The sequence below is a fragment of the Oncorhynchus mykiss genome, chromosome 8, assembly GCF_013265735.2.
Source record: "Oncorhynchus mykiss isolate Arlee chromosome 8, USDA_OmykA_1.1, whole genome shotgun sequence".
Taxonomy (NCBI): domain Eukaryota; kingdom Metazoa; phylum Chordata; class Actinopteri; order Salmoniformes; family Salmonidae; genus Oncorhynchus; species Oncorhynchus mykiss.
The window spans coordinates 31,596,395-31,740,573 of NC_048572.1; the positions used below are offsets into that span (position 1 = coordinate 31,596,395).

Below are 144,179 nucleotides of genomic sequence, written 5' to 3' on the forward strand. Positions count from 1 at the left end.
TGCCTGAAGATGTTCCCCCCTCCCATGCCCCTGAGGGATGTGATCTTGACTGGACTGTAACTGAAGGAGTGGGATGGGTTTTTGATTAATCTATTGTAGTTTCTTGTATGTTGTCGTTTTATTTTTCTCCAGTTCACTACCCCGTACAGAAGTTGGGGGCAATACAATACAAGGTATAGGTTGTAGTCAGCCATTAAATCTCAAAGAAGAACAATTTGTAGCTCTGGCTCATAGAGATAGATGGAGGACTCATCTTTACATCTGTGCCATTATAGTGTCTGTGACAGCATGGGCAGCGCTATTGAGGCTACAACCCCAGGAATTCCCAACCAGTTAACTACTTTGACTACTTTAAAATGGCATAAGCATGGTGGAAGCCCTCAGTGGCGCTGCCCATACTAATACTGACTTTTGGCCACTAGAGGCCTCTATCATTCTCTATGCTCTGGCTTGCATCCCAAATCCTCCACTTCTCCTTCCCCTTCACCTTCACCTTGCTCCTCCATTTGCACATTCACTCATACTTTTGCCATAAGCAAAAGTATTCAAAAGCTGAGGCAGTGCAAATCATGGAGGGTGTAGGGGCTAATTAGACCTTCTGATAGCCACTCTGACCGAGTCAGCTACGCTGCCGGTTTCAAAAGACAGGCGTGCCTAATTATTTGTTCTGATATTGAGGCTTCACACATGCAACATGTGAAATACCTCCCAAATTAAATGTTTATACATTTCTGAGGTTTATATCTTGCAAAATTACAGGGAGAATTTTTGCTTTTGAATTTCATGCTTGTTTGATTATTTAAATGTGGTACTTGAATTGCAGCATTCAAGTCATGAGTGTGTCCCGAAGTTGATTGGTTTATATAATCCCCTCCACACTCTTGAAGTCATCCTGTGTTTCGTCAGCAACGTGACGACAGAGGGCCCTCTGAGCGAATTGGTAGGGGCGAAGGACTGACTTGGGATTTAGCTTCTGTTTGCCATCCGAGGACGACAGGAAGGACCAAACAATTCACTTCTTAAATTACGAGCAATAAAGGTAGCCTACGTTTCCAAGAATTTGTAAATATGGAAATAGCGATCTCAATCCCAAAACATGTGCACCTGTAGTGGTTACATTAGGCTAATACACAAATAAAAGTATGATAGTACAACATTAGCAAAACAAATTAATGAAAGATGGAGTCCAGCTACAAACTTCATGCCATTCAACTACAAACTTCTAAGTTGGGACTTTGAATACACAAAAAAAAAAAAAAAGCTGATATTATCTGAAACACTAACAAATGGTTTATGCACTAAACTAATGAATGTTGGCATCCAAAATGTATTTGGGTATGCTTTCACTCCCCTGGTTCCAGACCTGTTTGTGCTGTCTTGTCAACTCCTAGGTCATTGTCAGAACTGGGACCATAATTGTGTGACTTTACATGGCTTTTCATTTGTTTTTCAGTTAAAAGTACAACGAGAGATTAGTGACAAATCTGGAATGGAATAACAACTTAAATGGACATGATTTTAGCCAATCAGACAAGACTCTGTCAATATTGGAGGACTCTAGTGGATTATTACCCCACCAGGCATCCCAGCACTGTGCTTTTGGAGACTTTCTCAACCTGGCCTGTGCTATATATTTCATATAAATAATCTAATAAGTGAAGAGGACAAATCACTTGGATTAGGTTTAGGTAATGAGAATCCTTGATGCGCCATGTTGCGTTAGTCTAGATGACTGATGAATGTGAGTAAAGCTAGGTTGTTTTTTTGATTTAGTCAAACTCTGTTTGCCTGCGTACACCTTTTCCATTGCTGCTAGTGGAGGAATATGCTGTTTCTATTTCATGAATACCTTTCTTGCTCTGATTCAGTCATCCTCCACTTCCTGCATGTCATATGCATTCAACTGGCTAAGATATGCAGCAGGCTGCACTGAGCAGGTCAAATAGTCACATCTCTGGTGTCATGTCTAATTCAGGTTACACTTGTATTCAATTGTAGATTTGGAAGGTGCGCTGTCTGTTTTATTAGGTCAGTTATTGTCTACCTGGTCCAATGCTCATGTCCTTTGTCACAGTAGGATTAAGAAGCTTTGCTGGCAGTGGGCTTTGTGACAGTCTTCTCTTTGTCTGGGTTACGGTGAGACAGACCTGGGTTCAAATAGGCTTAGTTTTCTTCCAAATACGTTAGCTGTGCTCGATTGAGCTCGTCTGGCACAGTGGAACCCGATGGACTAGCAACCAGTGCAAACCTCAAACCTCGTCCACCTGGTTCTCCAAGCAGGCTCAACCAAATGCTGAAAGAAAACAAATGCTATTTAAAGCACAGGTCTGCGGCTGTGTGGGGAGCACATCCCACAGGCTTCTGTTGCTTCTGTCTGTCTCCAGCTGAGGCTCTTCTGCCAGGGATTAGGCGGAATGTATTACCCATCATGACTCACTCTCTTGGTTGTTGACAAAAACAGACTAGAAACAGTGGCTATTTCCATATTAATAACCATATCCAATTCAGACCCGTTTTTTCTCTGCACTGTAATAATGAAGGAGAGGGGACAGGAGCCCCAGCACCGAGGACTGGAGGAGCAGAGGAGTGGATTTAAACAGGGCTTTAAAGTATGAGTCAGGATTTCTCTTCAGATCTATACTTTCTGTTTGATGTCAGTAAAGAGACTCATGTCCCTTGTCAATAATCGAAAAAGAAAGTAAAGGCCACAACAGAGTATGGAGAAATACTCCCCTGAATTTCCAGCAAACTGACTGTACAGTACAAAACCACCATTGAAATAGGTTATAAATTGGATAGGTTGATTCATAGGTCCATAGAGATTAATGAATATCTGCAAGTAAAGATCTGAAAAGAGAGGGAGCATATATGAAAAGGATTAAAATGTATATTACTCTCAAGGCTGTAGAGACAGAGAGTTCATTCGCCAACGAGCAGTGACAACTTTCACAGCTCTGAAATCTGTTTAAGATGATACGCCAGACGTCTGTGTATTGTTACCAAGGCAACTGAAGCCTGGTCGTCTGGCATTCATAGTGTTTTTGTGGCGATGTCTGTGTCCAACAGCTTACTGCCTCCAGAGAATGGTGGTGGTTAGATACACGAGCTTCATAGCAAACCTGTTGAAATAATGTGAAGTTCAAGAGCTCTAGACCACTAGATGCATAATTTGCATTGGAAATACTTAGGAAAAAAATTAATGGTCTCTTATGAGTCCAGCCATGTCTATATGTCTAAAAGAAAAGTATATACTGATTGAACAAAACATTATGAACACCTTCCTAATATTGAGTTGCACCCCCTTTTTACCTCAGAACAACCTCAGTTGGTTGGGGCATGGACTCTACCAGGTGTTCTAAACGTTCCACAGGAATTCTGGCACATGTTGACTCCAATGCTTCCCACAGTTGTGTTAAATTGGCTAGATGCCCTCTGGGTGATGGACCCTTCTTGATACACATGGGAAACTGTTGAGCGTGAATAACCCAGCAGCGTTGCAGTTCTTGACACACTCAAACCAGTGCGCCCAGGACCTCCTACCATACCCCGATCAAAGGCACTTAAATCTTTTGTTTTGTCAATTTACCCTCTGAACGGCACACATACACAATCCATGTCTCAATTGTCTCAAGGCTTACAAATCCTTCATTTAACCTGTCTCCTCCCCATCGTCTACACATTGAAGTGGATTTAACAAGGGATCCCAACTTTCACCTGGATTCACCTGATCAGTCTGTGTCATGGAAAGAGCAGGTGTCCTTAATGTTTTGTATACTCAGTGTTTATGTGAGTAAGTAAATGTATGACTATCACACATACTGTAAGTGGTTTCATCTGACCACCTGCTCTGATTCTCCACACCTTAGCACACATCACAACTGCTGCTACCAGACTGGTATTATACCGCTCAATTTATACACTTGCTCCCCCTTCCCCAATACACGTGTATTATGTTTGTTTAAAAAAAATATATATATTCTGCTGCCATTTACTTTATGTTCATATTCTTATTTTTTTACTAGTTCTTATTGCTGTTGCACTGTTGATAAGGAACCTGCAAGACAGCATTTTGTTCGATGATGTATACCATGCGTATACCGTAACATAGGACTAATACAAACACTTTAAACTTGAAAGCTATTTCCTGATGTGGCCAATACTATGGTATCTCTGTAAGCACTAGGGGGCAGCATATGCTGTCTAAATGCCCATTTTTTTCCAGTGGGGCAACTGGTTATACAAATCGAATCAAATCAAATGTTTTTATGTAGCCCTTCTTACACCAGCTGATGTCTCAAAGTGCTGTACAGAAACACAGCCTAAAAACCCCAAACAGCAAGCAATGCAGGTGCAGAAGCACAGTGGATAGGAAAAACTCCCTAAAAAAGCCCAAACCTAGGAAGAAACCTAGAGAGGACCCAGGCTATGAGGGGTGGCCAGTCCTCTTCTGGATGTGCCGGGTGGAGATTATAACAGAACAAGGCCAAGATGTTCAAATGTTCATAGATGACCAGCATGGTCAAATAATAATAATCACAGTAGTTGTCGAGGGTGCAGCAAGTCAGCACCTCAGGAGTAAATGTCAGTTGGCTTTTCATAGCCGATCATTACACAGAAGTAAATGTCTTATGATGTGCTAAAGCCCGATTGGCTGAACTAGGTGGTATGTGACATCAGAGCTAAGAATACCAGGAAACACAGAGAGGCGTGGAAGTCTATATTTAAAGTCATAATTTAAATACCTGATCATGATCAAACCATTGATTATACCACCACAATGAGTATACCATTATGGGGTCCTGACTGAACAGCAAAGTCATGAAAAACAGTTGCAGTAGTTATGATTTCTTTTGTGATATGAGTTGTTATTTTTGGTACATTTCTGCAGCGAGTGTGTGTGTGTGTCTTGCTTTCAAATGCATATAAGGAATATAACCTTGTTTTCCTTTGTGCAATGTATGTAAGTAGTCTGAACATAGTCATTTACAGCATAGTTGTTATTCTTTCTAACATAATTTATGAGTGCGTTTCAATGAATTGCAATCTGTGGTAACATACTGACCTCTTGTGGCTGCCTTCTGAACGGTCGTCGGATCCAAGTCCATCTACACTCATCAATGTACTATGGGTTAACATCAAGGTCATGCTCAGTGGGGCACACTGTAGCATAACATTTAGCCACGAAAGACAAAGTTCTGTATTCTTATTGGACATGTTCAGGTAGTACCACCCCATTTCACTCCATTTCAAAACATTTAGTCCCGACTGAACAAAACCCAGTTTATAACCCAGTACAACTACCTGCCCCGAGGGAGCTCATTTTATTCATGTATTCTATCCATAACAGCCTAAATGATCAATCCAATAGCCGTGAAGCACAGTGAGCCCCAATGTTACGGTTGTTGTTATTTCCAGATGCGCATTATCTCTAATGGCAGTATCATGGCAGACTCTTCCAACATCATTATCTGTCCATTAAAATGTCATAATGGCCAGTGTGTCACCCCAAGGGGGCATAGAAGGAGGTTAGTCTATTCCTGGTTAGCATGTGAAGATCGTAAGAACCTGATCATAGGCAGATTGATGGGCTATTATTATAGCTCATATTTTCTCATGCAATACAATGAGCAATGGAGCAGTGCCATGCTATGTCTATGGGGTAGTGTGTTTCTTTAATGTAAATATACTTGTTTGAGTTAAACAGTATTTCACCCTGATTAGAGGTGAATTAAACACATGCATCGTAACCTATGCCAATCTCTATTAGACCTCTTGAAAGCTATTTGATGGCTGCCATTGGCAGAGCCAGTGTGCCCATTTTACAGTGGCCCTACTGAGCCTGTGCAGAACATTTCAATCTGCAGGACAACAGAGGAGAAAGACCTTTCTGGTAATTACTCTGTGACCTCCTTTAAACAGCTTACAGCCAACTACAGGTACATTGGGATGTTTCTTAATAAGGTTCATTTAAGTTCAGAGAATGCATCATGGATTGCATCTGAAATTGAGTCCCACAGGTTTTCAGTTTATGCTCAACATCCACTATGAAGGGGGACAAAATATAAAATACGTTGTCTAACACTTGATGAATGTATCATTAGAGGGATGTCATAGAGGGTGTACTTACTGTAAGTAGCCAGAAGAATTGTGAGAACAGTGTGGTCTGAGACAAGCTGATTGTTGGTACAAGCAAAGTGATCCAAACAGTATATCAGTGTTAGGAGTTGTCATAACACAAGTATTAGTCTGGGTCAAAAGAGCACAAATATTACTGGGTAATAGAGCTCTGTTGAGTACTCAAACCCCACATTGATTTATTTACGTCATCACGGTAGTGGACAACATTTTGATACATACAAAAGTTGTTTTTATGCAATAACAAAAAATTTTTTTCACAGGATTGATAAGAAATACAGACCTTTCAACCAGAACCTCATTTGATTTAGTGGCCAAAAAGAAAAAATGATATGAGCTTTTTAAAGGACAATATGACCTTTTACATTTAAATTAGTTCACAGTGCAATACGTCCCATTCGTAGTCCTGCTCTGGGAGAATCATTTCTCATAGTGGCACACTCCATCAAAATGAAAAGGGTCTCAATGACAATAAAAGACTTCATAGATCACATTTAGATTAATCTTCTACACTGGACAGTCGTAATTTAGTGCCTATATTACAGCATAAATCTTCAGTGTCGTGCACCCGAATGGAGTCTGTAGTCTGAATTTCTCCATAAATCCACAAAGGAACTAAAACAGGAGTTCGATTGCTTACGAGGTAGAATATTGTAGACAGATAAATGGACTATTTGTATTAATAAAGGTCTTAATGATTCGGAACAGATGTCCTCCGGTAATTACAAGTTTAACAAAGACAGAAATCATCTGGAGGTCCCTGATCACTTGTTCACCTCATTTGGTCTCACACAAACGACTGACGGATATCGATCCGATTAGAAGAAAGAACATATTTACAATTTAAAAGTAAAAACAGATGAAGATTAAATGTTCAGTCTGGATCAGTTCAGATGGACGGACGGATAGACTTCAAGACAGAGACTTGTCACGTCACAGTTTGTTTCACTAGTTGTTTACATTGTATCCTTTGAGTGTCCAGTTTTCCACTTGAGGTGAAATTGACCGTCAGGAATGATTTCTCTGTCAATCTGCGGTTTAACATTGTCCTGAACACTTCTTTTGCTCTCTTCCTGAAGTGTCTCCCCACAATGACATACAGGAAAGGGTTAATGGCGCTGTTGGCGTATGCCAGGTATGTGGACAGCTGTATGCTAATGTCCAGAATGTGACCCCAGAGGCAACCTGGAGTGACCTGGAAGTAATCCAGCGTGTCCAGGAAGCGCACCACCTGGTAGGGTGTCCAGCAGATGAGGAAGACTGTGAGGACAGTCAGGACCAGTTGTGTGGCCTTCCTCTCTGACCTCACACCAGGAGTTTTTCTGATCTGACCATTTTTCAGAGCGATCACAATGTGGCGACTGCAGTATGCCACCACTATCACAGGAAGCAGGAACCCAACCACGTTATTGGTGATATTGCGCTGAATTTCCCAGTCTGGATGGGGGTAAGCCAAGTAGCAGGCTGTCACCCCCGCCTTGGCCACGTATTTCACCTTGCGGAAGAACAGGATGGGCAAACTCAGCAGGAACCCCATGATCCATATTCCCAGGCAGATGCGCTTGGCCCAGGACGCCCTCCGCAGTCGGCTTTGGCACATGGGCCGGACAAGAGCCAGGTAGCGATCAACACTAACCAGCACCAGGAAGAAAACACTACAGTAGTAGTTCATGGAGATGGCCACGTTGACCAGCTTGCACATTGGCTCGCCGAACGCCCAGTGGTAGTTGTTAGCAATGGTAGCGGCCCAGAAGGGTAGACAGGACACTATGACCAGGTCGGCAGCGGCCAGGTTGCCCAGGTAGACATCGGCCACGGTGCATAGCTTTCTCTGCAGGCAAAAGACATAGAGAACCAGGCCGTTGGCCAACACGCCCACCACACTGAGCAGAACCAGGTAGGCTGGATGGTAGGTGGAGAGCCAGTCCCAGGCTGCAGTGTAGTTGTACAGTAGTGTACAGTTATAGGGGTCCAACTCGGTCCAATCCAGCTCTGAGTGAGGGTCCTCAGTGGGGAGGAGCCTCTCGGTTGTGTTCCTGAACATTGGGAAACTGGAAGAAAATAATGATTTATCTACTAGTCATATGTCCACGTTTGTTCACACAGTGTCAAACATTTTTGAAATCATTGAACTTCAACATCCTAAAGAAAAGGAGACACAATTTGAGAATCCACATAAGGGGTGACATAAGGATTCATGGGTTTTTCCTGCCCGTCCTGAGTCATACCTGTACTTTTCACAGTGGAAAATGTGAAATACTGTACATGACTAACAAGAAACAGATACCATCCCACTGATGGGAATAGACTACTGCTCAGCAATATGAGTAGTCTGCTAACATTACTAGACCTTGATTCATTCTGATAACAAAAAAGAGTAGTGCCCTGACTTGTGCTGGTACATTCCATTACTGAAGCAATAGCACATTTTCAAAACTATGTAAAAAAAAAAAAAAAAAAAAAAAAAAAAAAAACTCTGTCCTCTGTTTAGCTTCTGCGTGTGTTGTCTATCTGTGCACAATGTTTATACAGTATTCCTTTGCCTGACCATAAAAATGGTCCTTACATTATATGTTGAGATGTGTATCCAACCTTTTTTACTTTGATCCGTCCCAATTCAGCCACTTTGAATTATATCTCTTCACGTCCTTAGAATAACTTTATCCATCCTGCCCAAATGTAGCATGCACCTCAGACAATAAGCGTAAAGCACATAAAACCCTGCCGTTAATCACAACGAAACACCCCCCCCTCTTTATCTTTCTCATTCCACGAAGATCCAAGTTGCCCTTGAGGCTAACTCACCTTATCTCCAGTGCTTTGTGGTCTCAGTCAAGATGTGCTCTTTCTCCGTGTTCATTCCCATGTATTATCATCATCACCATCTGGCCTCCTCTGAAGAGCGTTCTGGGAGGATGGCCACTCTTATATGAGCCGAACACAGATCATCACAATGTCGTCACTTGGCCTCCAACACAAACCAGTTTTTCCCCTAAGTAGGCCTACTTTTTTCTGGCTCAACTATTTATCAAAACCATAACCCACTGTTGTTTCACTAGAGAGATATAAAAGGAAGCACATTTACAGTAGGAATGTTTTGCAAGTAAACGGCATTGCGCTAGATCCATATAAGTGTGGTAAAGTCCATTAGAGAAGTAAACATATTTTGAATACACGTATCCAGAGTTAAACCTTGTCCTATTTTTGTTTGTTTCCATCTGAGGATATTATAAATTGGCTGTGGAGCTTGTTTCAGTTCTCTTTCCAGCAAACTTGCCAGATTAATTTCACAGGGTACACTAAAAAGTCTATGTGACTGATGAAACACACGGTACATTTTGGAACTTTTTCTGTCGCGTTCAATGTAAATTTGGTTGGAAGTTTGGACAGTCTTTCCAGCATTAATAATGAAACAGTTTCATCAGAAAACAGCCATGGCTAGGCTGTAGGACTGTATTACACTAAAGCAACCAGCCTCCTAAATGTTTCTGGACCAGTGGGAACACTGGCCTTTGAATCCCCTGAGCCTCTGGGCTTCTACAGCCTAATCTTGTAAAGTACGGCCAGCATCCCCCGATATAATTTGTTTATCATGTTCGCACAGAAAAGCTATTAGATTTGCGGAACATAAGGTTTTCTCTCCTTATAAAGCCTGTCATTGTCTTTAGGGTATATATTTTATGACCTTGGTTTGGACTTGAATCTAGGTAAATGTCACTACAGGGATCAAATTTACTTGCCTTCCTTGCTCTTTTTTTGCTTCTAGGGCATTGTTCTATAATATTACAGAAAGTAGAGTAGAATACATAAGTATTCACCCCTTGGATTTCTTCAATTATTTTTGTGTTACAAAGTGGGATTAAACTGGATTTAATTGTTATTTTTTTGTCAACGATCTACACAAAATACTCTAATGTCCCCCAAAAATATTTTTAATGAAAAATAATGAATATATCTTGAGCCAGTAACCAAAGGGTCGCTGGCTCGAATCCCTCAGGTGACAAGGTGAAAACATCTGTTTCTGTGCCCTTGAGCAAGGGACTTAACTCCCGGGGTGCTAGACAATGGTGACTCCGGCTCTGACTCCATTCCCTGTGGGGGAGTTGGGATATGCAAGAAACACACTTCCCACTGGGCACACACTGGTTGAATCAACATTGTTTCCACGTCATTTAATTGAACCAACGTTGAATTGAGTTGTTTGTAACAGGACAAATATATGCACTTCCCAAATTATTATGATTTTGTCAGCGATTACAGCTGAAAGTATTTTTGGGTAAGTCTGTAATAGCATTGCACACTTGGATTGTGCAGTATTTTCCCATTATTCTATTCAAAATTCTTCGAGCTCTATCAAGTCAGTTGTTGATTATTGCTAGACAGCCATTTTCAAATCTTGCCATAGATTTTCAAGCAGATTTAGTGTAGAGTATTATCTTGCTGAAAGGTGAATTCATGTCCCAGTGTCTGGAGGAAAGCAAACTGAACCAGGTTTTCCTCCAGGATTTTAGCTGTGCTTAGCTCAATTCCGTTTATTTTCATCTGAAAAACTCCCAGTCCTTGCACACTGACGAACATGGAGTTATTATGTGAATTGTTAATAGGGCTATTTCCTGAACTTCTGTAGGCTTGCCATAACATAGGAGGTGAACACTTATGCGACCAAGACATTTTAGTTTTTTTTTTTTTTTTGAATTTGTATACATTTACAGCATTTGCTATTCAATTTGACATTATGGAGTGTGTTGTTCTTTCATAATGGTGGCATTTGTTCCTGGGATTTTGGAGAGAAAAAAATACCCCATTTTTTATTTTATTTTCTCTTTATTTAAATGTATTTGGGTACATCTTCACGTTCTAAATCATCCTTTAAAAAACATTTGCTAAAGTGATATGATTAATCATTTTGCTCAACCTGTCACAACTTCCGCCGAAGTCGGTCCTTGTTCGGGCGGCGTTTGGCGGTCGACATCACCGGCCTTCTTGCCACCGACGATCCACTTTTCATTTTCCATTTGTTCAGTCTGTGTCTTACACACCTGGAGTCACTTACCCAATTACTTGTTTATTATTTAACCCTCTGTTCCCCATGTTGTGTTTGTGAGGGATTGTTCTTTGTCCTTCGATCCATTTTTGTGGGCTAGCGATTATTCGCTTGTATTGTGGCATTTTTGAGTAAAGTACGTTGATTACTCATATCTGCTGTCCTGCGCCTGACTCTCTACACCAGCTACACATAGGACCATTACACAACCAGTGGATGTCGTTAAGTGTTTAAAATACCAAGGGACACAAATTGATAACAAGCTGAGTTTTTACAGAGAATGCAGACTGTATTTTTTTTTAAAGCAAGCCAGCGCAAGTTTTTAAATCAGGAAATTGATGGGGTATGGGCTCAGCCAGGATGTTCTGGAAAGCAGCTTGGTGGAAAGCATCCTCACGTTCAATATGGTATGGTATGGTAATCTGAGCGTGAGGAGAAAAAGTAATTGGTCAACCACAGGCACAGGAGCAGTTTGTTCTACAAGGCAACCAAAAAGAAGGCCCTGGCTGTCGTTGGTGAACCCTGCCAACCAACCTCTACACCCTCAGTTCGAGAGGCTTCCCTCTGGCCATCGCTTAAGAATGCCCAAGGCCAAAAAGAATGTGCTCAAACATTAATTTGTTCCTTGTGCTGTTGGGCTACTAAATGCAATTGGATCAGTATATGTACTTATCTATCCAGTGCAGTTGGGGTAACAGTTAGATGTGAGTGAATGCATCAATGCACTCCATAATTTTAGTGTATGCAGTATGATGGACTGACTGGTATAAATGTGTATAATGTGAGAATGTATGTGATCCTTTTAATGTAAGGTGATGCCAAAGTAACATTTCCATCCTGGATGGACAATAATGTTACAGTCTATTTTATTTCCCTTCATTTAAATTCAAATGACACTTTGGATTTATACACCAAATTATTGACGGAATCCTCAAATATATGGCATACTAAAAGAGTTTGACTAGCTAATTGTTTATTTTTTTCTTCAGATAGACCCCTGCCCCAATAACGGTTTGCCACTGGAGAGAATGCTCAAGGCCCTTGCATATCTTTGTAATCAGTGTTTTTCAAGGCGGTCACATCAATTACACACAACTGAGGGACACGCTAGTAAAACAAAATTGTATTTTAATAGACATCTTTGCTTTAATTGATCTATAAATATATGAAATGATTTTGCTCACGGTCTAGCATTCAAAATAATAGATGGCTCTCTCTAAATCCCCAAAGCATGTCACTACACCTCCAAACATCAACAATGGGACAAGCCAATTTGCTTGTCCCCTGTTGTTTCTACAATGCATACAAATACAGTGCCTTCGGAAAGTATTCAGACCCCTTTACTTTTTTCACATTGTTACGTTACAGCCTCATTCTAAAATGGATGAAATTGTTTCCCCCCTCATCAATCCAAATACAATACCCCATAATGACAAAGCAAAAACAGGTTTTGAGACATTTTTGCTGATTCATAAAAAACTGAAATATCACATTTACATAAGTATTGAGACCCTTTATTTACTTTGTTGGGCCACTCAGGGACATTCAGAGACTTGTCCTGAAGCCACTCCTGCAATGTCTTGGCTGTGTGCTTAGGGTCGTTGTCCTGTTGGAAGGTGAACCTTCGTCGCAGTCTGAGGTCCGTTCACCTTTGCCACAATCCTGACTAGTCACGCTGTCTCTGCCGCTGAAAAACATCCCTACAGCATGATGCTTCCAAAAGCAAAAACATCCCCATAGCATGATGCTCCCACCACCAAACAAATCCCCACAGCATGATCAAAATCAAATCAAAATCAAATTTTGCACCGAATACAACAGGTAGACCTTACAGTGAAATGCTTACTTACGAGCCCCTAACCAACAATGTAGTTAAAAAAAAAAAAAAATATGTATAAGAATAAGCAAAAAAAGTAACAAGTAATTAAGGAACAACAGTAAAATAACAATAGCGAGACTATATACAGGGGGGTACCGGTACAGAGTCAATGTCAAGGTGTTTAGGAATCTTATGGCTTGGGGGTAGAAGCTGTTAAGAAGCCTCTTGGACCTAGACTTAGCACTCTGGTACCATTTGCTGTGCGGTAGCAGAGAGAACAGTCTATGACTAGGGTGCCTGGAGCCTTTGACTATTTTTAGGGCCTTCCTCTGACACCACCTGGTAAGAGGTCCTGGATGGGAGGGAGCTTAGCCCCAGTGATGTACTGGGCCGTATGCACTACCCTCTGTCGGGGGTCGAGCAGTTGCCTAACCAGGCAGTGATGCAACCAGTCAGGATGTTCTCGATGGTTCAGCTGTAGAACCTTTTGAGGATCTGAGGACCCATGCCAAATCTTTTCAGTCTCCTGAGGGGGAATAGGTTTTGTCATGCTATCTTCACGACTGTCTTGGTGTGCTTAGACCATGTTAGTTTGTTGGTGGTGTGGACACCAAGGAACTTGAAACTCTCAACCTGCTCCACTGCTGCCCACTCTTTTTCCTGTAGTCCACAATCATCTCTTTTGTCTTGATCACATTGAGGGAGAGGTTGTTGCACCACAAAGCCAGGTCTCTGACCTCCTCCCTATAGGCTGTCTCATTGTTGTCTGTGATCAGGCCTACCCCTGTTGTGTCATCGGCACACTTAATGATGGTGTTGAAGTCGTGCCTGGCCGTGCAGTCATGCGTGAACAGGGAGTACAGGTGGGGACTGAGCACGCACCCCTGAGTGGCACCTGTGTTGAGGATCAGCGTGGCAGATTCAGATCCAGTTTCAGAGGGATGTGTTTAGTCCCAGGGTCCTTAGCTTATTGATGAGCTTTGAGGGCACTATGGTGTTGAACGCTGAGTTGTAGTCAATGAATAGCATTCTCACATAGGTGTTCCTTTTGTCCAGGTGGAAAATTGATAGTGTGGAGTGCAATAGAGAAAGCATCATCCATGGATATGTTGGGGCGGTATGCAAATTGGAGTGGGTCTAGGGTTCCTGGGATAATGGTGTTGATGTGAGCCATGACCAGCCTTTCAAAGCACTTCATGGCTACAGACGTGAGTGCTATGGGTCCATTTAGGCAGGTTACCTTAGTGTTCTTGGGTACAGGCACTATGGTGGTCTGCTTAAAATATGTTGGTATTACAGACTCTGACAGGGATTGGTTGAAAAGCCCTGCCACATCCGATGAGCGTCAGAGCCGGTGTAGTACGATTCGATCTTAGTACTGTAATGACGCTTTGCCTCTTTGATGGTTCATCAGAGGGCATAGCGGGATTTCTTATAAGCTTGCGGGTTAGAGTCCTGCTCCTTGAAAGCGGCATCTCTAGCCTTTAGCTCAGTGTGGTTGCCTGTAATCCATGGCTTCTGGTTGGGGTATGTACGTACAGTCACTGTGGGGATGACGTCATCAATGCACTTATTGAAGGAGCCAATGACTAATGTGGTGTTCTCCTCAATGCCATCAGAGGAATCCCAGAAGATATTCCAGTCTGTGCTAGCAAAACAGTCCTGTAGCGTAGCATCTGCTTCATCTGACCACTTTTTAATTGATCTAGTCACTGGTGCTTCCTGCTTTAATTTTTCCTTGTAAGCAGGAATCAGGAGGATAAAATTATGGTCAGATTTTACAAATGGAGGGCAAGGGAGAGCTTTGTATGCATTTCTGTGTGGAGTAAAGGTGGTCCAGTTTTTTTCCCTCTGGACCATTTAAACCTGTTATGGCAAGGCCTTCCCCTAGGGGGAACTCCCCCCCCCCCCCCCCCCCCCCCCCATTCAGCTGAAAAGGTGTTGCGGGGAATTCAAAAATATTATTTTGAAATATTTAACTTTCACACATTAACAAGTCCAATACAGCAAATGAAAGATAAACATCTTGTTAACCTTTTGTAACTAGGGGGCAGTATTTTCATTTTTGGATAAAAAACGTTCCCATTTTAAACAAGATATTTTGTCACGAAAAGATGCTTGACTATGCATATAATTGACAGCTTTAGATAGAAAACACTCCGATGTTTCCAAAACTGCAAAGATATTGTCTGTGAGTGCAACAGAATTGATGTTACAGGCGAAACCCAGATAAAAATCCAATCAGGAAGTGCCGTTTTTGAATGAGCTACGAATGAGATTACGTTTTCTATGTATTCCCCAAGGTGTCTACAGCATTGTGACGTCTTTTTACACATTTATGTTGAAGAATAACCGTAAGGGACCACATTTAGCAAGTGGTCACATGATGGCTCCCGCAGAAAGTCTTGCGTAAAGTACACAAGTAGACATTTTTCCAATCGCTTCTTATGAGAAACCAATTGTCCCGACGGATATATTATCGAATTGTTATGTGAAAAACACCTTGAGGGTTGATTCTAAACAACGTTCGCCATGTTTCTGTCGATATTATGGAGCTAATTTGGAAAAAAGGTAGGCGTTGTAGTGACCGCATTTTCCGGTCAATTTCTCAGCCAAACGTGACGAACAAACGGGAGCTATTTCGCCTACAAAAAGAATATTTTTGGAAAAAAGGAACATTTGCTCTCTAACTGGGAGTCTCCTGAGTGAAAACATCCAAAGTTCTTCAAAGGTAAATTATTTAATTTGATTGCTTTTCTTATTTTTGTGAAAATGTTGCCTGCTGCCAGGAGAGCCTAGCATAGCATTATGCCATGATAAACTTACACAAATGCTTGTCTAACGTTGGCTGTAACGCATATTTTGAAAATCTGAGATGACAGTGTTGTTAACAAAAGGCTAAGCTGTGTCTCAATATATTTCATTTGTGATTTTCATGAATAGGAAGATTTTGTAGGAAGATTTATGCTGCATTATGCTAATTAGTTTGAGGCTATGATTACGCTCCCGGATCCGGGTTTGATAGTCGCAAGAAGTTAATCTACCCATCATGTCCGATTTTTAAAATGTTTTACAGCGAAAACACAACATATATTTATGTTAGACCACCACCAAATAAAAAAAAAACTGCAATTTTCCTCAGCCAAAGATAGAGTCACAAAAGCAGAATTAGAGATAAAATGTATCACTAACCTTTGATAATCTTCATCAGATGACACTCAAATGACATGTTACACAATACATTTATGTTTTGTTCGATAATATGCATATTTATATCCACAAATCTCGGTTTACATTGACGCCATGTTCAGAAATGCCTCTAAAATATCCAGAGTAATTACAGAGAGCTACGCCAGATAACAGAAATACTCATCATAAACTTTGACGAAAGATACATGTTCTACATATAATTAAAGATACACTGGTTCTTAATGCAACCGCTGTGTCAGATTTTTTTTTAAACGCTACGAAAAAAGCCTACCATGCAATAATCTGAGACGGCGCTCAGAGGTAAATATATTTCTCCGCCATGTTGGAGTCAACAGAAATACGAAATTTCATCATACATATTCCCTTACCTTTGATGATCTTTCATCAGAATGCAGTGCAAGGAGTCCTAGTTCCACAATAAATTGTTGTTTTGTTCCATAATGTCCAATACTAGTGTCCGATTAGCTGCATTTGCTAGCACTTTCAGCTCACGTGTCCAAAAGCTGACGCTGGTCCAGGAGAACTCGGACGAACACTTCAAAAATATATATTCCAGGTCGAATAAACTGGTCAAACTAAGTAGAGAATCAATCTTCAGGATGTTATTTTCATATATATCTAATAACGTTACAACCGGAGCATACGTTTTCATCTGCAGCCAAATGGAACGATGGTGATATCAACAGACAAATGCTCAACAGGGAAATTAAATTCTGCCAGGACAGTGACTCATTCCCCTCCCATTCGGTCAAAGTTCACACCAGAGTCTCAATTCCACGTTCTACTGAATGAGGACATCTAGTGGAAGGCGTAGGAAATGCTAACAGATCCATATCTTATTTGGAAGTGAAGAAGCGATGACTTAAAATTAGACCCGCATTCAGAATTTCACTTCCTGTTTGGAAGATTGCCTGCCCTATGAGATCTGTTATACTCACAGACATAATTCAAACAGTTTTAAAAACTTCAGATTGTTTTCTATCCAATAGTGATAATAATATGCATATATTAGCAATCTAGGACAGAGTAGGATTCAGTTCACTATGGGCACGCAATTCATCCAAAGTGAAAATACTGCCCCCTATCCCCAACAAGTTTTAATATGCTGATAGAAATTTGGTCAAACGGATTTAAGTTTCCCTGCATTAAAGTCCCCGGCTACTAGTAGGGCCGCCTCTGGGTGAGCGTTTTCCTGTTTGCTTATGGTGGAATACAACTCATTCAATGCTGCTTAGTGCCAGCCTCTTACTGTGGTGGTATGTAAACAGCTACGAAAAATACAGATGAAAACTCTCTAGGTAGATAGTGTGGTCTACAGCTTATCATGAGATACTCTACCTTAGGCGAGCAATAGCTAGAGACTTCCTTAGATATCGTGCACCAGCTGTAATTTACAAAAATACATTGTCCGCCGCCTTGTCTTACCAGACGCCGCTGTTCTATCCTGCCGGTACAGCGTATAACCAGTCAGCTGTATGTCGTCGTTCAGCTACGACTTCGTGAAGCATAAGATATTACAGTTTTGAATGTCCCGTTGGTAGTTTAATCTTGCGCGTCATCTATTTTATTCTCCAAAGATTGCATGTTTGCTTGCAGAATGGAAGGAAGTGGCCCTTTTTCTCTGCCTCCTCTTCACGCAAATCATGGCGATCTGGGCCTGTTCGCGAGAAAGCAGGATATCGTTCGCGTCGGGCTCGTCAGACTTGTTAAAGGAAAAAAAGGATTCTGCCAGTCTGTGGTGAGTAATTGCAGTCTTGATGTCCAGAAGTTATTTTCGGTCATAAGAGACAGTTTTTACATTATTTACAAATTAAGTACAAAAATAAGTTACAATAAACACAAATAAACTAACATAAAACATAATCGCTTTGGGACAGGTAAAAATCTCAGCCTTCTTCTCCGGTGCCATTTCATGATGCTGCCACAACCATGCTTCATGGTACCAGGTTTCCTCCAGACATAACGCTTGGCATTCAGGCCAAAGGGTTCAATCTTGGTTTCATCAGACCAGAGAATCTTGTTTCTCATGGTCTGAGAGTCCTTTAGGTGTCTCTTGAACAGGTTTCCATCAAGGATCTCTCTGTTCTTTGCTCCATTCACCTTTGCCCCAATCCTGACTAGTCTCCCAGTCCCTGCCGCTGAAAAACATCCCCACAGCACAATGCTGTCACCACCGAAAACATCCCCACAGCATGATGCTGCCACCACCATGCTTCATGGTGTCAGGTTTCCTCCAGACATGACGCTTGGCATTCAGGCCAAAGAGTTCAATCTTGTTTCTCATGGTCTGAGTGTTCTTTATGTGCCTTTTGGCAAACTCCAAGCGGGCTGTCGTGCCTTTTACTGAGGAGTGGCTTCTCTCTGGCCACTCTACCATAAATGCCTGATTGGTGGAGTGCTGCAGACATGGTTGTTCTTCTGGAAGGTTCTCCCATCTCCACAGATAAACTCTAGAGCTCTGTCAGAGTGATCATCAAGTTTTTGGTCACCTCCCTAACCATGGCCCTTCTCCCCCGATTGCTCAGTTTGGCTGGGCGGCTAGCTTTAGGAAGACTCTTGGTGGTTCCAAACTTCTTCCATTTAAAAATTATGGAGGCCACTGTGTTCTTGGGGACCTTCAATGCAACAAAAAAATGAATTGTACACTTTCCCAGATCTGTGCCTCGACACAATCCTGTCTCGGCGCTCTACGGGCAAATCCTTCGACATCATGGCTTGGGTTTTGCTCTGACATGCACTGTGAACTGTGGGACCTTATATAGAAAGTTGTGTGTCTTTCCAAATCATGTCCAATCAATTGAATTTACCACAAGTGGACTCCAATCAAGTTGTAGAAACATCTGAAGGATGATCAATGCAAACTGGATACACCTGAGCTTAATTTCGAGTCTCATGGCAAAGAGGATGAATACTCATGTAAATAAGGTATTTCTGTCTTTCATTTTTGATACATTTACAAAAATGTCAAAAAAATTGTTTTTGCTTTGTCATTATGGATTATTATGTGTAGATTGCTGAGTATTTTCAAATGTTTTATCCATTTTAGAATTAGGCTGTAATGTAACAAAATGTGGAAAAAGTCAAGGTATCTGAACAGTTTCTGAAGGCGCTGTATATCAAATCAAATCAGATTTTATTGGTCACATATACGTGGTTAGCAGATGTTAATGTGAGTGTAGCGAGTGCAGCGAAATGCTTGTGATTCTAGTTCCTTGCTTCTAGTATCCTACTGTATTATTTGTCATGTTTTACATGGTGCCAAAGTCAAGGGACAGCATTTACCACCACAATTCAACAATTCCCCAAGTATTTTGTGTAGATCAATGACAAAAATCAATTGCGCATTCCCACTTATTGGTGTGAGAATTACTCTATTTTCTCTAGGCCTATATTACCAGTAGCCATTTCCAAAAGTCATATTCGTTTTAACCTCTCTAGGGTATGTGGGACGCTAGCGTCCCATCTGGCCAACATCCAGTGAGGTTGCAGAGCGCCAAATTCAATTACAGAAATGCTCATTATAAAAATTCAGAAAACAAAACATACTTTACATAGGTTTAAACATGAACTTCTTGTTAAACCAAACACAGTGTCATATTTATGAAATGCTTTTCGGCGAAAGCATACCTAGCCCAGAACATAGCCCAGTTGACAAATTATTACAAACAGTAACCAGCCAAGCAGAAGCGTTACAAAACTCAGAAATAGAGATAAAATGAATCCTTTACCTTTGATGATCTTCATATGGTGGCAATCAGAAGACATTCATTTACTCAATAAATCTTCTTTTTGTTCGATGAAGTCTCTTTATATCCAAAAACCTCCGTTTTGTTAGCGTGTTTTCTTCAGTAATCCACAGGCTCAAACTCAGTCAAAACAATCAGACAAAAAAATCCGAATTGTATCCGTAAAGTTCATAGAAACATGTCAAACGATGTTTATATTCAATCCTCAGGTTGTTTTTTAGCCTAAATGATCTATAATATTTCAACCGGACAATAACGTCGTCAATATAAAAGGTAAACAAGAAATGCACATGCGCCTGAAAAAAACTCTGCGTCACGTTAGGGTCCACTCGTTCAGACTGGTCTTACACCTTCATTTATAAGAATACAAGCCTGAAACGATTTCAAAAGACTGTTGACATCTAGTGGAAGGCATAGGAACTGCAAATGGAGTCCTAAATCAATGGATACTGTAATGGCATTGAATAGAAAACTACAAAACCAAAACATAAACAACTTCCTGAATGGATTTTTCTCAGGTTTTCGCCTGCTAAATCAGTACTGTTATACTCACAGACACAATTTTAACAGTTTCGGAAACTTTAGAGTGTTTTCTATCCAAATCTACCAGTTATAGACATATCATATCTTCTGGGCCCGAGTAGCAGGCCGTTTATTTTGGGCATGCTTTTCATCCAAAATTCCGAATGCTGCCCCCTACCTTAGAGAGGTTTTAATATTGTCTCATTCTCATTCAGTGCATTCTCCACAATAGAGACCTCTTTCTCGCACAAAAACAGGCTTAACACTCTGTTGCTTATCTGCACTTTCTTTGCATACTTGTGAGCTATCTGTTGGCCACATGGTTGAAAGCTGAAATGGTTAGAATAGCTAAATCAATCAAGAAATTAATGAAAGGCCGGTGGGGGCGGCGAGTGTGCCCCATTCACATGTTAATCGGGTATTATTCTGTCCAGAGGCTACAGAGGAGAGCAGCAGATGCTGGCCGCAGTTGGTTCCCCAGGGGGTCATCTAAGCCAGGGACAAAGCATACTGGGTCGATTCCCGTTTCCCTGGAAAAGACAACACGCTGACACCAGGTTAGTCTTCGCCATCCATCATGTCGATCAGCATGTATTTATCGGAAGGAGATCCTCTCGATGCCTGGGGGCCACAGCTGTGCCAAGAACAACCAAGCACTGTTACTGTGACAGGCTGGCCGAGCTATCTCTGTCAACGCTGCCTCTCTCTTTCTCATTTTCTCTCTCTTTCTCTCTCTCTCTCTCTTGAATCAGGTCAGGCAGGAGCATGCAGGAAGGCAAACTGCACCACAATCTGCAGATCAGCCTGTCAACCGAGATGAACGACTTAATTAAAGTTTGTAGCAGTATAGCACTATTTTAGTGGTAGACTAAGGGGTGTGTTGGGGGCATGAGGAAGGAGGTCCTCTGGTTTGGTGCTATCCATGTCCAATCACTTGTGTACAATGTAAATCTACGTGCTAATATGTGTGGCACACAGCAGGGGTTGGAACCGGTTCTGGGAACAGAATAGGAAAACGGAAAATAATAACAGAAACGGGAACGAAAGTGATCTTTTGTGTCCCGGAACAGAACCACTATTTGTAAAGCATGGTAACCAGTTAATAACAATCCTTTACATTCCAAGTATATATTTTTTCAGTCCCACAAAGCACTCAATCTGTCACTCAGACACTTCCACTTCCAGTGTCTGCCTGCCAAATAGTTTTCTAGAATAGTTAAAAGAGAAGTGCACTATTTTACAACATGATTTTAGATGGTTCCTAGCCACCGCTAGCTAAAAATCAATGGATGTGTCACGCCTTGACCTTAGATATCTGTTTTTCTATATATTTTGGTTAGGTCAGGGTGTGACAAGGGTGGGTATGCTAGTTTTGTATGTCTAGGGATTTTGTATGTCTAGGGTTTTTGTATTTCTAGGGGTGTTGTATGTCTAGGGGTTTTGTATGTCTATGTTGGTCTGATATGGTTCCTAAACAGAGACAGCTGTTTATCGTGGTCTCTGATTGGGGATCATATTTAGGTAGCCATTTTCCTCATTTGTGTTGTAGGATCTTGTCTACATTGAGTTGCCTGAGTGCACACATGTAGCGTCACGTTTCTTTTGGTTGTTTGTTGTTTTTGTTAGGTGAGTTTCAGTTGATTAAAATTATGTGGAACTCTACTCACGCTGCACCTTTGTCTCCTCTTTATGACGATTGTGACAGAAGATCCCACCAAAAATGGACCAAGCAGCGTATACAGGAGGAGTGGACTTGGGAGGAAATTCTGGAGGGAAAAGGACCCTGGACGCAGGCCGGGGAGTATTGCCGACCTAAGGAGGAGATAGAGGCAGCGAAAGCGTAATGGCGATGATACGAGGATATAGCTCAACAGAGCAAGCACGAGAGGCAACCCCAAGAAAATTTGGAGGGGGCACATGAAGCAGTCGGCGGAGCCGATGGAGCGAACCAGAGCCAGTCAGGGAGTCGGATGAGGAGCTCGACGCAAGATTCCGGAGAGAGGTGCTAGCATTGAGAGCGGGCAGGCTGAGGTGCGTGTCATCAGCCCGGTGTCACCTGTACGGGTCCCACTCATCAGGTCTCCAGTGCGCATTCATAGCCCAGTGCATCCTGTGCTAGCTTCCCGCACTTGCCGGGCTGGAGTGAGCATCCAGTCAGGAAGGGTGGTGCCTCCTCTCCACACTCGCCCTGAGGTGCGTGTCATCAGCCCGATACCACCTGTACCGGTCCCATGCATCCGGTCTCCAGTGCGCCTCCACAGTCTAGTACGTCCTGTGCCTCCTCTCTGCCCTGAGGTGTGTGTCATCAGCCCGGTGGGATCTTGTCTACATTGAGATGCCTGAGTGCACACCTGTAGCTTCACGTTTCGTTTGGTTGTTTGTTGTTAGGTGAGTTTCAGTTGATTAAAATTATGTGGAACTCTACTCATGCTGCGCCTTGGTCTCCTCTTTACGATGATCGTGAAAGGATGTGATTGGGCATGTGAGCATGTTAACCAAGTCACCTGAAATCAACTCCATATTTGGTTTGATCTTACTTAAAAAAAACATGCTCACATGCCGCCATCGCTTCCACTGATTTGTAGCTAGCTAGCTAGCGGTGGCTAAAGTTTGATGAAGCTTGTAATGTCTGATTAAACCTCTCTGGGATATGTGGGACTGGCCACCTGGCCAAAAGCCAGTGACAATGCAGAGCTTCAAATTCAAATAAATTACTATAAAAATCAGACTTTCATGAAATCACACATGTAAGATACCAAATTAAAGCTATAATCCAGCCAGCATGTCAGGTTTCAAAAAGGCTTTTTGGCGAAAGCAAACGATGCTATTATCTGAGGATAACACAAAACGCGCCTGTTCCATTAATTCCGTCGATATATATCCAGAATGTCAATTTTTTGGCGCGTTTGATCCAGAAAAACACTGCTTCCAACTTGAGCAACGTGACTACAAAATATCTCAAAAGTTACCTGTAAACTTTGCCAAAACATTTCAAACTGCTTTTGTAATACAACTTTAGGCATTTTTTAACGTAAATAATCAATAAATTTTAAGATTGGATGATCTGTGTTCAATACAGGAGGAAAACAAACTGTAGCTAGCTTTCTGGTCACGCGCCTCTATCTAACAGTACACTTGAAGTAACCCTCGTTCTGAACAGGGCTATGTCTTCATTACACAAAGGAAAAACCTCAACCAATTTCTAAAGACTGTTGACATCCAGTGGAAGCGGTAAGAAGGTCCCTTAGAAATCTGGATTCCCAATGAAAATCCATTGAAAAGAGTGACCTCTTGTTTAGCAGGTTTCTGTTATACTCATAGACATGATTCAAACAGTTTTAGAAACTTCAAAGAGTTTTCTATCCAAATCTACTATTAATATGCATATCTTATCTTCTGGGGATGAGTAGCAGGCAGTTGAATTTGGGCATGCATTTCATCCGGATGTGAAAATACTGCCCCCTGTCACCAAGAAGTTAAAGAAAACTGAACCATGGATTACAGCCCATAGACTACTTTCACGGCCAGGACACAAATTGTGAACTACTCCTTTTAAGCAGGGGTGCAACTTTGGTTTTCGAAGTGCAGAATGTGGGGGGGGGGACATGTCCTCGCATCCCCAGTGAAAGTTGCGCCCCTGCCTTTAAGGATACTATAGTTATCAGGTTTTACATTGGATTCATTAAAAAAGGTAAGACATATTTTGAATTCTGGTGCCACTGCACACATGAGCTGTTAGCTAGCTCTGGTCCAGGGTGTGATGCCAAAATTTTGGACGTTCAAATGTCCCTCCATATTATCCGCTGCTCCATAGGTATCTATCTAGCTTGTCAATAATTATGTAAATCAGTGAAGGAATGGCAGGCTTACTCCTAGGAGCTGATTCAATGTGCATAGCTTATGTTTTGATGGTGTCTGAGCTGCGTTAGAGCTGTCAAATTGACAAGAAGCTCACCCGCATTATACCTCAAGAGGACATTGCCATTGGAGAATCCCATGCAGCCTCGTTTACAAGTTCAAACACTGGAATGTGAGATGTAATCTACACCTCAATTATGCTGATAGAAGTCCTCATTATTTATTTTTAATGTTTTTCATTTTGAGCTCCATTATTTTTTAATTAGCCTACACTCTCCTTCTGAACGTCTAATGCGAGTAGGACAGGTGTGGCTTCTGACAATGATCACAAGAGCAGTTGCTTACCGTTTAGACAGCTCCAACACAGTTCAACCCCCCACACCACCAAAACATCAGCTATGTTGATGTCGGCTATCGCCGTTTAATGCTTGATCTGATTGAATCTAGGCCCTAATACCCTAAATACATCATAATGCACGTCATATCATGATGCCCAGTGCTTCACGCTAAGCCACCTCCATGCCCTCTCTCCCGCTCTCTCCCCACCCGCAAAATTCAGTAGCATTTCAAGCCCTACACTTGTCTGTCCATCAAGCGTGTAAACAACTAGCTTTCCCGGTCCATAGCAAGCTGCTCTACTGATTGGAGGAGTAATTTAATGAGCTAAATGTAAAAATTATATTGATTTCACAGGTTAAATAAGGAACAGAAATGAACAATATAAAACGGGTACTTTTTTGTAACTGTAATATTCTGGTCGGAACAGTGTAACGGAACAAAAACAAAATAGTGGTACTGTTCACAACGAAACCATTGGAAAATAATTTGGGTTCCATCCCCTGGAACACAGTAGTTGAAAACTCCATTGTCGAATAATAACTATTTAACAAATTATATTGTCTTGTGTACAGCAGGAAATTCCTTCCTGCGCCATTTCAAGCAGAATCGTCTTCATCGTCATCATCATGAGAACTTAAATCAGAATGTTTTTACATTTTTAAAAGTGAACTCCTGTGAATTCCCCTATAATTGAGAAATAGTTCAAATGTTATCGAAAAGCATCACTGATAACATGACACAGCAGTGGAAAGAAGGGTTCATCATTGCTCACCACCTGACCGTGACTGCATTAATTAAGTAGTCATTATTATTATTATTCCAAATAACCTGGCCATAGAAGGTTTCCATTAGGCTGTGCCTGTGACAATCTGTCAACAGTGCCAATAATTACTTGTATTATTAAACATTAGATCGAAGAATGTTCACAGTGGGATTTTAATACAAATAGTGTTCAGTTGGGGCATTTGTCTGTTCAACCTCTTGAGAAACTGAGAGAAGTTTGGCACATTCCTTTTGGCTGAATTGGTGAGGTCTCCATAGCAACTTGGACTCTGTAGCTGCTTCATTCTGGGTAATGTAACCCCTGTGAGCGTCTCATTTACATCTGAAAGTACACGTGTCTGTTGGTGTACCTCGCTAAATGACTGTGCAGTGAAGAGGTGATCAGCACGAGTTCATGTACCTTTCAACTGAATGTGCAGTAAGGGTCTTGTTGGATTTGAACGCTATAGTCATTTCATGCCTTGACAGTGGTGTTACACATCCTTCCTTGTCTCAGAGGATCCATACTTTACCTTTGGTGCCCTGATGTGCATTTCTCTCCTTTGGCTCTGCAGCCAGCACTGGCAGCTCAACGGTAAAAAAAGTACAGTACATTTTACAAAGACAGGCTTAACCCTCTGTTACTTACCTGCACACATTTTTGTCTGTGTGAGCTATCGATTGGCCACATGGTCGGAAGCTAAAAATAGCTGGAACAGCTAAATCAATCAGCCGAGAAGTTAATGAAGGCCAGTGTTGGTGGGTGTGGGAGTCATATAATCCAGTATCATCCTGTTCAGAGACTGCAGAGAGTAATAGTCTAGTTAGACTCTAACACCATAATCATTTCCTGAGGTGACAGTGGTGTGTTACACAACTCTTCCGGTCCCAGAGGATCCATAATGTAGCTACCATTGCTGCCATTCTGAGCAGAACAGTCCATGCGTTTGGGCATTCCTTTCCTTTGACTCTAACTCTCCAGCTTAAAGGTAAAATCATTGGCTGTAACGGTCTGAGTGAAGTGGGTGAGGAGTCAGGCGCAGGAAGCAGAGAGTTCAGGGGAGTGCTATTTTAATGCACTGAATAAACGCTGAACATAAGCCAACCCTCACAAAAACACAGGGCGTACTGAACAAACAAATGCCCCAAACAGGGGGACTTAAACTGTCCAGGGAAAAACCCACAAAATGGGAAACCACAAAACCCAATAGACGTGCACACAAGTACACCAAACAGACGATCACAATAATTAATCCCGCACAAGGAACCCTGCGGGCCGGCTGACTAATAAAGCCTACTACCTAACTCAAAACAGGTGCACACAATCAACACATAAGGAGGGGGAGGAAATAATCAGTAGCAGCTAGTAGGCCGGCGACGACGACCGCCGAGCGCCACCCGAACGGGAAGGGGAGTGTCCTTCGGTCGGAGTCGTGACATTGGCATTCAAAAAACTTGTTTCATAAGTTATTTAACATTGTGAAAGGAGCCCCTTCCGCCAGGCAGGTGAGTCATGGCCGTATGATTCTGCCTAGAGGCTCCCAGAGACTCTGATGAGCTGTGGCTTCCGGTACTAGTCAGCCCCCAAATCAAACTGAAGCAGAGAGACTGAGCCGAGGTTCTGTTGAAGGATGGGATCCAGAATTCCAGACCCATCTGGAGAATCTGTGACGCCAGGGGGACATCAACAACTGTCCGTGCTCAAGCAGGAAAACAAGACCAGGCCATTTTTCATCAAAACCTGATTAATAGAATTTGGCAACAATGGAAAGAAATTGTGCTGGCTCTATTGCTTTCCTTTTAACTGATGGTAAAGACTCAAGGTAGTGGGAGTAGTAGACGCGGACCAGACCTCCAGTGGTGCGTGTCTCTGCCTAATGGCTCTAATCATGGGAGGAATGTTTCTCTGAATCAATCAATTTCATTTATAAAGCCCTTTTTAAATCAGCTGATGTCACGAAGTGCTATACAGAAACCCAGCCTAAAACCCCAAACAGCAAGCAATGCAGATGTAAAAACACATTGGCTAGAAAAAACTCCATACAAAGACCTTGGAAGAAACCAAGAGAGGAACCATGCTCTGAGGGGTGGCCCCTCCTCTTCTGGCTGTGCCAGGTGGAGATTATAAGAATACATGGCCACGTAAGGCCAGATTGTTCTTCAAGGTAGGCCGTCATTGTAAATAAGAATTTGTTCTTAACTTACTTGCTTAGTTAAATAAAGGTTAAACAAAATCAATAAATACAAGATGTTCTGGTGAATCCCCCAGAATTCTAATCGCACCTGCCTCTTTGCGAATGAAAGGAATCATGAACAGTGGTTTGTTATGTTCACCTTCATCCCCTGGATTTGCCTTTTTAGCAGCGCATTCACCTCTCTCACAAACGGCTAACTGCACACTCTCATGGCACAGGCCGAAGGCCTGAGACGTGAAACGAAACTACCCCAGTTAGTTTCTAATAATTCATGTGAATAGGATCATCCAATCAGCTTGATTAGTAATGCATAGGAAAACAAATATTCAGTGGTCTATTATTGGGGGGGACATAATTATTCTATTTTTTTTTTATCCAGTCGGGTAACCCGACTGCTCGGAGGCGTCCTCATGGTCCTAAATCACACAGTTGCCTTGTTTTGTATCTCATTCCAATTAAAAAACTGGGGGCGACAAAAAATGCAATTGAAGGATGTGGGGGGGATGTCCCCCCGTCCCCAGGGAAAGTTGCACCCCTGCAAATATGAATGCTATGTCATTTGAGAAAAGCGATATCTACATAGAGTTGATGATTTTATGTAATTCATAATTACAACTGATGGAACAGTTGCTGATGCTACGTGTCAGTGTGACTCATTAACATTACAATTGTATAACTAATAGGCTATGTGTTTGTAGAGAATGAACCTAAAGCAGCCAAGGTAAAAATGGTTTAGAAATGAGCTTCATCTTTAAAAAAAACACACAGACCTCACTAAAACATAAACCCTGGTTACGGCTCTGATGCTGACCACACATGAATGCCAGTAAATTACCCAGAAGATAATTGGTCAGAAAGAACGATGCATACAAGTTCTCATTAGATCAGATGCATTGTGATAGTTTGGTCAAGTCTGGTCGACAATCTAAAGCTTGATATGTGGAACGGTTAGTCATTAATTATTGGAAGTTAATGATCCAGCCTACCTACAGAAAGGAGCCGACCATAGTAGACATCAAAGTGCCTGATGAAGAGCATCTGGCCTGACTGACATTTCTCCCTGGCTTTGCTATCTATGCTCCGCCTTCACAAGCTACTGCCTATCCAAACTGCCTCAATGCTCTTTCATCTGAAGCTGTGGAAGCCAATCGCCCAAGAAGCCAGATCCTTAAATTCGTTTTTGTGTTTTTGTAAAGCAACTTTCTTATCCAGTTTGTAATGAAAGGCACAATATAAAAAAAATCTATCACCATTATTACTATTCATATTTTCTTCCGTTGTTGAATACTGTTACTGACTTTTTGTTTGGCATTTTGAGGAGTAGCTGTTTCCAAAAGCCTGCCAGTGTACACTGTGCTATCATCAGTGTCTGGCAGAGAATGGCCTCTTCTCCATTTGGCCTTTCACGTATTATTTTCCTGCAACAGATTGTTTTGTTGACAGCCTGCGATTTCAACTATGAGCGAACAGTTAAAGTGAAAGCAGAGCAAGCAGTAGCAGAGTCTAAGGCAATTTCAACATTTCAGTTCCTACCTCCGATTTCTCCTTCTGTGTTTGGGGCCATTGCATCAAAACTCCCAGGCAGCTGTTTACACAGACACATTCTCCCTGACCATAAAAGTCCTTCCTCCTGTCAGGACTAAGGCTGGGATGTCTCAGAGGAGACGCTGCACCTCCTCCTTATCATTTTAGCCTGGCCCACGCAGAACACAGACAACCAGTAAAAGCATCAAAACAAAGCCGTTTTTACAGACATTCGTCGACACTCAATCTCACCAGTAACCAAAGGAATTTTATGACCCACTTGTTAGCTCTTCTGGCTTTATTCTTAGTGCTCTGTGGGCGTTGGTGTTAATTTCCAGTAACAGGAGGAAGTTTGTTCTATATACAGTATGTGTCGTAGCAACTACACAGTCACACGGTGACCTGGACCTGGAGCTTGAGGCGAATGAAAGCATACAGTGTCGTTCTTTAGGTTGGCTACACAGGAGGTGTTGGTGGAGAGGCAGACAATCTCATTCAATATCAAAGAGCATCTAGTTAAAGAGAATAAAGGCTTGCCCCGGATCTGTTTGTTCTGTGTAGTAAACTATACATACTAGTTGACTAGACAGCACAATCAAATCAAATAAAACTTTATTTGTCACATGCGCAGAATACAACAAGTGTAGACCTTACCGTGAAATGCTTACTTACAAGCCCTTAACCAACAGTGCAGTTCAAGAAGAGTTAAGAAAATACTTACCAAATAAACTAAAGTAAAAAATTATAAAAAGTAACACAATAACATAACAATAACGAGGCTATATACAGGGGGTACCGGTACCGAGTCAGTGTGCGGGGGTACAGGTTAGAGATAATTTGTACATGTAGGTAGGGGTGAAGTGACTATGCATAGATAATAAACAGTGAGTAGCAGCAGTGTACAAAACAAATGGAGGGGTGTGTGGTCAATGTAATAGTCCGGTGGCCGTTTGATTAATTGTTCAGCAGTCTTATGGCTTGAGGATAGAAGCTGTTATGGAGCCTTTTGGTCCTAGACTTGGCGCTCCGGTACTGCTTGCCATGCAGTAGCAGAGAAAACAGTCTATGACTTGGGTGACTGGAGTCTCTGACAATTTTATGGGCTTTCCTCAGACACTGCCTATTATGTAGGTCCTGAATTGCAGGAAGCTTGGCCCCAGGGATGTACTAGGCTGTATGCACTACCCTGGTGTTTAGTCCCAGGATCCTTAGCTTACTGATGAGCATCGTGGGCACTATGGTACGCTGAGTTGTAGGCAATGAACATCATTCTCACATAGGTGTTCCTTTTGTCCAGGTGGGAAAGAGCAGTGTGGAGTGCGATTGAGATTGCGTCGTCTGTGGATCTGTTGGGGCGGTATGCGAATATGAGTGGGTCTAGGGTTTCCGGGAGGATGCTGTTGATGTGAGCCATGACCAGCCTTTCAAAGCACTTCATGGCTACTGACGTGAGTGCTACGGGGCAGTAATCATTTAGGCAGGTTAACCTCGCTCCCTTTGGCACTATGGTGGTCTGCTTGAAACATTTAGGTATTACAGACTCAGTCAGGGAGAGGTTGAAAATGTCAGTGAAGAAACACAGTTGGGCAGAGCATTGTTTGAGTGCATGTCCTGGTAATCCATCTGGCCCTGTGGTTTTGTGAATGTTGACCTGTTTAAAGTTCTTGCTCACATCGGCTACCGAGAGGATTATCACAGTCATCCAGAACAGCTGGTGCTATCATGCATGCTTCAGTGTTGCTTGCCTCGAAGTGAGAATAAAAGGCATTTAGATCATTTGGTAGGCACGCATCACTGGGCAGCTCACATCTGGGTTTCCCTTTGTAGTCAGTCATAGTTTTCAAGCCCTGCCACATCCGATGAGCATCAGAGCCGGTATAGTAGGATTCAATCTTAATCCTGTATTGATGCTTTGCTTGTTTGATGGTTCATCTGAGGGCATAGCGGGATTTCTTATAGGCGTCCGGATTAGTGTCCCGCTTCTTGAAAGCGGCAGCTCTAGCCTTTAGCTCGATGTGGATGTTGCCTGTACTCCATGGCTTCTGGTTTGGATATGTACGTACAGTCACTGTGGGGACAACGTCGTCAATTCACTTATAGATGAAGCCGATGACTGAGGTGGTATACTCTTCAATGCCATTGGATGAATCACGGAACATATTCCAGTCTGTGCTAGCAAAACAGTCCTGTAGCGTAGCATCTGCATCATCTGACCACTTCCATATTGATCTAGTCACTGGTACTTCGTGCTTTAGTTTTTGATTGTAAGCAGGAATCAGCAGGATATAATTATGGTCAGATTTGCCAAATGGAGGGCGGTGGAGAGGTTTGTATACATCTCTGTGTGTGGAACAAAGGTGGTCTAGTTGTTTTTTCTCTGGTTGTACATGTGACATGCTCGTAAAAATGTGGTAAAACTGATTTAAATTTGCCTGCATTAAAGTCCCCTGCCAATAGGAGCGCTGCTTCTGGGTGAGCATTTTCTTGTTTGCTTATGGCTTTAGAGTTGGTTGAGTGCGGTCTTAGTGCCAGCATCGGTCTGTGGTGGTAAATAGATGGCTACGAATAATATAGATGAGAACTCTCTTGGTAGATAATGTGGTCTACAGCTTATCTACTTCAGGCGAGCAATACCTCGAGACTTCTTTAATATTAGACATCGCACACCAGCTGTTGTTGACAAAAAGACACACGCCCAACCCTCATCTTACCAGACGTAGCGTCTCTGTTCTGCCGGTGCAGAAAATTCCTCCAGCTCTATATTATCCATGTCGTCGTTCAGCCACGAATCAGTGAAACATATCTGGGACCAGATCTGGGACCAGTCCACAAGATGTGCATGAGGTGACAAGAGGTGGACCACACTGACCTGGTCAGGTCTGTGAAAAGTTCCACCACCTTGGGGGTCCTGAAGATCCAGTCAAGGAAAAGACTAGACAGTGATGGATTTCCTGTCCAAAGTCACCATGGGAACAAGTCTACAGGAACTAGAATCACATGGACGACTTCCCCCAGTTTCTATTTCTGATAAGTGAACAACTGTAGGATTTTAATTTGATCACTCTGTTGCAGGAAAACTGTCATACTTGATTTTCCCTTACGAGAAATGTATCAACCCGACAAAAATCTCCAACTATAATCCATATAATAATTCACACATCCTGTTGCTGCAGGATTCTTTTCCAGTTGTAGCAAACTGGCTCAGCTTAAGATCTGTAATCACTAATGTCAGGTTGGGTGAGCATCAAACTTAATCAAACGGTGACCAGAGTGCTTCAGTAAAGGGTAAACACGACAGGCTGGTTCCTGGTGCAAGTGCTGTGTCATTTGGCTTGTATTTTGCTAACAAAGGTGAAGTTGCAAGACACTTCATAAACACTGTATGAGCAGACTCTTTGGATACCTACACTATATACAAATCTTGATGTTATTGATAAATCCATTTGATAAAAACGTGTGGGAGTGATATTCTTTCACATGAGGCACTGCCTTACATGGAGTGAATAGAGAAAATAACACATTGGGCTAATTCACGAAAGCTGTCAGTTCTTTCTACAGCCTAGAGTTTAATAAAATATTATCGTTCTGCAACTTATTTTCCCAAAGAAGTGTAGAAAAATAAATGCTGATATCCTTCATGTGACTTTTATTTGTCATATTCTGAATAACAAAGCACTGCCACCTTCTGGAGGGATAGCTAGCATAGCCAGGAAACTGGATCAAAGACAGTGAAGTCCAGATGTGAGAAATAGTTTTGCCGGCATCTGATCTATATTAGCTGATTCATCTCAGACAAATCTGTTTACACCTGACAGAGACCCTTTAGTCTGATATGGTATCAAAATCTCATCCATATGAAGCTCACAGCAGCAACCAGATTACAGCAGGAAGAACCCAATCTGCTCCTAGACGTCAAAGGGTCATTCATATAAGTGGGAAATGATTTTACCTGATACTGATGTAAAACCGAGTGAGACCAGTAGAAAACATCTGTCATAGAGCCATCATGGAGGGCACATGTGATAATTGGAGTTAGCCGAGTCTCATCCACCATGTCAGAAACCAGTAATGAGCAGAGGACTGGGCCATCAATCTCCTTTGCAGGTTAAACAGGGGATTGGAGCCCAGATTAATCAGAGGAAGAGCCAAAGGCAAGCGGCTGCTACAGAGAACATCTCTCTCCCTCACCTGAGTTCTAATGTTCTAAATGAGAAGACGCGAATTTAGCTTCTATTTTAACGAGACAACAAATGTGCTCCTTTACTTTATGGGTATATTCGTACCTCTTCTTTCTGAATTGTTTCAGGCACTTGAGCAGCTTCATAGCATGCTGTTTTCATTGGAAGCTACATTCTGTAATTAAACCTCTTGAACCTGTCTTGGAATCTATTTATTATCGCCTACTATGGTCCGCCTGTACCAGTTCTTGGCACTGCCAATGGGACAGCTCAATACCAGTTACCATGGTGACAATGGCATGAGTATAGGGAAACTGTCCTGAATGATGGGGTTGCCACAGGTGCTTGGGTGGCTTACCCATAAGAAGGAAAACTCAACAATATAATTGAAATAATTTTTCAGTGTTAGGCTATGGAAAAATCCATCAAGGTCAATCGAATTATGTTATGTTTGGATGTGATATTGGTAACACTATGGAAACCATATTACTCTATCACATTACTCTGAGAAAGCGTTGATATTATGAAATATCTTGCTATTGCATGAATGAGAAAAAGTGACACATTGGGCATGACACACTTATGTAAATGATCAATGTGCATTGCTTTGGTGTTGTTGTTTTGGGTTCATTTGACAGATACCTTCTGTTGACTTTCAGTTCAATGGCCAATCCGCTCTCAAGCATCTCTTAGCAGGGGACACAACCACATCTATCACGCTTAAGTGGATCTGCCTTTCATCCATCTAGCAGTTTTACCTCCAAATCATATTTGCACTGTATGACAAGAAGTGGGCTGATTTATTAAAAACAAGGATGTAATTTTTGGTTTTACATTTGGATTTGTCACCCTAGCTGAATTCAATTGTGATATGCAGTGGGGCAAAAAAGTATTTGGTCAGCCACCAATTGTGCAAGTTCTCCCACTTAAAAAGATGAGAGAGGCCTGTAATTTTCATCATAGGTACACTTCAACTATGACAGACAAAATTAGGATAAAAAATCCTGAAAATCACATTGTAGGATTCTTTATGAATTTATTTGCAAATTATGGTGGAAAATAAGTATTTGGTCACCTACAAACAAGCAAGATTTCTGGCTCTCACAGACCTGTAACTCCTCTGTCCTCCACTCGTTACCTGTATAAATGGCACCTGTTTGAACTTGTTATCAGTATAAAAGACACCTGTCCACAACCTCAAACAGTCACACTCCAAACTCCACTATGGCCAAGACCAAAGAGCTGTCAAAGGACACTAGAAACAAAATTGTAGACCTGCACCAGGCTGGGAAGACTGAATCTGCAATAGGTAAGCAGCTTGGTTTGAAGAAATCAACTGTGGGAGCAATTATTAGGAAATGGAAGACATACAAGACCACTGATAATCTCCCTCAATCTAGGGCTCCACGCAAGATCTCACCCCGTGGGGTCAAAATGATCACAAGAACGGTGAGCAAAAATCCCAGAACCACACGGGGGGACCTAGTGAATAACCTGCAGAGAGCTGGGACCAAAGTAACAAAGCCTACCATCAGTAACACACTACGCCGCCAGGGACTCAAATCCTGCCATGCCAGACGTGTCCCCCTGCTTAAGCCAGTACATGTCCAGGCCCATCTGAAGTTTGCTAGAGAGCATTTGGATGATCCAGAAGAAGATTGGGAGAATGTCACAAGGTCAGATGAAACCAAAATATAACTTTTTGGTAAAAACTCAACTCGTCGTGTTTGGAGGACAAAGAATGCTGAGTTGCATCCAAAGAACACCATACCAACTGTGAATCATGGGGGTGAAAACATCATGCTTTGGGGCTGTTTTTCTGTTTTTCTGCAAAGATACGTGTAAATGAAAGAATAAATGGGGCCAAGTAGTGTGAGATTTTTAGTGAAAGCCTCCTTCCATCAGCAAGGGCATTGAAGATGAAACGTGGCTGGGTCTTTCAGCATGACAATGATCCCATATACACCGCCCGGGCAACGAAGGAGTGGCTTCGTAAGAAGCATTTCAAGGTCCTGGAGTGGCCTATCCAGTCTCCAGATCTCAACCCCATAGAAAATCTTTGGAGGGAGTTGAAAGTCCGTGTTGCCCAGCAACAGCCCCAAAACATCACTGCTCTAGAGGAGATCTACATGGAGGAATGGGCCAAAATACCAGCAACAGTGTGCGAAAACCTTGTGAAGACTTAGAGAAAACGTTTGACCTCTGTCATTGCCAACAAAGGGTATATAACAAAGTATTGAGATAAACTTTTGTTATTGACCAAATACTTATTTTCCACCATAATTTGCAAATAAATTCATTAAAAATCCTACAATGTGATTTTCTGTATTTTTTTTCCTAATTTTGTCTGTCATAGTTGAAGTGTACCTATGATGAAAATTACAGGCCTCTCTCATCTTTTCTTTTTAAGTGGGAAAACTTGCACAATTGGTGGCTGACCAAATACTTTTTTGCCCCACTGTAGAGTATACACTGAATGTTACAAACATTAAGAACACCTTCCTAGTATTGGCTTAAAAATCCTTCCTTAACCTGTTTCAGCCATTTCATTTATACTGATCGAAGTGGATTTAACAAGTACCATCATTAAGGGATCAAAGCTTCCACCTGTATTAATCTGGTCAGTCTATGTCATGGAAAGAGTAGGTGTTTATAATGTTTTGTACACTCAGTGTAAGACATTATTTAATGGGCTAGGGGTGTGTTGAGTTACATGATTGGACATGGGATTTCTACCATAGTACATAGTGGCACATCAGGTAATTAATCAAAATCACATTGAGAAAATGGGAACATTACGGACATTACGGAAATAGTGCAAAGTGCAAATATTGTGAGGTCTAGATTACTTCCTACTGTATATTCAGGAATATGTATTTTTGGTAAATTGTGTTGCCCAGTAGAGGGCTTAATGGCATTTCACAATTGAATGCACTTTCATTGATGCAACAAGGTGAGGAAAGCAGCATGTACTGTATCTAGCCATGGATTCTGGCATGTTGCCTTGTGTGGAAATATGACCACTGGGGTTTCTAGGATTGCTCTCACACACAAAAAGTGCTATGCCTATGAGGACAGTAAAAAAAGAATGGGAACCAACATGATATCAGAGGAAAACGTAATCTTGTCATGTTTTTTGCAAATGTCAATTGGCTATGCTCCCAGCAGGCTTTGCAGGGCCAATGGGACAATATCAACATCAAGCGCTTGACACTATGCTAATACATTGCATTCAATGGGAAAAGACGAGTGTCACAGGGTTGACACTTACGTCAATACATTTGCAGTCAATGGGAAAAATTCAGTGTCAAACAACTAACGCTAATGTCAATACATTGCATTCAATGGAGAAAAAAAAGTTGTCAATTAGGATTGTGACGGTCATGAAATTTTGTCACAAGCTGCTGATGCATGCATTTGGAACATCGACATTTTAACAAGTCGAATAAATCAATTTAATATACACCATAACAATAAATCCCTTATTTATTTTAGGTAGGTCTAAAGAAACATTATGTTATGAAGAAAATGTATTTTAGATTAACAGAATGCAGCATGCCATAGGCTGTACTGCAGGCTTGCTCATTTAGCAGACAAGATATGCTTATACGTCCTGTGTCATTATTTTATATTATATGATTTTATTTTTGTGGTAATTTCTTACCCTTTTTCTCCCCAATTTTCATGATTACGATCTTGTCTCATCGCTCCAAATCCCCAATGGGCTCGGGAGAGGCAAAGGTCGAGTAATGCGTCCTCTGAAACATGACCCGCCAAACCCCGCTTCTTAACACCCTCTCGCTTAAACCGGAAGCCAGCTGCACCAATGTGTTGGAGGAAACACTGTTTAACTGGTGACCTTTGTCAGCCTGCAGGCGCCCGGCCAACCACAAGGAGTCGCTAGAAACCAATGAGCCAAGTGAGCTCTCACCTCTGATCTAAGTGAGCTCTCACCTCTGATCATGCTGTGCTCTCTATGTGTCAACCAGTTCAGATGTGGGAGGGGTTCACCAACACAGCTGATATTGTTACGGTGCGTGAATGAGGACCCAAAAGCGAATTAACTTAAACAGAGCTTCTTTAATTACCAAACATAGGTAGGCTCAGACGGACCGGCAGATTCCGACAGGACAAGACAAGGTTACAGCAAACATGACGACAGTCTGGTTCAGGCATGAAACACAACAAACAAGAATCCGACAAGGACAGGAACAAAAACAGAGAGAGATATAGGGGACTAATCAGAGGGAAAAAGGGAACAGGTGGGAAAAGGGGTGACGAGGTGGTTAGGAGGAGACAAGGCACAGCTGGGGGAAAGAGGGGGAGAAAAGGTAACCTAACAACGACCAGCAGAGGGAGACAGGGTGAAGGGAAAGGACAGAGACAAGACACAACATGACAGTACATGACAGTACCCCCCCACTCACCGAGCGCCTCCTGGCGCACTCGAGGAGGAAACCTGGCGGCAACGGAGGAAATCCTCAATCAGCGCACGGTCCAGCACGTCCCGAGAGGGAACCCAACTCCTCTCCTCAGGACCGTACCCCTCCCAATCTACGAGGTACTGGTGACCACGGCCCCGAGGACGCATGTCCAAAATTCTACGGACCCTGTAGATGGGTGCGCCCTCGACAAGGATGGGGGGGGGGGGGGGAAGACGAGCGGGGGCGCGAAGGACGGGCTTGATGCAGGAGACATGGAAGACCGGGTGGACGCGACGAAGGTATCGCGGAAGAAGAAGTCGAACTGCGACAGGATTAATGACCCGAGAAATACGGAACGGACCAATGAACCGCGGGGTCAACTTGCGAGAAGCCGTCTTAAGGGGAAGGTTCTGAGTGGAGAGCCAAACTCTCTGACCGCGACAATATCTAGGACTCTTAGTTCTACGCTTATTAGCAGCCCTCACAGTCTGCGTCCTATAACGGCAAAGTGCAGACCTGACCCTCTTCCAGGTGCGCTCGCAACGTTGGACAAAAGCCTGAGCGGAGGGGACGCTGGACTCGGCGAACTGAGATGAGAACAGCGGAGGCTGGTACCCGAGGCTACTCTGAAAAGGAGATAGCCCGGTCGCAGACGAAGGAAGCGAGTTGTGGGCGTATTCTGCCCAGGGGAGCTGTTCTGACCAAGACGCAGGGTTACGAAAAGAAAGACTGCGTAAGATGCGACCAATAGTCTGATTGGCCCGTTCTGCTTGACCGTTAGACTGGGGGTGAAAGCCGGAAGAGAGACTGACGGAAGCCCCAATCAAACGGCAAAACTCCCTCCAAAATTGAGACGTGAATTGCGGACCTCTGTCCGAAACGACGTCTGACGGAAGGCCATGAATTCTGAAAACATTCTCGATGATGATTTGTGCCGTCTCTTTAGCAGAAGGAAGCTTAGCAAGGGGAATGAAATGAGCCGCCTTAGAGAACCTATCGACAACCGTAAGAATAACAGTCTTCCCCGCTGACGAAGGCAGTCCGGTGACAAAATCTAAGGCGATGTGAGACCACGGTCGAGAGGGAATAGGAAGCGGCCTGAGACGGCCGGCAGGAGGAGAGTTACCGGACTTAGTCTGCGCGCAGACCGAACAAGCAGCCACGAAACGACGCGTGTCATGCTCCCGGGTGGGCCACCAAAAACGCTGGCGAATGGAAGCAAGCGTACCCCGAACGCCAGGGTGGCCGGCTAACTTGGCAGAGTGAGCCCACTGAAGAACGGCCAGACGAGTAGGAACGGGAACGAAAAGAAGGTTCATAGGACAAGCGCGCGGCGACGGAGTGTGAGTGAGCGCTTGTTTTACCTGCCTCTCAATTCCCCAGACAGTCAACCCGACAACACGCCCCTCAGGGAGAATCCCCTCGGGGTCAGTGGAGGCTACTGAAGAACTGAAGAGACGAGACAAAGCATCAGGCTTGGTGTTCTTAGAGCCCGGACGATAAGAAATCACGAACTCGAAACGAGCGAAAAACAGCGCCCAACGCGCCTGACGCGCATTAAGTCGTTTGGCAGAACGGATGTACTCAAGGTTCCTATGGTCAGTCCAAACGACAAAAGGAACGGTCGCCCCCTCCAACCACTGTCGCCATTCGCCTAGGGCTAACCGGATGGCGAGCAGTTCGCGGTTACCCACATCATAGTTACGTTCCGACGGCGACAGGCGATGAGAAAAATACGCGCATGGGTGGACCTTGTCGTCAGAGAGGGAGCGCTGAGAAAGAATGGCTCCCACGCCCACCTCTGACGCGTCAACCTCGACAACGAACTGTCTAGAGACGTCAGGTGTAACAAGGATAGGAGTGGATGTAAAACGATTCTTGAGGAGATCAAAATCTCCCTGGGCGGAAACGGACCACTTAAGGCACGTCTTGACAGAAGTAAGGGCTGTGAGAGGAGCTGCCACCTGACCGAAATTACGGATGAAACGACGATCGCGAAGCCGAGAAAGCGCTGCAGCTCGACGCGTGACTTAGGGACGGGCCAATCAATGACAGCTTGGACCTTAGCGGGATCCATCTTAATGCCTTCAGCGGAAATAACAGAACCGAGAAATGTGACGGAGGAGGCATGAAAAGTGCACTTCTCAGCCTTCACAAAAAGACAATTCTCTAAAAGGCGCTGGAGGACACGTCGAACGTGCTGAACATGAATCTGGAGTGACGGTGAAAAAATCAGGATATCGTCAAGGTAAACGAAAACAAAGATGTTCAGCATGTCTCTCAGGACATCATTGACTAATGCCTGAAAGACAGCTGGAGCGTTAGCGAGGCCGAAAGGAAGAACCCGGTATTCAAAGTGCCCTAACGGAGTGTTAAACGCCGTCTTCCACTCGTCCCCCTCCCTGATGCGCACGAGATGGTAAGCGTTACGAAGGTCCAACTTAGTGAAAAACCTGGCTCCCTGCAGGATCTCGAAGGCTGAAGACATAAGAGGAAGCGGATAACGATTCTTCACTGTTATGTCATTCAGCCCTCGATAATCTATGCAGGGGCGCAGAGACCCGTCCTTCTTCTTGACAAAAAAAAACCCCGCTCCGGCGGGAGAGGAGGAGGGGACTATGGTACCGGCGTCAAGAGCTACAGACAAATAATCTTCGAGAGCCTTACGTTCGGGAGCCGACAGAGAGTATAGTCTACCCCGGGGGGGGGGTGGTTCCCGGAAGGAGATCAATACTACAATCATACGACCGGTGTGGAGGAAGAGAGGTGGCCCTGGACCGACTGAACACCGTGCGCAGATCGTGATATTCCTCCGGCACCCCTGTCAAATCACCAGGCTCCTCCTGTGAAGAAGAGACAGAGGAAACAGGAGGGATAGCAGACATTAAACATTTCACATGACAAGAGACGTTCCAGGAGAGGATAGAATTACTAGACCAATTAATGGAAGGATTATGACAAACTAGCCAGGGATGGCCCAAAACAACAGGTGTAAAAGGTGAACGAAAAATTAAAAAAGAAATGGTTTCACTATGATTACCAGAAACAGTGAGGGTTAAAGGTAGCGTCTCACGCTGAATCCTGGGGAGAGGACTACCATCCAGGGCGAACAAGGCCGTGGGCTCCTTTAACTGTCTGAGAGGAATGTCATGTTCCCGAGCCCAGGTCTCGTCCATAAAACAGCCCTCCGCCCCAGAGTCTATTAAGGCACTGCAGGAAGCTGACGAACCGGTCCAGCGTAGATGGACCGACAAGGTAGTGCAGGATCTTGAAGGAGAGACAGGAGTAGTAGCGCTCACCAGTAGCCCTCCGCTTACTGACGAGCTCTGGCCTTTTACTGGACATGAAGTGACAAAATGACCAGCGGAACCGCAATAGAGACAGAGGCGGTTGGTGATTCTCCGTTCCCTCTCCTTAGTCGAGATGCGGATACCTCCCAGCTGCATGGGCTCAGCACCCGAGCCGGCAGAGGAAGATGGTAGTGATGCGGAGAGGGGGGCGACGGAGAGCGCAAGCTCCTTTCCACGAGCTCGGTGACGAAGATCAACCCTTCGCTCAATGCGAATAGCGAGTTCAATCAAGGAATCCACGCTGGAAGGGACCTCCCGGGAGAGAATCTCATCCTTTACCTCTGCGCGGAGACCCTCCAGAAGACGAGCGAGCAAGGCCGGCTCGTTCCAGCCACTGGAGACAGCAAGAGTGCGAAACTCAATAGAGTAGTCTGTTATGGATCGATTGCCTTGACATAGGGAAGACAGGGCCCTGGAAGCCTCCTCCCCAAAAACAGATCGATCAAAAACCCGTATCATCTCCTCCTTAAAGTCCTGATACTGGTTAGTACACTCAGCCCTTGCCTCCCAGATTGCCGTGCCCCACTCACGAGCCCGTCCAATAAGGAGAGATATGACGTAGGCGACACGAGCAGTGCTCCTGGAGTAAGTGTTGGGCTGGAGAGAAAACACAATATCACACTGGGTGAGGAACGAGCGGCATTCAGTGGGCTCCCCAGAGTAACACGGCGGGTTATTGATTCTGGGCTCCGGAGATTCGAAAGCCCTGGAAGTGGCCGGTGGATCGAGGCGGAGATGGTGAACCTGTTCTGTGAGGTTGGAGACTTGGGCGGCCAGGGTCTCAACGGCATGTCGAGCAGCAGACACTTCCTGCTCGTGTCTGCCTAGCATCGCTCCCTGGATCCCGACGGCTGAGTGGAGAGGATCCGAAGTCGCTGGGTCCATTCTTGGTCGGATTCTTCTGTTACGGTGCGTGAATGAGGACCCAAAAGCGAATTAACTTAAACAGAGCTTCTTTAATTACCAAACATAGGTAGGCTCAGACGGACCGGCAGATTCCGACAGGACAAGACAAGGTTACAGCAAACATGACGACAGTCTGGTTCAGGCATGAAACACAACAAACAAGAATCCGACAAGGACAGGAACAAAAACAGAGAGAGATATAGGGGACTAATCAGAGGGAAAAAGGGAACAGGTGGGAAAAGGGGTGACGAGGTGGTTAGGAGGAGACAAGGCACAGCTGGGGGAAAGAGGGGGAGAAAAGGTAACCTAACAACGACCAGCAGAGGGAGACAGGGTGAAGGGAAAGGACAGAGACAAGACACAACATGACAGTACATGACAGATATACTGTAACCTAGAGGATTTTGGGAGAAGGGGGAGTGGGAGGAAGAGACTGTTATTTTTTTTATATATTTTTTTATTTAACCTTTTTTTAACCAGGTATGCTAGTTGAGAACAAGTTCTCATTTTCAACTCCGACCTGGCCAATATAAAGCATAGCAATTCGACACATACAACAACACAGAGTTACACATGGAATAAACAAAACATAAAAACAAAAAGTCTATATACAGTGAGTGCAAATGAGGTAAGATAAGGGAGTTAAGGCAATAAATAGGCTATGGTGGCAAAGTAATTACAATATAGCAATTAAACACTGGAATGGTAGGACTACCTGACATGATGACTCCTTGCTGTCCCCAGTCCACCTGACCGTGCTGCTGCTCCAGTTTCAACTGTTCTGCCTTATTATTATTCGACCATGCTGGTCATTTATGAACATTTGAACATCTTGGCCATGTTCTGTTATAATCTCCACCCGGCACAGCCAGAAGAGGACTGGCCACCCCACATAGCCTGGTTCCTCTCTAGGTTTCTTCCTTGGTTTTGGCCTTTCTAGGGACTTTTTCTTAGCCACCGTGCTTCTACACCTGCATTGCTTGCTGTTTGGGGTTTTAGGCTGGGTTTCTGTATAGCACTTTGAGATATCAGCTGATGTACGAAGGGGTATATAAATACATTTGATTTGATTTGATTTGAATGGTAGATGTGCAGAAGATGAATGTGCAAGTAGAGATACTGGGGTGGAAAGGAGCAAATAAATAAATAAATACAGTATGGGGATGAGGTAGGTAGATAGATGGTCTGTTTACAGATGGGCTATGTACAGGTGCAGTGATCTGTGAGCTGCTCTGACAGCTGGCGCTTAAAGCTAGTGAGGGAGATATGAGTCTCCAGCTTCAGAGATTTTTGCAGTTCGTTCCAGTCATTGGCAGCAGAGAACTGGAAGGAAAGAGCTTTACCTAGCAGAGGGCCTAGCAGAGGGGCTTTACCTAGCAGAGACTTGTAGATAACCTGTAGCCAGTGGGTTTGGCGACGAGTATGATGCGAGGGCCAACCAACGAGAGCGTACAGGTCGCAATATTATGTAGTGTATGGGGCTTTGGTGACAAAACGGACGGCACTGTGATAGACTGCATCCAATTTGTTGAGTAGAGTGTTGGAGGCTATTTTATAGATAACATCACCGAAGTCGAGGATCGGTAGGATGGTCAGTTTTACGAGGGTATGTTTGGCAGCATGAGTGAAGGATGCTTTGTTGCGATGTAGGAAGCTGATTCTAGATTAGGATAGATATAGGTCTGTAGCAGTTTGGGTCTAGAGTGTCACCCCCTTTGAAAAGAGGAAGATGACCGAGGAAGCTTTCCAATCTTTGGGAATCTCAGATGATACGAAAGAGAGGTTAAACAGGCAAGTAATATGGGTGGCAACAATTTTGGCAGATAATTTTAGAAAGAGAGGGTCCAGATTGTCTAGCCCGGCTGATTTGTAGGAGTAAAGATTTTGCAGCTCTTTCAGAACATCAGCTATCTGGATTTGGGTGAAGAAGAAATGGTGGGGGCTTTGGCGGATTGCTGTGGAGGGTGCCGGGCAGTTGACCTGGGTAGGGGTAGCCAGGTGGAAAGCATAACCAGTCGTAGAGAAATGCTTGTTGAAATTCTCAATTATAGTGGATTTATTGGTGGTGACAGTATTTTCTAGCCTGAGAGCCGTGGGCAGCTGGGAGGAGGTGCTCTCATTCTCCATTGACTTTACATTGTCCTAGAACTTTTTGGAGTTAGTACTACAGGATTCAAATTTCTGTTTGAAAATGCTAGCCTTAGCTTTCCTAACTGCCTGTGTATATTTGTTCCTAACTTCCCTGAACAGTTGCATATCACAGGGGCTATTCGATGCTAATGCAGAACGTCACAGGATGTTTTTGTGTTGGTCAAGGGCAGACAAGTCTTGAGTGAACCAAGGACTACATCTATTCCTAGTTCTAAATCTTTTGAATGGGGCATGCTTATTTAAGATGGTGAGGAAGGCACTTTTAAAGATAGCCAGGCATCATCTACTGACGGGATGAGGTCAATGTCATTCCATGATATCCCGGCCAGGTCGATTAGAAAAGGCTGCTCGCAGAAGTGTTTTAGGGAGCGTTTGACAGTGATGATGGGTGGTCGTTTGGTCGCAGACCCATTACGGATGCAGGCAATGAGGCAGTGATCGCTGAGATCTTGAGTGAAAACAGCAGAGGTGTATTTGGAGGGCGAGTTAGTTAGGATGACATCTATGAGGGTGCCCGTGTTTACGGATTTGGAGTTGTACCTGGTAGGTTCATTGATAATTTGTGTGAGATTGAGGGTATCAAGCTTGAATTGTAGGATGGCTGGGGTGTTAAGCATGTCCCAGTATAGGTCACCGAGTAGCACAAGCTCAAAAGATAGATGGGGGGCAATCAATTCACATATGCTATCGAGGCACAGCTGGGGGCAGAGGGAGGTCTATAGCAAGCGGCAACAGTGAGAGACTTGATTCTGGAAAGGTGAAGTTTTAGAAGTAGAAGCTCAAATTTCTTGGGTACAGACTTGTTCTGTTATAGTTAGCAATGGAGATTTCAGGGTTTTTGGTGGTTTTCCTAAGCCAGGATTCAGACATGGCTAAGACATCCGGGTTGACAGAGTGTGGTAAAGCAGTGAGTAAAACAAACTTAGGGAGTAGGCTTCTAATGTTAACATGCATGAAACCAAGGCTTTTACGGTTACAGAAGTCAACAAATGAGAGCACCTGGGGAGTGAGAGTGGAGCTAGGCACTGCAGGACCTGGATTAAACTCTACATTACCAGAGGAACAGAGGAGAAGTAGGATAAGGGTACTGCAAAATAATATACGAACTGGCCGTCTAGCACGTTCGGAACAGAGAGTAAAAGGAGCAGGTTTCTGGGCATAATAGCATAGATTCAAGGCATAGTGTACAGACAAAGGCAAGGTAGGATGTGAGTACATTGGAGGTAAACCTAGGCATTGAGTAATGATGAGAGAGATGTAGTCTCTAGAGACGTTTAAACCAGGTGATGTCATCACATATGTAGGAGGTGGAACAACATGGTTGGTTAAGGCATATTGAGCAGGGCTAGAGGCTCTACAGTGAAGCGCCGACAGAGATGGCCGCCTCGCTTCACGTTCCTAGGAAACTATGCAGTTTTTTGTTTTTTTTACGTGTTATTCCTTACATTAGTACCCCAGGTCATCTTAGGTTTCATTACATACAGGACTGGGATATGTTTCGTATTGCGTCAGATAACAACATTGACGAATACGCTGATTCGGTGTGCGAGTTCATTAGAACGTGCGTTGAAGATGCCGTTCCCATAGCAGCGATTAAAACATTCCCTAACCAGAAACCGTGGATTGATGGCAGCATTCGCGTGAAACTGAAAGCTCGAACCACTGCTTTTAATCAAGGCAAGGTGACTGGTAACATGACCGGATACAAACAGTGCAGCTATTCCCTCCACAAGGCTATCAAACAAGCTAAGCGTCAGTATAGAGACAAAGTAGAATCTCAATTCAACGGCTCAGACACAAGAGGTATGTGGCAGGGTCTACAGTCAATCACGGACTACAAGAAGATAACCAGCCCAGTCACGGACCAGGATGTCTTGCTCCCAGGCAGACTAAATAACTTTTTTGCCCGCTTTGAGGACAATACAGTGCCACTGACACGGCCTGCAACGAAAACATGCGGACTCTCCTTCACTGCAGCCGAGGTGAGTAAAACATTTAAACGTGTTAACCCTTGCAAGCCTGCAGGCCCAGACGGCATCCCCAGCCACGCCCTCAGAGCATGCGCAGACCAGCTGGCCGGTGTGTTTACGGACATATTCAATCAATCCCTATACCAGTCTGCTGTTCCCACATGCTTCAAGAGTGCCACCATTGTTCCTGTTCCCAAGAAAGCTGAGGTAACTGAGCTAAACGACTACCGCCCCGTAGCACTCACTTCCGTCATCATGAAGTGCTTTGAGAGACTAGTCAAGGACCATATCCCCTCCACCCTACCTGACACCCTAGACCCACTCCAATTTGCTTACCGCCCAAATAGGTCCACAGACGATGCAATCTCAACCACACTGCACACTGCCCTAACCCATCTGGACAAGAGGAATACCTATGTGAGAATGCTGTTCATCGACTACAGCTCGGCATTCAACACCATAGTACCCTCCAAGCTCGTCATCAAGCTCGAGACCCTGGGTCTCGACCCCGCCCTGTGCAACTGGGTACTGGACTTCCTGACGGGCCGCCCCCAGGTGGTGAGGGTAGGCAACAACATCTCCACCCCGCTGATCCTCAACACTGGGGCCCCACAAGGGTGCGTTCTGAGCCCTCTCCTGTACTCCCTGTTCACCCACGACTGCGTGGCCACGCACGCCTCCAACTCAATCATCAAGTTTGCGGACGACACAACAGTGGTAGGCTTGATTACCAACAACGACGAGACGGCCTACAGGGAGGAGGTGAGGGCCCTCGGAGTGTGGTGTCAGGAAAATAACCTCACACTCAACGTCAACAAAACTAAGGAGATGATTGTGGACTTCAGGAAACAGCAGAGGGAACACCCCCCTATCCACATCGATGGAACAGTGGTGGAGAGGGTAGTAAGTTTTAAGTTCCTCGGCATACACATCACAGACAAACTGAATTGGTCCACTCACACAGACAGCATCGTGAAGAAGGCGCAGCAGCGCCTCTTCAACCTCAGGAGGCTGAAGAAATTTGGCTTGTCACCAAAAGCACTCGCAAACTTCTACAGATGCACAATCGAGAGCATCCTGGCGGGCTGTATCACCGCCTGGTACGGCAACTGCTCCACCCACAACCGTAAGGCTCTCCAGAGGGTAGTGAGGTCTGCACAACGCATCACCGGGGGCAAACTACCTGCCCTCCAGGACACCTACACCACCCGATGCCACAGGAAGGCCATAAAGATCATCAAGGACAACAACCACCCGAACCACTGCCTGTTCACCCCGCTATCATCCAGAAGGCGAGGTCAGTACAGGTGCATCAAAGCTGGGACCGAGAGACTGAAAAACAGCTTCTATCTCAAGGCCATCAGACTGTTAAACAGCCACCACTAACATTGAGTGGCTGCTGCCAACACACTGACTCAACTCCAGCCACTTTAATAATGGGAATTGATGGGAAATGATGTAAAATATATCACTAGCCACTTTAAACAATGCTACCTAATATAATATGTTTACATACCCTACATTATTCATCTCATATGTATACGTATATACTGTACTCTATATCATCGACTGTATCCTTATGTAATACATGTATCACTAGCCACTTTAACTATGCCACTTTGTTTACATACTCATCTCATATGTATATACTGTACTCGATACCATCTACTGTATCTTGCCTATGCTGCTCTGTACCATCACTCATCCATATATCTTTATGTACATATTCTTTATCCCCTTACACTGTGTATAAAACAGTAGTTTTGGAATTGTTAGTTAGATTACTTGTTGGTTATTACTGCATTGTCGGAACTAGAAGCACAAGCATTTCGCTACACTCGCATTAACATCTGCTAACCATGTGTATGTGACAAATAAAATTTGATTTGATTTGATTTTGATTTGATTTGAAATAAGACAGTAATCACTAACCAGGACAGTAATGACGGGGCATATTGAAATATGGGTCCAGTGAGTGGTTGGGCTGACTGGGGACATGGCGAACAGTTAGTAGGCCGGGGCTAAACAAGCTAGCAGTTAGCAGACCGGGTTAGCAAGCAAGCAGTTAGTAGGGGCTATCAGTTAGCAGACCGGGGCAGGCAAGCTAGCAATTAGCAGACCGGGGCAGGCAAGCTAGCAGTTAGCAGACCTGGGCTAGCAAGTTAGCCTATGGGGGACGTCGCGATGGGGGTAAGTCTCTTTTTGCCTCTTTGTGCAGTGACGTCGATAGACTAGTCATGGAATTAGTAGGGTTCCAAGTAGCTCTAGGTAGCTAGCAGGCCTAGCAGGTTAGCAGAATGGGCCTTCAGCGCATGTCGCGCCTGAGGGGGCTGTTGGAATCCTCGGGCAGATTATTTCGGTATTCCAGTTGTAGAGGATTGGCTGGGTTCCGTGTCCCGTACCAGCAGTAGAGGGGGTCTGGATATTGTAGCCCAGGAGTGAGCCGGGAGAGTTGGTGCCAGTTGTGGAATGGAAACGTTAGCCATTATTATTATTAATAATTATTATTGTTTATTACCTAAATAAGGTAGTTAAAGAGAGTGTTCAACAGGAATCTGTGTGTGACCTCACCTGGTGTCCACTCTAAGTGGCTGCAGAGTACTTTATAATGTTAAACATGCACTGTAAGGACCGACGCTGGAGTCGAGAAGCAGGTTCGGGGAGTAGAACATTTAATGAGGAACAGACAAAGAACAATACTGGAACAGCGCCAGCACACGGATACACAATGACAAACGACAATCAATGCAGCAGCGGGGAACAGAGCTGAGGAACTAACAAATATGAACAGATGATTGAGTCCAGGTGAGTCCAATAGTTCGCTGATGCGCGTGATGAGGGAATGCAGGTGTGCGTTATCATGTTGGCAGGAGTGCGTAATGCTGGGGAGCCTGGCGCCTTCAAGCGCCAGTGGGGAAGAGCGGGAGCAGGCGTGACATGCACAGACAGACAAACGAGGACTAACAATATAGTGTAGTTAAATAAATAGAAAGAATTAAGTGTCTTACTATTCTTCATGGTTGGTCCTCTTGCCTATTATTTGAAGGTGGAAGGAGCCACAGTTACATACCTGAGCTTGCTTGCTGCACAACACAATCCATCAATCAGATTGAGTCACAAGTTCGTAGGTATGGGTTATGGGGTGTCTAATTGTTCAAAAAAAATTCTAAATGGGTGATTCTTAAAAGAGCCTGTTAGGTTTTTGTACAGACATCAATCACCCTTACCTGAACAGCACCAAAGTGAGAGAAACTGGGAATTTAATAACTGCAGTTGACATAGCTAAGTACAAGGAAAAATACTCTTATTGCAATGTGAATGGCTCTTAAAAGAGCCTTTGATTGTGCATAGTGTAGTCTATGGTGTTGCAAGGGAACAGCACCCTCTTCGAAGAAGTAGGAGGTGAAGATCTTCCGCACACGGATTGCCTCCCATGTTGGTTATTGACCCCCATCCTTGCAGCATCCTGCAGAGCAGCAGACCTCTCCTCTGGCACACGGCGGCGAGCTGCAGAGCCCCTACTGGTCCTCCTGTCCAGCCTCATGAAGTTATGCAGGACATTATGGGATGTTGGACGGCAGGTAAGCTAGCAGTTAAATGCGTTGGGCCAGTAACCAAATGTTGCTGGTTCAAATCCAAGAGCCGACAAGGTGAAACATTTGTCGATGTGCCCTTGAGCAAGGCATGTAACCCTAATTGCTCCTGTAAGTAACCCTGGAAAAGAGCATTTGCTAAATTACTAATATTTACATTTATTAAACTCGGGCAGACAGAAGTGTCAAGTCAATGAAAAACATTTTGACCAATATGCCCTTCAGAATTCATTCTAACAACGCTTCAAGAACTGTCCAATGAAGGTCAAAAATGCTTTTGGGTTGAATGACTTCAAATGTCATATGCTGGGTCATGACAGTCTGGCTGACATGAGCTCTCAAAGTTTTCCTGACTTGAGAGTCTGGAACGTCTGCCTTGATGTGACGGCACAAAGCATCAATAATGAAGGGGCTGTGCCCTCAGACTTCAAAGCGGCACATACGCTGGATGTATATCCCCGTTTCATATTGAATGAATCATGATCAGCGCTTTTTTTCTTCCAGCCAGCCCTTCTGGGATGAGCAAACACACACAGTAGCTAGCTAGCACAAACCTTCAGAGTTCGGACATTGTTTGCCGCTAACGTGCATACACTCTCCCAATCATCACACACATTTGTTATAATGTTATAATAACCCTTCTACACTAAAACAAGTGACATATTAGACAGCTGCAAACTGTTAAACGTTATGATCTTGTGGCTAGCAAGTAGAAACTAACGTTAGCTAGAATAAGCTATCATTTCTCAGCCCACAGAAAGCCAGCCAGCTATTAATTTTAATTAGCTTGCTATCAACTCGAAATCGGCAAGCTAATCAAATGTATGTTTTAGTTATACATTAGCTAGTTCGCTACTTATAGGCTGAGCATTTCCCTATCCCAGTTATTAATTTTCTTTCGTGGATGTCCTCTTGCTACTACTGCAATACCCAGTTTTACCAAGCCTAACTTTGGCTTTGCTTGGCTAGTGGGGCTTAGCAAATTGACGAGGAAAGGTGGGGGGTGTTGCTCATGCAAATAGTGTGCACATGAGAACCAATCAAAAAGTTGTTCAAAGTCGCTCAACATTTTTGCTAACCTCACCTTTTACAAGCTTGAGTTACCAGACCAGTGAGTGACAGCTCGCTGTGTGGTCAAGTGGGTTGTGCGTCAGCCAGGCTAATGACGGTCCCCCAGTCACATGTCAAATTTGGGAAGGTTCAACATTTTTAACCATTAGAAAAACTCCCCCTTTTACCCCCAATTAAGTCACTTCCTGTCATCGCAGGAAGCTGAAATGTACAGCCTCCTGAGGACACTTTAACAATGCCCTGAGTATAGGGTACAAGGTAAAGGTAAAGGTGAGTCAAGGCAGGCAAAGAGTCGTAATCCAAATCAGAGTCAGGCAGGTACAGGGTCAGGACAGGCAGAAATGTCAGAATTGGAAAAACTAGGAAAAACTCACACTAGAGCACAGGAAACACAGGAACATGCTGGTAGGACTTGACGGGAGAAGATGAACTGGCGACAGACAAACAGAAAGCGCAGATATAAATACACAGGGGATAATGGGGGTGAGATGGGAGACACCTGGTGGGGGGTGGAAACAAGCACAACGACAAGTGAAATAGATACAAAAGGCTGTCAGACAGAGGTTTAATCCTAGACACATGAAAAGTAGGAATGTATACGGAGGGTGCGGGGCAACAGAAGACGAACAGCAGACGGGCTAAAGATTTTAGAGATGGAGAAAGGTTCAAGGAAATGGGGGGGGGGAAATTTACGGGACTCCACCCGGAGGGGCATGTCCCGAGTGGAAAGCCATACCTTCTGCCTGAGCCGATAGCGGGGAGCAGGTGTCTGTTGGAGTTCCTCCTGTCACTGATAACTTGATGTGGTCTTCAGAAGAGCGGCCCAAGCTTTCTTCCAGGTTGTGGTGACAGCGCCGGACAAACATCTGAGCAAAGGGTATGAAGAATTCTTCCTTAGTGAAGGGCTGAAGGGCTGATATTCCAAAGAACACTCGAAGGGTGAGAGAACAGTGGTCGAGCAGGGAAGGGTGTTACGGGTTTATTCCACCCACACGAGTTGCTGGCTCCAGATGGTGGGGTTGGCGGAGACGAGGCAATGAAGAGCCGTCTCCAGGTCCTGCTTGGCTCGCTCTGATTGGCTGTTAGATTGGGGGTGAAAACCAGAGGATAGGCTGGCCGATGACCCAATGAGGGTGCTGAACACCTTCCAGAAATGGGATGAGAACTGAGAACCACGATCGGAGACCATGTCGACTGGAAGTCCATGGATCCGGAAGACGTGCTGCACCATGAGCTGAGCTGTCTCCTTAGCTGAGGGGAACTTGGGAAGGGGAATAAAATGGGCGGCTTTAAAAAACCTATCCACCACTGTTAGGATAATGGTGATGCCATCTGACGGAGAAATACTTGTAACACATTCCAGGGATATATGGGATCAGGGGAGGTGTGGAACAGGAAGTTGTTGAAGAAGGCCAGCCGGAGCTTGCCGCGGAGTCTTATTTTGTGCACACACAGTGCAGGCGATGACGAATGCAGAGACATCAGGAACACAAGCATTGTGGGATGAAAGCCAGGATCCAACAGGAGCCTGGATGGCAGGTCAGTCTCAAGGAATGTTCCCATTCCAGGACCGGGGAACGAGCAGAGTTCGGGACAAACATCTGCGCCTTACGGACCAGGCTCTCTATACCCCAGACGAGTGCAGCCGCTAGGCAGGGGGTAGGGAGGATGGTCTCGGGGTCAGACGGAGTAGCAGCGGGGCTATACAAATGTGAGATTGCGTCAGGCTTCACAATCTTGGACCCCGGGCGGTAGGAGGTGGTGAAATTGAAACGTGTATAATACAGGGCCCAATGAGCCTGCCTAGAGTTGAGACGCTTGGCAGTGCGGAGATATTCCAGGTTCCACACTAAGGATGCGTATTCTGCCCCCTCCAAACAGTGCCTCCACTACAATGCCATCTTGACGGTGAGGAGTTTCCCACATCATAGTTCCTCTCAGCAGGGGTAAGACGATGGGAGAGAAAAGCGCAGGGGTGCAGCGTTTGAAGTTAGAAAATCCCAGAAAGCGTTGCAGCTGCACTCGATGTGGGTTGAGGCCAATCCACCACCTCTCTCACCTTGTCTGGATCCATCCATATATGTTCAGCAGCGATGATGTTTCAAAGGAAGGAGATGGTGGAGCGATGGAATTCACACTTCTCTGCTTTAACAAAAAGCTGGTTATTGTGGAGACGCTGAAGGACCTGTCAGACGTGGAGGACATGCTCTTGAGCTTAACAGGAAAATACAAGGATGTCATCGAGGTAGACAAACCGGTTCAGCATGTTCCAGAGCACATCGTTGACCAGGGCTTGGAACACAGTTGGAGCATTGGTCAGTTCGAATGGCATAACCAAGTACTCATAGTGCATGCTAGCCATGTTAAAAGCTGTCTTCCACTCATCTCCTTCCCGTATCCAAACCAGAAGGTAGGCATTCTGAAGGTCCAACTTTGAGAAGATGGTCTCTCCCTGAAAAGGTTAGAATGCCGAATAGATGAGTGGTAGAGGGTAACAATTTTTAACCGTGATGCCATTTAGGCCCCGGCAGTCGATACACAGGCGCAGGGTTTGGTCCTTCTTCTACACAAAGAAGAACCCTGTGCCAACGGGAGAGGTAGCTGGATGAATACACCCTGCAGCGAGTGAGTCCTCAATGTACTCCTCCATAGCCATGGTCTCTGGACTTGACAGGGAGTAAAACCGCTCCCGAGGTGGTGTAGTGCCCAGGAGAAGGTCAATGGGGCAGTCGTAGGGTCGATGTGGAGGGAGAGGCCTTGTTGAAGACCTCCCGGAGGTCCAGGTACTATGCAGGAATGGAGGAGAGATCCTAGAATTCTCCCAAGCCTGCAGGAAGATGTGGCAGACATGGCAGAAATGGCTCCAACCCATGATAGAACCAGTACTCTTACATACTGATGAGCCAGGTCTTTTTAATGGACAGGTCGAAATAAAATGTCCTGAAGTCCCTGCATTAACGTTCACGTGGAGACTAACTAGCCCTTCCCAGTAGTTTGGGCTCTGGAGAAGGCGAGTCAACCGCCCTCAGGTGACCTCGGTTTCTCTTCATAAGGTGGATGTCGGGAACTTCCGGGATTCCCAGTAGGCGAGGTGGGAGCAGAGGATGAGCAAGTGTGACTGGGAAGAGACCTCCTTTTCTCCTACGTTCTAGGCACTATCAGTCTTGCCGTAGTTGGAGCAGCTTATGAGCAGCCTCTCTCCCGGACCTCGGAGAACTGAACACATTACGTACCTCTGCCACAAACTCTTCCAGACTGGACTGTTGCTCCCACACCGCCGTAGCCCAGGCGAGTGCCCTCCCGGACATCAGATTTATCAAATACGCTATCTTCGAGCGGTCCAAGGGGAACGAAGAAGGCTGCAGCTCGAAGATGAGGGATCACTGGGAGAGAAAAGTGCAGCAGGATCCCGGATCTCCTGTGTAGCGCTCCGGAGAAGGTAAGCCGGGTTCTCGGGAAGCCGGGAAAAGCTGGGGAGAAGTGGCGCTGTTAGCTGGGTTACTAAGAGTCTGAGGGGTTACCATAGAGGCTTTCTGCCTAGTAGAATATCCGCAGAATTGCTCCAGCAACGCATTGAAAGCGTGGTCGTGGTGTTCTCGCCAAGTTCTGGAGTTCTTCCATAAGGTTTTGAAGTAACTCCTTGCGTCTTCCAATGGTGGCTCCTTGGGAGGAGACAACATTGCAGAGCTTGTCTCTGTCTACTCAAGGCTCAGGCTAAGACCCAGATGCAGACACAGGAGGCAGATAGTACGAGTATCCAAGTTTATTATAGGCAAAGGTTAAGTCAACGCAGGGAAAAGGTTAGAATCCAAATCAGAGTCAGGCAGGTATAAGACGTTAGGCAGGATCAGGACAGGCATGTTGTGTTCTCTACCACAAGCCGCCTCCAAAGTTGTTTTAGAGAATTTGGCACTATGTCCAACAGGCCACACATTCGCAGACCACGTGTAACATACCAGCCCAGGATCTCCACATCTGTCTTTTCACCTGTGGGATTGTCTGAGACCATGGTGCCAGGTGTGCGTAATAATGGTTATTAGAGCCAGTGAATAGTAAACCGGCGATGATGAGCGCCGGAGAGAGGGAGCGGGGGTAGTGACATTCTGCTTCCTGACTCTCATTTCAAATCACTCTATGCCCATATTAAATGATCAAAAAGATGAAACGTGAGCTCAATCCGTGAGCTCAAGGAACAGTCGAAGGGCAAGATACCAGGTGCTGAGCAAGGAAGGGTGTTGCAGTCGTATTCCACCCACACGAGTTGCTGTCAACGAAGGGCCATCTCCAGATCCTGATTGGCTTGCTCTGACTGGTCATTAGACTAGGGATGAAAACCTGAAGACAGGCTGGCCGACGACCCAAAGAGGATGCAAAACACCTTCCAGAACAGGAACGAGAACTGAGGACTGTGATCGGAGACCATGTCGACTGGAAGTCCATGGATCCGGAAGATGTGTTGCATCGTGAGCTGGGCCGTCTCCTTGGCTGAGGGTAACTTGGGAAGGGGAATAAAATGGATGGCTTTGGAAAACCTATCTACCACCATTTGAATGATCAGTGACGAGGTCCAGGGAAATATGGGACCAGGGGTGGTGAGGAACAGGGAGTGGTTGAGGGAGTCCAGCCGGAGCTTGCCGTGGTCTTATTCTGCGCACACACAGTGTATGCAGCGACAAATGCGGAAATGTCAGGAACCTTGGTGGGTCACCAAAAATATTGTTGGACAAAAGCCACGTTCTGACTGACGCCAGGAAGTCAGTTGAGTCTAGAGGAATGTGCCCATTCTAGGACTGGGAAACAGAAAGATTTTGGGACAAATATTCAGTTAGCCGCTAGACAGGAGGTAGAGAGGATGGTCTCAGTGTTACATTCTTGGACCCAGGGCGGTAGAAGATAATAAAATTAAAACGAGTGCATAACAGAGCCCATCGAGCCTGCCATGAGTTGAGGCACTTGGCGGTGCTGAAATATTTTTGGTCAGTCAACCCTAAGAATGGATGTTCCACCCCCTCTAACCAGTGCCTCCACTCCTCCAACTCCATCTTAACCGTGACTAGTTCTCGATTTCCCATGTCATAGTTCCTCTCAGCAGGGGTAAAGAAGATGGGAAAGGAAAATGCAGGAATGCAGCTTTTGGTCCTGGGCAGAACGCTAAAACAGGAGAGCCCCAAATCCGATGTCCGAGGCGTCGACTTCCACAAACTGACGGGACGAGTCCGGATGGATTAAGATGGGAGCGGTAGTGAATTGATGCTGGAGACCATGTGAACAGTACCTTGGGAGAGGTGAGTGCTGAGAAGGGGGAAACCAGGGTGCTGTATCCCTGGATGAAGCGGCGGTAGAAATGACCAAACCCCAGGAAACGTTGCAGCCCTGGATGTGGGTTGAGGCTAATCCACTGCCGCTCTCACCTTGTCAGAATCCATCTGAATATGACCTGCAGCGATGATGTATCCTAGGAAGGAGATGGTAGAGTGATGGGATTCACATTTCTCTGCTTTCACAAAAAGCTGGTTCTCCAGGAGATGCTGGAGGACCTGTTGGAGGTGGAGGACATGCTCTTGAGCTGAATGGGAAAAGAGGAGGATGTCATCAAGCTACACAATCACGAACCTGTTCAACATGTCACAGAGCACATTGTTGACAAGGGCCTGGAACACTGTGAGAGTGTTCGTCTGTCCGGATGGCATCACAAGGTACTTGTAGTGCCCTCTAGCCATGCTAAACGCTGTCTTCGGCCTCCCGGGTGGTGCAGTGGTCTAAGGCACTGCATCGCAGTGCTAGCTGTGCCACTAGAGATTCTGGGTTTGAGCCCAGGCTCTGTCGCAGCCGGCCGCGACCAGGAGGCCCATGGGGAGGCGCACAATTGCCCCAGCGCCATCCGGGTTAGGGAGGGTTTGGCCGCAGGGATATCTTTGTCTCATCGTGTACTAGTGACTCCAGTGGCGGGCCAGGGGCAGTGCACCCTGACCAGGTCGCCAGGTGTATGGTGTTTCCTCCAACACATTGGTGCAGCTGGCTTCCGGGTTGGATGTGCATTGTGTCTAGAAGCAGTGTGGCTTGGGAACTACATAGACTCACTGTGATTACCTGACACTCACTGGTTGATAGGAATCGTAGTCTGGACCGGTCACCCCACAGCAAGATGGCATGGAGAGGGGCAGGAGTAATGGGAGACTGGAAACTCCCCATATGGCTCACCAGCGTACTCATACCTACTGATGAGCCTGGTCTTTTAATGGGCAGCTAGATATGTAATGTCCTGTTGTTCGACAACACAGACAGCTCTTGGTGCTCAGTCTGTGTAAGTGTTAAGCAGGAGACAATCTAGCCCTGCCCAGTTTATGGGCTCCGGAGGAGGTGAGTCGACAGCCCTCTGTGATTCCCGAGGGAACTTGGGTGACATCGGATTCTCTAAGTAATTTAGACGCTTGGTACTTCAGGGATTCCTCGGAGGCGAGGTGGGAACCGTGGACGACCGAGTGTGACTGGGTAACAGACCTCCTCTCACTCCTACGTTCCTTTAGCCTTCCATCGAACAGTATGGTCAAGGCTATGAGAGTCGAGGTCCATGGGAAGCTCCCGCGCTGCGAGCTTGTGTGGCGGAAGTATCAGAATTAGTTGGGTAACATAGATAATTAAGATGTCTTATCTGCATAATATGCTTATATGATATACTTGTTATTAGAATGTATCCCTTTGGACTGGTGTTGGCAGTTGCACTTCTTCCCTCAGCTGGGGCTCAGTCACCTGGGGCCCAGAGAGGGGATAGGCCAGACTTGTCTTTCACATGTCCCTGGTGCTATGCAAAATATCAGAAAGGGAAGAGGACAGGAGGGAACATTGTCTTCATATGTGAATGTGTTTTTACCTATTCTTAAACCATGTGAAGGGTTAGCGGAACACCCATCTTCTTTTGTTGGGGTGTTTGGTAAACAAATCCAAAAGCGCATTCGGGTCGCGCCGAACGTCGTACGAAAAGTTCAAAAAGTTCCGTTACAGCCCGTAGAAACATGCCAACCTAAGTATGGAATCAATCTTTAGTATGTTTTTAACATGAAACTTAATTAATGTGCCAACCGGACAATTCCATTCTGTACAAATGAAAAGCTACCTTTCACGTGAGCGCGCCAGACCGAGGCTGTGGCACAATGCCAGACCACTCACTCAAAGAGCCCTTTTGAGCCCCTCCTTTAGAGTAGAATCCTCAAAACAGGTTCTAAATGTTCTCTAGTGGAAGCCTTGGGAAGTGAAACATAACTAATATCATCCTGTATCTTCAATGGGGGCTGAGTTGAAAAACTACAAACCTCAGATTTCCCACTTCCTGGTTGGATTTTTCTCAGGTTTTCTCAGGAGTTCTGTTTTACTCACAGACATCATTCAAACAGTTTTAGAAACTTCAGAGTGTTTTCTATCCAATACTAATATTACTATGCATATATTAGCATCTGGGACAGAGTAGGCAGTTCACTCTGGGCACGCTATTCATCCAAATGTGAAACTGCTGCCCCCTATCCCAAAAAGGTTAATGGGGAACCAATTACTTGTCTCCACAATGTCTGTATGCAAATCACTCCCTCCTTTGGCGTTAGGGGAGATAAGGTTTGAGACAACAGATAAGTGTGGTTGTGTCTGGAACCATTGTATGTCATCTCTGATGTTGCACTTATCCTGGGATAGTGTATGACCTATAGGCTTACTCCCCTCAGTGAGCTTGTCCAGGTGTGTGACCAAGAAGGGGTTTTTACTTGAGATGGGAGTATCTGGAGTTGACAATTGATTTATGCCATTGGATGAGTTGGTGCTTCTGTGCTATGATGTACCAGGAACGAGATCGGAACCTCGTCTTAGGTGCCAAACTGAACGCTAATTTCTGGCGAATGCTATCTGGCTACAGCATCCTGCTTTCTCATTTAAAAAGTCTCACCTTGTGACCCGGTTTGTTATGTAGACTAAGGGGTGGATATATGCTATAAAAGATCTCATTAGCCTTTGTGTTGTGGCTCTCAATGAATCATTGGAGGGTGATTCGTCAACCAGCCATTGCTATTGCAAAGCTCTCACTAATAAAGATTCAGTTTAAGTATAACTCTGACTTGTGTGATAAGTGTGTCTCTCATTTGATAGTACAGAAAATAACCACCACACTTGTCTTTTACCCCCTCTGATAATCCATGAAGGAACATGTCGTGCGAAAATATACTACGTAGTTTGCCACACTACGGGAGTCATGACGCAGCTGAAGTAGCTTCCGAGCAGCCTCTCTCCCAGACAATGGCCTGCACGTATTAAGGCTACTTGAACTGACACGTTGTGGACATGAAGCCTAAGTTATTGTATAGCCTACAAACACCAATTCCCGCTGCCCTCTGGCAGCGATTCTAAATATTCAATATTCATTAAAATCCTCCTAAAATGAAAGGGGTCAAATTAAGATCCGGCATCTGTATGGAGAATAGGGTGCCATTTGGGACACAGAATGACTGTTCCGAAACAGTGACTCTATTAATGCAGTGTGTTTGACATCCTCGGGCCTGCTCTACGGTGTGGCAGGCAGGAACGCATCAGAGATGTATTGAAATTTTATTAGCCTCCCAGCCTCCATGTTACACCTAATGGGGTGCTCACTGTCTGGCTGCTTTAATTTAGAGAGTGACTTTGCGGTTTGGAGATTTGCATGCCCCCTGTCTGGTGAGTAATGGGCTACGAATCTCACCGCTAACATCAATGTGCACAAAGGGTAGACCGTCCTGCCCTGATCTGTTTCACCTGTTTTTTGATTGTCTCCACCCACCTTCAGGTGTCACCTGTTTTCCTCATTAGTCCCTAGGTACTTATTCCTGTGTTCCCTGTTCGTCTGTTGCCAGTTCATCTTGTTTTGTCAAGTCAACCAGCATGTTATTTCTGTGCTCCTGCGTTTTCATTTTCTCTGTTGTTGCTAGTCCTCCCGGTTTTGACCCTTGACTGCTTTGACTCTGAACCCGCCTGCCTGACCATACTGCCTGCCCTGACCTCAAGCCTGCCTGCCTGCCACCCTGTACCTCCTGGACTCTGTCCTTATGATATTTTGCCTATCCACGACCATTCTCTTGCCTGCCCCTTGGATTATAATAAATATCAGAGACTCAAACCATCTGCCTCCCGTGTCTGCATCTGGGTCTCACCCTGTGCCCTTTTACAGACAGCTAAAGCAGAAGATGACTATGCTTGCTCTCTGGAGTAAAGCAGGCTAATGCTAATAGATGAAGAGTATCATTCAACTTATAAAATCTCTTAATTATTTATGTAAGAGTATCGGCTAATGTGTGATGTCCACATGTACAGGGGTGGCCGGGTAGCCTAGTGGTTAGAGCGTTGGACTAGTAACCGGAAGGTTCCAAGTTCAAATCCCCGAGCTGACAAGGTACAAATCTGTCGTTCTGCCCCTGAACAGGCGATTAACCCACTGTTCCTAGGCCGTCATTGAAAATAAGAATTTGTTCTTAACTAACTTGCCTAGTTAAATAAAGGTCAAAAAATAAAAAGAGGCTACATAAAAGGCATAATCCATTTGGACATTGTGGATGCCTGTGCATGGAAATGTACCCAGCATTTTGTGAGAAAGCTGTGTGTGTGTGTTTTAGCCATTTTGCTGGGGAGTTTAGGGAGAGATAAAAAGGTGGCTGCACTGGGAACGAGAAACACTGCATCCTTGAGAGGGAAGTAGCGATTCATCGCTATGGCAACTGTCTCTTGTCTCATCCGGGGCTCATTAAAACGGTACTGCACAAAAACATAAATGCAACAATTTAAAAGATTTTACTGAGTTACAGTTCATATAAGGAAATCAGTCAATTGAAATCAAGTCATTAGGCCCTAATCTATGGATTTCACATGGTTGGGCACAGCTGGGGAGCCAGGCTAAGCCAATCTGAATTAGTTTTCCCCCACAAAAGGGCTTTATTACAGACAGAAATACTCCTCATTTTCATCAGCTGTCCGGGTGGCTGGTGTCAGATGATCCAACAAGTGAAGAAGCCAGATGAAGCCTGAGCCTGAGCTGGTGTGGTTACCCACGTCTGTTGTTGTGCGGCTGGTTGGACGTACTACCGAATTTTCTAAAACTATGTTGTAGGCGGCTTATGGTAGAGAAAGGAACATTCAATTATTTGGCAACAGCTCTGGTGGACATTCCTGCAGTCAGCATGACAATTGCACACTCCTTCAAAACTTGAGGCATTTGTTGCATTATGTTGTGTGACAAAACTGCACATTTTAGAGTGGCCTTTTATTGTCTCCAGCACAAGGTGCACATGTGTAATTATCATGCTGTTAAATTAGATTATTGATATGCAACACCTGTCAGGTGGATGGATTATCTTGGCAAAGGAGAAATGCTCACTAGCAGGGATGTAAAAAAAAAAAAATGCACAAAATTGGAGAGAAAGAAGCTTTTTGTGTATATGGAACATTTCTGGAATCTTTTATTTCAACAAATGAAACATGGGACCAACACTTTACATGTTGCCTTTATACTTTTGTTGAGTATTTGGCTTGGAATGCAGTTTGGGTTACGATGTGTTGAGCAACTGTAAAGAGGAAGAAAGATAATCTTATATCCAAATATACATTCAGACCGACATAAAAATGGTTATGGTTACAGCAGTCACATCAAGAGGCTTGGATCCAAGTGAGTTCTAAGCGTGATAAATCTGGTTTCCACATGTAAATATCTGTGAAAAGTGGATTGCTATACAGAATGGAAACAAACATAACAAGCGGTCACAGTGAACATCAAGTTCTGTAAATCGTACATCTCGTTCATATGGATTTGAGGTCTGATAGGGGTGTTTAAGGGAAATAGTTTTAGTGTACCCATACTTTATTTGATATGAATTTGCTCGGAAAGGATTGTCTATTCAGCACTCAAGGCTCACTTAGGATGAAAAGGGGGGTTTACTTGATCCAAAACCGATAGTGTCAGGTGAACTATATTTTCATGGGGTAAGTAAATCAATCTAAGATCATTAGGCATTCTGTTTCTAGAATGTTTGTCATAAACTCCTAACTTTGGGCAGATGTCTTTAGAATACAGTGACCTCTGTGGAGTAATGCTTTGAAGATAAAAACATATCAGTGTTACTTTCCATACAATGATCTCCAAACGCTTCAATTGGCACGTTACAAAGGTTCTGTAGGAATATTGTACGTCCTTTAGGTGATTTCAGAATTGACCAATTAGCTCAGAGGTTATTCAGAGTTGACTATACAACACTGTATTCTATTTTCTAGAATCCGTTCAATATTTAAAGCTTCATCAGAAATGTTAACATTTTTACGTAAAATCAACAGAACTTACGTACAAAATATTTCATATTTTTACCTTTGGCTGCAGTAAAATTACCAACATATTACACATACTCAATTCTGTATTTGTATTTGTCCCTTGTCTTTCAAAAGCATGGACAAGATGTCAATGCAATAATCATTCACTCCTCTGTATCAGTGTAGCCTTTCATGGTGGTTATTGGCTGCTGTGGAGTTCTGAGATTATGTCGCTCTCAAGTTTCTGAGCTTATGTTCAAATATCTTGTGCTGCAACTTCCTCCTGCTGGCAACACTTTATCATGGCTCCCACCACTCAGAAAGTGAAGGCGTACACCACTCCCACGACCACAATGTTCCCAATGGTGGCGGTGATGGCAATCCAAAGCCAGATGGCGTCGCGGGACATGGGCTCCCTCTCCGGCTGGTCATGGGCTGCCATGGAGGCCGCGTGGACGCTGGCTGAGGAGTTGAAGAGGGAGTGGTCCGTGCTGTAGTCATCGTTGGGTGACGAGTCCATGAAGGCTCCCGCCATGACAGACTGGAAGAGAAAAGGAAGTCCATTATACTCAAAGTGGGCAAAATATCTGAAATTTGCACAGCGTCATTCATTTTATGTATAACCCGAAACACTCCTTCCCTTTCAATATAGTCCAGTGGCTTAATCTTCTTCTCCCTTTGAATATTCATTGAATATTCAGTTCATTTGTCTCCTTTCCAATATTAAGTAAACAGTCTGAAAACATTTCTGCAATGGCTCTGATTCATTGTGAATGAGGAACCCTTATCTGGAAGGTGAAGCTCGTCCAATAGGTCATTGGAGCACATATTGAGATTATAGCAATCATTTAAAACTCTTTCACTGAAATGTATCTACAGTAAAGCTATTGGATTGCCAATGGAATGCTTTCCGGCGATGGTATGGAACCTACATATTCCTACACTTACGCATACACATTCAGAACATACACGCAGTATCTCAATACCTATCTACAGCAGGGAAGAGGATGGCAACTATGCTCAGAAAATAACACACAGAAAATATGAGCTGTGTTTAGGTAGCCAAACCCCACAAATATGACACTGGGACAAGAAAGGTGTGCTCCTTCACACAGTTGTATCCTATACAACACAGTCCGTAGAAGAGCGTCACCAATTGCAGCAAATGACCAATCTGTCACGAGGTCCGTTCTCATTAGAGTACAATGGTGAAATACGTGTTCTAATGTGATGAGGCTGCTACCTGTATCTTTGAAACCCTTCTGTGGAGATTAGTCTGTCACATATAAAGTAAATATTAAATGGAGGTTAAGAGATACAGTATACAAAATGGATTTTGTGAACATTGTCTCAAAGGGGGGATGGCCAGGGCAGGGTAGTCTAGTGGTTAGAGCATTGGACTATTAACCGAAAGGTTGCAAAATCGAATCCCCAAGGTAAAAATCTGTCGTCTGCCCCTGAACAAGGCAGTTAACCCACTGTACCTAGGCCGTCATTGAAAATAAGAATTTGTTCTTAAACTGACTTGCCTAGTTAAATAAAGGTATAAAGTCCTTTATGAGTACCTTATTTCCTTTGATTCCTATTGAGATGTTGTTTGTTCATAGCAAACTAATGAAAAAGAGAGGTTATTGTGTAGTAGGGGTACAATAAAGGGACAGACAATGTCATATAGAGAACTGATCAAGGAAAGGGCTGTGGTGAGTGTCCCGTAGATGTGTCTGTTTTTCAGGTTTCCATCTTTTCACACCTCACTGATAACGTAAGGAGAGGAATTAAGAGACAATTCACTTGCATGTCAAACGTATAGACTTGTAGGGTAAACAATTCCTTCTACACATTGAAATGTACAAAAGCTTCTCAAAGACACTTTCCCTCAAACAAAGGAGAACTCATCTCACTGAAGAAACTATGCCTTCAAGAAGCTTCCGTTTTATCTTTCACTTGTATATAGAATCAGCCCAGCACATTATGTGGTTCAGATGTGAACTGCTTGATTGCTATTCAATGCTGTCAATACTTTCCATTTAATAAATACCTTACAAGGTAACTAAGACTTAAGAGTGTTATTTTTAATCACTGTTCCTTATTGCCTCTGCTAAACATCACTGTCATACACGTGCACACATGCACGCTGACAAAACACTTAGGCGCACAACAACTCAGACGGCCCCAAACACCTTTCCTCAAAGGGACAAGTCAGTGTGCCTATGAAAACAAACCGCTCTGTCCAAATGAGCGATGGCGCTCCCACATTGCTCATTTGTTCATGCATCGGATTACACAAGTTTTTTTTTTCCAACTAGCCATTAAAGTGCTATGTTCAGGGTAATAGAGGTGCCTGTCACCGCCATAACGGCTTTTTGAAATCGCTTTCTAGCTAGAACAAATGGATCTTGCATATTGGTTTCCCAGTGTAGACTGTGCTAAATCACAGCTGAGACAATAATTAAGAGATCAACAAGATAGGAAGGTTTGGAGCCTCGGTACTGCCCTGGCTAGATTACCTGGATTTATTAACTAAATTCAGTTGATTTCTGCACTCATTTGCTCTTTGTCACTGTCACAATCCCTTTCTATGTAAATCTCCAAGAGTACAGTTGGCTTTTTTATTCAATATACCACGGATAAGGGTCGTTATTAATCACGACGCAAATTGGAGTGACTGGATACAGCCCTTACCCGTGGTATTTTGGTCATAAACCACAAACCCCTGAGGTGTCTTATTGCTATTATAAACTGGTTACCTACGTAATTAGAACAGTAAAAATGTATTTTTGTCATACCCGTGGTAAAGGTTCTGATATACCACGGCTGTCAGCCAATCAGCATTCAGGACAAAGCATTTCAAAAGGGCTTCCATAGGAGTGAACATCAACAGAGTACAAACCATATCCTCATATGAGTCTCAGGATAGTCCCTGTATATAGGTTGCTGTCTCCCACCCTACAGCCTGAACAGGAGCATATGTGTTAGTGAGCACTTTAGGATTCCCCTTTACAACGCAACTGTCAGAAGCAGTCAACGTCTTTATGTTTCTACAGTCAGTTCCTCAAATAAGCCTCCAGTCGGTTGTCAGTCATGGCACTCTCTGTTCACCAAATGATCTTCGGTCCTATAGCCAGAGGTTTCAGCATGAAGAAAAAGGATGTAACATTTTGTGTTCTATTGCAAGTACAGACTAAATATCCCAAAGCTTGCTTAGCAGAACCACTGAATGAGCACTCACATGCCCACTTTGGACTTAAGAGCATAGTAATGACACTGAGCACTTCCATCAACTGTAAATTATTCACCTGTGAAGTGCACTTTCTTTTATTTCCCCTGGTATCCCAAAATAATCCATCTCTCGTACAAATGGACTACTGAGACAATGGGTAGCAACAGTGACATTCTCCTCTCTTCTTCTAAACACACAGCAAATATCATCCAATAACTACAGGCTACTGTGCACTCCTATGGTAATGTTCCAGGCCATTATCATGCTTTTATTCATACAAGGGAAAGGCGAAGCATGTGTTTTACTGTCACGTTCTGACCTTAGTTCCTTTGTTTTGTCTTTTGTTTTAGTATGGTCAGGGCGTGAGTTGGGTGGGTTGTCTATGTTAGTTTGTCTATGATTTTCTATTTCTGTGCGCTTTGGTCCTCACCTTCTTCCCAAGACAGCCGTTACATTTACAGAAAATGCCCCATGTGTTTACAGAAAAAAAAAGTAAAATACTGTAAAATAATGCTATTTGAAACGTCCACGCAGCATCAGTCACGACTACCTCTCTCATTGCTGCCTCTTATTCTCTCACGAAACAAAAAGGACCCATCAATCAAAAGGTATACAAATGTCTAAAACTTGAGAAACCAATATGATATCCTCTCTAACAAAGCATAAAGTGAAACACTTCAATCTAGTAGAAAAAGAGGGTCATTGGATGGTTCATGGATGCACACGTATAGCAAGTTTGGCCCTCGTATACGTATTGACTTTTTTACGGACTTGAATATGGAGTCCAATACCTATAAACCCCTGCTTCACATCACAATAGAACTCTGAGCTTTACCACTATTTCCCCATGTAGACTTTGATATCCTGTATGCTATTACAGACTAGACATTTAAACATGCCATATACTGACCTATGTACATTTATGGCTACAAACTCATTCCATGTCTCTCAGTGAACTCTGTTACTATGGTAACACATTCTATGCAAATCAAGCAAAGGACACTTTGTCATCTTCAGGTACAGTAACAAGGACTACACTATTTCGCATAGTTCACAACCTACCCTTTCATTTGGAACATGTGTTGCAATTATTGGATTTCTGCCTCCACAATCCATAGACAAGGTATTTTCCTCAGGTCATATCCAGCCTACCTCAACGTAATGAGTGTGGCATGTCATTTATAGCATGGAAAGCAATGCTGGAACATGCAACCAATTTGACATTACAAAGTAATATCTGGCGAGTTACCATTTCTCAAGCCTGTCTGGTTGAGTGCCATCACACTACTGACGGTGGAGAATCTTTGGCAAAACAGAATCAGCAAGCTATTTCAGCTTTTTTTCTCTCGTTCCAAATCACTCATATCTGTAACAGTACTATGTGCCTGCCTGGGCCCAGCTCAGATCTGTAACAGTACTCTGTGCCTGCCTGGGCCCAGCTCAGATCTGTAACAGTACTATGTGCCTGCCTGGGCCCAAATCAGATCTGTAACTGTACTATGTGCCTGCCTGGGCCCAGCTCAGATCTGTAACAGTACTATGTGCCTGCCTGGGCCCAGCTCAGATCTGTAACAGTACTCTGTGCCTGCCAGGGCCCAGCTCAGATCTGTAACAGTACTCTGTGCCTGCCTGGGCCCAGCTCAGATCTGTAACAGTACTATGTGCCTGCCTGGGCCTAGCTCTTCTTTTATTATATATTGGCTCTGTAAGAATTACACAAGGCTGTACTTATCACTGGCCTATCATTGCTGCATGCCCCTTTTAATTTTTTATTATTTTTACCATGATTCTCTCTGGTATCTCTTTAGACGTCATCGCCGTCTTTCTATCTGTCCCTGGATGAGAATGTCTTATGGGCATGAAGGAAAATAAGTAGGAAGAATAAAAACATATCATTATATATGCCACAATATTATCACGATATGACATGCTATCACGATATATCACGATACATTGCCCAGTAAAGGTTAAATACAATTTAAAAAATGCCCGGTACCATTTTCATTTTGAATTATCAATATTATTTTGGTGCCCACCACTACTAATTTCCCCTAAAGGTGTGTGTCTGAGCTCAGAGTGGGGCTAACCACATCCCTGTAACAGCGGTGGCCAACCAGCAAACTGAACAAGACGCCCATCATTCAACCACGACAAGAAGGACATGGGACTTTCCGCATGCTGTGATTAGTCCACTCCTGCTGGCTCACCGCCTGGGTGAGTCTTCACTGTAGTGTGTAGCCAGGTGATGCGTTAATCATATAGAGGTGCATGGGATCTCAGAGATCTCAGTTAGCGCCACTCTGGGGCTGGGCTTCATGTGATGTAAAAGCTATCCACTGGGCTACATTACAGGAAACAGGCTGCTTAGTGTGAGGACATTCACAGGTCATTAATCCATTTCTCCACAGGCCACACAATGTCAGGAGGGAATAACAAAATGCCCTGACACACACCCACATGCATACACGCACACACGCAAACAGACACACACACAAACAGGTCATTTATCCATTCTTCCCTAGGTCACACAATCAAACAAGGGAGCAACAAAACCCCAACACACAACGGCACCTGCACGTTTTTCTATGAATAATAATCACATAAAGACTGTGCATCGACAGTCTCGACAAGCTAATGAAAATGTGTTTGCTTCATTATGTACCTTACTGAGAAAATGTCTTCCAAAGAAATCTCTTGCTAGAACCTACAACATATGAGTTGTGTTTGGGAAGAAATAAACAATGTCATACCGGCGGCTGTGGCGATCGTGACGTTTTGTCAGCCGGTGATTGTCAAGCAAATAACTGCTGGTCTCATGACTGTTAATTAACAGAAACACAATTAGCGTCTCCTGGCTTCCACCCATAGTCCACAAGACACTGATGCAGACCTTTGGAACGTCTACTTTTAAAAGTCGAATAAATCCATGTCATAAAGCCAACACCATCAAAATATATCCATTATTTATATTAGACAGGTCTAAAGAAACATGAAGAAGAATACAATTGAACATAGTTGAATAAAATAGAAAGGATATTTTCTCCAAAAGGTTTGAGGGATTGCGCACATGCTTCTATTCTGTGTTGAGAGGTTAACAAAGAAACAGGTCCTCCTACATGCTTCATTTAGAGTTATTTATGTAACTTTAGTTGTGATACAAATGTTGGGTTATGTGTTTTAATGTTCAATACATTCTAAGGCTGCATGATGTGACTCTAATGATATGATATGCATTGTTTCAGTCTCTCATTCACAACTGGACAAGCACTTGATAATGACTCAAATTTCCCGGCGGCATCACTTTTGTGTGGCCGTAATGCCCCCTAAAAAAATCTATGACTTTTGCGGCCAGTAGCTGTTGTGCACTTGGGCTGAACATAATAATTATATTTCCCTTCTACTGGCTGCATGCTCCAAAGCACCTCTCACTCTCAAGGCTCTCTCGGAGGTTCTCAATTCTTATTAGACAATGCATGTAAAGTGATCTGGTCCTTCTCACAGCATCTCGGGATTTACATTTTTATTTATTTTATTTATTTTACCTTTATTTAACCAGGTAGCCAAGTTGAGAACAAGTTCTCATTTACAATTGCGACCTGGCCAAGATAAAGCAAAGCAGTTCGACACATACAACCAAACAGAGTTACACATGGAGTAAAACAAACATACAGTCAATAATACAGTAGAAAAATAAGTCTATATACAATGTGAACAAATGAGATGAGATAAGGGAGGTAAAGGCAACAAAAAAATAAAGGCCATGGTGACGAAGTAAATACAATATAGCAAGTAAAACACTGGAATGGTAGATTTGCAGTGGAAGAATGTGCAATGTAGAGATAGAAATAATGGGGTGCAAAGGAGCAAAATAAATAAATAAATACAGTAGGGGGAGAGGTAGTTGTTTGGGCTAAATTATAGATGGGTTATGTACAGGTGCAGTAATCTGTGAGATGCTCTGACAGCTGGTGCTTAAAGCTAGTGAGCGAGATAAGTGTTTCCAGTTTCAGAGATTTTTGTAGTTCGTTCTAGTCACTGGCAGCAGAGAACAGGAAGGAGAGGCGGCCAAAGGAAGAATTGGTTTTGGGGGTGACCAGAGAGATATACCTGCTGGAGCGCGTGCTACAGGTGGGTGCTGCAATGCTTTCTCACAGGCTACAAGTGAAGACAGACACAACAGGGACGCAGCTGCCTGAGTCGCATATTGAAGATGTTGGAATAACTGTCCACATTTGAGTAGGCCTAACAAACAGCACAATCACTAGCCTATACCCCATAGTACAAAAGTTCACCCATTTTACCGGTCAACTTGTCCTTCTGCCTGAAAAAAAAATATTCCAAACATAGTCTGGAATAGTTGATGTTCAAAAATGCAATCAATTAGCGGAGAAAACACAATTCTCAAAAGTGACCGCAAATGCGATTATGCATGTAAAGGTATGTAAAAACAGTCAGAGGAATGGGGAGAGAGAGAGAGAGAAAGTCCAAAAGTATGAGTTAACATTAGATAACACATTTTTCCAACGAGCGATAGCTTCCAATTTCCCTGAGAAGGGAGTGTTTTCAGTGAAGTGGCACTGAAGGAATTTGATAGCAACCATAGCCCCTGTGGAAATAAGCATATTTGCCAGGACTTTCTGTAACAAACTGTTTATGTATTAATAGAGAGATACGTAGGGAGAAACTATTTAACTGATTGTTATTCCTCAGATGTGGCGCATACCCAACACAGTTCACGTTTGAGTAGTTTTCTGCTTTGCATTTGAAAAGTAATTGAATCATGACACCACAGACCTCAAGTTCAACTAGAACAACTATAGTCAACACATTACACACAGGAGTGAACTGGTACTGCTGCTACAATGGCAATTCCCAGCATTCCACAGTGCAGAGGGCTATAGGGGTGATCCAGAGGACTCTCCTTACTGTACTGCTTGGCCCCCTTTTATCATACTGTTCATGATGAGATAGTAAGTCTGAGTTGAACTCTATGGCCAGTGTATAGACCAGGAGCAGGACTACTGTATGGGGCAATGGGTTTGTTCTCTACACCCTGAACTATGTTTGTTTGAGACACTAGAAGTAACCCCTGCTGTGGTGATGATGAGTTACACAGGATGTGGAAGCACTGTCCCCAGACCAGTTGCGTCACTGCATGGATTCTACTGTGGTATACCAGGGTAGAATGGGGACCTCTGACTCCGGCAAGACACCAGGTCAGACACAGCCTTTACGATGCAATATATAACCTTAGAAGGGCCTAATTTAAAGGTTTAGTAGTTACAACACAATTTAAAAAATGAAGAATATCGTCTTTAAACAAAGATGAACTTTTTTTCCACTTCATTGGGCCCAAATGTAAAAAACGCAATGTCTCAGTATCTGTGAGTACATTAAATATGATAAATTATGATGTGAAACAGTTTAGTCAATCAATAATGATTTTTCCCATTCAATAATTAACTACAGACTACAAAAAATCACATTGACAAATCGTCACCTCTGGGGAACATTGGACTGGCAACATTTCATTTAGATTTACATACTAACTCATCAGGTCGAAAAAGATAACACAATACTGTATATGGATTATAAACTCAGTAAATCACTGCACTCAACAGATATCGCAGATCCTTTGAAGAAAATGTACATACCGACCCAACATCCATATCATTATGTTCCCTTTGTGCGGTCCCTGGAGAAATCTTAATTTTACAAACGAGTCGCGACTCGTGAAAATGTATCAGTGCCCATTAATAACTCAAAATATGGTTGTTAGGATGGTTTTGCAATGGTTGCTGAATTTTTTGTATTATCAGTTCTTTAACTTTATGTACATCTGGTAATGTTAATGGGGGGTAAAATAGAACTACTGCCTGATGCACTTCTGTGCAAGTAAGGTAGACGGGCATTTCCTTCTGCTTTGTAAGGATAAATATTGTAAGTCATGGACATGCTTGTTCATTCCCAGCGCATTGCTATTAACAGCGAGTGGAAGAATGATAGATGACTAAACAAGATTATCTAATGTATGACCACAGTCCTATTGATTAACTTGACCATGCCTGGAATAGGGGCCAAAATATATTTTAAGAAATGTTTAAGTCGATTACGTTTGGAAATAGGGCACCCTGCTTTGGATGCTTCCTTGAGAAGGCAGCTTGGAGAGAAAGGCCCCCTCTGGTTACAGGTAATGGCTCACTAACTCTATGGCATCCCACACTGCCATTTTCATTAGCACTCCAATTTCCTTTCTCTACAGGGTAAACAACCTATGAGCGTTATGGGTGTACATCCTCATGTATTTACACGCGGAGGCATCGTGATACCTGGATATCAGCATAATCACCTTCTCTACAGAACACACCGGAAAACCATGAAACATGTGACACGTTTATAACATAAACATCAGTGTTAAAAACTTAAACTTCAGGCATTTAGGTTTGCCAATAGACGGGTTAGCTAACAACGTCAAGAAAATGATGTGCACGCTTCCATGGGGCAAAACCTATTTCGACACAATTGGCTGGAAAGAGTTCAATGCTTTAGGAAGCTTCATTTCCCCATCACTACTAACAAACACAGTAATGGGTGGGTATCTCTTACATTCACTCAAAAGGCATTTATGGAAATTTTAAAATATGGCTTTACATCCTACAGTGTTGAAATAACACCCCAAGTGTTTAGTGTTTAAAACCTAAATGCCTTATCCTGAATAAACATGTTCATATGTTTAAAAAGTATAATAGCAAATAAGCATGTTCTTGTGTTTACAATCAAAACACTGTGACGAGTTTTCATTGATATTCTAAATGCCTTGACACATTTAAAAAGTGTTACAGAATTGTTTTTAGTCATGTGTCTTAAACACTTGGTTTAACCGTGTATGCTGATCTCCTTTTGCCATAGCTCCAGTCACTCTGATTCCGATCATTATGTCTTGATCAGATATCCTTTCATGCACTGTGTCAGCAGTCTACTGAGAAGAAACAGTCATAATCCAAGAAAGATCTCACAACTGCTTAATATTTTCTGTGCTTCCTGTCCACACACAGGGAGCTTGTGCCCCACCCTGGGAGCTGTTGCCGTCCCGCAATATTTCACCCCTTGTCTGTAAATTCACCCATTCAGAGAGAGCCAGCTAGCTCGAGCATGGCACATTACTACTGGAGAGCTGGGAGCCAGAAGCCATCATTCTTGCCCCGCTAATTACAGTACATGCACTCTGACACACCCCTGGGCTAAGCTGAGGAAAATTGTATTGCCGCCTGTAGCTTAGACCCAAAGACAAGCACTTGGTTGGTGTGATAAGGAGGATGGTGTCAAGGTCTGAAAGCAATTTTATCTGGTGACCAGTCGAGTGGGCCAAGAAGTGACAAACCACTCCCTGATCCTACTGTACACACACCCATATAGCTAGTGGTGTAAAGTACTTAAGTAAAAATACTTTCAAGTACTACTTAAGTAGTTTTTTGGAGAATCTGTACAGTACTTTACTATATATGTTTTCGACAACTTTTACTTTTACTTCACTACATTCCTACATTTTTTAAAACTTTTTACTCCATACATTTTCCCTGACAACAAAAAGTACTTGTGTCAAATTTAGCCTCTGGCCTGGCGGACTCACTAAACACAAGAGTGTGCCCCTGGCAATACATTATTTTTAAAAACAAGAAAATGGTGCCGTCTGCTTTGCTTAATATAAGGAATTTTAAATGATTTATACTTTTACTTTTCATACTTTAAGTATATTTTTGCAATTACATTTACTTGTTAAACTTAAGTATATTTAAAACCAAATACTTTTAGACTTTTACTCAAGTAGTATTTTACTTGGTGACTTTCACTTTTACTTGTGGAACTTTCTGTTAAGGTATCTTTACTTTTACTCTAGTATGAAAATTGGGCACCTTTCCCACCACTGCATATAGCATGTGTAGCTCCAGCAGACGCAGCACGTACAGTATGTCTACTATAACCGTCACTAGCTGGTTGTCTGGCTGACTGGCTGGCTGATCAGCTATGTATCCATGGGATCTGCAGCCACAGCCATCTTAACTATCAGTTCCTTTCAGATAGGGTTTTGTTTCAGTACCAGTTGTAGCCTACCCACACTCTACAAATCTATGGAAGCCACTAACAAGCATCCCACTTACTGACAGCTGATGTGGGCTGTAAATTAATTTAGTAGCAGACAACATTAATGATCAAAACCAAGGATGTATAGAATAGTATGAGAGCATGAAATAGAAAAAAGGAATGTAGTAGATTGATGCTAAAATCAGTGTATGTGACATATAACAGACACAGCATGAGTCTTGCACAAGCAGTATAACTATTCCTTTGTAGTTGAGGGTATAAAAATGAAATTGTCATAAGCAGTGGTCAAACAGAAAGGAGAAATTCAATAAGAGTTGAAAGAAGCATCGGTATCAGTGGCAAGAGATAAACGGAATGGCTTAATTAGGAATAATGGGAAATCTTGATTGCGATCATGGACATGGTATGAAAGAAAATGTGCAAACTTCAAGCATCCTTCATCATCTGTCAAAACTTAAAAGGAATATAGCCCACGGTTAATTTGCATCAAGGGCACAAAATGAAGGATGTGATTAAGAGTAAAGTCACTTGGTAAAACATTAGGACTCATTACATGGTGGCTCCTATTTCAGATTAAGGCTAGCAGAGAGAGAGAGAAAAATGTGTAAAGAAAGCACAGTAAATGTTAAGACTGTTTATACCACCAACAGCGTAATGAGTTTAGGTGCGACCCAGATGATTGCTCCCTCTCGCTCTGGTTTCCAATTGGCAGGTAGACTCTAAAAAAATGCTGGTTTAAAAACAACCCAATTTGGCTAAATATTGGACAGAACACATGTTGGGTTAATGTGACCCAGCCAGTTGGGTCACAAAAAAACTCATTTTTTTCTATAAATTGGGTTGTTGATGCTGGGTTATTGAGCTATGATCCACCCAGTCAGAGCAGAATACTGGAGGCGTGGCTTAGTAGGGGCGTGACTTTCAGATCGTTATTTTGGCTACCTTTGAGAGTAAATGTCATTCCAGTTAATCTGTTCTGTTGTATTGTCAGTACATGTTGAGCACAGACAGGTTTGCATCTTTAATAAGGCTTACACAAGATTGAGTTCCTATGCATATCCATGCTTAAACACCTGCATTGCTTGCTGTTTGGGGTTTTAGGCTGGGTTTCTGTACAGCACTTAGAGATATCAGCTGATGCACGAAGGGGTATATAAATACATTTGATTTAATTTGATATCCCAATGTTGGTATAGTTACGAATTTGTAAATGTCATAAATGTCACATTAAAATGTGTAATGTGATAAAATATTGAAGGAAAATAAACATTTGCAGTGTACAAACTTGATGATGAACATGAATTACATTTATTCTCACAGGGGGCCAAAAATAACTATCTGAAAGCCATGCCCCGAATAGGCCACGCCTTTGGATTACCGAAACATGGGTTAATTTAACCGTAAATTGGGTTATTATTCACTTTCATGTTGGGTTGACCCAGCAGATGGGTATTTTTTAACCCTCTTTAGTCAATTACAGCAGCCCCATGAAAATCGAACTAGCATAATATAAACATCCCCATAAAAATCTGTCTGTTTAAGCTAAAGATATATATGGAGGATATATATATATATATATATATATATATATATACTGTATATACACTGCTCAAAAAAATAAAGGGAACAATTAAACAACACAATGTAACTCCAAGTCAATCACACTTCTGTGAAATCAAATTGTCCACTTAGGAAGCAACACTGATTGACAATACATTTCACATGCTGTTGTGCAAATGGAATAGACAACAGGTGGAAATTATAGGCATTTAGCAAGACACCCCCAATAAAGGAGTGGTTCTGCAGGCGGGGACCACAGACCACTTCTCTGTTCCCATGTTTCCTGGCTGATGTTATGGTCACTTTTGAATGCTGGCGGTGCTTTCACTCTAGTGGTAGCATGAGAGTCTACAATCCACACAAGTGGCTCAGGTAGTGCAGCTCATCCAGGATGGCACATCAATGCGAGATGTGGCAAGAAGGTTTGCTGTGTCTGTCAGCGTAGTGTCCAGAGCATGGAGGCGCTACCAGGAGACAGGACAGTACATCAGGAGACGTGGAGGAGGCCGTAGGAGAGCAACAACCCAGCAGCAGGACCACTACCTCCGCCTTTGTGCAAGGAGGAGCAGGAGGAGCACTGCCAGAGCCCTGCAAAATGACCTCCAGCAGGCCACAAATGTGCATGTGTCTGCTAAAACAGTCAGAAACAGACTCCATGAGGGTGGTATGAGGGCCCGACTTCCACAGGTGGGGGTTGTGCTTACAGCCCAACACCGTGCAGGACGTTTGGCATTTGCCAGAGAACACCAAGATGGGCAAATTCGCCACTGGCGCCCTGTGCTCTTCACAGATGAAAGCAGGTTCACACTGAGCACATGTGACAGACGTGACAGTCTGGAGACGCCGTGGAGAACGTTCTGCTGCCTGCAACATCCTCCAGCATGACCGGTTGGGCGGTGTGTCAGTCATGGTGTGGGGTGGCATTTCTTTGGGGGGCCGCACAGCCCTCCATTTTCTCGCCAGAGGTAGCCTGACTGCCATTAGGTACCGAGATGAGATCCTCAGACCTCTTGTGAGACCATATGCTGGTGTGGTTGGCCCTGGGTTCCTCCTAATGCAAGACAATGCTAGACCTCATGTGGCTGGAGTGTGTCAGCAGTTCCTGCAAGAGGAAGGCATTGATGCTATGGACTGGCCCGCCCGTTCCCCAGACCTGAATCCAATTGAGCACATCTGGGACATCATGTCTCGCTCCACCCACCAACGCCACCTTGCACCACAGACTGTCCAGGAGTTGGCGGATGCTTTAGTCCAGGTCTGGGAGGAGATCCCTCAGGAGACCATCCGCCACCTCATCAGGAGCATGCCCAGGCATTGTAGGGAGGTCATACAGGCGTGCCTGTATGACCTCCCTACAATGCCTGGGCATGCTCCTGATGAGGTGGCGGAGGCCACACACACTACTGAGCCTCATTTTGACTTGTTTTAAGGACATTACATCAAAGTTGGATCAGCCTGTAGTGTGGTTTTCCACTTTAATTTTGAGTGTGACTCCAAATTCAGACCTCCATGGGTTGATAAATTTGATTTCCATTGATAATTTTTGTGTGATTTGGTTGTCAGCACATTCAACTATGTAAAGAAAAAAGTATTTAATAAGAATATTTAATTCATTCAGATCTAGGATGTGTTATTTTAGTGTTCCCTTTATTTTTTTGAGCAGTGTATTAAGATATATATTTTTTGCATTGGCTGCTTCTGAATCCACTGCATCCTTTCATGCCGTCCCTAGGAGGGGTGCGTCACTTGAGTGGGTTGAGTCACTGACGTGATCTTCCTGTCCGGGTTGCCAAACTATTATGACTCCTCTATTGTGATTACTGTTTTGTTCTAGGATGTCCCTAAGCCTCACAAGACTCGCCTGAAGGTAGCCCGGTACCAGTAAAATGAATGAATGGAAGTATATATGGAAGTTTCCTGATCTTTCTTATATCCCTCAGATATAGGACAGACACGTCAAAAACAAAATTCCTTTAGTTTTGTTTTTCCATGTATGATGCTGTTATTCAATGCGTTTATGGGCTAATAGCTAATAAGGCCAAATTCAATGTTTCATCAAATATTTGTTTTTATACCTAAAGGGATCCTAAAATTCCAAATCAAATATCTAAATGATCCTTCATATGACCATCTTAAAACAATTCCACATGTTAGCTTAGTAGAACCCCCCCACAGGCTTAAACTATAGAAGTTATTTGCAGGAAGAATGGCCTATTGGCGACGATAAGTATTTTTGGCAACCTGTGGGAGTAAATGTCATTCCTGTTCATTATTTTTGTACAATTTTGTACACATTTAAATTTCCCTTCAATATTTTTGCACATTACATAGTTTAAATATACAATTAATAACATTATTTAAATATCATAACAAATTGGTAACTATCCCAACACTGGAATATGCATAGGAACTTGAGGAACTCAACTTGTGTAAGCTTCAATAAACTACAAAAGTGTCGGTGCTCACCCTTAATGCGTTTGACAATACTACAAAACAGTTAAACCGTAATGACATTTACTCTCACCGGGGACCAAAAATAACGACCCGAATGCCATGCGACTACTGAGCCACGAACTTCCAGTGTTCTGATCTGACACGGTGGATCATGGCTCAATAACCCTACTAAATGACACAACTGGCTGGGTCAAAAATAACCCAACGTGTGTCCTGTCCACTATTTACCCAGCGATGGGTTGTTTTTAACCCAGCATTTTTTTTTTGTGTACGAAGGCATGAGGAGACAGAAGAGAGAAATGTAATCAGAATGTGACTCATGTAATACGAATGGGAGTAACGTAATAAGAGTGGGAAGTGAGAAACTGAGGCAGTTAGTGCTTATGCTTAAGCCTGCATAGTTACCAAGTTCTGTCATAGCAGACCCATGTTGGAACAATATGGCAATGGAGCATCTCAGTGTGCTCTCCAGCATTAATGTGAAAGTGACTAGCTCCTGCTTGTCAGCCAGGGCATCGAGGGCGAGATGACACTGAGCAGAGCGGAGAGCGTCGTAAGAGAAGTCAGGCGGAGAAACTTGGCGCCCAGCTCAGAGACTAATGGAGAGCTCTCTCAACGTGGCAGGCAGAGCTGTGTCACCATCTCTATCTTACCGATGCCGTCCTCCCAACAGCCATCGCTTCCTCGCACCGTCGCACAGCTGTCTAGAGCCGTGGAGGAAAACCACCTAAATATTTCCCGACACATGACCTCCCAGACCTAGACTCTGAACACCCACAGCAACAGAGAAAGCCTTGATTAATACTGTTTTGTAGTTGACAGATGATTGAGGATGTGTCCTTGATGAGTACTGTATGGATGGATGTTGAGGGGAATGAGTGGTGACATGAAGATATATGATGGCGTCGTAGCTCATGGTTATACTCGTATGATTCAGTAATATCAGTCTTTATTTTGTATTTCCCTACAGTAACCTGAAAGTTCTGCTTGTTGATTGCATAATGTGTTGACCAACACATTCAATCTGGGCTTTGTGAGATACTATAGTCAGCTTTACTGAGGATTTAAAAAATTTCATCCCTGTCAGAAAGTCTCTAAATACAAGAGAATTCAGCTGATACCGCTCTACATTCCAAGTTATCAGGTGCCTGGCTAACACCACACACTGTAATATGTTTGGTTTCAACAAATTATTATTAACTGGTTCCACTTCTTTCAGCCCAAGTGTTACCTGAACTAAAAACAAACAGTTGGCGCAAAATTAGCTCCATCTTTTAAAAAACATAGGCAGAAATTCAGTCAACTTAAAACGATGTGTTTGCTAAAATTGACTCAAAAATATGACTTACCTAAAAAAGCCTGTGGGGGAACTATTGTTTTAGCATACAATGTTTTCATATTTGACATGTAGACAGTAATTAATATTCCACATCCTCACCTGGGATTTGAACTCACAACCTCTTCCAATCTTCTTGCTACCACAATCATGTTCATGTCAATGACTTATTTCACCTGCATTGCTACACTTTGCTCTTCAAAGTAAATCTCAGCTCTGTTAAAGGTACACTCAAGCAAAACTATTGTATTTATCACAGTGATTACGGAGTAACATTAAAACAGATTAATATGCCCCACCAACAGCAGACAACTACACAGAAAAACCTACAATTGCTGAAATAAGTCAATAATATCAATGGTGAGAGAATAGTTAGATAAACTGACACTTAACTCAGATATGGTGGCAAAGCTGGAAGATTGGAATGCCAAGAACCAAGAGTCTGAGAGTTCAAATCCCAGGTGAGGACATGTTGAATAATAACTACTGTATAAATTAACATGCACAATGTAAACATGTATGTCTAATATACATTACCAGTCAAATATTTCAACATATATAACATATAATATTACAACATATTTCTACTCATTCAAGGATTTTTCATTATTTTCTACATTGTAGAATAATAGTGAAGACCTCAAAACTATGAAATAGCACATATGGGATCATGTAGTAGGCAACAAAAAAAAATTGTTAAACAAATCAAAATATATATTTATATTTGAGATTCTTCGAAGTAACCGCCCTCTGCCTTGATGACAGCTTTGCACACTCTTGGCAAAAATATATTTTGATTTGTTTAACACTTTTTTGGTTACTACATGGTTCCATATGTGTTATTTCAATGTGTTTATGTATTCACTATTAGTAAACATATAGAAAAAGCCTTGAATGAGTAGGTGTGTCCAAAATTTTCACTGGTACTGTATGTAAGTTAAAAAACATTCTATGTTAAAATATGATATGCAGCTGTTCAGGGAAGCTAGAAACCATTATACACAGGCAGTTAGAAAAGCCAAGGCTAGCTTTTTCAAGCAGAAATTTGCTTCCTGCAACACTAACTCAAAAAAGTTCTGGGACACTGTAAAGTCCATGGAGAATAAGAACACCTCCTCCCAGCTGCCCACTGCACTGAAGATAGGAAACACTGTCACCACTGATAAATCCACCATAATTGAGAATTTCAATAAGCATTTTTCTACGGCTGGCCATGCTTTCCACCTGGCTACTCCTACCCCTGTCAACAGCAATGCACCCCCAACAGCAACTCGCCCAAGCCTTCCCAATTTCTCCTTCTCCCAAATCCATTCAGCTGATGTTCTGAAAGAGCTGCAAAATCTGGACCCCTACAAATCAGCCGGGCTAGACAATCTGGACCCTTTCTTTCTAAAATTATCTGCCGAAATTGTTGCCACCCCTATTACTAGCCTGTTCAACCTCTCTTTCGTGTCGTCTGAGATTCCCAAAGATTGGAAAGCAGCTGCGGTCATCCCCCTCTTCAAAGGGGGGGACACTCTTGACCCAAACTGCTACAGACCTATATCTATCCTACCATGCCTTTCTAAGGTCTTCGAAAGTCAAGTCAACAAACAGATTACCGACCATTTCGAATCTCACCATACCTTCTCTGCTATGCAATCTGGTTTCAGAGCTGGTCATGGGTGCACCTCAGCCACGCTCAAGGTCCTAAACGATATCTTAACCGCCATCGATAAGAAACATTACTGTGCAGCGGTATTCATTGATCTGGCCAAGGCTTTCGACTTTGTCAATCACCACATCCTCATCGGCAGACTCGACAGCCTTGGTTTCTCAAATGATTCCCTCGCCTGGTTCACCAACTACTTCTCTGATAGAGTTCAGTGTGTCAAATCGGAGGGTCTGTTGTCCGGACCTCTGGCAGTCTCTATGGGGGTGCCACAGGGTTCAATTCTTGGACTGACTCTCTTCTCTGTATACATCAATGAGGTCGCTCTTGCTGCTGGTGAGTCTCTGATCCACCTCTACGCAGACGACACCATTCTGTATACTTCCGGCCCTTCTTTGGACACTGTGTTAACAACCCTCCAGGCAAGCTTTAATGCCATACAACTCTCCTTCCGTGGCCTCCAATTGCTCTTAAATACAAGTAAAACTAAATGCATGCTCTTCAACCGATCGCTACCTGCACCTACCCGCCTGTCCAACATCACTACTCTGGACGGCTCTGACTTAGAATACGTGGACAACTACAAATACTTAGGTGTCTGGTTAGACTGTAAACTCTCCTTCCAGACCCATATCAAACATCTCCAATCCAAAGTTAAATCTAGAATTGGCTTCCTATTTCACAACAAAGCATCCTTCACTCATGCTGCCAAACATACCCTTGTAAAACTGACCATCCTACCAATCCTCGACTTTGGCGATGTCATTTACAAAATAGCCTCCAATACCCTACTCAACAAATTGGATGCAGTCTATCACAGTGCAATCCGTTTTGTCACCAAAGCCCCATATACTACCCACCATAGCGACCTGTACGCTCTCGTTGGCTGGCCCTCGCTTCATACTCGTCGCCAAACCCACTGGCTCCATGTCATCTACAAGACCCTGCTAGGTAAAGTCCCCCCTTATCTCAGCTCGCTGGTCACCATAGCATCTCCCACCTGTAGCACACGCTCCAGCAGATATATCTCTCTAGTCACCCCCAAAACCAATTATTTCTTTGGCCGCCTCTCTTTCCAGTTCTCTGCTGCCAATGACTGGAACGAACTACAAAAATCTCTGAAACTGGAAACACTTATCTCCCTCACTAGCTTTAAGCACCAACTGTCAGAGCAGCTCACAGATTACTGCACCTGTACATAGCCCACCTATAATTTAGCCCAAACAACTACCTCTTTCCCAACTGTATTTAATGTATTTATTTTTTTTGCTCCTTTGCACCACATTATTTTTATTTCTACTTTGCACATTCATCCATTGCAAAACTACCATTCCAGTGTTTTACTTGCTATATTGTATTTACCTTGCCACCATGGCCTTTTTTTGCCTTTACCTCCCTTCTCACCTCATTTGCTCACATTGTATATAGACTTGTTTATACTGTATTATTGACTGTATGTTTGTTTTACTCCATGTGTAACTCTGTGTCGTTGTATCTGTCGAACTGCTTTGCTTTATCTTGGCCAGGTCGCAATTGTAAATGAGAACTTGTTCTCAACTTGCCTACCTGGTTAAATAAAGGTAAAATAAATAAAATAAATAAAAAGCACTCTGTGTGTCTGTAACCAGTTGCACAGCCTTTTTTAGTTAAGATGCCCAAATAATAATTTATAGTTGAATGATTATATGAGACAACTTGAGCAAGCACATCATTTTGAATTGACAAAATGTTTGCCTACGTTTTCTTAAATTTAAGCTAAGTTTGAGACAATTTTTTTGGGGGGGTTCCCCTTGCCCACCCTAATGACGCTCATGTTTTCTAAATATAAATTTGCATGCATGTGCAGCCCTTAGGGCATGACACTCATAATCAGAGAAATGTAAATAGGCTAGCAATGAAAATCATGGTGAATCGTAAACATTGTCCATGGTCCGGTGTGTTATTGTCATGTTTCATTTATTAGAGTCGTTATGCGGAGTTACAAGTTCAAGATAATTACATTTCGCATTGCAAATCACATATTTGCACTATGGCATGGTAGCCTGCCATATAATACCTAGAATAGCCTATCTTAATAGATATTGATCAACTCCAAGTCTATTATAATTGCATATATCTCATCTGAACTGATTACATTTGATTACTTTAATTATCCTGTTGATTACAAAGTTGTCTGACATCTCAGTCAAATATAAGAACTGCATTGGTGATCAGAGGAACATCAGCGTGGACAAAATAATAGAAAATGGATGAAAACATGTATGCATGTGTGTTAAGTTTTTTATATGATTACATGTACTAACTTTAGCCTAATCTAATTCGTGCTAAAATCGTATCGTTTCCTGAAGCCTAGCGACCAAATGTTATATTTTGAAAAAAAATCAACAAGTTGTATTACAGTCGGTTTAAAAACCGATATTGTTCACACGATTTAGGGTGGGATGCGTGTTTACACCTGTTTATCCGCGAAAGGTTATTTTAGCTTGTTGGTGACAAAATCAAGTTCATCGGCGAGAGAGAAACTTCGTGCGTATGTCGGTAGGAAATAAATAACCCATACAGACGCCATATAGAACTGGTTTACTCTTTACTGCCTTCAGCACATTAGCAAGCTTTTGACAACGCATTTGGCCTATTCGTTCTAATAATTATTAGCCGATAATTGCATGGAAACCACACAACTTCTTGATTACCAATACCAATAATGTCACAGACTTACCTGCGCAGCCATAAATGAGAGATCCATTGTGTTACGCGTGTGAGAACAGTACACCGTTGACTATCTTGAAATAGTGTCGAGTCGCCCTAGTATTCTCCAAAATGTAATTAGAACGTTTTTCCCATCTACATTCTCAGATCCAGCCAACGTTAATAGCGTATGCAAGTGGCGTAGCCGAGTAGGCGACTATTGTATTGGAACATACGGCAACCTTACAGAGAGGGAAAAAGCGCAACAGCCGTGTGTTTCTGTGTGAGTGTGTGAGAGGGAGAGATTTTTAATAGCCTACAGTGATATTAACACAAACGGCTAATCATGCAGTGTTTTCGAGAGTAGTTATGACAGTCTAATTGAGTTGTCTCGCCTACTCTTGGCACATTTATCTGTGCATTTTGAAATACAACAAGAGCTTGTGCTTCAGAAACCATGTCTGCTTGCAATATTTAAAGAGCACCGTATTTCATGAAGCAATTAATCATGCACTGTCTGAGTACCCATGTTAGATGCACAGGAGGTTGTATGATAAATTATTGTCTGATGGATTAGTAAATGTTTAATGTACTGTGTCTGTGGTCTATTTTCAGGATCCCCACTCTGGGTGACATCCTTCATCTTATTCTAAATGATACTTTTCCCCCTGACCTGGACTCAAACCCGGGTCCAGCGACTGTCAAGCCAACACCTTAACTGTTACGGCAACAGGTCTGAACCTCTTACTGAGGTTGCTAGGTGTTAGTTTAAGGCCACGACATTGTCTCCTTCCTCTGGGAGAGAGTGTCCCCACGCTTCTCTGTACCAAGACTCTCACCTCTTTTGATGGCCACACAGGCGCCACGCCACTTTTGACACCAATGTAGTGAATTCGGGGGGGGTAGCGCCGACCGGAACTCTGCGACTGTCAAGCCAACACCATAACCATTACGCCAAGAGGTCCGGACGTAGTGTTGGGTTAAAGTCGCTACCATACTTTCTCATATGAGAGCACGTGGCCTGTGAATAACTAAAAGCACATTGTGAGTATAGAACAAGGAAATGCAATGTCTTAAAGGGAAAGAAGTTGATGATAGCAAAGCGATGAGAGGCGCCAACATCAAGTTCGTAGAATGCTTTGCCTAAAACAGGTAATGAACTCCATAGTGTAGTGTAATAGCCGACACTTTATGTGTCTGCCAAATAACTCAGTCAGGGAAATCACCCAGATGAGAGCTGTAACAGTGTGTTCACAGTTTTATGTCTAGCCATTTGAACAAAGTACTGTACCTTCCATCTTGGCCATTACATCGTTAATGTCCACTTGCCTACTCCGCCTCTTCTGAAAATGTTATGGAATATAAATAACAGTACAGATCTTCCAGCTGATTTCCTATTCCAATGCAAACTATTAATAATGTGTAATGATATTCTACTGATAAATTATAACAATGCATCCACTCGCGGACCCATGGGAAATTGGCCATGGGATTTGTTAATTCCGGTACCAGAACAATTGCACTGACACACAATCTTTTAAACTCATCAATATTTCATCAGAGTTCCAAAGCATCTGGCACACCTGAGGTTAAGGCGATTTACTCTTGAGGATAAAAACTTGCTACAGAACCTTTTAAAGCATTCCAACTATGTCCTGCAGTCAGATACCTAATGTATTGTGCAGTTTGATTCTGGACAGGAGGCTTTATAGATACAGTAGATAAATTGCTGCCTCTGTCGAGTGCCACTACCTTTAGCTATTGTACAACTTTATACACTAGATACTGCCAAGATTGCAAGTACCACTCACACGTGGTCTGTCTGATCTGTTATTACAGTATACTATTTTCACCTTTTTTTGTGATATTTGTATCATACGCTCATACAATTTGTTTTGCTATCTAGAGCCTAAAAGGGTTCTTCTGCTCTCCCCATAGCAGAACCCTTTGAAGAATCCTTTTAGGTTCCAGGCAGAAAAACCTGTGTGTGTGTGTGTGTGTGTGTGTGTGTGTGTGCGTGTGTGTGTGAGAGAGAGAAAGAGAGAGAGGAGTCAGACATGTGAGTTCCATGTAGAACTCTTTACACAGAGGGTTCTATGGAATCTGAAAGAGTTCTACCTGGAACCAATAAGGGTTCTACCTAGAACCAAAAAGGGTTCTCCTATGGGGACAGCCGAAGAACCCATTTGAAACAGCAACTGTTCCCAGTAAACATAGTTAATCTTTGGTAGCATGAATTTGCTGGTCATTAGACTGTGGCAGCTGTGTGGGAGGGAGTCTATGAATACCATCATTAGCCAAGAGTAGAAGACGGGGCGCAATAGATTAGCATCTATTAGATTTTACATGTAGAATCTGGCTTGTCGTTGAAACTGGAACACGACAGAGGAATAAATATCTGATAGGGGGGAAATGTAAAGGAAGTGTTGCGATGTAAATGAATATATGCTTGCTGTAGTAAAGGTTTCTATTGGAATGGGTTGGTTGTTTTGGTTGATAGATTCTTAAAGTTTCCAGAAAGAGGACAGCAATGCCCAAGAAGGACTGCAATTATGATCATTTTTCATCCCGACTGTAGTCTTTGTCTGCTGTTCCTTTTTGTAGCTCAGATTGTTGACCCCCTACACCTTCTGTCCAGTAACACCCTTTCAGTAACTGAACGGGCACTGTATACAGAATGTTTAAGATATTAACTTACAGTACAATACAGAAAAGCTGCATTCCGCTTTGTATGACAGCAGTGCATGCAACCTTATTGCTTCTCACATGGCCACATGCAGTTATGACTTATTCTTCATTGTGCCCATGATTCTGGGTGAAACAATATACAGCCACTTCGAAGCGCCCCATACCAGCTCTAACTTTCACCTTAAACCCGGTATGGCATACCTACTGTATTACACTGTCTATTAAGTTCTCAACAACAAGAGACTGCCTCTGGCAATCGCCAAAGTTATAATTAAGATACTAGAGATAAGACCCATGCTCCCTAGCAACTTCCCTTTAACGTTTTTTTTTTTTAATAATAGAGATCCCAGTTGTCTATTTAAATCTCGTGATCACCGTGGTGTAGTTGGTGTAGTCATTGCAGTTTCAGAGTTTTTTAGCAGTGTTGGATGGCAGGAAAGTTGACTACCTTTTAATAGCGCATTGTTGTCAGATGCCAAGCAGTTGCCATACCAAGCGGTGATGCATCCAGTCAGGATTCTCTCGATGTTGCAGCTGTAGAACCTTTTGAGGATCTAAGGACCCATGCCAAATATTTTCAGTCTCCTAAGGGGGAATAGGCATTGTTGTGCCGTCTTCATGACTGTCTTGGTGTGTTAGGACCATGATAATTTGTTAGTGATGTGGACACCAAGGAACATGCAGCTATCGACCCACTCCACTACAGCCCTGTCGATGTGAATGGGGGCGTGCTCAGTCCTCCTTTTCCTGTAGTCCACGATCAGCTCCTTTGTCTTGCTCACATTGAGGGAGAGGTTGTTTTCCTGGCACCACACTGCCAGGTCTCTGCCCTCTTCCCTATAGGCACTCATCATTGTCGGTGATCAGGTGTTGGAGTTGGTGAACAGGGAGTAGAAGAGGGGACTAAGCACCCAGCCCTGAGGCGCCCACATGTTGAGGGTCAGCGTGGCAGATGTGTTGTTGCCTACCCTTAGGCCACCCCAGATGTTATCAGGAAGACCAGGATCCAGTTACAGAGGGAGATGTTTAGTCCCAGGGTCCTTAGCTTAGTGATGAGCTTTGAGGAAATTGTGGTGTTGAACGCTGAGCTGTAGTCAACGAACAGAATTCTCACATAGGTGTTCCTTTTGTCCAGGTGGGAAAGGGCAGTGTGTAGTGCAATAGAGATCTCATCATCTGTGCATCTGTTGGGGCAGAATGCGAATTGTAGTGGGTCTAGGGAACCTGGAATGATGGTGTTGATGTGAGCCATTACCAGCCTTTCAAAGCATTTCATGGCCACAGATGTGAGTACTACAGGGCGGTAGGCATTTAGGGAGGTTACCTTGGCATTCTTGGGCACAGGGACTATGGTGGTCTGCTTGAAACATGTATGTATTACAGACTCGGTCAGGGAGAGGTTGAAAATGTCAGTGAAGACACTTGCCAGTTGCTCAGCGCATGCTCTGAGTACACGTCCTGGTAAATCTGTCTGAATGTTGACCTTTAAAACATACAATATACTTGCAGGGAAGCCGCTCAACAACTACATCACATTAGTCATCTAACAGACTCCCATTCCGAGTGACACACAGAAGCAACCAGAGTCAACGCCCTGCTCAAGGGCACGCAGACAGATCTGCCACAAGGTCAACAGAGGGGACCCAAACCAGCGATCCATCAGCCACTGGCCCAAGCTCCTAACCGCCAGGCTACCAGCCCTCCTAGATCCCCCCACAGTTCCCCAACAGCTGCCCCTCAACCCTCCGAGACACCCCCCCCACCCCACAGTCTGAATGTTGACCTGTTTAAAGCTCTTACTCACATCAGCTACGGCGAATGTGATCACACAGTCGTCCGGAACAGCTGGTGTTCTCATTAATAGTTCTTCTTGCTTGCTTTGAAGTGAGCATAGGAGGCATTTAGCCCATCTGCTAGCCTCGCTTCACTGGGCAGCTCGCGGCTGTGTTTTTCTTTGTAATCCGTAATAGTTTGCAAGCCCGGCTATATCCGGCGAGCATTAGAGCCGGTGTAGTAAGATTCAATCTTAGTCCTGTATTGACGCTTTGCCTGTTTGATGGTTCATCGGAGGGCATAGTGGGATTTCTTATAAGCATCCGGATTAGTGTCCCTCTCCTTGAAAGTGGCAGGTCTAGCCTTTAGCTCAGTGTGGTTGTTGCCTGTAATCCATGGGTTCTGTTTTGGATGTGTACGTACGGTCATATATACCTTTGGGGATGATGTCATTGATGCACTTATTTATGAAAATGGTGACTCCTCAATGCAGTTGGATGAATCCCGGAACATATTCCAGTCTGTGCTAGAAAAACATTGCATTTTAACTTGCTTCTAAATATGTGTTGTAGATCAGCTTCCTTAAATATGTCAATGAGTTCCTTTGTCTGAGGGTAATTACCCTCAGTGTTTTATCAATTTCTTCCTCAACATTTAAAATAAAAAGGTGCCTCTTGCTTTTGTGCGTCTAGAGCTGTCTTTTCAATGCGATCATCGTATTCTGAAAGCAGAATTCTTATCTAAGTGTTATGTGTAGACATGTCTTATGTATGTGTTTCAAGGGACTCGGCAGGTTCAGATTTTCTGCTCCGGTTGGTCCACTGCCATGTGTGAGGATGACCTATACTTAGTGAACTGTACAACCACTAGCAATAATTTAATGAGCACTTGCGAAAAATTGGACCAAGGCTATTGTACTTACACATAATGGATGAATATGGTATGGTACATTAGGGTAAAATAGAATACAGATGCTCTTCCCCTCTGCTCCTCTCCACTCTCAAACTGCACGCTCTGTGTAGCAGTTGGAACGTCACATTGACACGACACTGATGGCAAAGCGACATGTATAGTGGAGCTGAAGTGTGAGAGTAACCTTCGGCATGTCCACCAAAGTTCTTTATGCATGGTGGGTCTAGTTTTCCCGAGCGTCAGGAAGTGTCTAGTTTCCCAGAACGTCACGAAGAGGCTAATCGGATAGGTTTACAGACGTAGCCTTGAGTGGAAGGGAGAAGAAAGCTCATTGTGCAACGCCACAGTCAATAACTCCAACCCAGATTCAATCACAACTCCTCCCGCGGCAGGGTAGCCCAGTGGTTAGAGCGTTGGACTAGTAACCCGGAAGGTTGCAAGTTCAAACCCCCCCGAGCTGACAAGGTACAAATCTGTCGTTCTGCCCCTGAACAGGCAGTTAACCCACTGTTCCTAGGCAGTCATTGAAAATAAGAATGTGTACTTAACTGACTTGCCTAGTTAAATAAAGGTACAAAATAAAAAGCCAACCATTGATGATGTACAGCTGCATGCTAGGTCTAATTATACCCTATTGCGCAAGAGACACACATGGAATGCCATGGTGGGACCAATACAGAGAGATGGAGCAATGATGTGTGTAAGCATGAGGAAATACGCCAAGGCCACCAGTCAATAGAATCCCTGATGGAGCCGGACTCTCCCGTGTATTAAGGAAAGTCAATAAGTCTGACACTTTCTTTGTGTCTTCACTTTTACTTTTTTTGATGCAGTAAGTAAAATACATCATATCATCTCTATTAAATAGCTAGTTGTTTGCCGTTTAGTGTGTTCACTTCTCCTTCCTTTGGTATGGCAAGTGAAATACTGCATATAAAACATCCTCACACAAATGTCCTTTTCAGATGTTTTTCTACTGTTTACCAAGGCTATGTGATTGTAAGAGTACGTTCTAACTTGCTCTTTAAGTCAGAATTGCGCTGAGTATATACAGTGCCTTGCGAAAGTATTCGGCCCCCTTGAACTTTGCGACCTTTTGCCACATTTCAGGCTTCAAACATAAAATATAAAACTGTATTTTTTTGTGAAGAATCAACAACAAGTGGGACACAATCATGAAGTGGAACGACATTTATTGGATATTTCAAACTTTTTTAACAAATCAAAAACTGAAAAATTGGGCGTGCAAAATTATTCAACCCCTTTAAGTTAATACTTTGTAGCGCCACCTTTTGCTGCGATTACAGCTGTAAGTCTCTTGGGGTATGTCTCTAGCAGTTTTGCACATCGAGAGACTGAAATTTTTTCCCATTCCTCCTTGCAAAACAGCTCGAGCTCAGTGAGGTTGGATGGAGAGCAGTTTTCAGTTATTTCCACAGATTCTCGATTGGATTCAGGTCTGGACTTTGACTTGGCCATTCTATTCCATTGGCCATTCTATTCCATTGTAGATTTTGCTTTATGTTTTGGATCATTGTCTTGTTGGAAGACAAATCTCCGTCCCAGTCTCAGGTCTTTTGCAGACTCCATCAGGTTCTCTTCCAGAATGGTCCTGTATTTGGCTCCATCCATCTTCCCATCAATTTTAACCATCTTCCCTGTCCCTGCTGAAGAAAAGCAGGCCCAAACCACGATGCTGCCACCACCATGTTTGACAGTGGGGATGGTGTGTTCAGCTGTGTTGCTTTTACGCCAAACATAACATTTTGCATTGTTGCCAAAAAGTTCAATTTTGGTTTCATCTGACCAGAGCACCTTCTTCCACATGTTTGGTGTGTCTCACAGGTGGCTTGTGGCAAACTTTAAACAACACTTTTTATGGATATCTTTAAGAAATTGCTTTTTTCTTGCCACTCTTCCATAAAGGCCAGATTTGTGCAATATACGACTGATTGTTGTCCTATGGACAGAGTCTCCCACCTCAGCTGTAGATCTCTGCAGTTCATCCAGAGTGATCATGGTTATCTTGGCTGCATCTCTGATCAGTCTTCTCCTTGTATGAGCTGAAAGTTTTGAGGGACGGCCAGGTCTTGGTAGATTTGCAGTGGTCTGATACTCCTTCCATTTCAATATTATCGCTTGCACAGTGCTCCTTGGGATGTTTAAAGCTTGGGAAATCTTTTTGTATCCAAATCCAGCTTTAAACTTCTTCACAACAGTATCTCGGACCTGCCTGGTGTGTTCCTTGTTCTTCATGATGCTCTCTGCGCTTTTAACGGACCTCTGAGACTATCACAGTGCAGGTGCATTTATACGGAGACTTGATTACACACAGGTGGATTGTATTTATCATTAGTCATTTAGGTCAACATTGGATCATTCAGAGATCCTCACTGAACTTCTGTAGAGAGTTTGCTGCACTGAAAGTAAAGGGGCTGAATAATTTTGCACGCCCAATTTTTCAGTTTTTGATTTGTTAAAAAAGTTTGAAATATCCAATAAATGTCGTTCCACTTCATGATTGTGTCCCACTTGTTGTTGATTCTTCACAAAAAAATACAGTTTTATATCTTTATGTTTGAAGCGTGAAATGTGGCAAAAGGTCGCAAAGTTCAAGGGGGCCGAATACTTTCGCAAGGCACTGTAAGTTGGCTTCAGAAATCCCTTTGCAATTTCACCCTTATCTTTTCTTTAGAGTCAACAAAGCAAAAAGCCTTTGCTCTACCAAATAACTTGAACTTAACATCTTGGACAGGAGCTGCCTCTCGTAATGAGTGTGTGTGTGTGTGTGTGTGTGTGTGTGTGTGTGTTGAATTTGAACTGAAGTAGTAGGATACAGGATACAGAATTTCATTTTGAATTGCATTTTGAAATTCAAATTCCTCTTCTATTCTATATTAGATGTAGTCTATACAAATATACATTCTGTACATAAAACGTCAAACATATGTTTATATACATGCATCTAAAATATTGTTGAAACAATTGATTTTCAGGATAAGCTTCATATGAATGATCAAGGAAAACCAAACCCGAATGAAAATATTCTAAGTTATTATATTTAATGAATCGCTTAAATTCTGTTCAGTATGGGGAAAATACTACATTTCAGATTCAATGAAACTGTCATGCTCTAAGACTGAGTGGCGTTTATTTGAATTCAATTCTACTTTCTGTAACTCAAACTCAAATGTATATTCTTCATCCTGTGGGGTGTGGCCAATTCAATTTGAATTTCAACTCATATGTTGAATGGGAGTCAATTCCCAAATTCTCAATTGAGCCCAAACCTGATGTGTGTCTGATCAGATACAGACACCAGGTAGAAGAGTTGCTCTCTTGGGCACAGATGGCTTCGAAGTGAAACACATATACTGTACTGTAACTCACAAGAGGCACCTGCACGGGGAGTCTTCATAGCTTGTTAAAGCCCTTCTCCAGGTCAAGAGAAAATGTGTTGACAGGGTTCTAAGTCCTTCTGGATATCTGGTCACCTTAAGTGTAGTGGTGACTCCCTTTGAGAAGCCACTGGCACAGGTTGAGAGCGGTTCATGACTCGTCCACAAGAATCAGCTTTCCAAAAGCTTTCCAGCTTTCGCATAGGTGAAAGAGCCATTTGTTTGGCTCCCTGATTTGCATACTGCTTTTGAGCTTAAAACAACAGTTTTTCTTCAGGTAAGTTACAAAATAATTATCTGAAGATGGTGAATCCACACTGCAGAAACAGTAAATAGTTGGGAGAGTACTCAATCTGGTCCACGCAAAGTTTTTGAGTGCATGAAAAAAGCATAATTTGCTTGTGGCCCATCTAATAATTTGACCAGGTTAACATTTATTTGAATGCACATTTCACGATCTGACATAATAGTAGCCTACCTCTTGCACATTACATTGGAGATTTGACATTTTTCCATGGTTCTAGCTCGAATTTTAAGCATTTTGAATGAAGAGCCGTTTTAGAGTCAACTGAGCTGGCTCTTCTATGTCAATGGGGCCAAATAGACTCGGAATTCCTATCAATACTGGTCACCAGTGCTACTTATGTGACCAGTGACCATTGACCCAACATATAGTGCCCTCTAGTGTACAAAAATAAGTTAAACCATCCCTAGATAGACACACTGTACACAACACATTAAATGATACATAAGCAGGCAAAAACGTCTCCTTGGCCTACATCAATTATTAGTGCACTTATTACCCTATTGACTATCATTAGGAAATTAACATAAAAAAGGAGTCTCAGAATCCCAAAAGAACTAAGGATTTAACAAATTCCTCTGTGAATGAAACCACTCAACCAAAGACAGGTTGGTTACTCCCAAGCGAACGTAATCGTGGAAGTGGTTTTCTGCAAAAATTGGATTTGCAAATACATCTGTGTACATTTTCACTTCTTATAAAAAAACATTGAAATAAGGACATCTCATGAATAACAATCTGAACTGGCTGGTGGTGGATAAGGCTCTGTGTTCATAGAGAGGCCTAAGGGTCTATGGCATCCCCTGCCAAGACCAATCATGCTCCCTACACCGATGGGAACCGATGGTGTGAACACACCTTTCACTTCTAATATCCTTCCTCTCCTCTCAGATCAGCAACAGTGTGCTGTTATCGAGTAATTACCTACTAGGTTTTCTTCGTCTCTGAAGTTTCTGACGTCTCTGACGTTCTTAGTTTTTTAAGCAAAGCAGATACGCTTTTCATTCGTTATCGTACACCGTACATATATCCAAAGATTAAAGGATGATCCACGCACCTCCTCTTGGCTCACTTCGAGTCCAATAGTGCGCTCAACATGAATGTAAAGATTATCATGAAGGGTTTTTACATGAACACAACCCTCAAAGGCACGAGGGTTATCTCAATTAAACCCCCTTTTCATTACTGCCTCCACACGAGTGTCAGACCCGATAATCAATGGCCTTATCCCACGCCGTCTCCCATAACACAGTAGGACTGCATCAAAGGTCTGCAGTACTTCATTATAACTATTTATATAAGGTGACCTGAGTGTGCATTGGCTTACAATCATGTCTCTAAGGCCTGCCAAGCTTATTAAACTGATGAACCGGAACATCAAAAGCGGCAGCCGCGCACACATTGTGTATTCTTGTCTAATCTACATTACATGCCCACACAGTATGCACGAATACCATATACAAACCTGGGTTCAAATAGCATTTGAAATCTTTCAAAGGTGTATGTATGTGGCACGTCACTCCTTCACAGGAGAGGCATTTGAAAGTATTTTTTATTTTATTTAGATCAAAATGCGTGTTTTTTTGTTGTTGCCAGAAATGCCTTCTGGAACATTGAACCTTCGTCTGCCTTAATAACAAACTTGTATTCCATCTGTGACTACGAATACAATTGTTCAATTACAAGCCTATTTGGTTTAGCCATGGAAAAAGTCAGGAACCTTCCCGCTAGCCATGATTTACCATTGTCCCTCAACTTCAATGTATGATATACAATTTCCTAGCTCTGAGTCTCTACTTTTATCCAATGTAAATAACACAGTTTCAAATGTTGTTACATAGGACTGAATCCAGGTAGTGGGGTCAAATGCAGTATGTGCTTGATTCAGGTTGCCTGGGCCATGGAACAATGGTGCAGAACTAGCCTTTCTGGCACTCCAGGCTGGCTTGAGCAAACACTCACAGTATTTTTTAGAAAATAAATACCCTTTGAACCCAGACCCGGTGTACAGTAACTAATGTAGCAATACAGTGGTGTCCCGGGCTGTAAATCTCAATGCAGCACTCTCACTCAGCATACTTGCACTCTCATGTGCCGCACTCTAACTTGTACAAAATCAGCTAAATGTGAAAATGAAATTGAAGGCTAATTAATGACGTGAAGAAAAGTTGCTCTGACTTAATGAATCACGCTGTCGTCTGAGATTTGAAGGGTGTGGAGGTTTTAGAGTTGTCGCGCGCTGATTTAATGTCAGACAGTGCATAGCAGACTGAAGCAGTCTGAAGCATTCTCTCAGGCAACACAATATGTCCCAGTAAATAAAATGCTGTCGTCAAACGGAGTTTATCAAAAACTGCAGGGGTGCCAACCAAGCAGCCACCCCCAACCCACTGAGACTGAGAGTGCCACGTAAGAACTTGGAACACACCCAATCGGAGCATCTCGCTTCACAACCTCGGTCACTATCTATCTCTGTCTGTCTCAATCTTTCTAACTATTGCTCTCTCTCTTTCTCTCTTTCTCTACGTGTCTCGATCTGTCTCAAGGTTCTCTCCCTATAACCCATATCTCTCTTTCTCTCTGTGTCTAGATCTGCCTCAATGTTCTCTCTCTCTCTCTCTCTCTCTCTATAACCCATTTCTCTCTGCCCTCTCTCTCTCTCTCTCTGCCCTCTCTCTCTCTCTCTCTCTCTGCCCTCTCTCTCTCTCTCTCTGCCCTCTCTCTCTCTCTCTGCCCCCTCTCTCTCTCTCTGCCCCCTCTCTATCTCTCTCTCTCTCTCTCTCTCTCTCTCTCTATAGCCCATTTCTCTCTGCTCTCTCTCTCTCTCTCTCTCTCTCTCTCTCTCTCTCTCTCTCTGCCCCCTCGCTCTCTCTCTCTCTCCCTCTCTCTGCCCTCTCTCTCTCTCTCTGCCCTCTCTCTCTCCCTCTCTCTGCCATCTCTCTCTCTCTCTCTCTGCCCTCTCTCTCTCTCTCTCTCTGCCCCCCCCCTCTCTCTCTCTCTCTCTCTCTCTGCACTCTCTCTCTCTGCCCTATCTCTCTCTCTCTCTCTCTCTCTCTCTCTCTCTCTCTCTATAGCCCATTTCTCTCTGCCCTCTCTCTCTCTCTCTGCCCTCTCTCTCTCTCTGCCCTCTCTTTCTCTCTCTGCCCTCTCTCTCTCCCTCTCTCTGCCCTCTCTCTCTCTCTGCCCTCTCTCTCTCTGCCCCCTCTCTCTCTCTCTCTGCCCTCTCTCTCTCTCCTCTCTCTATCTCTCTCTCTGCCCTCTCTCTCTCTCTGCCCTCTCTCTCTCTCTCTGCCCTCTCTCTCTCTCTCTCTCTCTCTCTCTCTATTCACTGTCTGTCTCTAAGTCTGGGCTGTGATTTATTACTCGTCCCAGTCTGGTGCCACACATCACTTTTAATGGAGAACTGCACACACCAATAAAGACCCCAGGGAGCCTGTCTGATGAACAACACAGATGAGAGGAAAAATAAATAACTGGAAACAAGCAATTGTTTAGTATTTTGTATCAGCTGATCTCATTTGAATACAAATGGATAGATCCTCTCTGGTTTCGGGCTTCCATTTATTGTTTATTCTGTTTTACGCAACGGATCCAATTAAACAGCTCTTCTCAATTGGATCGTCTGCACAAAAACAATGGGACATAATGGGAAAGATCCAACAGTCTCTTAAGGGAAAATAGGCATTTAGTGTGTTTCCTTTATTGATAGAGATGATAGAGCTCACTAAATGAGATTGTAGTAAGCATACAGAGGACAGTAAAAGTAAGATCATTCTTAAGATGCTTAATATAGGTCCTTATAAACCATTTGCTAAACGTTAATAAGTATTTTTCTGTGGTCTCATCTAAAGTGTTGGCTATTTACACTTCATACATTTTTTATAAAAGTGACAAGTGTAATTTCTCACAAAAAGATGGAATGGCCATTGGTAGACATTCCAGCAGGAGCTGATGCTCAAAACGGCCCCTAGACAGAGGCGATTTTAGCATGTAAATCTTGGAGGGTCAAACTCCCCATTTTCTTTTTTAGATACATGCCAGCAAAGCCACTTCACGACACTACACAACACAACACTAAACAATACATTAATTGCACTATAACGGTGACAAACGGTGCCCACAAACTGTTAGGGCCTACATAAAGCTGTCCCAACGGCAGAGCTTTCTTTTCAGCACCATGGAGTGAATCCTTACCACCGCTAGACCTCGCTATCAGCTGAGCTTTGTCTGGCAGAGAAACAGTTCATTCAGCCTCATTTACTACCTTTTAAAAAAACATAGCTGATATGGCTAACTTGCTTAAAACCTGTTAAGGATATGGCAGACATACGCCCCCTTTGGAGAGATTGGGTACCCCTAGTAAACTGGAAAAAAAATCTGTCAAAAATTGCTAATATATGCAAATAAAAATTATTATTGGATAGAAAACACTCTAAAGATTCTAAAACCGTTGGAATTATGTCTGTAAGTATAGCAGAACTCACAGGGCAGGCATTCTTCCAAACTAGTTTTTGTGGCCATGAAAGTTGGAGCAACTTTGACGTCATGGCCCCCACCCTTCCCAACCAGTTATGATTCTGGGGACACTTTCTATCTCTTCCGCTAGATGTCCTCTTTCATTAGAGCTTTGAATCGTTCAAATCCCGCGAGAATTGACCCTATGGGAGTGAAATTAGTGCGTGCCACGAGAGAATAGGCTGTGCGTATGGGCGCGAATTGGTCCCAGCCATTCCTTTGTTCCAGCACTCAAGAGAAGGGCAGACGATGGCCGATTGAATTGAAGTTTGTTTTGCGTGTCTAAAACATCATAAAGCTTGCTTCTGCACTTAGTTTGACCTGTTTAGTCGACATATAATGTGTAATTTTGAAGTTTTGATGCGCAACTTTTCCGGACCAGAGGACGTTTTGGGTGCATTTCAGCTGATGTTATTAGCAGTAGCTAATACAAAGACGCAAGACTTGAAACCAAACGATGTATTGGGTAAGTATGAAGCCTTCCAGAACATTCTGAACGAAGACCATCGAAGGTAAGGGAATATTTATGCTTAAATCTGTGTTTCTGTTGACTCCAACATTACGTGGAAATGTGGCTTGGAACTGAGCGCTGTCTCAGCATATGGAATAGTGTGCGATTTCTGTAACGTTAAAAATAAATCTAACACAGCGGTTGCATAAAGAAGCAGTGTATCTTTCTAACTATATGTAGAACATGTATATTTAGTCAAAGTTTATGATGTCTATTTACGTTATCTTGCCGCGCTACATAGATTTCCTGCGGGCATTTTTGAGTAATTTCTGAAGGTGAACTCACTGTAAATGGACATTTATGGATATAAATGGCATATTATTGAAAAAAAAAAATATATGTACTGTGTAATATGTCATATTACTGTCATCTGATGAAGATTTTCAAAAGGTTAGTGAGCGATTTATTTTTTAATCCTGCGTTTGTTGATTGCATGTTTTGGCTATTGAAATGAGCTGTGTCTGGTGGTGGTTTTACATATATATGTGCTATGTTTTCGCCGTAAAACATTTTAGAAATCTGACTTGCTGGCTAGATGAACAAGGTGTTTATCTTTCATTTGAGCTATTGGACTTGTTAATGTGTGGAGGTTAAATATTTTTAAGAATATTTTTACGTTCCATGCGCCACCGTTTCAGCTGAACGTGGGAGGGTTGATCCCAAATTGGGAACCAGTATCGTAGACAGGTTAAACAAATGTAGTTTCTACTGACAAATGAGATGTACAAACTATGGCATAAGGGGACGCCGAGAGGATAAGAGGCAATCCGTAATTTCGATTAATACATTAATGAGCTAAGACTGACGTAGTCAGTATAACTATTTGTATAGCGACAGAATTCAGAACATGGCCGTTCTTACAGTATTCTCCCTGTACATCAAGTCAAAACCATATGATAAATAAAGGGGGCATACAATGAAATGCTTTTACAATATTCAATGATGATATTTTCCCAGTCCGTTTATTCAGAGTTCCCAGTTGTGTTGAACTCACTGAAGTCTGAGATTTACCAGTTCTGAGTTTCCAGTTGTTCTGAACGCAGCGTAAATCATGCGGGATTGACAGCATGGCCGATGTTGAGTGTTTATCTTTTCAAGCTAAACAGGTGGGGCTCAAAACAGGTGGCTCTGCCCCAGGTGCCCTGAATGACGGGTCACCACTGCCCCTAGAACATATCAATGGTTAAACAATAAGCGCCCAATACAGAGGTTGTTTAAGAAAATATATTGAACATTTTATTCCAAAACAGTCACACCATTGTAATTGTGTGATGTGTAACTTCAGACACACTCTAGGCTGAGTAAAATTATGTTTTTAGTCCAGTGACTTTCCAAAACCAAATTGTGGATTGCAGTCACTCCTTAGATCAGCAGAGTTCCGGTTTGCGAACTATCCACCCTCGGAAAAGGAAACGCTCAGCCAATAGTCTGATGTTAAATGACTAAAGCGCTGGATGCATTTAAAGCTAATAACATTTCTGACTGCAAAGCCTATTAGCCTATTAGCCTACATAGCCTATTCATCAGTAGTAATGAAGGAGTTAAAATCCACTAGAGAAAAACTGTCCAGTCCAGCCAGCTGTTGCCTGTAGGCTACATATCCCTATTTTATGATTAGTTCACGAGATTGACAACATTAGCAAAACATTCACAATAGAACGCTTCCTCAAATCCTTCCTCACATGCACCAAATACTACAGTGAAATGCTTACTTACAACTCCCTAACCAACAATGCAGTTTAACAAATACAATTACGAAGAAAGTAACAAGTAATTATAAAGCAGCAGTAAAATAACAATAGCGAGACTATATGCAGGCGGTACCGGTTCAGAATCAATGTGCGGGGGGCACCGGTTAGTCGAGGTATTTGAAGTAATATGTATATGTAGGTAGAATTATTAAAGTGACTAGATAATAACAGAGAGTAACTGAGGTGTAAAGGGGGGGGTAGCCATTTGATTAGATGTTTCCGGAGTTCTATTGCTTGGGGTTAGAAGCTGTTTTGAAGCCCATTGGACCTAGATCTTGGCGCTCCGGTACCACTTGCAGTGCGGTAACAGAGAGAAAGCAGGAAGTTCATTACATTTCCTTTAATGTCCTGTGTTGTGTGATTACTATTTTAACATTCATATGTTCTAGGCTATTTTGTCCAATGGCATGTCCATCTTTTTGTGAGAAATGCACCGGTCACTCAAAACATTTATAAAGTATTTACAAAGTATAAATAGATCACAACTTTAGATGAGGCCACAAAAAAAAGACTTAACGATTAGTAAATGGTTTAGAAGGACCTATACTAATACGTGATGAATAAACTATAAAGTGATCCATTATAAATGCTTTATTATGTGGAGTTAATATAAAGTGCTACTTAAAAGTCCACTTACTACTCATTGCGCCCGGTCTGCCACAGGAGTCGCTAGAGCGTGATGGGACAAGAACATTACTGCCGGCCAAACCCTCCCCTAACCCGGACAACGCTGTACCAATTGTGCGGAGCCCCATGGGTCTCCCGGTAATGGCCAACTGCGACAGAGCCTGGACTCAAACCAGGATCTCTAGTGGCACAGCTAGCACTGCGATGCAGTGCCTTAGACCACTGCACCACTCAGGAGGCCCTTCCATACTTCTTAATATCATAAGCTATGTACAGTGTGTTTGCTGTGTCTTTCATCGTTTAGATGCAATTGTCTGATTGACTGTTAAATTAGAGAGAAAAATCTAAATATCTGTGTCTTCATATGGGTGGAAATATGTATTTGTAGACGGATATTTTGTGTTCTCTTAGTAATCACCATGTTTGTATATAGAGTGCATGTCACGTTCTGACCTTTATTTCCTTTGTTTTGTATTTATTTAGTATGGTCAGGGGGTGAGTTGGGGTGGGCAGTCTGGGCAGTGTTTGTTTTTCTATGATTTGGGGATTTGTATGTTTCGGCCTAGTATGGTTCTCAATCAGAGGCAGGTGTCATTAGTTGTCTCTGATTGAGAATCATACTTAGGTAGCCTGGGTTTCACTGTTTGTTTGTGGGTGGTTGTCTATGTTGATTGCTTGTGTCAGCACAGTTCTCATTAGCTTCACGGTCGTTATTTCGTTTTTTGTTTTTGTATAGTGTTTCAGTGTTCAGTGTTTTCTTTATTAAAATTCATGATGAACACATACCACGCCACATTTTGGTCATCCGATCCTTCTCGCCTCTCCTGTTCAGATGAACAGGAGGACGTCCGTGACAGTGCAACTATGTGAACCGTTTGGAATTACCTGGATTTCTGCATAAATAGGTCCAAAAAATGTGATCTGATCTTTCACAACAATAGACAAACCCAGTGTGCTTAAACTAATAACACACAAATTATTGTATTTTTCTTGTCTATATTGAATACATAATTTGAACATTCACAGTGTAGGTTGGGAAAAGTATGTGAACCCTTTGGCTAACCTGGCATCCAATCAATGACACTCACAAAATGTGAGTTTGCTATCACATGAAGCATTGCCTGATGTGAACCATGCCTCAAACAAAATAGATCTCAGAAGACCTAAGATTAAGAATTGCTGACTTGCATTAAGCTGGAAATGGTTACAAAAGTATCTCTAAAAGCCTTGATGTTCATCAGTAAGACAAATGGTCTATAAATGGAGAAAGTTTAGCACTGCTGCTACTCTCCCTAGGTGTGGCCGTCCTGTAAAGATGACTGCAAGAGCACAGTGCAGAATTCTCTGAGGTTAAGAAGAATCCTAGTGTCAGCTAAAGACTTACAGAAATCTCTGGAACATGCTAACATCTCTGTTGACGAGTCTATGATACGTAAAACACCTAACAAGAATGGTGTTCATGGGAGAACACCACGGAAGAAGCCACTGCTGTCCTAAAAAAAACATTTCTGCACGGCTGAAGTTCGCAAAAGAGCACCTGGATGTTCCACGGACAGTTGAAACTAAAGTTGAGTTGTTTGGAAGGAAGGAACACAAAGCAATATGTGTGGAGAAAAAAAGGCACAGCACACCAACATCAAAACCTCATCCCAACTTTAAAGTATGGTGGAGGGAGCATCATGGTTTGGTGCTGGACAGCTCTCTATCATTGACTGAAAAATGAATTCCCAAGTTCATCAAGGCATTTTGCAGGAGAATGTTAGGCTGTCTGTCCGCCAATTGATCCTCAACAGAGGTTGGGTGACGCAACAGGACAACGACCCGAAACACAGTAGTAAATCAACAACAGATTGGCTTCAACATAAGAAAATACGCCTTCTGGAGTGGCCCAGTCAGAGTCCTGACCTCAACCCAATTGAGATGCTGTGGCATGACCTCGAGAGCAGTTCACACCAGACATCCCAAGAATATTGCTGAACTGAGTTTTGTTAAGAGGAATGGTCCACAATTCCCCCTGACCGTTGTGTAGGTCTGATCCGCAACTACAGGAAACGTTTGGTTAAGGTTATAGCTGCCAAAGGAGGGTCAACCAGTTATCAAACCCAAGGGTTCACATACTTTTCCCACACTACACTGCGAATGTTTACACGGTGTGTTCAATAAGAACATGAAAATGTATAATTGTTTGTGTGTTATTAGATTAAGCAGATGGTTTATTGTTGTGACTTAGATGAAGATCACATTTTTATGACCAATGTATGCAGAAATCCAGCTAATTCCAAGTGGTTCACATACTTTTTCTTGCCACTGTATAAGAAATCAGGTTTTTGCCCACAGTCATTTTGACTGTAATGTTTAGTAGAGTACACTATACTGTATATCATATGTGATTCATAGGTAATTGCCCATGAAGAATCTGTATGTGTCATTACACGCAATATGGTAAAGTCACCCAAGCTGACAAAATAATGTCTTTATCCTGTACGTTACTTCATCACTGCATGTTTAGACTGATAACCAGGTAGAGTGTTGTGAACACTTTCTGTTATCTGACTACTCTTGACATTTTCAAAAGGTTGGTAATAATGACTTCTCAGGTTATTTAACAAAAATAATTGTTCATTCTTGATTATATTATGTCGGTCACCTCCTCTACCTCCTGTTCTCTCTTTATCTCTCACTTTCCCTCCCTACCTCCCGCCCCCCCCTGCCATCTGATCCCTCTCTCTCCCCCTTCATCTTCTCTCTCTCTTCGCCCTTCTCTGTCTCAACCCCCCCCCCTCGCTCTCTCTGTCTCTCCCCAGCAGAAAGTCTATTGACTGTCACTGCGGTCAGATGAATCCAGTTCAGTCTGTTACTGTAGGAGCGACGGCTGCAGGGCTCATCAGATTGCCATTCGATAAGGAGGTGGACAGGGTGCGTCCCACTCACTTCACTTCACGGTCTCATTAACTCTACCGCGCGTGGTGTCACACACTTAACCCTCCTACGGCATACAAGGATCAGAGAGACTTGTTGTCAGTCCATATAAACCTAGCCGATTGATTTACAGACACTAGCCCATCGTTTTGATGAAGGTTTGACTTGATATTGCGAAACAGGGAGCTGATCACTGAGATGAGAAGGGTAAAAACATCACAGGGTTGTGTCTGAGACAATTCTACATCCGGGACATGCAGGTGTCTTTAGCCCAATCTCATCCATTCCTATGAGCAAGAACATATCTTACAGAAATAATGACAATACACTCATAACCCGACATTAGAAACTCCAGTCTAGTCCAGCATGTTCTACAGTGACTCCGTCTAAAATACTTGCCGTGCCCGCCACAAGAGGGTGGTTATAGATAGAAAAAAGGCTGCAAACTACACTAGCGTATCTGATTAATATACATGTAAGTATAGGTGTATACATGGTTAGGTTCAACAAACCTGAACAAACGTACAAAAATGTTAGCTTAAGGGGTAGAAATGTGCTTCCAGGAGTAGGAGCAGTCCAGTATGGAGATGACTATGACAGTTGCTGTGTTGACCCTGATGCACAGCCAGAGTACACACTCTCCTCCTCATTAAAAAGCAGCATGCTGTGCACGTGTCTTCTGTGATTTAACTTCCTCCCATCACTGCAAGCCATCAATATTATCACCACACCGTGGACTGTATCTTCTGTACCTATGCCACCCATATTGGTAAACAAAACAGAAAACAATGACACATATTGTTTGCCAAGTGTCTACAGTATGTAAAGGGAGCATTATGACTTTAGTGACACACAGGCCCATACTCCCTTTATCTATATCATAAAGACTTCTTCTATACGTTTACTTATTAGTGGAAGGAATTCATACTAGTTCTGGTTGATATGTTGATTCCTCTTCCTCACCTGGCACAGTTGGCAGGATGGTCCCCTGATAGTCCATCAGTATGGAACCGTCTGACATCATCACCAGGGGACACAAGGCACACGGCAGGAAATGCATTCTCTTTTTATTACTGAATGGAAGCTCACCAAAATAACTACTGAGTAAAGGGGGCATCAATGTATCCACAACAAGGGAGAAGCTGTCTTGAAATATGATTGCTCTACCTAAGGCTTTGATGAATATTGACGCGGCGGTATTTAATGACAGGCTGTGTACTCACAGAGAGAGACGTCTAATCAATGTTTTACCAGTGTTTAATTTCTTTGTTCAGTATATTTGATAGAAAATATTCAACAATAGAGAAATGTTAATGAAAGGGTACGAGTATTTAAAACCATGTCAGTCTTCTGTCTGAATCTTTCTTCCACACAGAAAACAGAGCCTGAGGAAAAAAAAGGGTAATGGGAGAGATGGGAGAAATAAAACAGTGAAAGAGAGAGAGAGGGAGTGTGTGTGTGTATGTGTGTGTGTGTGTCTGTGTGAGTGTGAGTGAGAGAGAAAAGCAGAGAAGGAAAGAGACATCAACATTGAGTATAACAGTACTGTTTAGTACACCCTGGAGCTCCCATACAGTGAGAATCCCCTACATTGTTCTCTACCTGAAGCCAAACCGCTCTTATTTGACTCACATCACAGATGGAGTTCTGAATATCTTGGGGTCCACGTCACTCTGTGACCCCTCATCATTTTCATACTATCATGCCGACCCGAACCACATTGCACTGGTTTGGATATTTGATTTTCACCTTACCTTGGCTCAGCTTAGTTCGGCTCAGCTTAGTCGTGTGAAAAGCATATCACAGTGTTACAGCTGAGCTACTGATCAACTTTTCCGACAGCAAAGTGGGGTTTCGCTCTCTTCCTCTTATTAACAGAGACACCGAGATTGGGTAGAGTTTTACCCTTTAGCCTCAGAGGCACTGTGGAGCGTTGTGGTGTTCAGCCCCATGAATGCCATGTGAGAGGTGTTTTAATCGTCAGTGGCCGTGTGGCATATTGGAGCTCCAGACAGAGAGGGTATTAGCTCAATAGACTGCTCTGTTTGGTACCTAATCAACAGCAAGAACATCCATCCGGCCTGAAGCAGAGTACACAGACTAACTCAGAAACTCACTTCCATAAAGAGGAGCTCACTTATCATAATGCTTCCAACTAACAGAGGTATCTACTGTAAGTATGTAAGAGGGAGATACCTGAAGGAACTGACAAGGTTTTTTTCCTAATCTTTTATACAAGTAAGAGTCAAGAAGAATAAATATAACTTGATTGTGGTACATACTGTATAGCCCCAGTAAACCGGTAAAATAATTTTCTGTGGTAACAATTGTGCATCTGCAAGTTACAAGCAGTAGCTAGGTTTCCATCCAATTGGAGACAGATCTTCATGTGAGTATTTTAAAATCTGCATAAAACAAAATGCGCATTTTCCCACCAGACATACTTTTCCATCAAATTGACTGGTTGCGGATGAAAGGCTGTTCGTGATGACGTAATGCACATAAAAGGCATTTTGCGAAGGCCTCCTGAGTGGCGCAGCGGTCTAAGGCACTGCATCGCAGTGCTTGAGACGTCACTACAGACCTGAATTTAATCCCAGGCTGTGTCACAACCGGCCGTGACCGGGAGTCCCATAGGGCAGTGCACAATTGGCCCAGCATCATCAGGGTTAGGGGAGCGTTTGGCTGGGGGGGCTTTATTTGGCTCATTGTGCTCTAGCGACTCCTTGTGGCGGGCCAGGTGCCTGCCGCAGCTGAACTGTGTTTCCTCTGACACATTGGTGCAGCTGGCTTCTGGGTTAAGTTGGCTGGTGTTAAGGAGCATGGTTTGGCAGGTTATGTTTTGGAGGATGCATGACTTGACCTTTGCCTCTCCTGAGTCAGTTGGGGAGTTGCAGCAATGAGACAAGATCATCATTTAAATTGGGAGAAAGAAAGGGGTTAAATTCCCATGTACCGAATAGAAAATACAAGTTAAATGGGTTTCAATCAGGTTTCAACTCTACTGATGGTTTTCTCACAAAACAATGTGCGTTATATAGGGAGTGTGCCCACTCTGTTATTGGCACGTGCACTCTAGCCAACAGCTCACAGATACAGTGGGGGTACAGCCTACATGATGAGATTATTGTGGACAAAAGAGTGAGATTATTTTTATTTGTCAAATGGCAGCCAAGCATCAATGTTTTTGTCCTCCGGTGGCTAGCTAGCTAGCTAAAATTGGCCCTTTCCTAAATTAGCCATGGATGGAAATAGAGATTTGGACATTCTCCATACTGGCCAGTGATTATATTGATGATTCTGATCCAACCATTAATTCAAACATTGTGCCCCTGGCCTGAGAGGATAGCAGATCAATATGTAGCTAGATGTAGAAGGCTAATGTTAACTAGCTAACGTTGCCCATGAAAGGAAGTTAGGCTAGCGATCAAGCATGTTAGCCAGGTAGCCTTGGACAACAAAAAAGTGTATTATATATGACAGAGTGGGAGACCATTTCATCAACATGAAAGGGAGGAGGATTGGAATTGGCGTTGAAAACAAAAACAAAAACAATGCATTAAATCACTTTTCTGCTGAGAGAGACTTCCATGGGATCATTGTCCTCATGTTTCTCTGCCACTTCGCTCCAGAATAGATTGGCTGTATGCGCCTAAAAACCTTCAGCATACCAAACCTTTGTCCCCTCTGTACATTTGTAAACACAGCCATCATGAGTACTTAATACAAGGTCATGTCAAACACATAAGACCCCGGAGTGCATGCAGGGCATTTAACTTCCCTCTCTAACTTGCACTCTTTTTCTGAAAGCATCACTGCTCAAACTACTGAGTCACCAGAGACAACAATGTCCATCAGATATTTAAGGTACAATCTGCAATATTTCCTGCTGTTCAGGTTTGTGGATTCTGTGACTGTACTGCTAACACTAAACAGTGACAAGAGTCAGGACAGTACTTACCTCACGCAGCATCAGGAAGATGTGTCTAAGTCTGCCTCTGAGTGATGCCACAAAAGACCCAATGGTCCTCAGAGACAAAGGCCCCTCTCATCCTGTCGTGAGTAGATGAAACGAGGATAAGAGCAGAGGGGAGGAAAAGAGGAGGACAGGGGAGATAAAGGGAGGATGAGAGGGGAGGTGAAGAGAGCACAGTTGATGAGATTAAAATGACGGGTGAGAAGATTGGTGGAAAGGTGAGGAAAGGAGGGGTTACTAGAGCGGAGAGATGTAGATATGAGGAGAGATGACTGAAAAGAGGAGAAATTGGGAGATAGAAGAGGTAAAGAGGTGAAAAGTCAGACGTATACTTCCGATTGGGCTCTTCCTCTTTCTTGTCCGTCCTTAGCCTCATTTCCTTAGCCTAACAGCATGAGACTTTCAGACCACTGCAAATTATAATCCTGTTTATTCTTTATTTGGATCTCCGTAGCTGACAACTTAGTGACGGCTAGTCTTCGTTGGGGTCCGCAGGAGTCTACACGGGTCTTCCTGAGGTCTGCTGGTCTTCATGGGGTCTTCTCCTCCTTCAACACACACCATCAACACACTGAGATTAGTATGATATGTGTGAGGAATAGAGAAGGAATTTACCATGCAAACCAAACTCCCTTCCCTTCCTTTAGCCTAATGAGAAGTTAGGGACAGAAGAAGGAATCCTTCTAGGTAGTGCATGTAGGCCACCTATGCCCTACTCACTGTTATCTTGACTGTCCTGATTCTTCCAATGGTAAGGTTAAGACAAATTGAGAACCAAGGCATTCCCAACTCATCTTGGTGCGCTTGACAACAACAAAAAAAACACAACTTCTGTTGCTTAGTAACCAGCTCAGGGGATCTACAGATTGCTGAGAAAGTACGGTTGATTTCATCAGTTTTCATAAAATGTTATGCAACAACAGTGGTACACTGTACCTTTGCAAGGATGGAGAGAAAAAAGCTCAAAGCTGAGAAAAGATTGCTATAATGTGTCTGGGAAATGCAAGATAAACTGAAAGTATGTGACGAATATCATGACACCAAGAAGAGGGGAAGGGCGCACCATAATTTATAGACAGTGATATGTGTGATATTGATTTGCATCAGTACACAGGGCTAGAGATCAACACTACAGGCTAAAGTTAAAATTGAATTATTAGATCTGACATCTTCTGATTTAATAAAAAACAGAAATAGCTTATTTACATAACTATTCAGACCCTTTGCTATGAGACTCGAAACTGAACTCAAGTGCATTCTGTTTCCATTGATCATCCTTGAGGTGTTTCTACAACTTGATTGGAGTCCACCTGTGGTAAATGTAATTGATTGGACATTATTTGAAAGGTACACACCTGTCTATATAAGGTCCCACAGTTGACAGTGCATGTCAGAGCAAAAACCAAGCCATGAGGTTGGAGGAATTGTCTGTAGAGCTCAGAGAAAGGATTGTGTCATTGCACAGATCTGTGGAAGGGTACCAAAAGTGTGGAGACATGGAGTCAGGGAACCTGACTACTAATAGTACAGTAACATTTTGCATCAAGCACCACCCACAGCCAAACAAGGGTATTTCAGTTTATTCCATGAAAACAGGTTGCTAACACACCGAATTGTAACACAGCATTATATATCATGATCATACTATCAAAATCACATTTCATAAATTCATATTTCAAAATCTGTTTCTCACAGCAAACTACACCAAAAAAAGACTCTTCCTATGAATATATTCTATTGCCTTGAATAATAAATACTCTTCCTATGAATATATTGTATTGCCTCGAATACTAAATTGAAACCTAATGAAAACAATCAAGAATTGATAACACACAATATGAGATAAATATATTGCTCAACATAGCAAATCATTGTTGATGACAGTATTGCTTTTACACTTGTCTCTGATGGATAGTCAGTAATGTTGCAATGTTTTCATATTGCATTGGAACGTAGAAAAATAGTCAGCATCGCCATGAATCAAGTGATAACCCCTTACTTAAAATACATCAAATGCCTTTGATAAATGACACAGGAATGTAATAATGAAATACAGAACTGATAGTTAATAAGTATTTGCGATCGTTGAATAACAGTAGTGCTTTATGAAGGAGTAGTGCCCATACAATGTCTTGTAGCCCCATCTACTGTCTAGCAAACCAAACTACTGGTCATCGACTGTCAGTAAAGAAATTGATAAGATTGTTGTATTGAAAGAGACAAACTTGGAAAGGAACTGTGTTGTTCATTTTTGGTGAATAGGTCAAATCCAGTTGATCTATTTCTTTATCTTCCTAATACAAGGGAAGAATACTCTACTGAGCTGGGTGAAAAACGTATGTCAAATACATTCAAAATACTTGACAAGAAAATATAGCCCAGTCTGTGCTTAATTTTGCTTGGAGTTTGTACTTTTGGGACTATTTCATTAGTTCAATTGTACCAGGCAGACCAAACCAGTTTCAGTTCAAGTATTTTAAAGATTAGTATCTGGTCTGCTATAGTGATTAAGGTACAGTATAGTGCTGTACATTTAATGTGTCCACTTTGCTGTAAAGAATGGCCTTACAGAGTCAACAAGCTGTAGGGGGAAGAGTGGTCCCAATGGTCCATCCTCAAGTGTAATGTCACTACCATGGAGATGCTTGGAGAGGAGGTCCGTGGAAGAGCCTCAACACTGGGACAGTACTGTTCAACATGGTGATAGGTGGGACTGATGGCGAATTATTAATGGTAGTGAAGGGAGAAAAGCATCTCCTCCTGGGGCTCTTGTTTGACCGCGTGAGGGGGGCCTAGGGGATGGGCAATGGTGGAGTTGTCCATGGGGTGGATGGTCAGGGCGAAAGGGGGCAGTGGCTGGGCCTGAGGCTGGCTGTCACAGCCCTGTAGACACACAGGGGTGTGGGACACCAGCTTCTCTATCTCCTTCTGGAGCCTCTCGACCTGGGTCTGCAGGTTGGCCTGTTCTCTCTCCAGCTCAGTCTCCTTATAGGACAGGCAACATAATAGTCCATAACCATGCCAGCGACCTAACGTATATAGGCCTATACATAAAAAGTCTGACTGAAGGTCGGACCACTGGGTGTGGTCATTCTTCGAATACTTACTCCTTGTACTTGGTCAGTCAGTTTTCTCCTGCTGTTGAGACACTTGGCAGCAGCCAGCTTGTTCCTCTCTCTCTCTTCAACCTCATCCTCTCCCCCTCGGCTTGGTTCAGCTAATGATGGTATGATGACAAACAGTGAGAAACAGCATTTGGCTGGGTGTGCCATTCATTTTGATAAAAACGGTCAACTCTAACATGAGAGAGAGCCTTATACTTTTTAAAAAATGAAATAGAGTCAGGTCCATCATTATTGGCACTATTGATAAAGATTAGCAAAAAAGACTGTATAAATAGATAATACAACATATAATACAAACACTTATATTCCACACTCAGAAAAAAATGGATAAGAATATTATTTTAAACCAACATATTTTTTAAAACATTCTAGTCATTTAGTAGATGCTCTTATCGAGAGCAACTTACAGTTGAGTGCATTCAACTTAAGATAGCGAGGTGAGACAACCACATGCATGTATCACAGTCATAGCGCATGCATTTTTCCTCAATGAAGTAGCTACAGTATCAGCAAAGTCAAAACTATACGGGGGGGGATATTTGAGATACTCTATGAAGAGGTAGGGTTTCAGATGTTTTCGGAAGATGGGCAGGGACTCTGCTGTCCTAGCTTCAGGGGGAAGCCATTGGGGTGCCAGGACAGAGAAAAGCATGGACTGGGCCATAAGGGAGCTGCACTCCCATAGGGTTGGGAGGGCCAAGAGAGGTGGCAGAATGGAGTGTGCGGGGTGGAGTGTAGGGTTTGAGCATAGCCTGAAAGTAGGGAAGGGCAGTTCCTCTTGCTGCTCCGTAGTTAAGTTCCAAGGTCTTGCAGTGGATGCGAGCTTCGACTGGAAGCCAGTGGAGCTTGCGGAGGAGCAGGTGACATGGGAGAACTTGGGAAGGTTGAACACCAGTTAGTAATATAAGTGATATGAGTAATGTAAGACATGTAAACATTATTTAAGTTGAATTATTTAGAGTGCATTCTATAAAGTGACTAGTGATCCATTTATTAAAGTGGCCAGTGATTGAGTCTCATTGTAGGCAGCAGCCTCTCTGAGTTAGTGATTGCTGTTTAGCAGTCTGATGGCCTTGAGATAGAAGCTGTTTTTCAGTCTCTCGGTCCCAGCTTTGATGCACCTGTACTGACCTCGCATTCTGGATGGTAGCGGTGTGAACAGGCAGTGGCTCGGGTGGTTGACGTCCTTGATGATCTTTTTGGCCTTCCTGTGACATTGGGTGCTGTAGGTGTCATGGAGGGCAGGTAGTTTTCCCCCTGTGATGCGTTGTGCAGACCGCACCACCCTCTGGAGAGCCTTGCGGTTGAGGGCGGTGCAGTTGCTGTACCAGGCTGTGATACAGACCAACAGGATACTCTCGATTGTGCATCTGTAAAAGCTTGTGAATGTTTTAGGTGACAAGCCAAATTTCTTCAGCCTCCTGAGATTGAAGAGACCGCTGTTGCACCTTCCTCACCACACTGTCTGTGTGAGTGGACCATTTCAGTTTGTTTGTCTGTGATGTGTATGCCGAGGTGAGAAGGGCCTCGATAACCACTCTGACAGAGCTCCAAAGTTCCTCTGTGGAGATGGGAGAACCTTCCAGAAGGACAACCATCTCTGCAGCACTTGACCAATCAGGCCTTTATGGCAGAGTGGCCAGACGGGAGCCACTCCTCAGTAAAAGGCACATGACAGCCTGCTTGGAGTTTGCCAACAGACACCTAAAGGACTCTAAGACCATGAGTAAAAAGATTCTCTGGTCTAATGAAACTAAGATGAAACCAAAGAACTCTTTGGCCTGAATTCCAAGGGTCACGTCTGGAGGAATCCTGGCACCATCTCTACGGTGAAGCACGGTGGAGACAGCATCATGATGTGGGATGTTTTTCAGAGGCAGGGACTGGGAGACTAGTCAGGATTCTGTGAAAGATGAACGGAGCAAAGTACAGAGAGATCCTTGATGAAACCTGTTCCAGAGAGCTAAAGACCTCAGACTGGGACGAAAGTTCACCTTCCAACAGGACAACGACCCTACGCACACAGCCAAGAAAGCAGAAGTGACTTCGGGACAAATCTCTGATTGTCCTTGAGTGGCCCAGCTAAAACCCAGACTTGAACCTGATCAAACGTTTCTGGAGAGACCTGAAAATAGCTGTGCAGCGATGCTCCCCATCCAACCTGACAGAGATTGAGAGGATCTGCAGAAAAGAATGGGAGAAACTCCCCAGATACAGCTGTGCCAAGCTTGTAGCATCATACTTCAAGAGGACTCAAGTCTGTAACGCCATGAAAGGTGTTTCAACAAAGTATTGAGTAAAGGGTTTTTAAATAATATTTTTGTCATTATGGTGTACTGTGCGTAGATTTATGATGGAAAATAACAATTGAATTAATTTCAGAATAAGGCTGTAAAGTAACAAAATTGGGAAAAAGTCAAGGGGTCTGAATACTTTCCGAATACACTGTATGTTAATAATAATAATGATAATTCGGGGGTGCATATTTAGTCCTGTTTCCCTGTATGCACAAGTGGGTAACACTGTACAAGTGTTAGGTTTGAAATGGAAATGTGTTTTATGCATATCTCACTCCCTCTAAGACACCCTCGAAGAGTGGGATAACTGCCAGGGGATCAGCCATTAGTGAAGGCGACACTGGTTATGACAATGTAATGCTTGTAATAATTACAGTAATTTACCGTTCTCATCTCTGAGGGGAAAAGTTGTGTGCAGAGTTCACAACCTGTGCACTTGTGAGAAGCAAGTTTTTGTTTATTTTATCACCATCATTTACGAGTTTTGTCAATTTTTTTTCTTTCACTTTTTTTGGGAGGGCTCTATGCGAACAATTTAGCATGTGTCTGGTTTCTCTGTCCTGATAACGCGCACCTGAGCAATTCTAGAAGTACCTTTCCTGCTGCATGCAAAAGTAGGAAAGTGCCCATTTAGAAAGGACTGATTTCAGATTGTCTTAACCCACCACCTCCAACACTTACAAGATGAGTTTCTCAGTCATTTTTTTATTCACCTCACACCTCAAGTCAGCAAATTTCAGCTATTTTTTTTTTTTTTTTACATCCATTGCGAATGATAATAGTTCCTCACAGTATTTGAAAAATCTTTACAACACTCTCCCGGCTTCGATAATCACCAAGCTTCTGTGAGCTCACAGAAAAAGCCCACATGAAATGTTATTGAAATAATTGAACCAAAGGTAGGTGATCACACTTGTAGGCGATGTCATGGTGTTGTTGGCTGGGGTCTTTTTGGAAACTGCTAGTGAGTCAAGTGCAGCTACTAGTACAGAAAGTGAGAGTGAATGGGTCAGAGTGGTGAAGAAAAAGGGAAGAACAGAACAGAAGTAAAGCTGTTTGAAAATAGGAAAAACACGAGACTCGGTTTTGGATCAATGCTACTTGGGAAATCTACTTAACGTCTCCAGGAAAATCTAGAATGTGTTGGAGGAAAGTGTGGAGTCAATTAGAGTCATAAGAATTGGTCTTATTTTGATTTTTTTTTTGTGTGCATGCGGAGCAGAAGTGTGTTTTAAGACTCAAAAAAAGAAATCGGAGTGGAATGTTTCATGCATGGATTTTTGTAGCAGGGCGCCTATCAAGGGGGTCATTTCTGGGGCGGCGCAAGAAATATAGGCAGAGGACATAACTGAAGACATCAATGGAGTGGTTGGTGCATGTCGACTGACCTGTATGGTGGATGGAGAAAATAAATTAACTTCATCCATGCTTACTGTTCTTTGATGAAGAGTCTCTCCCTTCTCATATAACATTTAGGATGAATGAGATACCCTGTAAGAGCTTTTGTGCACAAGCCCCTTCATTATCATAAACATAAAATATTGTGTCAAGTGTGTGCAGAAGGGAAGAATATCGTATGCCAGATGAAGTGAAATGCTCCGACCTTGGAGGTGAACATGCGCCTGAATTCTTGGAGTGCCCTGTGAAGGAGTGAAGGGTGAAGGAGAATGAGGAGGCAAGGGTAAGGACTGTCCAACATGTCTCCTATCTGGAGGCGGTGCAAAAATTTCAAGGAACGAGTGGCGGCGAATAAGCAATGGTAGTAGTGCCACCATAACCAGCGAAGGTTCCTCATCAACCGATGGATAGCAAAATGCTACATGTTAAAAAGGTGGACTTTGATTATTTATTGCAATGGTCATAAACTGTACATCAAAAGCGGAGAAGAAGTCTAAGAAAATTGTAATCATTGTGAATGCCACTGAATGTTTTGGGTCTCCGAGACTTCACAGCCGAGGCCGTGCAAGAAATCCTGTCAGGGACTGTACCCCCCACCCCCACATCACAGGCCCCGGAGCCTGTGTAGGGATGTATTTTGGAGTGGACTGTGATTGAATAAGTGTGATGTGTTTTCTTAGTTTTATTTTCTATTATGTCGTTTTCCCCCTTTCCCAAAATGTTTTTTTTTTGTTTGTTTATTATTCAATACCCCGTCCAGCTGGTGGCGGTAATGCACCATTAACATTGGATGCCAACCGCTGTTAAACCCCATCGAAGAAGAAGACGTTGGCTAGCTATGCGTAGAAACACGTTATAGGGTCTAACGGCTGTCTCGCGCCGAACTGTGCATCCTGTCAACTCAAAGGTGCGGTATAAGGTCAATATAAAGTAATTATTTACAAAAATTAAAATGTGTCAGTCTGTCACTTTAATGAGGTTAGATAATAACTGGTGCAATGACCTAAGACATTGGCTTGAATCTAGGTTGTGTCTTTAGATTTCGAGAAAATTAACAACTAACAAGTTATTCTTCGCTTCTCTCATTGACTTCTCAAACCCCAAATCCCGGGCCTGGTTTGTTTGGTGTTTCCGGGAAGCCTCGTGATTTTGCACCTCTGTGTTGAGAAACTCTGTGGTGTAGGCCTACTTTTAAGTTATCTAAATAGATTAGGCATGCACATACCTGTTTTTGACGATGTCCAATCATTGATGACGCCACAGAAAGTGGTCTCGTGGTCCGCAGAGTGGCTCTGATGCATGGCCCGTCCGGTTGGTGCAGAAGGACTCCCTAAAGTAGGCCTAACTCCAATCGGCAATCCTCTGCTAGAAAACAATTAGCTTTGGATAGAAATAGCAGTCTGATGGAGTGAGTCAGGTCCTTCACTCTTCAAAAAAAGGGGAGAGCTGGGACGAAAGTAACATGGAGTGAAAGTAACACAGCCATTTTCTCAGATAACACAGAAGCTGGAATGATAGTGTAGGCCAGCATCCAAGAGTCGCCTCTTCACTGTTGACGTTGAAATTGGTGTTTTGCAGGTACTATTTAATGAAGCTGCCAGTTGAGGACTTGTGAAGCGTCTGTTTCTCAAACTAGACACTCTGATGTACTTGTCCTCTTGCTCAGTTTTGCACCGGGGCCTCCCACTCCTCTTTCTACTCTGGTTAGAGCCAGTTTGCGCTGTTCTGTGAAGGGAGTAGTACACAGCGAAATTTCTTGCATGGAACAGCCTTCATTTCTCAGGACAAGAATAGACTGACGAGTTTCAGAAGAAAGTTATTTGTTTCTGGCCATTTTGAGCCTGTAATAGAACCCACAAATGCTTATCCTCCAGATACTCAACTAGTCTAAAGTAGGCCAGTTTTATTGCTTCTTTCATCAGAACAACAGTTTTCAGCTGTGCTAACATAATTACAAAATTATTTTCTAATGATCATTTAGCCCTAAACTTTTATTAGCTAACACAACGTGCCATTTGAACACAGGAGTGATGGTTACTGATAATGGGCCTCTGTACGGCTATGTAGATATTCCATAAAAGTCCGCCATTTCCAGCTACAATAGTCATTTGCAACATTAACAATGTGTAAACTGTATTTCTGATACATGTTATGTTATTTTAATGAACGAATTATGTGCTTTTCTTTCAAAAACAAGGATATTTCTAAGTGACCGCAAACTTTTGAACGGTAGTGTATGTATATATATATATATATGAAAAAATGAGTTTTCGCATTTTTAGATAATATATATTAAAGGTTAAAAAATGTAATCGTTTTATATATATTTTCTTAAAGAATTTCATTATGAAACACAACATTTGATCTTTTCGAATGATGAAGACATGGATGCCTCATGTTATGGTGGGTTATGCAAAATGGGTCAACTTTGAGCACCTCTATCTCCTGAATGTTTTGGCATTCAGGTCCAAAATGAAACTTTCTGACCACTTCTTCCATGAGAAAACATGGAAGAAAAGTTCTGTTTAAATCAAAAGATGCTGTCAAAAAGTGATTGAATTAAAATAGATTAACCTAAGGGGGTCAAGGGACACTGCCATACCAGCCAGTAGTCCCGATTATGGAGATACCTTCCATTGTGTAGGCATAGCCACTCACATTTACATAAAAAAATAACCTAAATGTCTCCCTTGTCTGTCGCAAATGTTGAATAAAATGATATTTTAACTTATTCTGCCATTTGTCGATGTGCTTGGTCCTTCAGTGGCTGAACATTCTTGACAAAATATCCACAGGTGTGTGGCAATCAATTTGATTTCTTGTGACCTAAGGCACTTGCACAAGACGGAAGTACATGCACGCGATGCATGTATACTAACGGTCTTGCAGGTGTTTACAGGGCTTTGCAGTATGTGTAAGGTGATAGAAATTTAAACGGCAGTAGGCTACCAGCGCTCTAAAAATAAATAAATAATACTTTCCTGTGGATGCCCTGTGTGGGATGCCCTGTGTGGTCAGAGTCATGGAACCTTATGACAATCAGAGTAAATGAACTACATTTTTCAGAGAGAAAACTTGTAAATTGTTCCAATTCGACAGGACCACAGCAGGAGGGTATAAGCAAACCAGCAAGTAGCTGTGGTGTTGCAATATAACTTACAGTTTGACCAGCAGGTGGCAATGTACACACACAGCTTGTTGCTCAGCAGCCAGCTGGATCCTGTTCTCACACCAAGCCAATATGGAGACAACACAATGCACAAGGGGAGTTAAGGTAAAATCTATTTTTCCAAACCTCTACATCAGCTGCTGTATACCCCAGGGCTATTCAATTACCACCCTGTAGGGCGGTAATTGCTGCATGTGTTATTATTTATTTATAACCAGGAACTAACTGATTCAGACCTGGGACTCTCTGGCCAATCAATAACATTACAGTATCTGATCAATTAACTACCAGGTATAAAACAAACACAGTGGTCCTTTGGCCCTCAAGGGCCCACAATTACATAAAAGCCCTGCTGTACTGTATGTAGCTGTAAGTGTCTGAGCCCAGATAGGCAATGAGACCCTGCTGTCACACGGTCAAAGCTGAAGCCAACAGCTGGGAAGCTGGGGTAGCAGCCCTGTGTTGATGAAAACTGCACAGCTAAATAGCGGGCACTCAGGCGTGTGGCACCAGAGTCTGACACATAGCAGATGTGTTATCTGCGGGAGAGACATTCACATGCACACAGACTAAATGCACCTTGTAAAAAAACATCCTAGAACTCATCAGGTCTTGGTGGTCAAGCTCCATCTGCTACTACGCCCTCTTGTGGCCGGAGAGGCCATGACTAGGCAAGTTGGACATATCCAGGCATACTGATTCTTCATGGTTCAGAGTGGGAGAAAGGGGCATCTGCTCATTGTCTATCTCTCAGGCACACAGGCATATGCATAATGGCAGCTGCTGTTCTACTTCAGCCACCATAGCTTATGGCGATGCTTTGACACAGCAGATGTGTGGTCCATCTGGGGGCTCTCAAGTCTCAAGCCCTCTGGTCATACTAACCAGGATCCTTCTCAAGCTGCTGGGTTGATATGGCTAGCTGCAACTCCATTTGATGGATCGATTACAACTAACTTGCAGCAATATACCAGTACTAAAGCTAGGTGAGTGGATGGTCCAAATGTACCAAACAAACAAACAAGATGCCTCTTGCTTCATTTACACCACGCCACCTTGGACAAAAGATCATTAGACGGATTCAGATATTAAAGGGCGACTGACCCTAAAATCCAGCTAATCCCTTTGAAAACAGCCTGTGTGGCACCAATATGAGTCAAAATCGGCTAATGTTAAAATTGACTACAAAGTCTAAATAGGGTAATTTTGGTTATAAAGTCAGTCTAATACAAAATGGAGTTTGGAACCTAAGTGCGTCACAGCGGGTAAATAAAGGTTGGGTTTGGATTACAATTATGTCAACAATTCATGCCTCCTTTTGCCTATGAACGTGTGATGGCAACGTGCTTTCCGTTCAAAGACTGGGCAAGTTCACTTTGCATGGTTACATTATCAATGGTGGTTATGTCTTCCATTACTCTGAAACGAGGACCAATGGAATGGTCAAAAATGAGCAAACCCTGCCCACCCGAGGAAACCAGGTCACCCAAAAATGAACTTGCCCACTGGAATCTCTTCCCCAGACAAGACGAGTGTGGTACTTGCCTTGCTCGGGAAGTTTTTTATTTTATTTTACCTTTATTTAACTAGGCAAGTCAGTTAAAGAACAAATTCTTATTTTCAACAACAGCCTAGGAACAGTGGGTTGTTCAGGGGCAGAATTACAGATTTGTACCTTGTCAGCTCGGGGATATGAACTTGCAACCTTTCGGTTACTAGTCCAACGCTCTAACCACTAGGCTACCCTGCCGCCCCGTAGCTACTCTAGTGATGACCAGGATTTGGATTACATCTGACTATCATCTATTTGGGCTGTCAACTGTCCAACCTGAGACTTGTGTCTTGTTGGTAAGCAGCTAATATTTGTTAATTCCTAGCTCGCAACGTTAGCAAGCTAGCTACATGGCATTATTTGATAGGCTATGTCGCTAGGATACTGGGCTATTATACTGTGATGTAATTCGCTAAATACAGTACATTGCGTCTCCCTAACGTGTAATGTGAGAGGAAGATTTTCATAACTAATGTTGAACCCGAAGACAAGTTTGATCCACGATAGCTATCGTTAGCTAGCTAGCTAATGATCAATCACGTTTGATGCATGTTGCCAACTGGCTTTCAATAATGTTTCAACTCTGGCTAGCTACTGTAAGATCCCTGCTAAATAATCAAGCAACTAGCTAGCTAGCATTTGAGGGCTTCAGCTAACACTGCCAAAATGCCAACAAACAACAACATTATTGTGCATTTTCTAGGGAAAAAATAATGATGACAGATCACCAGATAAGTAGGCAGTGGCCAGACACTATTCCCGTTTCAGAGTAATGGAAGACATAACCACCATTGATAATGTAACCAGTGATATGTGTTTTTGTGTCTTGTGTGTTGGAAGGAGTTACCCCCCATCCATGGTGCCGCAGTGGACTACTCTTGACTAATGCAACGAGTCAGTGCCATGCTGGCATATGTCCCTTGTGAATCATACTCTCTGATTGGCTATGTTCAACAGTGTATTTACTGTTGGCTTCCATGACTGTGTGGTCTTTCTCTCTCTCGCTCCATCCCTCTCTTTGTCTGTGATAGGAGCTGGGTCGGATCTGTATGTCAGGCTCCTTCATGACCAGTATCTGTGACGAGAGGGGCCTGGAGCTGATCTACTGGCACTGGCAAACACCTCAGAAAGGACAAAAGGTGATTTACTAATAAGATAGGACATCACACGTGTTCAGTAATATCAGAATCAGAATCACCTTTATTTGTTTATTCATGGATGCCAAGGGAAGCCAGGCTTCCCCCCCAAAATTACCAAAAATAATGTATCTTTCTTCTCTATGTGTTTCATAATTTTCTATCAATTCGCAAGGTGCTGAACGTGTCTCACCGGAGAAAGCATCCATGTGAGCGGAACAGCGCTCCTCTGTCTCTGCATGTGTAGCCCATCTATCTGATGTAGTCTGGTCATAAAGTGTATGACATTGCCGTCCGTAGAATTAAAAGCAAGGGAAGCCAGCGAGCATTTGGCCTCCCTTTATAAAAAAAGTATAAAATAATAGCCAATAATAGCGTTGAGGTAAACTGAGTGAGCTCATCTGTGAATGGTCCTGGTACACCAAAAAAAAAAGTGTCAAGGGAAGCCAGTTTGGATTTGGCTTCACATCAATCACATCACATCGAGAGCAAAAAGTCGTTGTTAGAAACAACTTGAATAGTTGCATCTCGTGGTGTTGTTGTTCTCTGGTGGCTAGCTAGCTAGCTAAAATGGTCCCTTTCATAAATTAGTGATGGATGGAGATAGGGATTTGGACTTGTGGTTTTACTTAATTCTCCGTACTGGCCAATGATTATAACAGCGATTCTGATCCAACCATAAATTCATACATTGGTGTGCCCCTGGCCTGAGAGGATGGAAGTTGAATATGTAGCTAGATGTAGTAGGCTAATGTTAACTAGCTGGCTCTTTGTTGCCCATGAAAGGAAGTTAGGCTAGCGAGCAAGCATTTTAGCCCGGTAGCCTTAGACAACAAAAACTAAAAGTGGACTGTATGACAGAGTCATATACTGTTTCGTCAACATTTTTATTTATTTATTTATTTTATTTTATTTCACCTTTATTTAACCAGGTAGGCAAGTTGAGAACAAGTTCTCATTTACAATTGCGACCTGGCCAAGTTAAAGCAAAGCAGTTCGACACATACAACGACACAGAGTTACACATGGAGTAAAACAAACATACAGTCAATAATACAGTATAAACAAGTCTATATACGATGTGAGCAAATGAGGTGAGATAAGGGAGGTAAAGGCAAAAAGGCCATGGTGGCAAAGTAGATACAATATAGCAAGTAAAACATTGGAATGGTAGATTTGCAATGGATGAATGTGCAAAGTAGAAATACAAATAATGGGGGTGCAAAGGAGCAAAATAAATAAATAAATAAAATACAGTAGGGAAAGAGGTAGTTGTTTGGGCTAAATTATAGGTGGGCTATGTACAGGTGCAGTAATCTGTGAGCTGCTCTGACAGTTGGTGCTTAAAGCTAGTGAGGGAGATAAGTGTTTCCAGTTTCAGAGATTTTTGTAGTTCGTTCCAGTCATTGGCAGCAGAGAACTGGAAGGAGAGGCGGCCAAAGAAAGAATTGGTTTTGGGGGTGACTAGAGAGATATACCTGCTGGAGCGTGTGCTACAGGTGGGAGATGCAATGGTGACCAGCGAGCTGAGATAAGGGGGGACTTTACCTAGCAGGGTCTTGTAGATGACATGGAGCCAGTGGGTTTGGCGACGAGTATGAAGCGAGGGCCAGCCAACGAGAGCGTACAGGTCGCAATGGTGGGTAGTATATGGGGCTTTGGTGACAAAACGGATTGCACTGTGATAGACTGCATCCAATTTGTTGAGTAGGGTATTGGAGGCTATTTTGTAAATGACATCGCCAAAGTTGAGGATTGGTAGGATGGTCAGTTTTACAAGGGTATGTTTGGCAGCATGAGTGAAGGATGCTTTGTTGCGAAATAGGAAGCCAATTCTAGGTTTAACTTTGGATTGGAGATGTTTGATATGGGTCTGGAAGGAGAGTTTACAGTCTAACCAGACACCTAAGTATTTGTAGTTGTCCACGTATTCTAAGTCGGAGCCGTCCAGAGTAGTAATGTTGGACAGGCGGGTAGGTACAGGTAGCGATCGGTTGAAGAGCATGCATTTAGTTTTACTTGTATTTAAGAGCAATTGGAGGCCACGGAAGGAGAGTTGTATGGCATTGAAGCTTGCCTGGAGGGTTGTTAACACAGTATCCAAAGAAGGACCAGAAGTATACAGAATGGTGTCGTCTGCATAGAGGTGGATCAGAGACTCACCAGCAGCAAGAGCGACTTCATTGATGTATACAGAGAAGAGAGTTGGTCCAAGAATTGAACCCTGTGGCACCCCCATAGAGACTGCCAGAGGTTCGGACAGCAGACCCTCCGATTTGACACACTGAACTCTATCAGAGAAGTAGTTGGTGAACCAGGCGAGGCAATCATTTGAGAAACCAAGGCTGTCGAGTCTGCCGATGAGGATGTGGTGATTGACAGAGTCGAAAGCCTTGGCCAGATCAATGAATACCGCTGCACAGTAATGTTTCTTATCGATGGCGGTTAAGATATCATTTAGGACCTTGAGCGTGGCTGAGGTGCACCCATGACCAGCTCTGAAACCAGATTGCATAGCAGAGAAGGTATGGTGAGATTCGAAATGGTCGGTAATCTGTTTGTTGACTTGGCTTTCGAAGACCTTAGAAAGGCATGGTAGGATAGATATAGGTCTGTAGAAGTTTGGGTCAAGAGTGTCACCCCCTTTGAAGAGGGGGATGACCGCAGCTGCTTTCCAATCTTTGGGAATCTCAGACGACACGAAAGAGAGGTTGAACAGGCTAGTAATAGGCGTGGCAACAATTTTGGCAGATAATTTTAGAAAGAAAGGGTCCAGATTGTCTAGCCCGGCTGTTTTGTAGGGGTCCAGATTTTGCAGCTCATTCAGAACATCAGCTGAGCAGATTTGGGAGAAGGAGAAATGGGGAAGGCTTGGGCGAGTTGTTGTGGGGGGTGCAGTGCTGTTGACCGGGGTAGGAGTAGCCAGGTGGAAAGCATGGCCAGCCGTAGAAAAATGCTTATTGAAATTCTCAATTATGGTGGATTTATCAGTGGTGACAGTGTTTCCTATCTTCAGTGCAGTGGGCAGCTGGGAGGAGGGGTTCTTATTCTCCATGGACTTTACAGTGTCCCAGAACTTTTTGAGTTAGTGTTGCAGGAAGCAAATTTCTGCTTGAAAAAGCTATCCTTGGCTTTTCTAACTGTCTGTGTATAATGGTTTCTAGCTTCCCTGAACAGCTGCATATCACGGGGGCTGTTCGATGCTAATGCAGAACGCCATAGGATGTTTTTTTGTTGGTTAAGGGCAGTCAGGTCTGGGGAGAACCAAGGGCTATATCTATTCCTGGTTCTAAATTTCTTGAATGGGGCATGTTTATTTAAGATGGTTAGGAAGGCATTTTAAAAAAAATATCCAGGCATCCTCTACTGACGGGATGAGATCAATATCCTTCCAGGATACCCCGGCCAGGTCGATTAGAAAGGCCTGCTCGCTGAAGTGTTTCAGGGAGCGTTTTACAGTGATGAGTGGAGGTCGTTTGACCGCTGACCCATTACGGATGCAGGCAATGAGGCAGTGATCGCTGAGATCTTGGTTGAAAACAGCAGAGGTGTATTTAGAGGGCAAGTTGGTTAGGATGATATCTATGAGGGTGCCCGTGTTTAAGGCTTTGGGGAGGTGCCTGGTAGGTTCATTGATAATTTGTGTGAGGTTGAGGGCATCAAGTTTAGATTGTAGGATGGCTGGGGTGTTAAGCATGTTCCAATTTAGGTTGCCTAGCAGCACAAGCTCTGAAGATAGATGGGGGGCAATCAGTTAACATATGGTGTCCAGAGCACAGCTGGGGGCAGAGGGTGGTCTATAGCAGGCGGCAACGGTGAGAGACTTGTTTTTAGAGAGGTGGATTTTTAAAAGTAGAAGTTCAAATTGTTTGGGTACAGACCTGGATAGTAGGACAGAACTCTGCAGGCTATCTTTGCAGTAGATTGCAACACCGCCCCCTTTGGCAGTTCTATCTTGTCTGAAAATGTTGTAGTTTGGAATTAAAATGTCTGAATTTTTGGTGGTCTTCCTAAGCCAGGATTCAGACACAGCTAGAACATCCGGGTTGGCAGAGTGTGCTAAAGCAGTGAATAGAACAAACTTAGGGAGGAGGCTTCTAATGTTAACATGCATGAAACCAAGGCTATTACGGTTACAGAAGTCGTCAAAAGAGAGCGCCTGGGGAATAGGAGTGGAGCTAGGCACTGCAGGGCCTGGATTCACCTCTACATCGCCAGATGAACAGAGTAGTAGTAGAATAAGGGTGCGGCTAAAAGCAATAAGAATTGGTCATTTAGAACGTCTGGAACAGAGAGTAAAAGGAGGTTTCTGGGGGCGATGAAATAGCATCAAGGTATAATGTACAGACAAAGGTAAGGTAGGATGTGAATACAGTGGAGGTAAACCTAGGTATTGAGTGATGAAGAGAGAGATATTGTCTCTAGAAACATCATTGAAACCAGGAGATGTCATTGCATGTGTGGGTGGTGGAACTAATAGGTTGGATAAGGTATAACGAGCAGGACTAGAGGCTCTACAGTGAAATAAACCAATAAACACTAACCAGAACAGCAATGGACAAGGCATATTGACATGAAGGAGAGGCATGCTCAGTCGAGTGATCAAAAGGGTCCAGTGAGTGGAGAGGTTGGTTGGGGGTCACGGCGATTTAGACAGCTAAATCGGTAGCAAGCTAGCATAGGAGCAAGCTAGCATAAGATGGAGGTCTGTTATTAGCCAACTCTTGCGTCAGTAGATTAGTGGGTTTCCGTGTGGTAGAGGGGATGAATCCAAATCACATAACAACAACAAAAATAAAAACAACAGATATAGTTATAGAGGCCCAAGAAGAAAAATAAATCAATAAATAAAAATAAAATAAAAATTGTCAGATTGTCTATTCAGATAGCAGCCGATAAGATAGCCAACGGCTAGCAGGCCGCAGATGAGCGCCCAGGCAACGTTGCGCCGGAGGAGCCAGCCGGACAGTTCCCTCGGGTAGACAACGTCGGCAGTCTAGCCGTGAAGGCCCGGTGGGGCTCCGCGTAGGCAGCAAAACGGGTCCGGATAGGTGACTGCAGCCCAGGAGTGATTGATGGAACTCTTCAGCTGGCTAGCTCCGGAACAATTGATGTTAGCTCCGGAATCGACGAAAGCCGATAGTCACACAGATAGCAGCTAGCTAGCTGCGAGATCCAGGCATGGACGTCCAGAGCCAGCGGCCGAAATCCAGGGACATGGAGAGAAAAATTGGTTCGATATGTTCCGCTCCGAGCCGCACTGCGCCGCGCCGTACAAAACTGCCGATAGATTCTCGAGCCAAAGGACAGCCGATGACCACAAACCGTGGTCAGCTGAGTACCAACGATTAGCCAACGATTAGCCAGTAAATAAGCTAACTAGCTTCTGAACTAGCCCCTGAACCAGCTTCAGAGTAGCTTCTGGACCAGCTTCTGGCTAGCTCCCGGCTAGCTTCTGGCTAATTTCTGGCTAGCCTCTCGGAGGATCACAGATCTGAGGTAAATAATACTTTTTTATATAAATATAAATTGGTGAAACGGATTGCAGGAGAGTGTTCTGAAGATGAGTTTTTGGAAAATTAAAAATGTATGTGAAAAAAAAGTTGTAAATATATATATATACGGGACACGACAGGACGAGGACAAAAATACGTCTGAACTGCTATGCCATCTTGGGAGAGAAAAAGAGAGAGAAAAAGAGAAAAAGAGAAGGATGGAATTGGTGTTTCTCTTCAAGTAGGGTGAGTCAACATGTTTTTTAACTTGCAAGAACGCATGCACACACACATAAATCAGAACCATAACAGCCAAATTATATTTATCTTACGTTGACTGGACAAAATCATTTTTGGTATCTTTCAGTTGTCACTGTATTAGACTAAGCGTAGGTGATTTGATGATGTTTAAATTATAACTTTTTTTGTGGGTAGATCAGCGTTAATATTGCAGATATATTGTAGCTTCAATCAATGTAATTGTCTGCATCAATCCCCCATATATTGTTTTTGTAAATTATGTGTATGTGCATTCTGAAAGAATTCAGACCCCTTGACTTTTTCAATATTTTGTTACTATACAGCCTTATTCTAAAATGTATTATGTCGATCTTTTTCCCTCGTCAATCTTCTCTACACACAATAGCCTTCAATGACAAAGCAAAGTCTGTTTTTGTCAAAGACTCTCCCCATCCAACCTCACAGAGCTTGAGAGGATCTGCAGAAAACAATTGGAGAACTCCACAAATACAAGTGTGCCAAGCTTGTAGCGTCATACCCAAGAAGACTTGAGGCTGTAATCGCTGCCAAAGGATCTTCAACAAAGTCCTGAGTAAAGGGTCTGAATACTAATGTAGATGTGATATTTAAGTTTTTTTATTTGTAATACAAAAATGTCTAAATACCTGTTTTTGTCATTATGGGGTATTTTGTATAGATTGTTGAGGGAAAAAAGTATTTAATCAATTTTAGAATAAGCCTGTAATGTAACAAAATGTTGAAAAAGTAATACTTTCTTGGAATTAGTGGAATTTCTTTCCTTCTTTACGCGTTGGAGCCAATCAGTTGTGTGTGACAAGGTACAGTAGGGGTTGTATACAGAAGATAACCCTATTTTGTAAAATACCAAGTCCATATTATGACAAGAACAGCTCAAATACGCAAAGGGAACGACAGTCCATCATTACTTTAAGACATGAAGGTCAGTCAATCCGGAAAATGTCAAGAACTTTGAAAGTTCTCTGGGTCCTCCTTTTCTGTTCGGTCCACATACGAGCCAGTTTCATCATAGCACTTGATGTGCTTTGCAACTGTGCTTGAAGAAACTGTCAAAGTTGTTGACATTTTCCAGATTGACTGACCTTCATGTCTTAAAGTAATGATGGACCGTTGTATCTCTTTGCTTATTTGAGCTCTTCCTACCATAATTTGGACTTGGTATTTTACAAAATAGGGTTAATTTTGGAATCATGAACTTGCTTGTTCATGCTGTAGGTCATGTTACTGTTTGTTACATGCAATATGGAGACTTTGGAGACTTCTCCAGACAGAGGATGCTCTCCGGTTTTGTGATGAAACAAAGGTGTGGTTGAATTTATAATGCCACTGTGTCTTCTTATTGTCTCGCCCGTAGGCCTATATAACACGGTCGCAAGGCATATGAACTAACAGGTTATAGAACAAACAACCCAATTACCACAAAACATAGGTTGTAATATATCTTTTTTTTCAACTAACAAATAATTTTATCCATACACCGCTACTGCAAATACATTTGCAAGTACAAGTATTTGACAGTGAAATAGTGCTCACACAATAAATAGAATGTACAGAAGGACATTAAACTGAATATACGGACAAGATAGCACCACCATTTTTTGGCAGACATGCCTTCTGGAGCATGTGAACTTTCATGTGACTTTATAAAAAACGTGTCCGCCATCTGTAAATACAAATAAAATTGTTAAATTATGAGCCTAGTTGGTTTAGCCACGGAAAAAGTCAGGAACCTTTCCGTTAGACATCATTGGCTGAGATAATGGATTCGCTGGACATGCCGAGAGATCAGTTTGGATTTGTCTGCCACGTAGCAAGCTTCTGTTTATAACATGAGTTGCTCAGTATGTGTAGATGAAACTTGCTACTGCACCTTTTTTTGAAAAATGTGATGTTAGCCACGGAGAACTGCAAAAGTGTTGCAACTGCTCTCAACAATATTGCTGCCCTGAATTTAGCTGGTGCTATCGACAAAGATCCATGGGAAAAAGTTGTGATGAACTACTTTCTGCACACTGTCAGTAGCTACAAACAAATGGAAACAAAAAGGTTGTCTAGTGAAAGAGGTTCCAGTCTGCTGTGAAGCATTCATCCATGTATACGAGTAAGAGTCTAGCTACATTTTCAGATATTATACATTTCAAATTTTGTCAGGAAGTAATTTTCATTGCAAGTTAATGTGTACAGTACTGTTAGCTAGCTAGCTAACATTATGTGTGATCTGTGTAGAAATGTTATTTGTATCTCAGAAAACCATTTGCATTGCTAGTTATAGCCTCATGTTAGCTAGCTAGCTAACATTGAACCTACTTAGTTAGCTTTACTACCTGCAGATTCATACTACAACATTTCATGCATGGTGGCTAGCTATGACAATCTGTGTATTTTATTTTCTATAGTGTGTGTTTTCCAGAGACGGCAATGTGAAGAACAACATGATCAACAAAGTAAGATTAAGATATAGGCCAAGGACTAGATAAAGTATTTTTTACCTGGAGTTTTCCCTTATTGCACTCTGCTACTTTCACCACTTTTAGTCTTGACATCTTTTGTTGTTTACTACACTACCTTAGTAGTTTAGCACATGGCCTCACATGTGAATCTGTAAAGAGTGTGGTTAAGAGGCTTAAGAGGGTGTGAATGATGCTGAATAGGTGTATACAAAGAAGAGCTCTTCAGTAGGTGCACCAAAATATTCAATGGCCATTTTCTCTCAGGTGGGGTTACAAGTTTATCAACTTTCAAAGCAAAATTACTTTCCCATTGTTCTTCAACTACAGTGTATAATATACCATGTTGTAGCTTTGAGTCTCTATTTTTATCCAATGTAAAAAACACGATTTCAAATGTTTCCATATAAGACCGAATCGAGGTGGTCGGTCACAAATATCTGTATGGCTGTGAATGACAAAAGATGAAAGACAGGTATAATATTTGCACATTGTTATATTAGCAAAACACTGCTTCTAATGTATTATGTGATGATAGTTCATTCTACATGGATCTGTTACACTTGAAAGTTATTAAAACATTGTGTTTAGAATAACTACATACATTTAGTATGTTACTCAGTATGAGAAGAGTGCCATCCTCCTGCGTCACACATCTGCATGTAGTTATTGAACTCTGCCAGCTGGACCCATGAGGTAAACTCTGTCATATCCAGGATGGAGTGTCATGCACTCCACCCCTCCTGCCATCTGACTGCACATGTCCATAATCTGTAATACATGACTTGAAGACAGAACGTCACCCAGAGAGCTGTGCATGTCAGTGTGTAAACAGACAAATTCTTAGATTTGGGCAAATAGACCATAGAAATAGAAATGCCACTATTGTTCTGGTTAGACAACTGAAGTTGTAGCCTACACACAACTGATTTTGATATGTTAGGTAGAGTGTAGGCATACTGTTTTGATTTGTTAGGTAGAGTGTAGGCATACTGTTTTGATTTGTTAGGTAGAGTGTAGGCATACTGTTTTGATTTGTTAGGTAGAGTGTAGGCATACTGTTTTGATTTGTTAGGTAGAGTGTAGGCATACTGTTTTGATTTGTTAGGTAGAGTGTAGGCATACTGTTTTGATTTGTTAGGTAGAGTGTAGGCATACTGTTTTGATTTGTTAGGTAGAGTGTAGGCATTCTGTTTTGATTTGTTAGGTAGAGTGTAGGCATACTGTTTTGATTTGTTAGGTAGAGTGTAGGCATACTGTTTTGATTTGTTAGGTAGAGTGTAGGCATACTGTTTTGATTTGTTAGGTAGAGTGTAGGCATACTGTTTTGATTTGTTAGGTAGAGTGTAGGCATACTGTTTTGATTTGTTAGGTAGAGTGTAGGCATACTGTTTTGATTTGTTAGGTAGAGTGTAGGCATTCTGTTTTGATTTGTTAGGTAGAGTGTAGGCATACTGTTTTGATTTGTTAGGTAGAGTGTAGGCATTCTGTTTTGATTTGTTAGGTAGAGTGTAGGCATTCTGTTTTGATTTGTTAGGTAGAGTGTAGGCATACTGTTTTGATTTGTTAGGTAGAGTGTAGGCATACTGTTTTGATTTGTTAGGTAGAGTGTAGGCATACTGTTTTGATTTGTTAGGTAGAGTGTAGGCATACTGTTTTGATTTGTTAGGTAGAGTGTAGGCATTCTGTTTTGATTTGTTAGGTAGAGTGTAGGCATACTGTTTTGATTTGTTAGGTAGAGTGTAGGCATACTGTTTTGATTTGTTAGGTAGAGTGTAGGCATTCTGTTTTGATTTGTTAGGTAGAGTGTAGGCATTCTGTTTTGATTTGTTAGGTAGAGTGTAGGCATACTGTTTTGATTTGTTAGGTAGAGTGTAGGCATTCTGTTTTGATTTGTTAGGTAGAGTGTAGGCATACTGTTTTGATTTGTTAGGTAGAGTGTAGGCATACTGTTTTGATTTGTTAGGTAGAGTGTAGGCATTCTGTTTTGATTTGTTAGGTAGAGTGTAGGCATTCTGTTTTGATTTGTTAGGTAGAGTGTAGGCATACTGTTTTTATAAGCACATCAATATGATATTTTTATAGCAGATAATGTTTTGTCTTTCTAACATGAACACATCCATCGATTTGTTGTTGATGTATCTTCAGTCAAGCTGGGCAATGTTTGTGCAATGTCCACAAGCAGCCAACACCTGTAGGGATATTAGTTATGGGATTTATCTCCCGGGAACGATCTAACAGTGGACATAAGGAGAGACAAGACAAGACTAACCAGTTATAGAATATTGTGTTGTAGGACAGCTAAGGTGACTCATGCTGCTGCAGCAAAATGCTAGTGTCTCTAGCTCCAACAGTGCAGTAATACCTAGCAATACACACATACAGTGCATTCGGAAAGTATTCAGATCTCTTGACCTTTTCCACATTTTGTTACGTCACAGCCTTATTCTAAAATTGATCAAATGGTTTTCTTCCCTCATCAATCTGTACACAATCCTCCATAATGACAAAGCAAAAACTGTTTTTTAGAATTTTTTGCAAATGTTTTAAAAAACTGAAATATCACATTGAAATATCACATTCAGACCCTTTACTCAGTACTTTGCTGAAGCACCTTAATGTGACTCACCACCTGGATTCAGTCTTATGTAGCAACATTTTAATTTCTGTTTTTTTTCATTGGATAAAAGTAGAGACTCAGAGGTACAAAATGGTAGACAATTCACTGCATTTGAGGAAACAATGAGAAAGTCATTCTGCTTTGAAAGTTGATCAACTTGTAAACTCACTTTTGAGAAAAACGTTTTTCAATGTTTTGGTACTACTATTGTAGAGTTCTTCTTTATCTACACCCATTCAGCATTGTTCACACCCTCTTAAGCCTTAGCCCCACCTATCTCTTTAACGGTTCATTCAACCGTTCTGTACTAACTTGCCAGCTACTTCCTGACATCTAAGAGAGTGAGAACAGCTCACTGAACATTACTTGCCCTATCTCTCTGTGGTTTCGTGTTCAGAGCGCAAACTGGACGCTCTGGCCAATAAATAGGGTTGTTCCGAAAGCTCTGACCTCACAACTACAGTCAAGCACCCAAGCTAACTGGCTAACATTCCAGACACATAATGAGAGAACACCCCACTCTGACCATTTTACTCGCCCAAGCAGAGCTGGTTAGGCTTTTTTCATGTTATCCAGAGCACTGGTGACTGTAACTGTGCTGCTAGCAACAACTGAATTACGCTTTGTTTTTTATTTTTATAAATTAGCAAAAAAATTTAAATACCTGTTTGCACATTGCCATTAAGGAGGTATTGTGTGTAGATTAATTAGGAAAGCAATGAATTAAATGTATTTTAGAATAAGGCTGCAACGTAACAAAATGTGGAAAAGGTCAAGGGGTCTGAATACTTTCTGAATGCACTGTAAACCAAAAAGTTAAAAACATAAATGAAGAAATATCAGAACAAGCAATGTCCGTAACATAAATATATACAGTATGTGTATATATATATAATGCTGTGTATTATTCACAGTTGATACCGTTTCCACAGTAACACACATTTACATAACGTAATAAAACATTGAATCTAAGTTGCAAGCTACTTTCGTAGCAAGGTGTTGTAGAGCGAGTGACTTATGAAACACATTCCAGAGACCGACTTCCTGTCTTGCCATAACTGATTTAGTATCAATTACATACAATAGGATAGCCAGCAGTAGCTGTCACCAAACTATACTAGCTAGCTGTTGTCAGCTTGGCCACACATAAGGTCAGCCCAGGCTTTAGCCTACACATAGAACTGAATTGAGGTGAGACAGTCAGGAGGGGAGAAGTTGTCAAAATGTTGTTTTTTTCCTTAGCAAAGCTAGCTTAGCTTACTTCGTTGTACTCACTACTGCCATTGGAATGTTGTGATTTGAAAGGCAAATACAGATTCAAGAAACACCCACATCAAACCACACCCCCAAGACAACTCTTGTTTGCCTTCAGTCATGGCTGCTAGCATTTCTTAATGAGCATTGATGAAAAACGAGGCCAAATCAATAAGTGTAGTCGCTCTTTAAGACCGACACTGCAAATTAAGTTAATCGTGGTAGCAAGCTTTTCTTAGAGAAAGTCCTTTTTTACATATAAGGACTTCGCTAATGGATTTGTTCCCAAAGGTGATAGAAAGTCAGACTTCATGAGTCCTTGTTCCCAGGGAGATGGGCTGGTTTTTAAAACGCAGGCTCTTTAAGGAGAGATCAGCAGACACCATTGAGGGGCCTAAACAATGACATACAGCGGCTCAGTGCCAGGCCAGCCGCCCTGAACGCCATGGAACTTTTACCGCTCACAAAGGGTAAGGCAGAGAGATTAAAGACATCAAATAAATCTTTGATAAAGGTTTTACCAGCCTGCTGAAGCAACGGGAAAAAAGATCAAAGGGAATACAGGTTTGTGCTCTTTCCTGGGCTGCCCTGTCTCTTTTCCCTCCAATAGACATGTATATTCGTCTCCACGACTCGGCACTATCCGCTTGAACATGTCTAACAGTCTCACAGCTCGAGCATTAGCTGGGCTTGTGAGTGCTAGCTCTTACATAAGGCTGGAGGACTCAGTGACTGGACAGTGAGTGACATTTATTTTTTGGCTCATTAGGTTTAATCTTGAGGGGGGTTTTAAGAACGTCAGCTCTGGGCCACACACTGCGCAGTCATATGTTTCAGGTCTGACTCAGCTCTTGATGTCTAAATCAGTTTAATTAGGGGACTAATTGGGAGGACTCTCCGAGCGCTCCCTCTCCTCCCTGAAGATTTCACACAGCTCCCGTCATGGCAGAGTACCTTGAGTCAATACCCATAACTCACATTGACGGGAGTGGGGAAAAGTCAAAGCATACATTTTTACCCAGTGTAGATGATATCATAAGATCAATAGCATTTTTTGGGATGGACTTCAGAGAGACTCAGCAGACAGCTCTTTACCATAGGGATTTTGTCTCTTAGCTCTTTCGTTTCTCCGTTCCGACATCCCTGTCTTGTTAATTCCACACCAGAGGTAGAAAGTGATTCATGCCTCATTCCAGACAAATGCAGCAGTTCTCTTCTCATTTCCGGGGGCTATGCAGAAGTGAGCAGACTAGCTCCTCCAGCCTACCTCGGTGGTACTGTTCTGTCAGCTATCTCTGTCAGATAGCCCTCATTTGACACCCCATTCATCTCCACTGCTGCATGTGTAATGGAGAAAGTAGGCAAAACTCACTGGTACAAACGCAACACTCTCATGGGGTGCATTAAAACTTGTGAGCCCAGAATGCTACAGGAAAAAAAAACAATACAAATGTGTTGTCACATACCCCATAGTAGTACGGCACCCCTGGAACAAATTAGGGTTATGTGCCTTGCTGCATTTTTCACCATTTAAGCTTGGGTATTCCAACCAATGACCTTTTGGTTACCGTTAACAAAACTCTAAGCGCTAGGCTACCTGCTGCCCTAACTGCAGCATTAGTATCCCCGTCATTTCTTAAACAGCCTAGGCCCCTAAGTTTCTGATTTACATGCTGTGTTCCGTCTGAGGCACAGGTGCTTTGATAAAGGGGTCCGGTTAGGCCTCGATAGTACCATTTCTTCACTCGCTTTTTTCCCACAGGGACACGCCAGAGAAAAAACTGTATCAAAACAAGCCAGAGCATACTGTCATGTGAGATTCATACTTCCACAAGATGGGGAAATATGTCTTTCACCTCTATGGAACATGACAATAGACAAGTGTGTGTTCTTGTGATAAGGCCGACACCTCCCCCTTTTCCCTGTAGCATTTGCGTTCAGCCACAGCTCGGAAAAGGTGTTGTTTGTGTCAAATGAAGGGCAGACTTGTAGGGAATTCACATGTTGTTTCCCCAATATTCCTTTTCCTTTCACACAGCTTTGCTTTCACGCTTATTGCCTTCGAAGTTTGCTTTCATATGTATGCCCATATGTTTCGTCCTCGCTGGCAGCCGCCTCACTGTATTGGTTCAGTGTGTTGAACTGGAAAGTCATAATGGAAGTGCCAGGTACAACTCATTAGGTAATCATCATTAGTTTCCCCGTTAGGAATCCATCTGCAGCGTGCATCGATTAGAGGACGTGGTGGGCGTACATTCAGACACTGGTAGGCGTTGAATGAAACAAAGCTCAGAAACATTGGCTAGCAAAAAAAGACATGTTCCGTTATCATTCTTTGCTGTTCGTAGTTTTTAAGTTGTCTACCCTATCAGCGGGAACCAATGGGGATCCTTCTCAAAGTCATTAAAAAGCTATTTCATTAAGATTAAAATCAATGATCCATTGCTTGAAAAACGTCCTTTATTTTGTCACTGTGGGTAACTTGAGACCCGACTAATCACCAAAAAAACAAGGTGTTATACCGTGGTTATTTGCGCAGGACAACGATTTTGCAACGTTCAGTCTTGTATCCAGTGAGTCTCCCAGGATAAAATAACTGCTGCCATATGGCTTATGCTGGGCAGTAGTACGCATACAAAGTGCACTTTAAACACATTTTTACACATACAGTAACTGCCTTGCCTCAGTCAGGGCTGCATGTGCATATCTGTTGTCTTATAATATTTCCACCATGTATTAATGAGTAATTCTCCACACGATTAATATTAGCGTAGAGCACGTGCCAAACTCATTCCATGGAAGGCCGAGTGCCTGCTGGTTTTCGCTCCTCACTTGTACTTGATTGATGAATTAAGGTGACTGATTAGTACGGAACTCACCTCACCTGGTTGTCTAGGTCGGTCTTAATTGAAAGGAGAAACTAAAAACCAGAAGACACTACGCCCTCCACAGAATGAGTTTGATACTCTATAGCGACAACACGATAATGTAGAAGCTGCAGTTGAGTGTCCAATCCCCTCTTAGCCAACATCTGACTACATAAACTGCGGCTACATCAACCTTTTAACTACAAACCCTAGAATATATATACTGTACATTCAAAATGTGTACCTACAGCACACAAAAAGACTGCCAACAACAGTACACTGTGTAACAGCAAGTCACTGACAGCCAGGCCACCAGCAGTACACCAGTCTTTGAGTAGTGCAAGAGTACATTTCAGTCAGTCTCACTGTTAAATAGAGAGTGTTCTGTTGCTGAGCCCCTGTCTGTCCCTGTACACAGAATGCTGCAGATAATCAGGCAGTGTGGGCAGGCAGGAAACTCAGGGGGGCCGGCCGTGACTGTGAATCCTAATGCGCCTCAGTATATATCACTGCCTGGCTCTGGCTTTCCTGGGCTGACTGACAGGGAGAAGGATAATTAGCAGTGCTAATCCCCCTGTTCCCATCCCACTTGTCCCCATCTCCATCCACCCACCTCAATGCACCGGACAGGATTTGGGAAGTGTATGTTATCCCTACAGTGTTATTGTAGGCATATTACCCCTATCATTTTGATTGAAGGGAAAGACACTTGTTTCAATAGGAAACGACAACCAGGGCTGTTTGTTCCATCAACATACTATAAGTTTGTCGTGTGGCAGGCGGGGGGGCAAAGCTCAATTGCTGTGCTGCCACGATTCCGGAGCTCAAACAGTTTCCCGAGCCTAATGGGACGGTAGGATGTGATGAAGTGACTTCCTTTAAAATAATTATTTGTCTTGTATTACTGCACTTGCGCCACATGATATGGCACTATCTAGTTTGCTTTGAACAATGAGGATGCTTTTGCTATACAGTTTGCTATCACAGACACAGCTCTGGAAGAAAGTAGCTGCTGCAGCCATCTTAAATCAGGTTTTATGTTGGCTCTGTAGCCAACAGGAACACTACGTGACAAATAATACAACCCATGGAGAGCTGATATAAAGACTCCTCTGCAGAGACCCCTCAGGGAAACTGTCCCTTTTTTCCTCAATTTGTTTTCAACTACTCAGAGATTTTTTTGTCCTTTTGCAGTGGAAAGATTCTTTTTGGGTAATTATTCCATTGTGATGTTTATGCCTCCTTGGCAGTTAGAGCCTAAGAAAAACGTCCTAATCCACAGAATTGTTTGTCAACCAATGAGCGTCTTCCAACACCCATTTCCACTTCAGAAGACCACAGGATTTTATTTGTTGGGTTTTTTTCACATCAAAAAGTTTTTGTTGTTGTTGTCTTGTCAGTGGATAAGAGAAAAGATGCTTGGTGAAGTCTGTTTGGGGTTCAGGCAGTTCTGACAGGAGGATATAAAGTCTGCTGTCAACAGAGAACACAAAGAGCACGGACAGAATAAGTAAGGGATTAATTCTTGAATGTCTTGAGTGAGGTTGAGACCTCATATTTTAGGTCAGGAAGATTTGTATAAGGGCAATTCCACGATAACGGAATTACACTGACTCAGATTTTTCACACTAAATATAATGTATGCCAAACAAAAACCATTGATTTCAAAATTTAACAAACCTTCCTATCCATGCACAAGGACTACCTTGAACAATTTTGGTTACAGCATTACAATAATATCTCCCTCAGTTTTTTATGAAACCACATTATCGAAAAACTCTAAAATATCTGCTCCTAATTAGGATTCAAAGATGTCTGCAAAAAAAAAATGGCGAGTCAGCTATGATATGACAGGTTGAAGGGGAATTTCACCCTGGTTCTGCCACGGCATATAGTCATTAAAATATGAACAACATTATATTTTTGTCATAAACATCAAGATTAGCCAAACCACAAGCTCGGAGGAGCACATTTTCACTGGTAGAATCGGGAAGTTTCAACATCCTGTGTATTCATCTGTTCATAGTGAACCACAAAGTCCAGCATTCCTAGCGAATGCAGATACCACCCTGCTAGGTAGATGGGGTGTGCTCACAAACTGTTTACTTCAAATGACCAACGCACAGCAATCTCTTGGAAACGTTTGTTTTTCACAAAAAACTGGACCGCACCAAAAAAAAGATGCTCAAAAGGCATCAGCGTCAGTCCATGTTTACTCAGGTGCATACAGTGTTGCCTGAAATTAAATTGTTTTAATGCCCATCTATTTGGTAAGACCACCGTTTGAAAAAAAAAAAAGACGTTGGCTCGTGCTTACTGAGGTGTAGCCTGCCATGTCGGCCCACAATGGAATTTTATGAATGCCCATCCATGTGGTAGGCCCACCATTTGTAATGCTGCATTGGCTTTATTAGTCCTGATTCCTGTGACTAATCAATTTGGCTAGCTTTGAATATCAGCTACCCAACATTATCAGGAGTAAGTATGTGCATACGCAGCGGGAAATGCAGAAGTATTTTCTCTTTTGCTATGATCAGCTTGTTCAAAAATGTATGGATACAAACTTAAAACCACTGATCATGACAATGGGGTGAAACTCCTCTGCAACAGTTGTGATTGGTTAGACTATTTGATCGAAGAAACCTGTATGACGTAAAAGGTGTCCATCTTATTACATTGTCGTACATTTTATCTCCAGCCTGTAGGCTACAGAAAAGGACACATACTCTTTCTGCCATATCCTATTTCTGCTACATGATTTGTGTTAGATAATTTTTATTACAGAAGTGCCGAAGCGATGCGTCTCTCCAATAGCAGGGATTTTATGTCTTGTTGTTGGAGGTGCGTCTTGGTCAGTTTAGATCAGAAAATGCCGCCCTCGTTAATCTGCCACCATTGGCGGCCGCCTAATCCTGCCTAATGAGCTGGCTGGCCGTGGATATGAATATCATTCTCTTCATGGTGATGTATCCTGAATAGAAATTTGCAATATCCTTCATTTGCATATATTTTGGTATTATTCTACAACCTGGATATTATCGTAATGAGCTCTGCCCACAAACAGGAGCACATTTGGTTGGCTTGGACCAGCTCAAATCTGAAACCATCATTGACATCTATGTTTCACAAGTTTGGACATCACAGTAGAGTACAATAAAGTATATATGTGACCCATCACCTGGATTCGGTCCTATGGATTCGGTATATATGTGACCCATCACCTGGATTCCGTCCTATGGATTCGGCCCGATGTAGCACATTTTTTACATTAAATAAAGTAGAGACTAAGAGCTAGACAATGGTATATCATTCACTGCAGTTGAGGCACAATGGGAAAGGAATTCTGCTTTGAAAGTTGATAAACTTGTGACCCCACTTTTTAGAAAATTGTCCTTGTATGTTTTCATACACCTACTGGAGAGCTCTTTTTTGTCTATACCCATTCAGCATTGTTCACACACTCTTAAGACTTAGCTCCACCCATCTCTTTATGGATTCACATGTGAGGTCATGTGCAACACAGAGTGAGTAAAGTAGTAAACAACCAAAGATTTCAAGACTAAAAGGGATAAAAGTAGTACCCTACAATAAGGAAAAACATTTTTTTTTCCCAGTCCTTGGCCTATATCCTAATCTGATTTTGGTGCAGGTCATGTTGTTCTTCACATTACCATCTCTAGTAAACACACACTATATCAAATAAAATCGAAACTGTATTTGTCATACAGAAGGTGTAAACAGTACAGTGAAATGGCTACTTGCATATTTGCATAGTAGCAAAATAATGTCCAGATAAATATATTTTATAAATATTTTATAATTATTAGATGATGCTTATCCATACACTTGGTCTTTTGTTCTGATCAGCTTGTCAAAAATTGATCGATACAATTTGAAACCACTGATCATGATAATGGGGTGAAACTCCTAGACAACACTTGTGATTGTCCATTACATGTTGTCCATTTTACTTCGACCTGTACTGTTTTTAGGATGTGTTGTTTGTCAACAGCACATATCTTATTTGATTGGGGGCCATTTAGGTTAGGCTATTGGATCAGAGAAACCTGTATGATGTAAAAATGTGTCCGTCTTATTACATTGTCATACATTTTATCTCCAGCCTGTAGGCTACAGAAAAGGACACATACTCTTTCTGCCATACCCTATTTCTGCAACATGATTTATGTTAGATCTTTCTTTTTGACAGAACGTTGGTGGAGTGCCACAGCGATGGGTCATGTGAAATAAATGCTATAACCACAGCCACATCTAGCTAAGTGGATGTACACTTGTTCATGAAATACAATAGATGGCCATAATCACCCACAGACACACCTGGTTAACTTGATGGGTCATGTAATCATCTGGCGAAGATTAGACTTTTTTTTTAGACATGCAGTTAGTTAGCTAAACAATGAACTGGCATAATCCCAACTCATACTAGTACCAATACAAACTGATTGTCATACCTGTAGTATGAATCTGCAGGTAGGTAAAGCTAACAAACTAGGTTCAATGTTAGCTAGCCAGCTAACATTAGGCTATAACTAGCAATGCAAATGCATTTCTGATTTGAATAATATTACTACACAGATCATACACAACATTAGCTATCGAGCCATCAAGCTAACGTTCGCTTGCTAGCAAACAGTACGCTTTAATTTGCAATGAAAATGACTTTCTGACAAAATTAGAAACAGATAATATCTGAAAATATAGCTAGACTCTTGGATGAATGCTTTACGGCAGACTGGAACCATTTAAATCTGTTTTGTTTGTAGCTACATCTTGTTTGACCAATGTTCTGGTTCACACTGACCGTGGCGTGTGCAGAAAGTAGCCCATCACAACTTTTTCCAACTGATCTGTCAATAGCGCCTTCTCAATTCAGGGCATCAATGTTGTTGAGAAAAGTAGCAAAACGTTTGTAGTTTTCGAAGGCTAATGTTTTATCTTTCAAAAAAGCAGCGGTAGAAAGGATTGTCAACACATACTGAGCAGCTCACGTTATAGATAGAAACATGCTACATGGCATACCAGTCCAAACTCAGCTCCCGTCATGTCCAGTCCATCCATTATCTCAACCAAACCAACCAAGCTAGTGGGAAAGTTCCTGCCTTTTTCCATGGCTAAACCAACTATTCTTGTAATTTAACAATTGTATTAATATTTACAGATGTATTACACGTTTTTTATTAAGGCACATGCACATGTTCGAGAAGGCATTCATGCCCAAAAACTCATTTAGATTTTTTTTAAGTGACGTTAAAATGCCTCCCCTTTGAAGTAGTGAAATGCGACATACGCCTAGCTTCTTGAAACGAGTCACATATGTTCAGTACAGTACAATAAAGAACAGTACAATACAGTACATCTAGTGTGCTCTACTGTACTTTACTGAACTCAACTGTACAGTATTTTACTGTCCAAAATTGTGAAACATTGACGTCTATGATTGGTTCAGATTTGATCCTGCCAGGGCGGACTGACCAACTTTAAGCTACTTTTCAACGTCCAAGGATGTCTGGTGTTGGTCAGTACTCAGTGGGTGAGGATGCTTGTGACAGTGAATGGAAAGCAGGTAGGTGTAAGGTGTAATGATAGGTGTCAGTAAGAGCCGGGAGAGGTGGCATTAACTGGAGAGAGATGGGAGTGAAAGAGATTGACAAAGAGAGGAAGGGAGAGTGCTTGCTTTGACCACCAGGTGACAGAAAGAGAAGCAAAACAGTTTTGAGCAGAACATAACAGTATGCCGGTGGAAGGGAGGACAGTAAGCAGGTGACCTAACTGTGGTTTGTGACTACTGTGATTTCCTATTGTAGCCAATTAAATTGCAACAATTCCGATTGGGTAAACATAATTACGAGTTTTCATGACTTATTATTAATTCATTAACAAACTTAATCTCAGTAAAAACACTATAACTAATTGGTAGGTCTACCTTTACTTATTACTTCTGTGTACTTTCATTATCCTTCCTCTTCATGAGAGAAATTAGAAAATATCTTAAAAATATGTGCGTTTTTGGTAACGGAATTGCAAGGCACAGGGCATGAAATGCAATGTTTCTTAAACTTAAAGGGAAATAATTTCCCCAAAACTAAAGATGTGTTCATATTACTTGGGAGGGGTCTTTACTTCAACATTATTTTGATGTATTTATAATACCTTTTAAGACTTTTTCTGGTAGATGTTTCGATTACCCCTTTTCCATCTGTTTGACCAGAAATCAAAGGCTTTGCGTATTCCTATATAGTTGGATAAAAAATTGTTGAAAAATGTATATATGCCTTCATTTCTCAAAAATGTAGACTCTTAGCTTTAATTTCACACCCAATTTGACATGCTCCTATGAACATCACATTGGTACTCATTGTCCTTTTAGATGGAAATGCCCTTAACGACTTTGCTGCTCACTGAAAGGTTTTTGCAGTTTATCTTGTATCTACTCTATATTTAGACAGTGAACTAAATGTGCCCTTTTTTGTTGCTCTCCGGGGTCCTGAAATGCACTCTTGTACACGGGACTGAAATTGACTCTTGTTCATAGGCCTGGAATGCACTCTGGTAATAGACCCGGAACGCCCTCTTGCAGCTGTGTCCCTAAACTTTAGCATACCAATGCTGTTGCAAATACGAACTGACTGCCATACCATAGGATACAGTATGCCTTGTCTCAAAACATAAAATATAGACTATGCATGAAATATGAAAATATGAAAATGCTCCCTTCACATTTTTACATTATCACCTAGGTGTGGTCTTCTTAAATGTATTCAGTTTTTGCTCACACATCCGTGATAAAATACAACCTCTGTCACATTTGAAAGGGTGTTATTAGTTAAGACACTCACAGTTTCACTCCAGGACCATAACAATGGGCCCCAGACCAATTAGCGCTGTGGAAACAGTAGATGATGCTAATGACATCTGCCAGCACTCCATTCCCCTGTCTGGCTGGCTAATCCAAACACACAGCTCTGCAAGGCAGTCAATGTGGGACAAGTTGTTTTGGCTTAAGACTCCCGTCCTCCATCGAGACCTGTTGTGATGCTCTCACATGGGTTATATGGCAGGGTAATAGAGGGGAATGCAATGGGAATAGAACGCATTGATGCTCAAAGGGATCATGGCAAAGCAGACAATTTGGGGCTAAAATTGAAGTTTACACCACCTACAAAATCCCAATTCAACCCCTGCATATACTGATTTCCCTTAATGTTGTGAGCTAGCTAGCAGTAAAGGCGTCAGCATGCTTCAGTTTGGCTGTTTTTGACGGCACAATTTTACATCTAACTAAGATGTTTGGTGCAGTATTTGCAGGAAAACAAGTAATCTCTCGTTGAATGACAACAAAGACTTTATTGAAGAATCTTTACTGTTGACCAATCACCGACGAAGGGGCGTAGACTTCGGCTCCGAACTTTGGCTTGCCTCCAGAAAAATAGTTTGCGCCAGATCAGCCGAACGGAACAATCCTTCCAAAATGTTGTCATACTGTATGCAATAACTCTACCGAACGGTTTCGGCTGGGAACCGTGTGGATTCCTTTAATCATTCAATTAAGTTGTTGTAACTAGTCAAAGAATGAAGAAAAATAATAAAGAAAGGTAGTCAGGTACCACAGGCGCTAGCAGGGTTGTAATGGTCTGCACTCATATTTTTACATGCGAAACCCAACAGATGTCCTCTAAGTCACATGCACACTGGCCACCCGACAGACCTGAGGGGCACAGGGAATTATGTCTGCACTTGATCCGGTACTGCACGTGAACACGTCTGGCAGAGTGGCGAAGTACGGCTTGGCTGCTGACCTTTACTGACATACAGCCAGAACACAGCACTGTCCTGCCCTCGGGCCATGTGATTCACCTTAAGTGCATCCACTGAATAAATGATTGTCTGTCCAAAGGTTGCTGCAGAGGGTGTGTGTGTGTGTGTGTGTGTGTGTGTGTGTGTGTGTGTGTGTGTGTGTGTGTGTGTGTGTGTGTGTGTGTGTGTGTGTGTGTGTGTGTGTGTGTGTGTGTGTGTGTGTGTGTGTGTGTGTGTGTGTGTGTGTGTGTGTGTGTGTGCGTGTGTGCTGAGTGATTAACCCAAATGTAGGGTATTTATTTTTTTTTAAATAGCTTATTGACCGACTTCAGTTCAACTATTTCAATTTTTATTTTCTTGTGAGCTCAATGCAAAAAGCACAAATCGCTCAGCACTTGTGGTAATACAGAGTTGTGACAACGGGGCTGAGGGAGTCGACTGCCGTTTTACAATCCTGTAACCAATTGTGCTATTGTGTTTTTTTGCGTTATTTCTAAGTTATTTTGTACATAATGTTTCTGCCACCGTGTCTTATGACCGAAAAGAGCTTCTAGATATCAGGACAGCTGTCACGCCCTAACCTTAGAGAGCCGTTTTTTTCTCTATTTGGTTAGGTCAGGGTGTGATGTGGGGTGGGCATTCTATGTTTTGCTTTCTAGGTTTTTTATTTCTAGGTTTTGGCCGGGTATGTTTCTCAATCAGGGACAGCTGTCTATCGTTGTCTCTGATTGGGAATCATACTTAGGTAGCCCTTTTCCCCTCCTTTCACTGTGGGTAGTTGTATTTTTTAGGGGTACTACAGCCATTGTAAGCTTCACGGTCGCTTCACGGTGAAGGATTTCCTTCAGATGTCCGACAAGGCCCTCATCCCCATTATTCGTAGGAGAATGAGACGGAGGTATCGTGGACGAAGATCCTGGTGCCTTGTTAGGATTTGTTGTCGAGAGGGTAATCTACCTTTAGCATCGGTCCTTTTAGCCAACGTACAATCAATCGATAATAAAAGGGACGAACTACGATCACGTATGTCCTGTCAACCGAACATTAAAAACTGTAATATCTTATGTTTCACCGAGTCGTGGCTGAGCGACGACATGAATAACATACAGCTGGCGGGTTTTAAGCTTTTTCGTCAGGATAGAAAAGCTGGCTCTGGTAAGACAAAGGGTGGAGGTCTATGTATATTTGTAAACAGCTGGTACACAACATCTATAGAAGTCTCAAGGTTTTGATCGCCTGAGTTAGAGTATCTCATATTAAGCTGAGAGAGTTTTCATCTGTATATTTTGTAGCTGTCTACATACCACCACAAACTGATGCTGGCACTAAGATCGTACTCAATGAGCAGTATTCGGCCATAAGTAAACAGGAAAACGCTCACGCAGAGGCGGCACTTCTAGTAGCCGGTGACTTTAATGCAGGAAAACTAAAATCTGTTTTACCTCATTCCTATCAGCATATTAAATGTGCAACCAGAGGAAAAAACTTTAGACCACCTTTACTCCACACACAGAGACGCGTACAAAGATCTCCCTCGCCCTCCATTTAGTAAATCTGACCATAATTCTATCCTCCTGATTCCTGCTTACAAACTAAAGCAGGAAGCACCAGTGACTTGGTCAATACGAAAGTGGTCAGATGAAGTAGATGCTAAGCTACAGGACTGTTTTGCTAGCACAGACTGGAATATGTTCCAGGATTCTTCCGATGGTATTCAGGAGTACATCATCAGTCACCAGCTTCATCAATAAGTGCATCAATGACGTCGTCTCCACAGTGAGCGTACGTACATACCCCAACCAGAAGCCATGAATTACAGACAACATCCGCACTGAGCTAAAGAGTAGAGCTGCCGCTTTGAAGGAGCGGGACTAACCCGGAAGCTTATAAGAAATCCCGCTATGCCCTCCGACGAACCATCAAACAGGCAAATCGTCCATACAGGACTAAGATTGAATCATACTACACCGGCTCCGACGCTCGTCGGATGTGGCAGGGCTTGCAAATTGTTAGACTACAAAAGGGAAGCACAGCCACGAGCTGCCCAGTGACATGAGCCTACCAGATGAGCTAAATTACTTCTATGCTCGCTTCGAGGCAAGTAACATTGAAACATGCATGAGAGCATCAGCTGTTGTGGATGACTGTGTGATCATTCTCTCCACAACCGATGTGAGTAAGACCTTTAAACAGGCCAACATTCACAAGGCCGCAGGACCAGACGGATTACCAGGA

The 144,179-nt window shown here is 42.8% G+C and overlaps 2 protein-coding genes across 3 annotated transcripts; both read right to left on the reverse strand.

Annotated features, from left to right (window-relative positions):
- Positions 1-6,288: 6,288 nt before the first annotated feature.
- LOC110529792 (B2 bradykinin receptor) lies at positions 6,289-9,797 on the reverse strand. Its single transcript, XM_021612325.2, has 2 exons — positions 8,941-9,797; positions 6,289-8,186 (listed from the first exon to the last, which is right to left on the reverse strand). The coding sequence occupies exon 2, from the start codon at positions 8,177-8,179 to the stop codon at positions 7,064-7,066; it is 1,116 nt and encodes a 371-aa protein (XP_021468000.1). The 5' UTR covers positions 8,180-8,186; positions 8,941-9,797; the 3' UTR covers positions 6,289-7,063.
- Positions 9,798-61,237: 51,440 nt separating this feature from the next.
- On the reverse strand, positions 61,238-107,131 carry LOC110529793 (uncharacterized protein C14orf132). 2 transcript variants are annotated; one of them, XM_021612327.2, is made up of 2 exons: positions 106,476-107,131; positions 61,238-62,645 (listed from the first exon to the last, which is right to left on the reverse strand). In XM_021612327.2, the coding sequence occupies exons 1-2, from the start codon at positions 106,485-106,487 to the stop codon at positions 62,421-62,423; spliced, it is 237 nt and encodes a 78-aa protein (XP_021468002.1). In that variant the 5' UTR covers positions 106,488-107,131; the 3' UTR covers positions 61,238-62,420. The 2 variants fall into 2 exon arrangements, with proteins under 2 accessions (XP_021468002.1, XP_021468001.1); XM_021612326.2 differs by lacking the exon at positions 106,476-107,131 and adding an exon at positions 83,148-83,408.
- Positions 107,132-144,179: the final 37,048 nt, after the last annotated feature.

What these genes read in the sequence shown, in the direction of transcription:
- LOC110529792 (XM_021612325.2), bottom strand. Translation starts at nt 8,179, where the DNA reads ATGTTCAGGAACACAACCGAGAGGCTCCTCCCCACTGAGGACCCTCAC.
- LOC110529793 (XM_021612326.2), bottom strand. Translation starts at nt 83,174, where the DNA reads ATGGATCTCTCATTTATGGCTGCGCAG. An exon ending in TCTCATTTATGGCTGCGCAG is followed by an intron (nt 62,646 to 83,147) that starts GTAAGTCTGTGA and finishes TTTCTCTTCCAG; the next exon opens with TCTGTCATGGCGGGAGCCTT.